General features: G+C 32.6%; 3 protein-coding genes and 1 pseudogene across 5 annotated transcripts; 2 read left to right on the top strand and 2 right to left on the bottom strand.

Annotated features, from left to right (window-relative positions):
- Window positions 1-29142: 29142 nt before the first annotated feature.
- Window positions 29143-80938, top strand: LOC134718721 (uncharacterized). Of its 2 annotated transcripts, none has more exons than XM_063581417.1 (3): window positions 29143-29225; window positions 59285-59372; window positions 78923-80938. In XM_063581417.1, the coding sequence occupies exon 3, from the start codon at window positions 79043-79045 to the stop codon at window positions 80474-80476; it is 1434 nt and encodes a 477-aa protein (XP_063437487.1). In that variant the 5' UTR covers window positions 29143-29225; window positions 59285-59372; window positions 78923-79042; the 3' UTR covers window positions 80477-80938. The 2 variants fall into 2 exon arrangements, with proteins under 2 accessions (XP_063437487.1, XP_063437478.1); XM_063581408.1 differs by lacking the exon at window positions 29143-29225 and adding an exon at window positions 58623-58834.
- LOC134704913 (3'-5' ssDNA/RNA exonuclease TatD-like) lies at window positions 49581-51047 on the bottom strand. Its single transcript, XM_063563730.1, has 2 exons — window positions 50954-51047; window positions 49581-50476 (listed from the first exon to the last, which is right to left on the bottom strand). Exons 1-2 carry the CDS (start codon window positions 51045-51047, stop codon window positions 49581-49583), a joined length of 990 nt encoding a protein of 329 aa, XP_063419800.1.
- Window positions 80939-95788: 14850 nt separating the features above from the next.
- Window positions 95789-98351, top strand: LOC134707061 (toll-like receptor 4; annotated as a pseudogene).
- Window positions 98352-105858: 7507 nt separating this feature from the next.
- LOC134718713 (uncharacterized) lies at window positions 105859-110507 on the bottom strand. Of its 2 annotated transcripts, none has more exons than XM_063581398.1 (2): window positions 110411-110507; window positions 105859-107839 (listed from the first exon to the last, which is right to left on the bottom strand). In XM_063581398.1, the coding sequence occupies exon 2, from the start codon at window positions 107736-107738 to the stop codon at window positions 106308-106310; it is 1431 nt and encodes a 476-aa protein (XP_063437468.1). In that variant the 5' UTR covers window positions 107739-107839; window positions 110411-110507; the 3' UTR covers window positions 105859-106307. The 2 variants fall into 2 exon arrangements, with proteins under 2 accessions (XP_063437468.1, XP_063437457.1); XM_063581387.1 differs by lacking the exon at window positions 110411-110507 and adding an exon at window positions 107939-108159.
- Window positions 110508-124996: the final 14489 nt, after the last annotated feature.

Here is a 124996-nt window from a genome sequence, read left to right as displayed (position 1 = left end):
CTGTCTGGAAGGTTTAACGTTCTTACTCTTTAGGTCACGGACTGTCTGGAAGGTTTAACGTTCTTACTCTTTAGGTCACGGACTGTCTGGAAGGTTTATTGTTCTTACTCTTTAGGTCACGGACTGTCTGGAAGGTTTAACGTTCTTACTCTTTAGGTCACGGACTGTCTGGAAGGTTTAACGTTCTTACTCTTTAGGTCACGGACTCTCTGGAAGGTTTAACGTTCTTACTCTTTAGGTCACGGACTGTCTGGAAGGTTTAATGTTCAATCTTATTTTCGAGGAACAGTTCATTTTTTTAACTTTATGATAATTTGAGTTCAATTTCAAGTTATTGATTTCGAGTTTACATACATATGATAGTTTGATTAAGAGTTAAAATACAAGTTAATTGTAGAAAACAGAAAATGTCGAATATATGACTCTCAATCTTCATGATGATTTCAACTGTATATACTAAAGGTGTTAATGTCTATGAATGTGTACAGCAAGATTCCGTAGTTTACATGTAAATAAATAAACTCATCATATATACCAGGACTAAATTTAGTAAATACGCCAGACGCGCGTTTCGTCTACATAAGTCCTTTATTTGTGGTTGTTGGATTTAGACAAAAATCAAACAGCTGTGATTATGGAAAAAGTAAAATAACTAAAATACCGAACTCAGACGAAAATTCAAATGGAAAGTCCTTTATTAAAAGGCAAAATCAAAAGTTCAAACACAACACAGGAATTGAACCACAACATTTAAATACACTTGCGATTAAGCTCGATAAATTGTAAGGACATGTCTCTTGTTAAACACTGTTTAATCTTTTGTTCCTTATATCTTTGTTTTTATGTTCATATAAACATATACCTCTCATTTATTATAGAAACTTACTAATTAAAGAAACATCAGGGATGACAGGACTACTTGGAACTTTCAATTTGAAAATGATAAGTTATGGTTTGACTGAAGGTAAATTTTTATATATATTTTAATATTTGGATACAAATCCTCACTCACAATGAAAATTTAGACGTGTACAAAGAATAAAAACTAATGAAGCACTCAAATCTGTAAAATATAACGAAAGGGAACCAGAAGATTTCAGTATTTTCTATATGAAATCCACTGTAGTAAGCTGGATCTCGGAATTTGTAGATATATGGAGCTGCGAAGAATGTATCGGAAATCCAAAATCCAAAATTAATTAGGCCAATTAGTAGACACGTATATTGAACTGACAAATACCGTGATCTGGAAGATGTAATTGTGTATTTTGTCATCTGTAAAATGTAAACAGTTTGGAGATACATGATGATGATCTTAAATATGTCTGCTGTTATTAATGAGCTTCGATACCTTGCGATTGGATGTACTTGTGTCATTAAGTGTAGAGTAAAATATCCTGTCGTTATAATAAAACTAAGAATCAACAAGACATGACCGATTTCAAAAGAGGTTTTCTCTTTACACGGCCTACATTGATGTTGCACTGCATGAAAACATATCACAAGAGCAATTAGTAAAATAATGTCTTCAAGTATTGAAGTTATAGCAAAACTTATCCAGAAAAAATCCTCTCCTAAATTTCCCTTTATTCCGAGTACATAAATCACAAGTCCAGGTAAACATATCATGCCACTTATTAGTATAATACACAATGTTACCCCAATCCTTCGTGCAATAGGGTCCGGTCTACATGATAGTCTTCTGTTGCTTTTTAACAATGTTGTCACTTCTGACGCCTCAAACGATTCATTACTTAAATATAGGAAGATGTGGTGTGAGTGCCAATGAGACAACTCTCCATCCAAATAACAATTTAAAAATTAAACCATTATAGGTTAAAGTACGGCCTTCAACACGGAGCCTTGGCTCACACCGAACAACAAACTATAAAGGGCCCCAAAATTACTGTCTTCTATATTACATGTCGTAATCGTTGTCTTCGGCCTTAATCCAGACAAAAATAGTAAGCTCAGTAGCGGGTACTCAGAGAGCATTGGTTCCATAAAAGGTCTTGCATTTTGTAACAGATAGCCCACGGAAAAAGATGAGTTACTTTCCAAGCATAGAAATGTGGTGTTCTCCGTAGAAATTGTGGAAAGATCATGTTCCCAAGTAGCTTTATATGTCCATGTTGAAATGTTTGTCACAACAATTATAATCAAAGCATAAAAGGTAAACAAAGATTTCACGAATCTATATTTATAAAAATAATAGATAAAACACGTTTGTACTATATAGAATAAAAGACACGATATATCATATAAAATTGCTAGTTCAAAACTGTCGTTGAGACGAACAAACACCTTGCATTCAAAATGGAGAGCTATCTTAAGGATACGATAAACTACACATCCCAGAAAAAACAAACATACAAATTTTAACTTGAGGGATTTGCTTTTATTGTGAGATTTAACGTCTAAAATATATCTTTTTCTTATGTGCTCTCGTATACTCACTGAGATGCATGACACAATTCCAAGGCAACTCAATAGAATCAGAAGTGGTCGGGAGATATCTGGGGCTGTTTTGCTTTTTTCCTGAAATGAATTGCAAATGTACATTACTTCAGCTAGAATGACTACCAAACTGGTGAGCATTATTAGTCCAGAAATGCTCCCATCATGTGAGATATATTTATTTGACATTTCATTCTTGCAGTTCCCCGCCGTCAATGGAAGAATAACTATCGCTTTACACCAGTCTTTTGCTTTATTCATTCTGAGTAAACAGCCACAACCTGAAAAATACATTAAATACATTAATCTTACCTCCTATACATTTCTAGGAATATGATTGGTTAAAAGCAACCGCATGGAGATCGTGGACATTTCATATAGGGTTAGTATTCGTGTTTATAATATATCAATATACGAATATGAGTGGTATAACGTTCCTCTATAATAACAGTGTAAAGGGAAAATCTGAAAGGTGACAACAGACTAATAAATTGACAATGAACGGTTGCAATTAATCCATAAAACACAATTGTTATTGTTGGCATTTTTTTTTGGTAAGGACCAATAGAATTAGGTCCTTAATACTGGGTAGTATTAAGGGCTTGATCGCTTTGATAATCTACTAGTCTAAATACCACATGTGAGGATATTCAGTAAGATAAAAATTGATTACCGTTATGATATAAAAGTACTTTTTTAGAACTGATATACTTTTTTGTTTTAGGCAGAACCAGTAGTTTTCAAAATGATTGCTGTAACACTTTGTTTTACATTTGTTTAACCGTTTGAAAGCAGTAAACGAATTGATAAACACATGGATATTTACTTTTGCATATCTAAAACTAGTATGGCACGTAATTTTTTTTCAGGGACAATACAAATACGGAAGGATATAATATTACTCATTTTAAACTATTATAGCTGCTGATTGTTCAAGAAATATCAGAAAGGAGTAGGTCCAGTAAGAGCCCTTTTTGGCCCCAAAATATAGAAGTTTTACAAAATTGTTAAAATGTAAACTTTTAGTTATTTATTGGAAAGAAGAATAGTTCTGCTACATAAATATGGGCTTTTTTTTTACAATACAATGCACATATATTGGGTACTCGCACCATTAAGTCATGCTAAAATACTATAATCTTCAAAGGCAACTCAATAAAATCAGAAGTGGTCGGGAGATATCTGGGGCTGTTTTGCTTTTTTCCTGAAATGAATTGCAAATGTACATTACTTCAGCTAGAATGACTACCAAACTGGTGAGCATTATTAGTCCAGAAATGCTCCCATCATGTGAGATATACATGTATTTATTTGACATTTCATTCTTGCAGTTCCCCGCCGTCAATGGAAGAATAACTATCGCTTTACACCAGTCTTTTGCTTTATTCATTCTGAGTATACAGCCACAACCTGAAAAATACATTAAATACATTTATCTTACCTCCTATACATTTCTAGGAATATGATTGGTTAAAAGCAACCGCATGGAGATCGTGTACATTTCATATAGGGTTAGTATTCGTGTTTATAATATATCAATATACGAATATGAGTGGTATAACGTTCCTCTATAATAACGGTGTAAAGGGAAAATCTGAAAGGTGACAACAGACTAATCAATTGACAATGAACGGTTGCAATTAATCCATAAAACACAATTGTTATTGTTGGCATTTTTAGCTCACCTGGCCCGAAGGGCCAAGTGAGCTTTTCCCATCACTTTGCGTCCGTCGTCCGTCGTCCGTCGTCCGTCGTCCGTCGTCGTTGTTAACTTTTACAAAAATCTTCTCCTCTGAAACTACTGGGCCAAATCGAACCAAACTTGGCCACAATCATCATTGGGGTATCTAGTTTAAAAAATGTGTGGCGTGACCCGGTCAACCAACCAAGATGGCCGCCACGGCTAAAAATAGAACATAGGGGTAAAATGCAGTTTTTGGCTTATAACTCAAAAACCAAAGCATTTAGAGGAAATCTGACATGGGGTAAAAATGTTTATCAGGTCAAGATCTATCTGCCCTGAAATTTCCAGATGAATCGGTCAATCGGTTGTTGGGTTGCTGCCCCTGAATTGGTAATTTTGAAGAAATTTTGCTGTTTTTGGTTATTATCTTGAATATTATTATAGATAGAGATAAATTGTAAACAGCAATAATGTTCAACAAAGTAAGATCTACAAATAAGTCAACATGACCAAAATGGTCAGTTGACCCCTTTAGGAGTTATTGCCCTTTATAGTCAATCTTTAACCATTTTTCATAAATCGAAGTAATCTTTTACAAAATCTCCACTGAAACTACTAGGCCACAATCATCTTTGGGGTATCTAGTTTGAAAAATGTGTCCGATGACCTGGCCATTCAACCAAGATGGCCACCACGGCTAAAAATAGAACATAGGGGTAAAATGCAGTTTTTGGCTTATAACTATGAAACCAAAGCATCTAGAGCAAATCTGACAAGAAGTTAAATTGTTAATCAAGTCAATATCTATCTGCCCTGAATTTTTAGATGAATTGGACAACTGGTTGTTGGGTTGCTGCCCTCCAATTGGTAATTTTTAAAGAAATTTGCCGTTTTTGGTTATCTTGAATACTATTATAGATAGCGATAAACTGTAAACAGCAATAATGTTCAGCAAAGTAAGATCTACAAATAAGTCAACATGACCTAAATGGTCAATTGACCCCTTAAGGAGTTATTGCCCTTTATAGTCAATTTTTAACAATTTTCATTAATTTGGTAAATTTATGTAAGTTTTTACCAAATATAGTTCTCTGTTACTAATGGGCAAAGTTCATGATAGATATAATTGTAAGAAGCAAAATCGTTCAGTAAAGTAAGAACTTCAAACACATCACCATCACCAAAATACAATTTTGTCATGAATCCATTTGTGTCCTTTGTTTAATATGCACATAGACCAAGGTGAGCGACACAGGCTCTTTAGAGCCTCTAGTTTTTTGGTAAAGACCAATAGAATTAGGTCCTTAATACTGGGTAGTATTAAGGGCTTGATCGCTTTGATAATCTACTAGTCTAAATACCACATGTGAGGATATTCAGTAAGATAAAAATTGATTACCGTTATGATATAAAAGTACTTTTTTAGAACTGATATACTTTTTTGTTTTAGGCAGAACCAGTAGTTTTCAAAATGATTGCTGTAACACTTTGTTTTACATTTGTTTAACCGTTTGAAAGCAGTAAACGAATTGATAAACACATGGATATTTACTTTTGCATATCTAAAACTAGTATGGCACGTAATTTTTTTTCAGGGACAATACAAATTCGGAAGGATATAATATTACTCATTTTAAACTATAATTATAGCTGCTGATTGTTCAAGAAATATCAGAAAGGAGTAGGTCCAGTAAGAGCCCTTTTTGGCCCCAAAATATAGAAGTTTTACAAAATTGTTAAAATGTAAACTTTTAGTTATTTATTGGATAGAAGAATAGTTCTGCTACATAAATATGGGCCTTTTTTTTTTCACAATACAATGCACATATATTGGGTACTCGCACCATTAAGTCATGCTAAAATACTATAATCTTCACAATTCCAGCATTTTAGTTAAATTTTAAACGGTTTTCGTGTAAAACGAAAGTGGCCGCATTCGTGTTCTTCCAACATATTGAAATGGAAGTTGTATTTGGTGATAATATATTACACGGATGCGGCCACTTTAATTTTTGACAAAAACCATCTGAAAAGTGACTTTTTTTCGCATATTTGGTTGATTTTTCATATTTTAGCTTGAATCGGATCCTTTTTAATGACTAAATGAGTTAAAATCTTTCACATAAAATAACTGAATCAAATAAAATAGACACTTAAGTGTTTAAAAAGTGGTTAAAATCTTTCGTCAGATGAAACTGAAATTTGAGGCCAAAATCGGTCCTTACCGGACCTACTTCTTTGTTAATGAGTCATCAAATTAAAATCACACTTTATCAATTTCGTTTGGCCGTGACGCCTTTTTCGATTTAACACCACCAAGAACTTTCAAATCAAACTATTTTAATACCAAGGATGTATAAGACTTCAACATGTAAAAAGTTTAAAGGGGAGCTGACACAAAAGCCAAATTGATTAAAGTCAATTTTGCCTTATAGATCTTACAACCTTGATTCTGGATAATTTCAGATTTTTCAACAACCAAATTGCGCAATAAAACATAAAAGAATCTCAAGGACATACAATCTTCTTTTCAATTCGTTAAACTACATGCTTATGACCTGGAGTTCAGAAGAGCAAAACATAAAACAAATAGATACTACTATGTCAACTACATCAATGAAATTTATAAACTGAGTTACTACTACGAAATATAAGTTTAAACAACTTCAACCACCGACTGTGTATTATGTCTATTATTCAGTTTATTGTTGATGGCAGATCTCTGTGGACACTTACTGCACTGTGTATACTATTTCATATAAAATATCATAAATGCCCCAGCCATGGTTAAACGAAAATAAAACAGCTGGCATGACTTATTTCGATTTTAAAAGCACAGATACGGTCATTTATCAACCGTAAAGTCATTTACACAGGATACTGTTTGACTGCACCGTTCCCCCTTTTCTCCACTCCCATGTAATAATATTAATAAATGTTATATTATTTTGAGAAACAAAATGAATAATAAAAAAATACACCTCAAAATTTTCTGAAATATACATATGAGTTGGTTGTCTGTTTATTCTACATTGAGTAGAGGTATGGGGATGGTTGAGATCTCACAAACATGTTTACAACGACGCATTTTTGCGCCTGTCTTAAGTCAGAAGATGCTGGCCTTTGCTAGTCTTGTATGCTTCTTCAATTTTAGTTTATTTATATGTTTTGGAGTTGAGTGTGACGTCTATTTTTAATTTATTAGAACTCATTTTTGTTTATTATGTTTTGGAGACTCATTGTTAGTCTTCTGATCTTTGTTCCGGTTGTTGTCTCTTAGATACATTACCAATTTCCTTTCTCAATTTTTATATGATGTCTCCTTGTTCAGATGCCAAAGACGATAGCATCATTTCATGGAATTTTCGTAATATGTAATTTAACACTTAAATAATAACTGAAACAAACTAGTTTGATTATGTTGAATTAGAACAGAGAACAAACGTATTGTATGTGAAGCTTTTTCTACGTCAAACAGGCGTTTTACTGTCGGGAAGTTAGTATACTGATTACGAAAAACAAACTTGGTCTAACGTGAAACAACCGGTATTGTGTGTCAATGTTTTTGCTCTAAATATGCTTTAGATATACGTTGATTATACGAACGTTCTCTATATAATTGAGTGCGCTTACAAACTAAAAAACTTTTCTATTGTGTGCCGTGTATTAAACCCTTAGCTTTTTGGTGATGGTTGTGAATAAAGGGGATGTGGTAGTGTATATTTTATCTGTAACATTTACTTGTATATATACAATTAACGATCACAATTTCCATATTCTATCGCGTATTTCAATTCGTGCAGCAGTTATGATATTAACGTAGCCGGAACGCGCATCCGCCGTACAAATTATATCTAGTATTTTTTGTGTGTGGCCTGATGAAAGTTATCAAGCTCATCTCGAATGTTGAAGGGCGTTGTTTAACTATCTAGTCGGGTTAAAACTTCCCCATCAAGCGAAAAGCATGTAGTAGTAAGACAAAAGACAAAAGACCAGACAGTTTGAGTATAGTAATTTGAACGGTACAGTGGCTTGCCATTTTGTTAGGGATTTCCAACTTGAACTTTCCAATTTTAACTTTCTAATTTGAACTTTCCAATTTGCACTTTCCTTGGAGTTCGGTATTTTTTTTTGTTGCTTGTTTTATGACTATTAGTTACAATGATAGTCAGCAGCACGCTACTGATCACATCAAGAACGTCAATGAACAAATGTAATAAAAAAATGTATAGCCAATTTTCACCGTTTTTATTTTTCAGGATAAAGTCCTAACGCTTTAAAGAGTCAAAAGATAGTAATGATTTAATATTACAAATGTTACATATTTTGTGAATATTGGTTGTATTAGAGCTTTAGTAAACATGATATAATTCTTACCCGAAAGAGAGACAGAACTTTCCTTTTATTAGAACTATTTTTGCTAAATATTGCTTTTTCTCATATAGTTAGAACAGATACTCATACTGCAGTTTTCATTAACCGTTAGGTATTTTATATTTCTAATATAAGCTTATACGTTTTTTGAATAAATATAAAATGATATAGTTTATCCCAACTAACTCTGTATTCAATATTTTCCTTGTTCACATCAGACCCAAAGAAAATCGTGCAAGTTTTGATACTGAAAATTAAGGTTAAAACTTTATGCATTTCCTTGTCAGTTATAATTTCTACTTTTGATAAAAAAAACCTTCCTTGGTAAGGGTCTGAAGGGGTTTGTAGACTAGAAAATATTAAGCGAAACAAAGAGGAGAAGAAAAACGGACACCAAGAAAAAAGAAAAAAAGTCGGGTTCTAAAATATGATGAATACAGAATAATTAACAAACAAATACAAAGTAGAGAACAATGGCATGAAAAGTTAAATAATAGAGAAATCTTAACCTAGTCTAAACCTCTATTACTAAGCAAAATAAACATCAATTTATGCAATAATATAACTTTCATACACATCAATCGGAAGTATTTAGTATTTTACAATAAGTAAACAACTATCACATTTCAGATATTGCCCGAAAAAACACCCACGTCTTTTAGTGCATGAGCACATTTGAAAAAGAATAACAATATGATTGAAAATAGCGATCCCATCACAATCCTATCACACGGTTAACAGTGGCTTCGACATTATAAACAAGTTAAATAACTAGATTTTACCGTTATTAGATATCATGTCAGTGTCATGGATATGTTCAACTACAACCCACTCCCCTTTTTCTCGATTGTGACATCACCGAATTTCTTCTGAACAACATGATTGGTGCCAAATGTAAAGTAGGATCGCCCTCGGTTGCTCTAGTTTTCTATTGAGTGTTCCAACTTGTGAACTGGCTTGTCTTTTCGAAGATATCTCTTTGACTTATGAATTTTGAATGTCACTTCGGTATCTTTGAGCTGACTTCATCACAAACAACTAGTAAATGAAAAAAATTAAGGCAACAGTACTTTAACGATGTTCAAATTTCGTATCTAAACTTCTAAAGTAAGAGACAGATTTCTTTGAGCGTAACTCCTCTGATCATGAGGTATCCATACACCGTTAGAAAAAAACTTTAAATTAACATTTATGACTTTAAACCACTCTCTCAGTCTGTCCTTTCTTTTCTAACAAATAAGGCTTAATAGTTGTGTTATGTGTGTGTATATTTATGGAAAAAAACCATCTTCCATAGATTTGATTTCCAATAGTTATAATGGTGAAATATAATCTCTTTTTGGTGTAACCAAGACAACAATCCGCTTTTATTTGATACAAAATAATGCAAAAAGTGGGGTAAAAATGTCACAAAAGTCTCCAAAATTTTGTCCAAAGGAAAATTTTAATAAACTAGAGTGATATCTGTCCCGAAACCATTGACATTAATCTATTAAGAGGTCCTGCAAATCATCTGCATTTCTGCAGGATTTTCCATAAAATTGAATTAAAAAGATTGTGGTCTAAATTGAAAACTACGTTCAAACCTATGATTACGTTGGATAAAAAACGCAATTTTTATACGTGTGCATGTAAAACAAATTTCGTTGTAGAAGGGTCTAAAAACAGCACAAACAACATTTTCCAAAAGATCAAAAAAGTGAAAAAGTATATTTAAACAAAACGCATTTGACTAACAGGTCGAACAACTGATGTTCTTTAACCCTGCTGACTGCCATTGGCGATTGCCAAATAAAATTGATCACCAGATGTAACAAAATGGATCTTAATATAAATTTAATACTAAACAGAAAACAAATTTTAACTTGTGGCCACGATGTTATGCCACAAACATACGGTGTCAATATTTTTTTAGTACACCAGATCCGGATTTCGACAATAAATGTCTTTTCAGTGATGTAAGGGATCGAAACGGTATTTCGAAGGCCATATATATATATATATATATATATATATATATATATAAACGAGTCTAAATTGAAAACTACGTTCAAACCTATGACTGCGTTGGATAAAAACCGCAATTTTTATACGTGTGCATGTCAAACAAATTTCGTTGTAGAAGGGTCTAAAAACAGCACAAACAACATTTTCCAAAAGACCAAAAGAGTGAAAAAGTATATTTAAACAAAACGCATTTGACTAACAGGTCGAACAACTGATGTTCTTTAACCCTGCTGACTGCCATTGACGATTGCCAAATAAAATTGATCACAAGATGTAACAAACTGGATCTTAATATAAATTTAATACGTCACAGAAAAAAAAAGTTGTTAACTTGTGGACAGGATGTTGTGCCACAAACATGCGGTGTCAATATTTCTTTAGTACACCATATCCGGATTTCGACAATAAATGTCTCTTCAGTGATGTTAGGGATCGAAACGGTATTTGGAAGGCCATATAAAAAGTACCCTCATTTTTTTAGAGAAAGTACCCTCATTATATATAAACGCCTAAAAACCAATAACATAAAAAGGAACTATAAATGCAATTATTTATAAATATTTCGGATAACAGATATCCTTCATCGGTATATATGATTGTGACGTTGAATGAATCAATTATCAGTCTACTTAGATTAAGCTGTTACAATCTTGAAAAATTAAAAAGTCAAACCGAACATCAGGTAAGACGCTTGCACAATTCTAAAAATCTGTTAAACACGACATAGGTTATATGACTAATTACATCAGAGAGTTCAAATATATGCTTTAAATTGAAATTATAATGTGCGATATGAACTAGCATAATTCTAAAGCTTCAACGGTGTCGACAATTATGATGTTACAAGCAAGATTGCGTCAATAAGAATTCCAAATAAAACAGCACTGAACGGTCTAAACAGAGACTGTAATTTAGTAATATAACCCAGATGTGAAGCACTGCATGGTGTCGAACTACATCTTTTCATTTATCCCATTTGGTGCCAATGTTGTTAATTTTCTTATCCAAAATCTTTCCCGAGTAAGTCTATCAACCCTAGACCAAGCAGAGTTGTGGTCAATGATAGTAATGGTCAGTCGATTGAGATCTGCCTTAGTGTGGCCAGGGGATCTCAAATGTCGACTAAGAGGGAGGTCTGGCTTGCATTGGTAATCGCTAACATTCGTTTGTGAAACGGCTGTTCTGACTCGCCAACATACTGTTTACCACATTTACACTGTAGGAGATACACAACATTTGTAGTCTTGAAATTAACATTGCAAAATATGGTGTATTCTGTACCAGTGGAGTGTTTGTTTGCAAGTCAGACATCGTTTGTTTCCACAACCCTTACAAGAACCCACTGACGAAGAGCCTGCTTGAGAGGATAACTCAGCTCTCACAAGCAAGTCTTTAAGGCTTTTGGGCCTATGGAAAGCCAGTACAGGTGGCTCGGGAAAGATCTTGGAGAGTTTAGGATGTTTTTCGATATCTTTCCAACTTTCGCAGATAAGGTGAGATAAGTTGTCAAATTTTGGATGGTAAGTCAACACAAAAGGCACCCTCCTGTTGACCTTTTTGACTTTATATTGTAAAAGTTCATCTCGGCCGATGTTTATCAATGTCTTTTCTCTTGTAGCCCCGATGTCTTAGGTGACCGCGAAGTTCTTGAGTCGTTTTTTGGCAACATCGTTGGTGGAACAAATCCTTTTTATTCGTTTGGGCTGGCTGTAGGGAATGCTCTTTGTGCAATGTTAAGGGTGACAACTTAAAGGAGACAGATATTGATTTTTGTCTGTGGGCTTGCAATACAGATCTGTAAATATGTTTCCATCCCTCACTTGCGTTGTAGTGTCAAGAAATGTGATCTTAGAGTCAGAGATTTCATATGTGAATTTTATTAAGGGATGGGAATTGTTGACATGTTGAATAAACAAATTTAGTTCTTGTTCAGTATTATCCCACTTCATGTCAATATCGTCAATAAATCGGAACCAAGAGAGGGATTGATAAAGAAAAGAATTGAGAATTCTCTGTTCTAATTTCCCCATAAAAATATTGGCATAAGACGGGGCCATCTTTGTTCCCATTGCTGTTCCATTAACTTGGAGAAAGTGTTCACCATTGAATGTTAAGTTATTGCATTTTAATACCAAAGTTAGAAGCTGGATGGGACATTCAGTTTGTGGATGTAAGGTGTTACGAGAGTTCCAGACTCCTTACAGGCTTCAATACCATCGTCATGGGGGATGTTTGTATAGAGGGAGGTAACATCAAGCGAAACAAGGATCGTTTCAGGTTTCCATTTTTTAAAGATAATGTGTTGTGCCTTGTATATATGATGGTAAATTTTCTACATGTGGTCTGAGATGAAAGTCAATAAATTCTGATATTTTCTCTGTAGGGTGGTCATTGGCGGAAACAATTGGTCTACCTGGATTATTGACTTTATGTATTTTGGGCAGAAGATAGAAATGCCCCGGCTTTGATTTTTCAGGTTAAAGATAACTAGATGTGTTTTCATCAATATGCCCCTGTTCATACATGTTTTTGTATTGATCTCTTTGTTAAATTGAGGGATGGGGTCAGAGTCTAATTTCTTATAAAATCTCTCATCAGGGAGTTGACGTTCTGCCTCTTTAATATGGTCACATCTGTCCATGACGACAACAGCACTATCTTTGTCTGCTGGTTTTATTATAATGTCGTCTCTGTTTTTAAGTAACCGCACAGCTTCGTTTTCTTCAAAAGATAAATTTTTGAATGTTTGGGAAGTAGCAGTGGACAGATGTGTTACGTCGGATTTAATTTTGTCAATAATATGTTTTAAAGTAGCACGTTTACTGGGTGTAGAAATCCATGAACTTTTTTTCCTGAATCTGGGAATATCGACATCTTCTTAGTGGTCATCTGAGTCGGGATCACTTGTGAATCCCGGAAATTACACAAAAAACATGGATTATGGATTCCTAAACCTAGTAAATGTGTTACTTTAGAATTTTCAAGAGGCAGCACGTCAACTCTCTGATGAGAGATTTTATAAGAAATTAGACTCTGACCCCACCCCTCTATTTAACGACACGTTCTGATACTAATTTAGGACTTAAAATAAGGAGGACGTTGATTTTTCAATAAATAGCTGTTAATTTATTAAACTTAATGTGATAACATTGTTCTTTCATTATTTGTTATTCTTATAGCATTTATTTTCTTCATTCTGAAATATGTGTGTCATATTCAACTATTTTATAAAACTGATGGTATTTTTTTTTTTATAAAAAGTGAAATCTCAAAAATACTGAACTCTGAGGAAAATTCAAAACGGAAAGTTCCTGATCAAATGGCCAAATCTAAAACTTAAACATATCAAACGAATAGATAACAACTGTCATATTCCTAACTCGATACAGGCATTTTCGTATGTAGAAAATTTGTGATTGTTAAATATGTACTGTTTCTATAATGGACCTTTATGTATGATAAAAATGTGACTGCGTTAAACGATGCATATCCTTGATTATTGGAAGAGTGAGGGTTATATAGTTTCTATTAAAAAATAAAATATGCCAAAACTTACAAAACTGTTAACCAAATACAATTCACTGATATTTAGTTGTCCCTTTTAACTGACCTAATCTCAAACTTCGAAATTTTAATATAAACATTTGCGTGAGACACAATGATATTATTTGATTGAAATGGAGCACACATATACTGAATTATCCTAGACAAAATAGCTTTAAATGCTCTTCATTTTCTTATTTTATAAGGCGTTCGAACTATTTATACAAGAGCCACTGATAAGTCTTATAAAGAAGAAATTCTCGTTTGGCGTAACAAATTCTTGTATCTTTTATTGCGTTTTGTCAAGCACTTGGTTGATGCCTCTGTCGGTGGTCATTTTGTCCCAGAAACAATTGTCCATAAAATATTTAGTTATTCAAAACATTAAGCGTTTTCTTACCAAGGCAAAAGAGAACTAAGCCGTATATGATATCACTTTTGTAAACGTTTAGTTTCAATGCTCTTCGACTTCGTATTTGATAAGGCCTTAGAACTATGATTATTTGAGAACAAAATTTTGATTTTCGCAACCACTGTCTTAATGTCACTGCTGGGGGACGTTTCGCCAACGTTGGAATCACCAGCTCAGTCAAGGTCACGTTTATACGAAAATTTTCTAAAATTTAATAACAAAATGTTGAATTATTCGAATAACGAAGGTTTGAGCACAGGATAAATACAAATATCAAAGGAGAAAGCGAAATTTTTGTAAATGTTATCTTGATAAAAACTTATTCATGCTATCTTTTGCTGTCTCCTGGTAAACATGTTTTTGTTTGTATGCATGTTTTCTATAAGTATGTGATCTTTTGTACGCATTTTAATGTTTGTAATAACTTTTGTCCTTATTTATCAACTATATTTTTGGTATATATCTATATTTTACGAAAAATAATATTTTCGAAAGCTAATATGGTATCTTGTTCTTTTATCCTTATCTATTTGTATTATTCACTTGATTTTGAGATATATTTCAGGGCTGCTTAAGTTTTGTAGGTTGTTTAGAGGTATCGGATGAGTAAAAAGATGTTCCATTTTTGGTTATTATGAACATCAGAAAATATTTTCTTGTCATCACATTATGTTGTTGCTTTGACCTTTCGTTGTTAACATAATAAATACTTTATTTAAAGAGGGTAAAATCAGTTAGTACAATACTAATCTCCCTTGATGCCCTCTGAATAATTCAAAACATACAATAATATAATATGTACATCTAAATTTTTATGCAAAAAGGAAAATGCAAAAAACATACAGAATAGGTTCATGAACACATTTCGTTAATGTCAGATGTACAAGATAAATATAAGATCTTTAATATAATAGGTTAATTTCATCTGATAATTACATTTTTAGTTTAGAAATAAGAAATTGTAAAAAATAATTTTGAACTGTTCTATCGTTTCTATCTTTTTTTTATTTGAACAGGAATACTGTCCCAAAGAACTGTACAGGAATATTAAAATGTTTTCTTTATAAAATTTGTTCTCGGACGTGGTATCAAAAGACCATTATTGTCTGATGAACGTTAAGAATATCTTGCTTTAACATTTTGGTTATTATTAAATAATTGACAAAGATAAATCAGGTGCAAGACTATTTACGCACTTATACATTAATACTCCTTCGTGATATGTGAAAAGGTAACCATCCTAATTGTTTAAATAAAGTTTTTGCTGTTGTGTCCTATGATTTGTTAAGAATGCCTTTTTTTTGTAATTTAATCATTTTTTTCATAATTAGATTACATTGTTCAGTCCATATTGTACAACAATAATCAAACAAAGAAAGTAGACACATAATAACATGAGCAATAGATGTCGGGTGTACATTAATGGTACAATAACCGTACGAAGAAATAAGCAGAAGACATCGGAGGGAACCTGTTATCTTTAGCAAAGAAAGATGTGTACACACTATCTCAAGTTGTATCTTGTTCTGAGTATATAGTTTTAAAGTTACTATTATGAATATTTTGGAAAGCTCTGATTCCTTACCCAGCTTTAACTATATATTATGTCCTTTTTTTTATTTATTAGCTCTTCATTTGTTTTAATAGGTTTAGATTTTCAAATGGATTGGATTCGAACATCATTAAAGGAAATCAATTTAAGACATTGTCGAAATGCGGATCTTGTGCAGAACAATTGGTACCATTAATGATATCAAAAATATCTTAAAGCTAATTCTATGCTTTCAGTGTTTTGTTTATAAATGATTAAGACACATTTTAAATATCTAGGGAAAAGAACTTTTATTTAGCTATCAATTTACCCGAATATATAATTGATCAATCAAAGTTGCCATAACTAGACGTTATTGGGATTGTATAGCAAGATCAAAATCAAAGAAAATTGTCAAACTTTGATGAAAACTTTAAACTTTATACAAAGAGCGATAATTCAATAATCAAGTTTCAAAGTATGGATAATTAATAATTGAGTTCAATGAAAGGAATATTTCGCTCTATACACTTTCGTTATGTAATTTACTGAATGTTTACATTGATACGTACTGTCATTTAGAAAATATTCACAAGTCAATCACTAATTCATAAATACTATTTTCAGGGTTATTTATTAGATGAATTATTAAAATGACAAGTTGCTCGAAAAGCAATATTTATGTAAGTGGAATTGAGAAATTATGACCATTTGACCTCTCAAATTCAAAATATTCCATTTGTAGAAATGTACACACAACATTATTCTCTCTATACTTTCTATTTATATATTTTTTTGAGTGTGTGTATCATATTTGCATAAGAGTTTTAAATATTTTCTTGTCATTACATCACTTGATTGGAAAGCTGCCAGATAAAAACAAATCTGTCAAAAAGGACTATACGACGTTCAGAACGGTAATTAATAAATCGTAAAGCAGCCTCTTCTAGAATGAATAAATATGATCGAGAGAGAAAAAAAGAGTTGAGATCGTATAAAACTACCGTAACACTGTTATATGTTCGCGAGTCTGTCCGTTGTAAGGAACCGAGTCACAACATTTGTATTAAGTTATACTTAAATGATTAGGTTTTAGTCGTTTGGGAATTAAAGTATCTTGGTCTGATAAATTTATTTTCTTTTTCAATTTCTTAACTTTTATATAGACATTTGTCTATTGTCGGAGTCCTCTGTTTCTCTATCTTTTGTTTTCTTACGTTGTTTAGTTGCTACGTTATACAAGTATATCCAACGTCTGCTTTTATTAATAAAATCAGTCAATGTAAACAACTTCGTATAAACTGTCATGTTGGGCGTTTGATTTAATTGTTGCCTTCCTTCAATATCTCACATATGTTGTGTTCCATGGAAATATATTGCTAACTGGATTAGCGCATACACCTATGCATGGCTGATCAGCATGTTTGAATACTCATTACGCTTACGTCATTAGTTAGGAGAAAGGTAATAGAAAGAATATACGGTATGGGTTTTGCTCGTTTATGAAGTCTGAACATGACCTTTAATTGTTAATTTCTATGTTATTTGGTCACCGGTGGTGAGTTTTCGCATTCGCAATCATACCACATCTTTTTTTGTCTTATATTGTATTCAATATGCTAAACTAAGATCAATAAAAAATGTAATAAACCGAAGTCAGTTAAAAAACACAAGTCAAGTTACAAAGAATAAAGTAGGAGTCTGCATGATAACAATCTCCTACATTACATGTTGTATGTATCACCCGTTGAGCACTTTCAAAGCCATATTCATAATGTTAGTTGTCGGTGCATCGACACTGATTTGATTTATAACCGCGCTTTATCAAATTCCCCTTTTGATAAACTATGATTCTTACTCTTTCAGGTCAGATAGACATTCAGTGGATTCAGTTATTCTTTTTTGAGCCTCTTGTCCATGTTGTCATTATATATTCGATTTGTCACACATCCTTAACTTCTTAATTCTTATGTTTCAGATTTTCTCATGAAGGCAGCCCAGCACCTCAGGGTTTTTCCTTTCAACAGCAAATGTCAAAGTTGAGTGGGTTCTTTTGTAAGGAGCAACCCTTTCAATTCAAATGCTCTAAAATATAAAATATAAGGAATTTTAAAATAACAAGGCTATGCTATTAAATATTTCAATTTAAAACAACCAGTTATTGCTCTGTTGTCCTATATTTTTTTAAAACTTAATGTCGGAATAGACGGTTAGATAATATTATGGTGGTATGGGTGTCTTTCGCCATCTTGGATTGTAAAAAACAGAGAATCTAAGGTCCATATTTTCTATCAAGTTAGCAAAATTTGATGCAGGAATGCAGATTTTTAATGTGAATTTTCATTTCAAAGAACCAATTTATAAGAATATAACTTATAAATATTAATATTTTTACAAGTGTAGATTATTTTTGGTTGTTTTTTTTTTTATAATATTTTCAAATTGGCAATTTAAGGGGAGGTAACTCTAAAATAGAGCATTTTCTGAAGGACTCTACATGAAATTTTCCTATTTTGTCTTTTAGCCGGAAAAAACGTACGGTGACTCTTTTCCTAATTTATTTTACAGTTCTATCATTTTGTTTAGTTTCTATTCACAAAATGTTGTTTTTTCCTGTATAATCCATACACAATTTGTCATTTTGTCACAACCTGTAGCTTGAGAAAATGCGCGCTGACCTATCATTTTTATAATACTTTTGAACATGTATCAATAGATACTACATTTTGACAAAGTATGAACAAATTCTATCATTTTTATTTTAGACTCCCATACCACCTTAAGTAAAAAAAAACTTGTTATAATTACAAAGAATCAATATATCCTCTCTTTTTGAGATTGATTTGGCTTACTGGATATTGATATAGACTAATTATTCTCACATATATGTCAGTAAATACTGACAAACACTTGTTATTCATTTAATATAATTAATGGTTCATCGTCTCTGCCTGATGTGACAAAAAGTACATGCCAGTTGTGATAAAATATTGAACATTGAAGGTACAATTAATAGGATTGTCTTGTAAAATTATTAACATCGACATTTCTCAGAACAAAAGATAGTGACCATTTGTCTCGAAATTGGTATATACAGACGGAATAGCTAAAGGCTCACTAGTAATTTCACGTCCAAAGTAGACACAATAAACTATTCTAGACAATGTAGTTTGCTAGATTTCGATAAACTTCATCTTTTCATCGAACTAAAATTCGACGTAAAATCCTCACATTAATCCCGTTAAGATAAATTGATTCTGAACTTTCTCTCGACAAATTCTCTTTAAGTTAGAATTACATCCCTTATATCATATATACTGCAAAAACATATAACAAAATTACTAAACTACAAGGAAAAATCAAAATCGGAGCGTCCATAACAAACTGACAAAGCAAAAGTTATCAACCAATGGATCGAGTGAAAAATAACTGCCACTTTTATGACTTCGTACAGATATATCCCCAAAAACTGATGAATTAAAACTGGTTTTGTAGCTAGCTAAAATTCCCACTTTTATGACAGTTGTTTAAAGTTCCGAAATACTGACCAAAGTTTGTGAGCAACCAAAACAAAAGTAAAATTCCAAAAATACCGAAACCCTAGAAAATTTCAAAACGAATGTAGGTATTCAAATGTGAAAATCTGAAACACATTGGACGAACGGATAACAACTATCAAATTCCTGACTTGGTACAGGCATTTGACTATGAAAAAAGCTGGTTTTATAGCTAAATAAAACTCCCACTTGTAAGACATTCGCATAAAATTCAATTATATTGCCAACGATGTGTGAACAAAACAAACAGACCAACCTAATTTTAATAGGTAAAAATGTCAAAAATAGGGATACAGCAGTCAATATTGTGTTATACTCTTAATCCCCAAACAAATATGTAACAAAGAAGCACAAAATGCATTTATACAAAGCATATTAGCAAAAATTAGAGACAAGAATATAAGTATAAAAGCTTGTAAAAGAATGTAAAATGACATCCTAATACAAAGCATTTTTGGTTTTCTTTTTACATAAAATGGTCATATTTTACCTTTAAAAATTATAAACTTAAACATCAAAATGTTTCAATGATATAGATTTCAACATATGTTCAAGGCGTTATTGCTGTGTAAACTGGGACAATTAAACTCACAAACTAAATAATCATAAGTTTGTGAGTCAATGGCCAAGTTACATATCAATTACCTATAGAAAATGAGCTTAATTCTCATTATACTCAACCTTATTTCCATTGATTTGTATTCAAGATAAACATATCGCAGTGGAAATGTTTGAAAATGATGATGTGGTCTTAGAAATGTAAATAGATGAAAAAAAGAGTGGGCGAAAGATACTTGAGATGGGTTCAAACTCATAGATGGAAAATAGACTGACATCTCCATGGCTAAAAAGGAAAAAGACAATCTGACAAATAAAAGTACACAAGACACAACATAGAAAACTAAGGACTTGGGAACACGAAAATCTAAAATCCGAATATACATTGAAGCAATCGAAATAATATATGACCGACTTCTGAGAAAAGCTTATTTGCTTGATCAAAGCGGCAAAACTCAATAAACACTATTTAGAAATAATACTTCAGTCGATAAAGAAAAAAAAAACTGAATTCAAAAACAAAACATGTAATATTGATGCATAAAACGCTTATCCTCAACAAGAGACCAAATGATACAGAAATTTTGTCTGCCAGAGTTGGATATCAAAACTCGTAAATCCATGACGTTTACCAGCAGTGTTATCTATGCAGTTGTTATAAAGTTATAAAGATATCAGTCTTACATACAATTAATTATTGAGTTGGTTTTTTTCATAATTGTTACTGAGGCCATTCATGATTTCGGTAGAAATCTTAATATTTTTAGTGATTTGATATTTTATTAACATTTTATTTACAGAAAATGAAATTATCTATGATATTTCTTATCAGCAAATGATTGGTCATACCGTTCATGACGAAAGTCTTCCAATAGGAGTTTCGACCCTATCAAAAAGACACCACAGATATAAGGCTTGTAAATAAGCCTTATGACATATATTTCGTCTATTAGACTAAATCATTAGTCGCACCCGAATCAAGCCGTAGGAAAGCCAAAACAATAACGAAGTTGAAGGGAAATGAAAATCAAAATATGCCGAAAAATATAAGTTTTGTCATCAGGCTATAAATCCCGAAGGTAGCAAAATAGTTTTGTTTTAAAAAACAAAATGATAACAAAACTACCGAACTCCGGGAATACATTCAGAACGGAGATTCCCTCTGCAAATGACACACTCAAAAGGTCAAATATATCAAACGAATGAATAACATCTGTCAATCTCTTGACTTGGTACAGGTATTTTCTTATGTAGAAAATCCTGGATTGAACATGTATGTATAGCTAGCTCAACCTCTCACTTGTATGACAGTCGCATAAAATTCCTTTATATTGACAATGATGTGTGAACAAAACAAAAATATATTAAATGTTAAAATGTCGAAAATAGAGGTACACTTTAAAACAAATAAATATGACAACATAGGAAAACAAAATAAGTGGAGTGCTTCTATTATCTTTTGAACAGGAAATTACTGAAATTTGATTTAACTCAAATCAATCAAAGCAAATATGCTTACATAGAACATATTAATGAATACAAATCACAACACCACTTTCCACACGAACAACACATGCAATATAACATACATACAGATTGTTAATGATTTAGAACAAATATGGAAACATTTAAGAAATATTTTATAACACCGAAAGTCCACAAACAATAGTAACCGACAGTGATCTCCTGATTCAAATTGATTTGGAGAAAAAGTCAGAGAGAATATTGGTATGAATCATTACCAGGCTCTATTTACTGTAAATTAGAAAATACTGCAAGGTTTATATTAATGCAAATGATGCGACTGGGTGAGTATCTCAATGATAAAAATACGCATTTTACTAGATGATTCATATATATGTATGCAGAATTTTTTGAATTTGCAATTATAATTAATCTCGCATTTTTGTATTTTCTACAAAATAGTCATGATTTGGACAAACTGCAATGCAACTGCCGAAAAAGCGACAACATTTATTGATCAAAGCAAACAAAGCAGATGTTTTTAAAGCTATTTAAAGCGCTAACATAGAAAATATTAATGAATACAAAACACAAAGTTCCTACACTATTAACACAAACATCACATCCAATCTAACCAACGTACTGATTGTTAATGATAAAAAAAAAAGTAAGAATTAATATGAAAACATGTATATAAAGTGTAGCAAAAGTAAACTACTGGGTAAAGACAACCTTTGAAAACAACCCAATAGTTGGTACAACATTGACAAGTCTCCTTTTTAAATTAATATTATGTTCCACATAATAATTGATCATTGACAATGAAATTATTCGCCTTCACCATCAATAGAAAATAGTAGGAAAATACAGTAATGATTATAATAGACAAAATACTGTCCTTGCATTTATTCAATTGATCAATAATGGCTGTTAATGACATTTTATTGGTTAAAATATTTAGATCCTTATATAACAAAAAATGATTATATGAACTTAACCAGATGTCATAATATGATAAAAACAGTATGTGTTAAACGCAAAATCACAATTTAACTGAACTCCGAGGAAAATTTCAATCGGAAAGTCACTCTTTGTTTCAGGCATTTTCTTATGTTGAAAATGGTGGATTAAACCTTATTTTAAAGCTAGCGTAACCTTTCACTTGAAAGACAGTCGCATAAAATTTCATTGTATTGACAAACAAATAAATAAAAGGTAAAAATATGTAAAAAGGGGTACAGCGGTCAAAATTGTGTTATAATCTTAATCACTATAAAAACAAAGAAGTATGTCAACAAGGAAAACTAAAAAAAGTGGAGTGCTTTTTCTATTATGTGGCCTTTTTTTCTTATCAGTCATTAATTCCACTGAGTGCAATGCAACTGCCGAAAAAGCGATTAAATTTTATATCAATTAAAGCAGTCAAACCAAATGTAAAATTGAGAATGGAAATGGGGAATGTGTCAAAGAGACAACAACCCGACCAAATAAAAAACAACAGCAGAAGGTCACCAACATGTCTTCAATGTAGCGAGAAATTCCTGCACCCGGAGGCGTCCTTCAGCTGGCCCCTAAACAAATATATACTAGTCCAGTGATAATGAACGCCATACTAATTTCCAAATTGTACACAGGAAACTAAAATGAAAATAATACAAGACTAACAAAGGCCAGAGGCTCCTGACTTTGGATAGGCGCAAAAATGAGGCGGGGTTAAACATGTTGTGAGATCTCAACCCTCCCCCTATACCTCTAACCAATGTAGAAAAGTAAACGCATAACAATACGCACATTTAAAATTCCGAGTCCGAGTCTGATGTCAGAAGATGTAACCAAAGAAAATAGACAAAATGACAATAATACATAAATAACAACAGACTACTAGCAGTTAACTGACATGCCAGCTCCAGACTTCAATTAAACTGACTGAAAGATTATGATTTCATCATATGAACATCAGGCACAATCCTTCCCGTTAGGGGTTTAGTATCATACCATCATAACATATATGAGAAGAAAATACCGTATAGCGGGTTATTTTCGCGGGGTGTAAATTTTCGCTTATTTTCGCGGATAGAAGAAAATCGCCAAAAATAAATTCCGCCAAATTAAAGGTGTTCATGCAAAGGTATTAATAAAAGTTTTCATCCGCCAAATAATATCCGCTAAAATATTTCGTATACCTTTTTCAATGAAAATCGCGAAATTTTACACCCGCGAAAATAACCCGCTATACGGTAACCCGTGTCATGCCAACAACTGTTTTTTAGAATAAATGTGTTTAGTTCCAATGCAAAGACCTTATCAGTGACTCAATATTAACGCCAAAATATGCAATCTTTAATGACTTGACAACAGTATCGTAATTATATCCCTTCTTAATAGGTCTATTCAAAGGTTTTGAATCACCAGCCCAGTGGTCAGCACTTCGGTGTTGACATGAATATCAATTTATATGGTCATTTTTATAAATTTTCTGTTTACAAAACTTTGAATTTTTCGAAAAACTAAGGATTTTCTTACCCCAGGAGTAGATTACCTTAGCCGTGTTTGGCACAACTTTTTTTGGAATTTTGGATCCTCAATGCCCTTCAACTTTGTATTTATTTTGATCTGAGCGTCACTGATGAGTCGTATGTAGACGAAACGCGCGTCTGGCGTATAAAATTATAATCCTGGTACTTTTGATAACTATTTACACCACTGGGTCGATGCCACTGCTGGTGGACGTTTCGTCCCCGAGGGTATCACCAGCCCAGTGGTCAGCACTTCGGTGTTGACATGAAAATTAATTTATATGGTCATTTTTATAAATTTTCTGTTTACAAAACTTTGAATTTTTCGAAAAACTAAGGATTTTCTTACCCCAGGAGTAGATTACCTTAGCCGTGTTTGGCACAACTTTTTTGGAATTTTGGATCCTCAATGCTCTTCAACTTTGTATTTATTTGGCTTTTTAACTATTTTGATCTGAGCGTCACTGATGAGTCTTATGTAGACGAAACGCGCGTCTGGCGTATAAAATTATAATCCTGGTACTTTTGATAACTATTTTGTAAGTTTCTGAGGTGAATACTGACACCTTTGTGCTTTATAAAGAATATTTCCATAAAGAATTGGATATGAAATACCTGAACGTATTAGAAGTCTGCATGTTGAGCTATATTTACGAATGATGTCTTTATACCGATGATAAAATTTAGTAAATGTTTTGACTTATTTGTGATATCGAAAACCCTTGTGTAATAATTTTTCAGTAATACATAAATTTCTATCGTTAAAATCTAAAACATTGTTACATACACGAGCGAATCGTATAATGTGTTTATTCCTAATTGAAAGGCTTCCATAGGACATGAATGAAAACAAATCACAAAAATCATATAATATCCACACAACCAATACATGCAATCTAACATAAAAACTAATTCTTAATGAATAAAGATGGAAACATGTATATACAGTATATAAATAAAATTCTTCCGGATAAAGAAAATCTGTGAAAACCACCGGATAGCTGGAACAAAACTCACTGGTCATCCTTCCAAACTAATATTATATTCCACATTAAGACTGAGCTTTGACAAATAAATTATTCGCCTACACTATCAATAGAAAATAGTGGGAAATACAGTATTAATGATAATTGACAAAATACTGTCCTTGCATTTATACAAATGATCCTTATGGCTTTTAATGACCTTTGGTTTGTTGAAATATTTATAACCTTGTTTAGAAATGTTTATGTAAACTTAACCAGATGTCAAAATATGATCAAACTAGTTCATATGTACAGTAAAATCCCAATAAAAACCGAACTTTGGGGAAAATAAAACACAGAATAGTCAATAATCAAATGGCCAAACCAAAAGATCAAACACATCAAACAAATGGATAACAACTGTCACATTCCTTGCTTAGTTCAGGCATTTTCTTATTTAGAAAGTTTTGAATTAAACCTTGTTTTCCTTGTTTTATAGCTAGTTAAACCTCACACTTGTATGACAGTCGCATACATTTCAATCGTATTGACAATAAAACGTGACCAAAACAAACAGACATAATAGGTAAAAAGTGTAAAAATGTGTTTTGGAGTCAATTTTGTGTGATAATCTTAATCATTATAAAAACAAATATTGAAACAAGAAAAAAACAAAAAGGTCGAATGCTTTATGTTTTGAAAAAATATATAGAAATAAGGCGTTATGAAATTTCATGTGAGCAGGTTGATACGACATAGTTTTATAACACTGAAAGTCCACAAATAATAGTATCGACAGTGATCTCATTCCCCATGATTTCGGCAAAAAGTCAGAGAGAAAATTAATGTTGATCATCGCCAGGCGCAGTTTACTTTTAAATTTCGAAATTATTGCGAGATTTTTCATTAATGCGATGTATGCGACGTGATTAGTGTCGCACTAATAAAAATTCGCATTTTACTAGATTATACATATATGTGTATGCAATTGTTTTTAAAAATCGAAATTATAACGAGTATCGCATTTTGATTTCTGAATTAACAGTATTGCGTGTTTTGGCACTACCTCCTTCAGCCATGATATCGACTACGTGCAATGCAACTTCCAAAAAAAAAAACGATCAAATTTAATATAAACCAAGGCAAATCAAAATAAATGTCTTTATTCTTAACTAAAGGGCCAATACAGAGCAAAAAACATTAATATAAATCACAATGGTCATACAATATCCACACAAGCAACACATGCAATCTAACATCCATATTGTAGGTAATGACTAAATATGATTAAGAAAAAATATTGAAACATGTATATAGAGTATATGAAAAACACTGACAAGTTATCTTTTAAAATTAATATTATACTTCATTATAACTGAGCGTTGTCAAAAGAAATTATTCGCCTACACCATCAAAACAATATTGTGGGAAAATACAGTAATGATGATAATAGACAAATTACTGACCTTGCATTTATACAATTGATCCTTATGGCTGTTAATGACCTTTTATTGGTTGAAATATTAATATCCTTGTATACGAATGATTTTGTAATCTTAACCAGATGTCAAAATATGATAAAAACAATTGTTTGAATAATTTGTGATCATTTATTCATGGAATGTAGGTCCTCAACATTGACATATGCATGAAACGAAATGTGAGGTGTTTGTCCATGTGATGACAACCCAACGGTACAATACATCAAGACATCTCGATGTTACCTCACGTCTGTCACAACCACTTCTAGTCTATAAATAAAGTATTTCAAGTTTCTAAAATAAAATACCCCATTAGCTTTGACGAATATGTCTATAGACCATTAAACCAAAAATAAGCTTTAATACTAATTACTCTTCTTATGTCCATGTTTCTAACAAGTACTTGTTGGGGGTCACATGTAACAGCTGAGTTTACTGTATGAGTTCTCTCATGTTTTAAGGCCGCACAATGACCAATATGTATAAAGATATTGGCAGCGTTAACAATAGTGGCACCACATGTTTCTTGTTGAAACATGCATATGATTGTTCTAGAATCCTATTTGAAAGGAAAAAAAGCCTTCTTGTTATGGATCGATCAACGTTTTAAAGAAACAATGTCTAATATAAAACCGGCAAAATATTCAACATCTAAATTAGACTGTGGTCAGATTGTTAAGGGGATCTTTATTGCAATTTGGGGGAAAACAGCTAGATATACACGGAGATGGTTATTTACGAACTTTTGTAACATTAAAGAGTTGTTTTGGTTTTGAAAAATATTTGTAAATAATGCTATTCTTTTAGCAAAGGAAATTTATAACTATATTAAGAAAAATCAGTTCCCAAATAGCCAATTGAATCTAGCAGATACCAGGGTACTGTTCGATAAAACCAAATTTGTCTCAGGTGCATGCTAGGTAACGTTGAAGATGAAGATGAAGTTAAGTTTTTATTTAAATGGGCTGCCCATTTATTACAAAGAGAGGAATTGATGCAAAGTATATCAAAATCATGTTCAAATTTCCAATACATGTATTAACATAATGACAACAAAGTCATTTGGATAATGAATAAGGAAGATCCCAATGTACTATTTACATTTTATAAATATATAAAAGATACTATATATAATATGAGTTTGGATACTCTATTAATTCTACACTGACCACTGTGTGTGGTACCGTACATAGGTGATCATTGGTGGCTGACAATAATCTTTAATCTTCTTACTGCAAATTTGTCTAAAATCCTTTATCAAATGTTTTTGCATTACACCTCAAAGTTAAATGTGACTTCTTGTTTATAGAGATGTCTCCAAAAGGCACACACTGCTTAATCCTCCTGTTTATTTGATAGTCAAAATACATAAACCTGGTGTATTGAAGTCCATGTCAACACAATGAATTGAATTATAATATGCTGTATTATATATGTTATTATTTGTAATGATATTGTTTATATGCTCCATGGCCGCCAAGGGCATTTACTTTGGCGAAAATAAATCTTCTATTCTATTCTATAGTTGCTAACATCCTAGTCATTTGGACTCTGGTGGATAATCGTTTCATTGGCAATCATACCAAACATTTCTATTTTATATAAACATCTTCTTATTTATATTTTACAAATTTAATCTTATATTTTGTCTCATAATCTGTCCCTTGTGACATCCATTTATGTACACATTTCTTTATATGTTCATAAATGGTAAATGAATGTGATTACTTTCTTAACACGCCATCGCTCGGGGATATCAGGAATTTAACTGAAGAATTATCGAATTATAAGCTGACAATTACAACAATATTATTGTTTTATGTCTAGCCTACGACAGTACGTAAGGTGGGAGCATCATGATTTCTAGTTATGTGTCCGTCCGTGCGTCTATCACGAATCAGGTTAAAGTTTTTGGTTAGAAGTTCGCTTACCATGACGTTGGTGTGATATAAATTTTTATATAAACAATTAAGATCATATAATTTTTATAATGGGAACTTTTTAAATATATCTAACCTATTGATGCAAAATAAAGTTAGGGTATTTCCTACATTTAGATTATTAATTTTTGTTTGCATTGTTAACGTCCACTTGCAAATATTCCATGCATTTTTAGAACGACGCTGCGTTTAGAATATTGAAAGAAAACTTTTATCCGTTCATAACCAAGCTTTCAGTGGGCAAAGAATCACCTCGATAACTTCTTGATTTATTATTTGCATGACTTGAATATTGTATTTAAAATGACGTGCAGCTTGAAATCAACATGTTGTCTTTGATTCTTTACAAAATTAATTTTTCTTCGAAATTAACTGCTATGTAAAGAGTCAAGTGTACGCTCATTAGTTAATTCAACAGAAAATATACTTGGAAGAAAACACACATTTATGTATTGATTGATAAATCCTTGAAATCAAATCACTGAGGCAATTGGTACTTTCCTGATATTTTTAAGGAAAATTAATCAATGTTCACATGTCAAATCCTTGTACTTATGTAGATATAAGATTCAGAAGATTATTGATTACTAAAGATAAAGCTAAACGCGCACCTGTTTCCGGGAAAGTAATTGCAAATCATATTGTTATTGAATCTTTAATGTTTTGTAAACGGTAGTTCAGAAAAAATGATCACGTATTGTGTTCCAGGATATTCTCCTAATTGCAAGTTTCAACGGTAAGTGGCATGTGTGTTCTTTTTCTTATTTATATAAAAATATATCTGCACTGAATACTGAAAATGAGAAATATTTTTCTTTTTATAATTATTTGTATTTATGTAGATGCAAAACACTTCCTCAAGTTGATTTATTGGCATCCGAGTTCTTAGTCTTTCCTAGTATTCTACAAGATTATCTTGACGATAAACCCGTTTTCAAATCGAAATAACATGTTTGTTATTCTCTTCCTTTGCTTTTTTTTACTCTCTGCTATTATTTACCCAGGATTGTTTATACAGATAAACAAATGTGTTTTTGTTTTGATGATGCAGTAGTAATTAAAATCTTGATCTTTATTCCCTGCAATCATTAAGACTGGGAATTGCTTAGTAGGTACTTAGATTTTATAAATGAAATGATTTACATTGAGTGATTTGAGTACTAGTATATGAAACAGGAAGTTACAAACCAACAAAAGCTTGATATTGAGGAAAACAAATCTTAATAACAAAAACATTTCCCTAGAATTTAAATGCCTTCATTGAGGCATGCAGTTTCCGATACTATTATTTACATCAAAAATAATATTCAAATTCTAGATTTACGCTAAATCGGCTCGTAAGCCATTCAACGAAATTAATGACACTTTGTCGGTTCAATGTCTCAACTTTATCAACTGAACGACTTTTTCAAATTCTTAATTTAATGATGAAACAACTTAACGAGAGACAAAAAAATTAAACCAAAACTGTAACAGGTAAAAGATACAAAACGGTAATCATGAACCATTATTCGAAGAAAGAACAATACCATCAGACTGACTATAAGACAAAATAACATTTCAAAATACACTACTCAGCAAACCTACCGACTATACGGTATGAGGATCTGATTTTGTTGAAAGCTGCACGGTTGTGTATAATTGCTTCCACCCATTTCATTTGAAGTTTGGTGGATAGTTGTCGTATGAGTAATTGTACTACTTCTCTACAAAGATGGTAATGAAAGCTTGATTTACTATGTCCGTTAGGCAAAGTAGATCTATAATTGTGTACATCTTAGTTCATTTACTAAAAGAGTGAGACAAGTAAGACCAGAAAGGCCCTTGTTGGCTCCTGAATATAGTTTACAAAATTGATAAAATTTAAACTTTCAGCTATTTATTGGAAAGAATACTCTTGCTTTATAAATTTGGACTGTAGTTAGCAATACAATGCACATATATCGGATACTAACATAATTAAGTCATGCACAATTACTGAAATCTTTGCAATCTTAGCATTTGAGCTAATTTTTAGGCGGGTCTCATTTTAAATGGAATTTGCCGCATTTGTATTCAATCTTAATATATACAAGTATATTGTATTGGATGATAAAACATAGCATATATAAAGGTTTAGAATGATCACGAATGCGGCTACTTATATTTTTAACAAACAAAAAAATATCTGTAAAGTGGCATTATATGGCATATTTGATAGATTTATTCATATTTAAGATTGAATTTGAGGTCTTCAATGACTAGATCAGATAAACTCTTTCACATGAACTAATTGAATCGACTGCAAAAGACACTTACGTGATATAAAAGTGTCCAAATCTTTCATCAGATCTTCCTGAAATTTGATGCCAAAATTGGTGATAACCGGACTTACTCCTTTGATGTGTATTCTCAAAAAGAGGGACGAAAGATACCAGACGGACAGTCAACTTTCAATCGTCTCGGCAGTAGTATTATACAGGCGTTGTCGATATGTTTTCGATTTATGAGTTTGACCGTCCCTATGGTATCTTTCGTCTCTCTTTTATTCAACTTGGTTTTCCTCTGGATGGTTCATGTTGTTGCTAAACTATATTGTTGGATAGCATTCACAATCACTTGCATGCTATATTATTTTCAATCATATTGACAAATATTTCAAAGGAACGAATAGCATTATTTGGTGTCAATCAGTGGCTTTTCATTCAGGCAGACAATGTATAAATACAAAAATAATATTCTCTTAGTATATTCCCAGCTTATATACATGTAATAGTATCGGTGCAAAAATGTCATATAATAATGCATACATAGATATATAATTTTGTGTAGATAACTGAGAAGAATATTTGTATTATCTTATCTCAGGCATAAATTACCTGAGCACGTATTTGGCACAATTTTTTGAAATTTTGGATCATCAATGCTCTTCAACTTTGTAATTGTTTGGCTTTATAACAATTTTCATATGAGCTCACTGATGAGTCTTATGTAGACGAAACGGGCGTCTGGGTACAATAACATAATCCTGGTACCTTTGATAACATAAAAAAGAAGATGTGGTATGATTGCCAATAAGACAACTATCCACAAAAGACCAAAATGACACAAACATTAACAACTATAGGTCACCGTACGGCCTTCAACAATGAGCAAAGCTCATACCGCATAGTCAGCTATAAAAGGCCCCGATAAGACAATGTCAAACAATTCAAACGACAAAACTAACGGCCTTATTTGTGTAAAAAATTGAACGAAAAACAAATATGTAACACATAAACAAACGACAACCACTGAATTACAGGCTCCTGACTTGGGACAGGCACATACATAAATAATGTGGCGGGGTTAAACATGTTAGAGTGATCCCAACCCTCCCCTAACCTGGGACAGTGGTATAACTGTTTTGTTTTCTTTGATTTTAAAACTAACATACCACAAAATATGCACATTATTCAACAGTTTTATGTTTACGTTATTTATTCTTTCCCTCAGAAAATATTCTTTAAGTATTAACACGCTATTCTAAAGTTTTACAAAAGACTTTTAATTCTTACCGAAGTCAGTTGGACAAATTTTCCATCAACTGCTTCAATAGCATCTTTACGCCACACCAATTTGATAAATAGTTCTTCGGACATTTGCTCTTAAAAATATGAGGAGAGCGAGCGAATTTTTTTTGTTTTTAAAAAATTCTTGAAAATGAGTTTTTGACAGGCGAGTGATCTGAAAAAAAGAGCGAGCGATATATTTTGTTTAATTGTTACATGCTAGTTTTATCAAATATAACCAGAAGAAACAGCACTGATGTTTTGATGCATAAGGCCTGTTATTCCATTTGAGTACTATATTCTGACTCCAAGCAAGCAACTGTAGATTCTTTCACCTTTCAGAAGCAAATATTTGAAAAAATGTGAATTAGAAATGGCAATACCAATGACCTTCACAAATGTAAAAAAAAAAGTATGCAAAACACACGAAAATTATAAAATTGATACTTTCAGTATGTAAATTTTTGATGAAAAACCTTTTTTTACAATGTTTAAGGTTAAATTCTACCAAGGGCTGTTCCAAAAATTAATGTAATGGGGGAGGGAAGGAAGGTACTTTTTATTTATTTGACCCCACCATGCATACATTTTAAATTGGATATTTCATTGAAATGTTCAAGCAATCTTTCTCAAATACCACCCATCAAATTGTAATACTGTTACATTGTATTGTGGAGGAAGGCACCTGTATATAGTACAGGTGCCTTCCTCTCCCATACAATTAATTCTGGAAAGGCCCTAAGCAAACGATGTGATTTTCTCATGGTTGAAGAATTTGGTTGCCTATAATTACTTTTATCTACATGTACTTCTTTGAATTTTGGTGGATAGTTGTCTTATTCTATATAATAAGAATGTTCTTATCCCGGGCATAAAAACAATGCCGTTTTTGGCGAAACCTTTTCAACTTTTGATCTTCAGTGCTGTTCAACTTTGTACTTTTTACCCTTTCGATCTTTTATATCTGGGCGTCACTGTTGATTTCTGTGTGGACATGGCGCGTTTTTGGCGTATTGAATTTTAAACTTGATGCTTTTTGTTATCTATTAATCATGTTTTTCTTTGTCTAATATGTTCTCCTATTTATTTGTATTGTTGTACTGTAATATTATGTTGTCATCTTAATGTTATATTTAACTTTGCCATTAAAGTGCGAGGTTTGGCATGCCACAAAACCAGGTTTAACCCACCACTTTTATTCCCCTTTAAAAGTGTCCTGTACCAAGTCAGGAAGATGGCCATTGTTATATTATTGTTCATTTATGTGTGTGTTGCATTTCAACGTTGAGTCGTTTGTGTTTTCTCTTATTTTTGAGATATTGAGATAAGACGTGGCACGGTACTTGTCTATCCCAAATTCATGTATTTGGTTTTCATGTTATATTTGTTATTCTCGTGGTGTTTTGTCTGATGCTTGGTCCGTTTCTGTGTGTGTTACGTTTCGGTGTTATGTCGTTGTTCTCCTCTTATATTTAATGCGTTTCCCTCACTTTTAGTTTGATACCCCGATTTTGTTTTTTGTCCATGGATTTATGAGTTTTGAACAGCGGTATACTACTGTTGCCTTTATTTATTGGCAATTAACCACAGCTCCTTATTGTTATATCAAGAGCTGTGCTTGGAAACTAAAAGACAAACAGAAGGATATGTGTTCTCATCAAAACTAGCTACTACTGTGAATTGTAAGATGCACTCTGGGAATGAAAAAAAATTAATATCGGATAGATTTTATTTTGATAGTAGGATTTTGACAAATTTCATAGAAATTTCATAGTCTTTTATATGGATGTGTGCTATATACCACAATCTTCAAAGCTTTTTAAAGGTTATTCTGCATAATTATCCCTGATTCTAAAATGTCTGAAGGCCACCCACACTCTATAGTACTAGCCAAGTCAATGAGGTCACAAAACAGTTTCTCTTGGCCTATCAATATCTCCTTGCCCTGTTCACACGATTTTGTATTAGTTTTTTTAGGAAGTTCTATTGTTTTTTTCATTAACACATTTTTTAAGGGGGACCTGTGGGTAATTCATTTAAATTTATGATTGGATCGGAGGGTGTTCTATCTATTTCAAAATTCACAATTTTCACAGTTTAACTATCCCAACATAGAAATATCCATGTCAGTGCCAACATTGATAGGTGTAGTCCGGAACTACTCTGACGTCAAACGGCTGTTTTGCCAGACAAACCCCAGCCCCAGATTTTCTGTCAAAACAGCCGTTGGACGTCAAAGTAATCTCGGACTATGAGTGGTGATGCCGACGACTGTTGACGAATTTATATGTCTTTGATATCGAAATATTGACAGACTTTACCCTTTTGGCTTCATAAAAGATATGTAAATGACCACGAACAACAGATAGCCGTTCGTTCAATGATTGCCTGTCATCGGTATTTAGCCGAAACCACAACTGATGGCTTGACATTTTGATTTTGATATTTCCTTTCACTTTTTATTTATTGATCACACGTGCGTTTGATCCCAGCTTTGATTACAGGGGAAAAAAGCGTCAGTGAGAGAAAAAAAATCAAGGCAAGACTAATTTCGGAGCGGCATGCGAACCAAAAAAATACGGAAGCGGTAGTTTTTTTATGTTCAAAACTTGATTTCGAAAAAAACAGGAGCGGGAAAATCCAAAGAACTATAAATCAAATTGGTGTGGCCTTAGTATAAATATTTGAAAACTGCAGGAAATTTATCAACATGATTACCAATTATCAACAAAATATGCATATTATGTATGTCAAATTGAAAAAAGTTAAGAAACGTCAATAAGTATAAATATCTAAATTATCCATGTCTTTGTTTTACAAACACTCAAACTGACCGTCCCTCCTTTTACATTTTTCTCCGATTTCGTTTTTTTCACTATTTCACTATTTCAATTTTTCTCATTTCCTATATTTACATGATATGAAACACATGCTTTGTCATTCATATAGACTAATTAGGTGCCAAGATATCGTGAAATGAGCTAAACATTTCTTATTTCGTTAGCATTCGCCATATCCTCTATTGTGATATTATATATTGTCATCTACCCGTCAAATGACTTTATATGTTTTGTCAATTCAACTTTTGGACGGAACAGGTCGCTTGAATAGAAATGAATTTGCTAACGAGTAAGAAAGAGGTAACTAACACACAGACAAAGAAAAAAGTGAGAATGCCATAATATCAAAATCTGATTGTGACTTAGTAAAAGCATGTCATTAAAATATAAATGTATTGAAATTAATATCGTTAAAGCAAGTAAAGAATTGTTTCAGTCAACGCCATCACCTTCCGTAATTCTAAACCAAACGTGACCACTTCATTTTCAGACGACAATAATAGTGTCAGCCATGCGTACATTCAAATATATTAATTTCAACTTGTAACCGAGTTAACACGAAAAAGGAATGTGATAGTTACGTAAGATTAACTCTGATCTACCTTGAACACAAATATTTCCTCAACTGTCTTTTATATGAGATGAAACAATATTTTGTACACTTACTTTTTTAAAACTACCACAATAGAAAGGGAACAAAACAAAGAAACGTTTATAAATTTATGTATTAAACAGTACAAGCAGATCATTTGGGCTGTGACGACTGGATAAATTCCTTTGTATCAACATGAATGTTACGGCATTGGAATGGAATGATGAAATAGTGAAAAGTCTTATACCAAATATTGTCTTACTCTCTCTATATATCATGACAGGAATTTTTGGAAACGGTATCGTTTTGATCGTTTATACACTCCGTATGAAGGACCTATCAGATGAAAGATATTTCATACCAATTTTAGCTGTTTTTGACATGATAGCAAGTGTATATCTTGGGTCTTTTGCAATTTATGAATGTCTAAACCAAGTAGTTTTTTCAAACAGTATAGTCTGCAAGACAGCAGAGTTTTTTGCTGGATTTACTACTTTCGTTCCAATATTTGTTTTACTCATTATAGCTATTCAGCGATATTTAAAAGTGTGTCATCCTCTGAAATCTCCAATGCAACTTTCGGTAAAAAGAGTTTCGTTATGTCTCGCAAATTTGTGTTCATTTATTATTGCGCTACCTTTACCCTTTGTGTTTGAAACGAATTCCTTTTACAGCTCTGAGCATGGGATAGACGGAATGCATTGTGGTGGAATAAAAGATGGCAAAACAATAGTCCCGATTGTGTACTCAATTGTATTAGGAACATTTGCCGTTGTGGTAACATCATCGCTTATAATTTTATATTCCAAAATCGGGTATACAATATTCCATCAGCTTAAGGCCAATACACCGAAGAGCAAGCATACGCAAAACGATTCAGACCAGGAAGGAAAGACAATTTCGATCGAAATAAGTGCTGCTTCTCTGAGTGGAGACGTGCAATTGATTGAAACGGAAAAAGATATTGAGAATTCAACAGTTATTCGTGATCCAAATAATTTAAACGTAAATCAGGACATGACAATTTCAATGGGAAATACTCCTAAGCAGAGTGGATCAATGAGACGACAGAAAATTAATCGTCGAATTACCAATAATATTACAATTATGTTTTTCGTCATAACCTCGATATTTTTGCTTTGTTATATTTCAAAGGTAATATTGCTGATTATTGAAGGAGTTAACAAGGATTTTTGGGAGGAAATGTCAACAGGGAAAAGATCAGGTGTGCTGTTCATATCGGATATGTTTATAATTAACAATATTGTGAACCCTTTCATTTATGCTTTCATGGATACCAAATTTCGAAATGAATCCAAAACATTTTTGAAACGTTTGTTTATGTTTTGCGTATGTAAAGATTATTAGTTTATTATACCACACATCTACCTTAAAGACTAAAATGTCGCGTTTTCACCTATGTTTTCATAACGTAATCATCATACTTTAAGTGCAAGCACATGAACCATGAGGTAACACGTGCACTAATTGTTAACTTGTGAATTAACAGTAATTGCTAATTTCATGGACTCTTACAATAATTGTGTTTAAAACCCAAAACATGTCCCGAAAAATGTTTTGTCATCATAGCTAATAGTGCATTGAAAACGTTATGGATGATGATACAATTTTGTAAATGTTTAATATGTTCATCAAATTGTTTACATACCTATTAATTAACTATTAATATTTAAAATGTGGTGCCTCTGATACTTTTTTCTTTGTGTCAAAAGGATTTTATTTTAAAAAATCATGTAAATGTTACAACCATTAGTTGTGAAAAAACTTATTTGCCGCATTTCCAAGTGTAAAAACCAGCTGACATATGTATGATTAATTTTTTTATTTATGGTTGTGAGGTCAGGAAGACTTTTTATCCATTTGGACCACCATCTGTTTTACAATATACTTCATTCTTTCGATTCGATACATGGTAAACAAAATTCAGAACAGTTGCAAATCAAACTATATAAATAAAGGCAACAGTGGTATACCGCTGTTCAAAATTCATCAATCGGAAGAGAAAAAAACAAATCCGTGTTACAAACTCAAACTGAGGGAAACTTATCAAATATAAGGGAACTACGACACAACAGACACACACCACCGAAACGTAACACATAGAGAAACGAACTATAATGTAACAATGGCCATTTTCCTGACTTGGTACAGAGCATTTTATGAAAAAATGGTTTTGTGGCATGCCAAACCTCCTGCTTTAATGGCAGTGCTAATTATAACATTAAAATTACAACATTACACGACAGGGTTACAATAGATAAACAAATAAATGGGAGAAAATATAGGACAGAGAAACAAACGGATAATAGCCATCTAAAGGTAACAGGTTAACAAATAGTTTTATACACCAGACGCGCGCTACGTCCACACAAAATTATGCTCAGATGTAAAAAGTTTGAAAGCCATAACTACCAAGTTGAAGATCGCCGAGGACCAAAATTTAAAAAAAGTTGTGCGGTTAGGGTTATCCGCCTGGGACAAAACATCATTATTATCAAGAATAATACATAGTTTTGCAAAACAGTATTTTTTATAAAATGACTATATAATAGATATACATGATTAAACTGATTAAACTGAAGTGGTGACTAGCTAGAGAATAAAAAACGAAAAAAATCACAAAATCACAGCCCTGTTATCCATAGTCAATGCATCGCCCAAAGTGACGTCACATATAAATTTCTAAAACGTATTCCGAAAATTAACAGAATTTGTATGAAATTCAAGATTCGATTTTTTTGACTCGTCTAACTTCTATTAATAATAGTGAAAATTATAAAACTAATTAATATTTATTTGAAGTATTATTAGATAATTAATTGTTTTATCCAGCTTTGTGGTTGTTTCTTCTGATCAAACTGCAAACCAAATATATAGTTTAAATTTCGTTGATCCATAATTAAATCTTCCAAATGAACTGGAGGAGTAGTTATCCCCAATACAACACTATAATACAACAGAAAAAATACGATTTACAACTACAAACGTTAAAACATTTGAAAAAATTCGATGCCGTTGAAAACAACAAACACTACATCAAAACCCAACAAATTAGTTTAGGATGTAAAAGTACCGTGCCACGTTTTCAAGCAATACGAATTCACACTTAGAAAAACAGTCACAATCGTGAATATGTCACGTTCGGTAATAGTAATATCAGACGACGTTATAACTAACCACAATCTAACACGTGGTAAAAATGTTAGTTTGGACAAAGATACATCGTATGGATCAACCAAATCGTGATGGTGTCCATAAAATTTACGAAGTGTCATTTTTAATCTGTCCTCCTCATAACTTTGTTGGAGCAGTAGTAATACAACATCAAAAGTCTTGTAATATACCAATTTTATAGGAAATAAATAAAATCATCTATGATACATTCTTATACTGCTAAATGCATATTAAAATTTAGCCATATATTATAAGTTATTAACATCAATTTGACTGCTTAATGATACTTTAAAGTTATATCTGTTCAAAAGACGTGTTCGGCATTAGACAGTTGTCAAGGCATGAGTCAAATATCTCAGATTCCAGAAGAATATGTGTTTGTTGTGCAAAACAATGCATAATATGATTTCATTGTCAGTTAAATACCATTATTATGAACTGATAAATGATTTTTTTCTCTCGATGTAAATGAAAATACACGATATACCTATATCACATGACTATAAATTACTTTCGGTAGATCTATAAAATAAAATGCAAAGTATGCATCTGATGAACATATAATCTAAATATATATCGATCAATATAAAAATGTTTCTATGCCCTGCTATCTTCTATGCACGCAATCACAAAATACCACAATTTCGACTTGTTAAGCTTTATTTTGGGGTCACATGTAAAACATAAAAAAAAACAGCAGATATCTTCCTCAGTGACAACTTAAGAAGTGAACAAAATGAGCGAGCATATGAAGAAACTATGGATAGGTAAACATTAAGATTAAAATAATACATAAAAGTAGGTCTTTTTCCACTTTAGATCTGAATTCAGATCCGTATTCTATTTAGAGAAAATATTCCCTTAGTTTTGAAATATGGCTGGAACCTGTTTTTTTTTACTTTCCTTCAATACAATTTTATTAAAATGGTAAAGCAGATTTTTTTTTATTTCCTTTACAATTTTTCTGGTTGAATTTTTTGAAAACCGTGACCGGCTTAGAAATACTTTAACTTATTAAGATTTTCTCATTTAAAATTTCAATATCAGGAAACTCAAACCTTAATTGTCATTAAGTGGTATGGATAATCATTCTCTCTTATTTTGTTCAAGGAAGGAAATTCTACGTTTACAGCATCTATATAGATTTATAACATTATATGAGGAACAATAAATAAAAATGTTTTGAATCTTTATATTCAAACTTCTACAAGGTGTATGGTATGTTTTTTGGGTTGAATAAACATGAACATCACAGTTTTGGATTTGAATGATGAAATAGTGAAAAGTTTGATACCAAACATTATTATTCTTTCTATCTATATCCTGACTGGAATATTTGGAAACGGTATTGTTTTGTTTGTTTATGCACTTCAAATAAAGGACCTATCAGATGAAAGATATTTCATACCAATTTTAGCTGTTTTTGACATGATAGCAAGTGTATATCTTGGATCTTTTGCAATTTATGAGTGTCTAAATCAAGTAGTTTTTTCAAACAGTATAGTTTGCAAGCTAACACAGTTTTTTGCTGGATTTACTACTTTTGTTCCAATATTTGTTTTGCTCATTATAGCAATTCAGCGATATTTAAAAGTGTGTCATCGGCAGAAATCTCCTATACAACGTTCGGTAAAAAGACTTTCATTGTGTCTCGCAAATTTGTGTTCATTTATTATTGCACTACCTATACCCTTTGTGTTTGAAACGAATTCCTTTTACAGCTCTGAGCATGGGATAGAAGGAATGCATTGTGGAGGAGTAAAAGATGGCGAAACAACATTCCGGGTTGTCTACTCAATTGTATTGGGAACGTTTGCTACTGTTGTAACATTAGCCCTTATCATTTTATACTCTAAAATCGGGTACACAATATTCCATCAGCTTAAAGTTCAGGAACCGAGGCGTAAATATGCGCAAAACGATCCAGACCTAGAAGGAAATACAATTTCGATTAAAAAAAGCGCTGCTTCTTTTAGTGGAGACATGCAATTAATCGAAGAGCTTTCAATCGGCATCAGTGATCCAAATAGTTTGGATGCAAAGAAGAACATGGAAACCTCGACGGTGAATAATCCCAAGCAAAATGGATCCGTAAGACGTACGAAAAATAATCGTCGAATTACCCATAATATTACAATTATGTTTCTCTTCATAACCTTGATATTTTTACTTTGTTATATATCAAAGGTAATTTTGCTTATTATTGAAGGACTAAACAAGGATTTTTGGGAGGAAATGTCAAAAGCGAAGAGATCAGGTGTGCTGTTCGTATCGGATATGTTTATAATCAACAATATTGTAAACCCTTTCATTTATGCTTTTATGGATACCAAATTTCGAAATGAATCCAAAACATTTTTAAAGCGTGTGTTTATGTTTTTCTTGTGTTAAGATTATGCTTTTAATATACCACACATCTACTTTCTTTCATGCTTAAATATCATGCGTTCACCTATTTTTTTGTACACCGTAATCATTATCTTTAGTGCAAACAAATAAATCCTTAGTAAACACGTGCATTAATTTCTCTCCTCTTCTTGTGAATTAAAACCCCATTAAAACATTAAATGTTTTGAATAAACGTTTATTGCTTATCTTATGCACTCTTACAAAGGTTGTTTTGAAAATCCAATAACAAATGCCGTAACTATTGTTGTCATCTGGTCTTAAAGTGCATCGTAATCGTACAGAATTATAATAATATGTTGTATAAATTGCTTTATATGTTTATCAAATATTTTTCATACTTATAAAAATTTGGGTTTGCACAAAAATAACTTTATCTTTTTGTCTCTACATCATCTACAAAAACAATTATATGCTATGATAAGTTGTGTAAAGATTTGCATGTGCTTAATGATACAAGCAACAAGCAAACGGAAACTCGTCATGATTGTTCGGTCTTGGGGACTTTTTTTTATCCATTTGCAGACAATTTTCGGGATGGATTTCTTTCTTTGGATTACATATAGGAAATCTTATTTCAGAACAAATGTATATAACACTGTGTTGGCACATTTAAAATCACGTTATATAGCAGATTTATCAGAGATTTGAAAGTTTTGTGTACATTTTGATGTTGTTAAAAGCATATTCAAATTGAAGAATAGATTAGAAAATATAGGAACATCCATTCCACTTCTGAATAATGCTTATATCTGGGTAAGAAATGTTAAGCATCAGACAGTCGACGTGATGAACTTGTTAAATAACCAAATTTCCAAACATGAATAATCACATTATAGATACCGAGCTAAAACAAATTATAAGTATGACCCGCGTTTCGTCTACAAAATCTCAAAAGTGACGTGCGAATCAAAACTATTAAAATGCCAAATAAAGTACGAATTGGAAGAGAATTACAAGTAGTATTGGAAGTCTTTGAGGAAATGACGAATGAACATATTATTGTTTGAGTGTATGAAAAAGAGATTTGCATTTCAAACATTATCCTATCAAAACCGATTGAGTTGTTTACAGTTAACAATACTTTGTTACCTAGAAAAAGTATTTCCAGAATTCTTATTATGGCACACAAACTTATGATAGAACAGAAAGTTACTAGAACCAAGTTTTCTACATCTAAAACTCTTATCTGTTCGAAGTGCTCATACAACAAATTGAAAGATAAGACCCATTTACTCCTCTTGTCTACCAAACATGCACATAACCATAACATCTTATTTGTTTTAATCTGTTAAAGTTATGCACAATTTACAAATCTTTGGCCAATTGACTGTGAGGTTCTCTTCTTTCTTGTATATATTTATAGCTCAATAATTCTAATAATGAAATAATTAAATCATATTTTCATTCTGTAACTCAGACTCTGATTTTACATTTACAGTTCAGATACGAGGAGTTGTTTGGTGATTGTGTAATGTGTGTTTCCCCTTAGACAATAAACACTTGTAAGTTAAGATACTTATTCGAATTATTGCATTGTCGCTGATCTGAGGCGTCTATGATCTACCATCGGTATCCCCTGCTAATTGAACATCTCTAAAGGAATTTGGCATCATTAGTTGGTGTTCGGTATTTTGCTATCACATTTTTTATGTTGCAATACGCGTATGGTCATTGTTGAATCAGATATAGGAAAATATTTTTTTTTTCTATTTATGCTATAATTTTTATCATTTACGTTATTTGTTTTATAAGTGTTAATTGAGTACTTGATATTCATTATTATCAGCTATGGTGCATGACTCTTGTCTTCTCTTAATTAGGCAATAAAATATTTATAATACATCATTTTATGATGTCTGATCTTTGGTTAATATGCACATCCGAGTACGCATAGGTATAGCAATCGAAGATCGAATTCTGTTGTACATGACTGCAAAATCTACTGTCACTTTATAAAAATAATGTTTTACTGCTAATGCAGAACACAGATCCTATTCTATAAACCAGTAATATGGTGTTTTATGATGCTGATATTCTACTCCTAATCAAGAGCCAGTGGGTAAACCAGCTCATCATAGATTCAAGATTCGCATTTACCATATTCTTCTATAAACCAATGATAAAATCGCTAAAATCCATAATTAAAAAGACAATAATTACAGAAAATTCAAAATAATAATGAATCAAATAACACATATCTATATATATACGAAGGTGATAGAACAGATATTTTCGCATCGGTTGAGTATGTATTTTTCTCGGGGTAACAATCTCCGTGTTATTTATGTACATGTCTATTCTAATCCAATTGACTTTTATATTTGTTATACTCAGTTATCTCAATTTGGAAGTTCAATCTGAATCCTTATATTCGGATATGCCAAGCCTTCTGTCAGTCAATAAATCTTTGCAAAATCTCTGAGAGGGATTCGTAGAATAAGATGTTTATTAAAGTTTTGTCTCTATCTTAACCCCAACCCTCCCCTTTTCCACTCATTTTTGGAAACACATATCTCCGTTTGAAGTTTTACACTTTATCAGTTTAAGACAAGTTGACATTTGTTTTTATGTATTTGTTGCCAATAAAATATATGATTATAGTTATCAAAGGTACCAGGATTATAATGATATATTATATTGATAAGTCATTTAAAGAAAGAACTATTCGGAGGTTTGCTTACCCAGCATGGAAGGCAAATAACTGCACAATGTATAACACAGGTTGTCACCTCGGGGGATATCAATGGTAGTTACTAGAAACCTCATATCATATATAATGCAATAACTCAGATAAACTAAGTTAATATGTGTAACTTAACTTATATGCGTTAATTGCTGACTATGTGCTATGTGTTTTACTAATTGTTGAAAAACGTACGACGACCATAGTGTCACGTTCGAAGAGTTGTCTTATTGACAATCATATCATATCTTTTTTTTTATAATAACCAAGCGTGCATGTTATGGTTTTTCTCCATTAGTTAGTATTATCATAGTAAAAGATAAGTGATGTTGATTATGTTTGTGTTGCGCAAGTCACCCGCAATTTTATTGGTCAGTATTTCAATGCACAATAAATGCCTGATCGGTGAATTTGTATCCGGTAAAATGTATATATGATAAGTATTCTTTGCGACACGATTGGACAAAAGATTGGGTTCTCAATGTAGTATCACAACTTAGCTATTTAATCAGGGTGCATATACCTACCATTTTCCCCAGGGTTTACTGTCCATAGATTACAATAGGTCTGCAATATGAATGAAACTGCAAACATGTATAGATGTAACGTAAACAATTAACACTGTTGATTGTTTTTGAAATATTCATAGCCGAATGGTGCTTTTCAGTGATTAGCTTTACAATCATTTTATACTAGTATCAATGTCTATAACTCAACATGAAACACAACACAATTAACAAATGTATATGTGTCTGCACTGGGGACAAACTATTCATTTTACGTTGTCATCGTCATCTATATTAACACAATAAGTTATTAACTGGAATATGTCTGTTTTCTTTCATTGGACATTTTATGAATGCGTTGTGGAATATTTTGTTTAGGCATATCAGTTATATGGTCAGTAATCGTGAAACTTAAGAATAATAACCATGTTAAAAGAAGGTATGAATAATTATAGTCTGTAATGGAAATTTTAATCAAGGTTTAGAATATACTTTTGCAAGATTCCTTCCATAATCGGCTACGAGAACAAAATTTCTTTAAATCTTAATTTATTTTACAAAAACTGATGCAGAAGCAAAACTGATGCTTATGTCAGCTTCCATACATCCTTAAAATATTAGGTTAAGTTTTAGCTAATAGATGGATTGGTATGACTATAAAAACGCCATGTAAAGTGACAAAACCTTCACCAAGGCTCTTCAAAGTAAGGAAACTTGAGAAAAATGATTTTTATAATCAAAATGACATTAAGAAAAATGTATTATTTATCTGTTGGTAATCTCTTCCTGATTAAGTATCATTATGCTATTGTTTATGTCCGTCGAGGCCAGATTTTTAGTTTATAACTCCACTGAACACACACTTTGCACGAGTAAAATATGTCGCCTTGATCAAGTATAACTTGATTGACTATTATTACCAGTCGCCTTCATCACGTACACCTTGAACGAATATTATTGGTCGTTTTCATCGAGTACACCTTGATCGAATAGTATCGGTCGCTTTCAACCAATACAACTTGATTGACTATAATGGGTCTCTTTTACATGATCTAAACTTAAAACTAATTTAGTATGTTTATTATATGTATGTAAACTTATGAAGCATTGAAATGATTTTTTTCAACATGAAGAAAAGAGTATGTGACTATGAGTATGACAATGGAGCATATCCGTAATAATGATCAGTTCAACAGTTATTCTATAAATGCAAACAAAATCATGATTGCATCCGTAATAGATTATGTATGGAAAACTTTATCTATACCTATTCAGAACCCATGTTTGATGGATTGCTTGTTTGCAGCAATCATCAAGCAACAATACATAGAATAATGCATTAAATGAGATACATCTATACGTCTAAAAAGTGTGCAAAACAAAACCAATATTTTAAAGAAAGGAAAACTTCAAATGCAGTTATCTATAAATATTTCGGATAACAGATAGCTTTCATCGGTATGATTATCTATTCTGATTGACTATGACAATCTTGAAACATATACAATTAAAACCAAACACCGCAATGCTTGTTATAAAAATGACATATATCAGGTATTTACAACAGGGACTGCATAGATATGATACCAACAAAAATAGTAATATCAGATATGAACAGGTATATTTCTTAAATTTCAGCAGTTTGATTATGACTAAAAAAAATGATTTTAATTTTAAAACAGGTTAAGTTACAATGTGTATTCGATGAAAATGACCAATACTATTCGATTAAGGTGTACGTGATGAAGGTGACCGGTAATAGTCGATCAAGTCATATTTGTGCAAGGTGACTAATATTATAATTGGACGTGGCTGCGTACTTAAACATCCCAAATGAATAGCACCCTTGATTAAAACTAGTATTATTCTAGTATTTTAGAATATATATACATATTCTTAACAAAATATATTTCAGAGCACCATAATGGTACACATTTGCAGTTTGTTTTAGTATTACATAGTACAGCTTGGATATTCTGACATTTGTCAAGAGTATACTTAAGTCTTAAATACATATCATTAGTTGTGACTTCTTAGATAACTCGCAAATGTTTGTGCTTCGTATCGATCATACGAGTTACATCTTACATTTTTTTATTTCGCCTTTTTTAGCTTTCTATGAAACATTGAGGTTAAATGATGACAAGTTTTACATTGTTACGTTTGAATAGGTCTGTAGAAGGTCAGACAAAAAAACATATGTCGATTCCATATTTGTGACTGATATCAAGTATGACAAAGTTAAGTCTTGAATATTGTATAGTTTGAACATTTTCATTTATCACCAAGGTATAAACGAGAACTGTTGCATTATCCACAGTATTGTTGTGTGCTTGTGGTTATTTTTTTCAATGATCTAACGAATCTGTATATTCCTTGCTAGACATGTATTTAAATTAGGAAATAACGACAACTGAAACGTATAGTCTTATCATAATGGAAGCAGTTTTGTCTTCGTCAAACGAATGTAAAACAAACTGACTTTGTACGGGCATTTTCTTTAAGATGGTATAACAGTCGCATCAAATTCCATTAAATTGACAACGATTTGAGAACAAAATAATCAGACATAATAGTAAAAAATGTCAAAAAAGGGGGTACAGCAGTCAAAATTGTGTTATAGCGTAGTTCAATGTACTTGTTTTAAGTAGCTAAATAAAATAAACATTCCTAACGTTTCAACACAAAAATCTTTGCAACAATAGGAATTTGTGTATAATATCAAAGGTGGTAAAGAAAACATAGAGGATAAACAATTAATTGGCATCAGCTGTTCAGATAAACTACTCCGTGTCATAGAGTTTATAAAGAAAATCAGCTGTCAAACTGTGTTGGTCATGCTATATTTATTTGTTATGTGTTGATTTTCTTCTCTTAGTTTTTAAGCAAGTAAGAAACGTGTTTACTTGAGTGAAAACATAATATTTGTCAGTTGTAAACAATGAGCTTCCTGTTGTTCTTAGTTTGGGTGTTTTTGCATTTGTTTTAGGGTGTAAATACACTGTGCAAGTGTAACCATGTAACGATATGAATAAGAGATGTGTACGGTCAAAGACACAGTATTCCAACAACAGACGAAAACCCAAAAGCAAAATATATCTTTGAGTTAACCTTTTCCCTAGGGCTATTAATTTTGATATCATTATTATGTTGTTTTTATTACTGCAACTTCTATGTCATACATCTTCTGATTTAAATGTTTGGCTTTGGGCGTTCCTGATGAAGGTAAATCCAGGAAAGCGCTTCGGACGCAAATTAATAAACGTGATGTTTTCATTTTTTTCATAATTAATACTAGGGTATGTATAAATCAAATAACACACTAATGTTAATATAATCTATAAAGGTACTGCGCTTAAACATTAAGTTAAAGTTTCTCTCCCGAAATGGCACTCATATATATATTTATTTATAATACTGTCTATGACGCAAATGTCTTGCTTAAGCAATCCTCTATAATATCAATAAAGTAAGTTTCTTTGTGTGCAGGTATTTGAAGTAAATTAAAGGATGTAAAGAACAAAATAATTCGTTGTCACCTAAAGAAGTATAAGTCAAAAATGTGTTTATTAATTATAATTCTATATAAAAATGTTATGGTTTCTTGTCAAAGCCTGTAGATGGAGGTGTCTATAAGATCATTTCCATGCAGTGTTTCGTGAGAAGTTTGTCTTATGTAGACCAATTTTGAGATCAATGCATACATATTGACTTCATAAACAACATACTCTATAGTTAACCTTGCAGTTTCGCAGCAATTCAATGTTATGTATGTAGCAATATGTTATATTTGAACAAATATCACATATTTGAACAAATATGATGCTCTGCTTCATTTCCTTATCCTGAATGATAAATTTGATGAGTTTACAACCGGGGAATTGGTGTTTTGATTATTTCTTTATAATGAGTTTTTGTTCAGAGTCAACAACTTGATAGGGCTGTAGCGACTTGCGATTTTGACAGATTTAAGAGTCTCGATGGTGAAATGAAATGACCTCGAGTCATTTATTTCACTGAGGATAAATTCGACAGTATATTGAAGATAATTTCACTTTTTCAGGAGACAATTCCCTCATGGCAAAAAAAATCATTATTGAATTTGTAGGTTACAGATTTGAGAAGTGAATGAAATTTACATAAAAACGATCAATTAACTTCAGTACATACAAACCGTTACATAATTTAACAGTCAAGTTCTTATTCAATTTGAAAAAAATTGAATTTATTTTCTCATTGGTATAAGCGACTTATTTGAAGATAATCTGGATAATGGGAATCCTGCATGCTATTTATTATTAAATTTTGTATTGCGTGTCAATGGGATAAATTTGGTTACGTTGAAAACAATCTTCAGATGAAAGAACATTGATTTCCTCTGCAAAGTATCATTATTGTTTTCGTCATTTCAGTCAGACGAACATTCACAAACGAATTTCTCCTAACCTTATTATTCATGACTACGTATGTATGTCCTAGAAAAAGAACTTAAACTGAGTTTGACGGTCAAAACTCATATTGCAAACTGTCGAAAATTGGTTTCGATAGAAAATTAAATACTTAACTAAACTTTAAAATACATGTATATTCAAGGAATGACTGTAATATGTTTCTGTTTAAATGAAGAAATAACATAAAAATGTGTTACACACTCAATAACACACGTAGCATATAAAACTGTGTTATTAGGAAGGAACATGGAAAGTTTTATATTTTGTTCGTAAATAACATTTATATGATTTACACACATATAAAAAAAAAATAGCATTTGATAAATGTGGTTGAAAATCCCAAAATAATCAGAAAATAAATATTTTTTTAAGGAATGACTGTAATATTTTTTCTGTCTATGAAGAAATAACATAAAAAATTGGGTGCACACTGAATAACGCGCGTAGCCGCGGGTTATTTAACACACCACATTTTTTTAAATTTTAATTTTAATAGACAGAAAAAATATTCCAGTCATATCTGTTGTAAAGGTGCAATAATTCGATATACCTTTCCTAATATAAGATGTTGTCTTGGTAGAATATACTGATAGGGCAGGAATCCCAGGACTGGAGTTCACCACAAGTGGGTCGTCTGAGCTCCGGATATATTCTGCGAGGTTGCGCAGTAAATACTAACTGAAGTTCCGGTAACAAATCTGGTTGTGGCAATCACTTTCCAGACATTTACTACATTCCTCCCCGTTTTATTAAAACGTCAGCCATCAATGCTGACACTAATAACGATATGCTAAAATCCTTCACCGAACCAAAAAACAAATTCATAACTGTCAATCAATCAATAATCAGGTTAAAAGCATATATACAAATTCCTTCCTCCTGCATTTAATTTATATTATACAGTTGACTGGCATTCCGAGTTGTCACCCTAGCTATTTCCTCGGAGTGTACGTGAAACATGGATGCGAGCTTCCAGATGATTTCCTTAAGTAGTCCAGGAGATGCCTCATGGTGTCCTTGAGGTTTAAGATAGGGTGAATCGGTCTCCAAAACTAGATCCTCCAACTTCATCTCACAAACGGTTGCTCTATATCCTGGATACTTGTTATCCATGAGTAGGAACGGAGAGATACCAAATTTACCGTTAGGAAACATGGCTTTACATTGTCTGTATTCTTCAGTGTCACCATTAAAACAATGCCAATGTATTGGATGATCTTCCTCTAGGAAATTGGTTAATGAATCCCTGCACATATTCATTATTTTCTTGTCTCCCCTGCAATGAATCACCACAGGAAGATGTTGCCTCTTAGCTAGTTTAAGCTGCTCCTCAAATACGTGGACCTGTTTCTTGAGTTCTTTGCTATTTGGTTTATCAGAGGAGTCTAACCCACATTCTCCAACTGCAATCATTCTGTTCACACAGATTAACATCTCTAAATCGGTAATCCATGAACTCAGTACACTCATCTCCTCCCCCTTCACTATCCGTGGATGTATACCAGCAGTACTTCTTATACGTCGATCTCTCCTGATTTCTCCAATCTCTTCTATTGTTGTCCAGCGTCTTGGGAAGGCATAATTAGCAATCAGATGTCTTATTTGGTATACTGATTCTCCATCTTTCCATTTGTAGATCGGTAAGCCAGAAAATCTGGCTTGTTGTTTCATCTTATCCAAATGGAAATGAGAATCAGTAACCATAATAGCCTTTTGGATACTGCATTGATAGAGGGATATTTCCTTTTCAAATGTTATAAGATTTTCGGCATCCTCAGTTCCTTTTAATAATAAAGCCAAAATTTTCCAATGTACCAAAGAATATATTGCAGATGGAGGAAATACAGCATGAATGACTTCCACATCAAATCTGTTTTTTTTTATTGTAGAAATTCAATAAGGGTATATCTGTCCAATGGAATACAGCTGATTGACATTGTTTAAAGACAGCTTCTGTTCGTACATACTCCACCAGATGATCAAGGGTCTTTTTGTCATAGCGCTGGCAAAGTTCCAATAGGAGACCATTCATCAATTCTGTCCATACTGACTGGTACTCTTCTTTGAAAATATTATCAGCAATATTGCAGTTGTGGAGTTCAAGGCAATGATTTTCTAACATCTTTTCTGACCAAATTATTTATGGCAAGTCCAACATGCAGTTAGTGGATTAGTGTACCAGGGCAAATGTTGGTGAAATACATGCCTTCTTACATTAGTGAAACGACCTGGACATACCGGACAGAGTCTTGCCTTACTCAGATTCCTACTACTGCCTTTTATCCTGGCATCTTCCTCCAATCTTTCAGGGATTTCACCATCAAATGGACCATAATCAAGCTCATCCTCCATACTTAAAATAAATTAACGAACATGTAAATATATACATAATAATCCTATTTACACTATTTCAAAATATCTACTGTACATAATCATGTAAGTAGGATGGCATTTGTCTTTTGCGCCTACCTACTTGTCCCTGTTTGGACCCATTATCTAATTTGTCTGTATCGCGATTTATATCATCACTATTCGGAAGCAGCGAATTTTGACTCAAGTCATAAGCGAGTGTTGCGTCTAAATCGGACGGGATATCAATAAGTGAATGAAGATCTTTAAGAATTATCTGTTCATTATTATAATTGTTTGTCAGAGAATATGACACCAAGAAGGGATCATTGTTATCAAGATCGTCAGTCAGAGATTCTGACAGAGGATTCAAACCATTTTGAGTATTCTGATTCTCACCACTAAATAAAATATCCAGATATAAATCCTCCAGCTCCATATCAGTGTCTCGCTCCAATTTATTCTCAGCTCGTCCAAGAATATCATTTCTAAGTCTCTGTAACCATAACGGTATTTCTCTGTCAATGCACAGCTTGAGTCTATCATGATGCACGACTTCCTCTCTTTTTCTGTCTTTAATCTTTAGCAATGCTGGAGACTTAACTTCAATGACCACATATGGACCTTTCCATGGAGCTTTTAATTTTGGGGATATCCCTACTTTCCTGGCTGTATCTAATTTTAGTACAATATCTCCTACACAATATTTTCTAAAGTTGAGATTTAAATCATAATCTTGCTTTTGACGTTTCTGCGCAGATTTTAGATTATCTCTGGCGATATCATGAGCGTCCTCTAAAGAATTTCTTAAACTTTGAACATACTTACAAATATCTTGATCTGGAAAACGTTCCTTTATTTGTCCTAAAACCAGATCAATAGGCTGATTTACCTCTCGTCCGAAAACCATGAAATTCGGTGTAAAACCAGTCTGTCGATTCTCTGTTGCTCTGATAGCACCTGCTAGTTGTTGTAGGTGGATATCCCATCTGTTTTGATTCTTCTTTAAGAAACAACGGATTAATTGAGTAATTATTCTATTATATCTCTCAACCTGACCGTTGGAGGCAGGATGGTATGCAGATGTTCTTGTCTTGGAAACTTCAAGAAGATCACATAGTTGTCTAATAACCCTCCCATCTACATTTTTGCCTTGGTCTGTATGTAGCTCCATGGGACAACCGAATCTAGATATAGTGCTATCCATCAAAGCTTTTGCTACCACTTCAGCATTTTGGTTTGGCAAGGGACAACATTCCAACCACTTAGTAAATTGATCTATGATGACCAGAACATACTTATTATTCTGTTGAGTGACTGGCAATGGTCCAAGTATATCCAAATGAATACGTTCAAAGGGAACGCCTGAATGGTACCTACCCAATTCTGCTTTGGCTCTCTTCAAAGGTTTTTTGTATCTATTGCATATATGGCATGTTGAAACATAAAGTTTACAGTCCATTGTCATTCCATACCAGTAAACTGTGTGTCTTAATTTTGCCAAGGTTTTATCTTGTCCTAAATGTCCAGCTGATCGTAAATCATGACAAAGATGAAGCATTGCCTGTCTTAATTTCCTTGGTGTTATAAACAAGAGCCTTGGTGCAACTGCATCATCCCAAAAATAGTAGAGTATACCATTTCTAAACTCAAGTTCAGATTTTGACTGCCACAAATGCCTTACCAATGGACTACTCATCTGTAAGTCTTGTTTTGAAGGAGAGAAATCAGTAGATAACCAGGCAATAACAGTACTCAGATCTATGTCATTTTTTTGTGCGTCTCTTAATTCATTTTCAGTATAAGGCTGTAATATCTTCCCTTTTGTGGATGTGACATCTTTAATGCTTACAGCACGTACGGTTAGTGGTTTAACAAAGTCTACTTCTTCTTCAAATGTGGACCACTGACTCCGGGCTCTTGTACAGTATTTACAACCTCCACATGGAAGATTATTAAGTGGAATACTTGGCAAGTATGAATTGCATTCATTAAGTGTATCTGGGATTCGTGAAAGAGCATCTGCGTTTACATGTTTTTTACCTGGTCTATGTTGAACTAACATGTTATATTGTGATAATCCTCAATCCACCGAGCTAGTTGACCTTCAATATTCTTGAAATTTAACAGCCAAGTGAGACTATTATGATCTGTACGGACAACAAACTGGTTACCTAGTAAATAATGTCTATACTGCCTTGTAAAAGTGACAATAGCCAATAACTCCTTTCGAGTTGTGCAATACTTTTTCTGAGCTGGTGTTAAAACCTTACTCGAAAAGCTTATCGTTCTTTCTTTTCCATCTTGTAGTTGGCTAAGTTCAGCACCAATGGTTTTGTCCGAGGCATCAGTATCAAGTATGAAGGTAGCTTCCGGATCAGGATAGGCTAAAACAGAAGAATTTACTAGTGCTATTTTTAGTTGTTCGAAAGCATTTTCCTGTTCTTCAGTCCATAAAAACTCTGATTTTCCTCCTGTTAATTTATGCAAAGACACAGCAATTTCAGCATAATTCTTTATGTGTTCCCTGTGGTAGTTTGTGAACCCGAGAAAAGATTCCAGCTCCTTTTTTTTTTTGGTCTTGGCCAACTTTTTACAGTCTGCATATTCTCCGGATTTACTGAAATACCATCTTTGTTTACAATTTTCCCCAAAAACTTGACTTCTTTTTGAAATAAGAAACATTTGGACGGTTTAAGTTTTAAATTGTAGTACTGAAATCTTTTTAAGATGTGCAGAAGCTTAATCAAATGGTCATCAAAACTGTGACCTAAAACGATGACATCATCCAAATATGCAAGGCATTCTCTCCATGTCAGACCTTTCAAAACCAACTGAATGACTCGGCTGAAAGTAGCTGGTGAGTTACATAATCCAAAAGGCAGTCGGACATGCTCGAAAAGTCCATATTTCGTGACGAAAGCCGTTTTATGTCGATCTTTCTCATCGATCTCTATTTGCCAATAACCTGCAGCCATGTCCAACGTACTCATGTAGGCACTTCCTCTCAAAGTATCCATACAAAACTCAATCTTTGGCAAAGGAAACACGTCCTTAGTTGTCACTTTATTAAGGGGACGAAAATCAATACAGTACCTCAGACTGCCGTCCTTCTTTCTTACTAAAACAGGACAGGAACACCAATCTGAAATAGAAGGTTTAATAACCCCCTTATCTAACATTTGACTAAGATGTTTTTCTTCTTCATTCTCAAATTTCAGTGGAGTTCTACGCATTTGTTGTTTAATTGCAGCTGCCTCCCCTGTGTGAATTCGATGTTTAATATCCCCATTAAACAATCCCAGATCCATGTCGCCTTTAGAAAAAATATTTTGAAATTCAATGAGTACTTCAGCAATCTTTATGCTACGATCTATGTCAAAATCTTTTACTGTTCGAGTATACAAATCTTTTAGGTGTTCTGGAATCTTAGAATTGAGTTCTTTTAATTTGTTTAGTTTATTTACAGAATTTCCATCTTTTAGTATAGAACGAATTTCTGTGGACGGTTTGACAGAAAATCTGTCACCTTTGAGCGGTTTGACAGAAAATCTGTCACCTTGAGGCGGACTGACAGAAAATCTGTCACCTTGGGAAGGATTGACAGAAAATCTGTCACCTTGGGACGGACTGACAGAAAATCTGTCACCTTGAGGCGGACTGACAGAAAATCTGTCACCTTGGGATGGACCAGCAGAAACCCTGTCACCTACACGTACCTTTTCCAATGTCTCGAAATTACCAGTTGGCGAACTGACAGAAAATCTGTCACTTATGTTTTCTGACGTTTTACACGAATTTGCATTATCGACATTGACAGAAACTCTGTCACTATGTACTTCGGGGTCTTCATCCAAATCACCCTGATCAGTTACAACATTGTATATCTCCATACCAATACCAAATTTATGACCCCCTTTCAATGTGATAAAAGTGTCTGTGTCATTTCGAAATACAGCCTTCACGGATTCATCCTTAGCAATTAAAGCATTTGGGGACAGAAGACCTTTTAAATTGGATTTCGGCTGAATGATGATATCATCTGCTTGGGGATGATCAATTTCCATATCAACTATTTTTAAACTATGAGGTGGCACAACTGTTTTCTTTTTTATACTAATCCTGTATAAGTTTATTTCTTCTCCCTCGTTCCCAACAAAACAGACCGCTGGTATAGCCTCATTGTTTATGTGGACTGTGTAGTTAGCCATATCAATAACTGCTCCAAATTTCTCCAAGAAATCAATACCCAGAATGATATTATCATTTATGTTAGCAGTTACAAACCTCCATTTTGATTTTAACTTCCCTATTTCGATAGGTATCTCCTCTGTATATCTAGCATCAATTTTAGAATTTTTTCCAGCTCCTCGCAAAACTAAATGTTCCTTTAGTTTAATTGTTGACTGTAAAAGTGGTAAAATTGAAGTACTCAAAACAGATATTTGTGCTGCACTATCTATTACAGCCTTAAATGTTCTTCCTAAAATTTTCATCTCAATGAACAAAGTTTTTGATTTTTTGCTTTTATAAAATGAAAAAATTTCTTGAATCGAAAACTTCTGTTCTTGACCAGACATTTCTGTTGGCGGTTGGCCTGTATCATCTGAAAAGGTCAAGGATTGGCCTACATCCTTGGCCCCGAGTCGTTTAAAGCTTTTGGTGATGGAGATCTATTACGATAGGGAGAACTATTTCTGGGCTTCTTGCAATCCCTACTAAAATGACCTTCTTCCCCGCAATTGTAGCAATTACCTCTTGCAGGACTATTGTACCTTCTTTGTGGCGAAAAAGCTCGATCTGTTCTTTGTGGTGACCTTGACCTCATATTCTGACTTACTATGCTCAATACTTTTTTTACCATGATCTTAGTTTCTAATAAATCATCTTCTGTCTTCTGTAATCTTTTCTCGAACACATTCATCTTATTTGTTCCTTCGTCAGACTTCATAATTGCACGGACTGATGTTTCCTATGTATCCTCATTCTCATCATTTTGCTCCATAAAAGAAACCCTTTTAATTTCTGCTCTTCGTGTACCCATTATGACTTTTTGATTCGCCACTGCACTTCGTACATATTGTACCGCTTGATCCAGAGCATCTGGATTTTTGTCCATAGCAATCAAAGCTGCACGCTTGTCTACACAACCTTTAAGAAAAGCATCTGTTGCCAAAGTTTGTACGAAATTATCTGGTGTATCCGGGTAGCCATCGGTAGCCAGCTCCTGTGCTCTTTCTGCAAATTCCTCTAACGATTCCTCTTGCTCTTGTTTAAGATCTTGTAAAAGTCTTCTTACAATGTGTGGCGGTTCCTTTCTACCAAAACGCTCTTCCATTTTCTTGCATAAGCTTTCATAATTAGTTTGTACTAACTTTGGTCTTGAGCTGTAAAATTTCAAAGCTTTATCTCGCAAACATTCAATCAATTTATACAACCTTTGCTCACTCTGCCATTTGCATCTATCAGCTATAGTGCTAAATTGTAGATAATAAGGACGCCAGTCATTTCTACCATCATATGTTGACATCTTTGGTGCTGTGGGACCACCATAATCTGAATGTTTATGATCATAAGCATTATATTTTCCTTTCAATAATTGACCAGGACTACTTTTTTCCTCTTTTTCGGCTATTACTTTTTCTACCTTAAGCACAGTTTCTTTCTGCTGTAGTTGAGTTTGAATTTTCTTTGAATATTCATGTATATCTTTAATCTCATCATTCTGTGATTTAATCATTTCTTTCATTTGTTCAATTTGTTCCTCTTTCTGTTTTGTATAAATGTCTCTTTGTTGTTCAAAAATAAGCCTCTGTTCTTCTATCTGTGCTTTACTCTGTTCAGAAATTTTCTCAATTTTTGTTTGAAAAGTCTCTGCCATATCATCTCTCGACTTTTCTACCGACAAAATCTTATGACGTAATGACTCAATAGTGTTTTTAGGACCTCTTGACCTTCATCAGACTCCTCTGGGTCTTCAAAACAAATTATTTTCTCATTCAACAGTGCAGTCCACAATGATTGGGGTGCTTCTGAAATCTCTTTAAGTTTATCTAAATTAAGTAATCCCTCTTCTTCTCTCTTTGCAATTATTGCTAAGGCTCTAGTTTCACCTATCCTTTTAATCGCTTTTAACTGCGTAAAGTTAGCTTTGTTTATATTTATCGGTTTCGCCATTTTATTTTTACGCAATGTTTATAATTATGCGATTTATTATTTACTAAATAACCGTGTAGCGGTTTGTCGCAATCTGTCAGTAACACTGACACAATTATATAAATATGCAGTTTATCATTTACTGAATAACAAAATAGCGGATTGTCAGTAACACTGACACTGATTTATAACGATAAGATAATTGTTCAATGATTAGCCATATTGCGGAGTGTCAGTAAAACTGACACCAGGAATTTTGAAAATTTTCAAATATTATCAAAGTAGGTATTTCTATGAAAACAAATGGATGTAAGGGCAAACGGTTGTCAGAAATTCTGACATTAAATTTCCATGATTATTATACTCATGAAATATGTAATGTTCTTTTCTGTAGGTACAATAACTATTTGTTTTCTTTGTTGTGATTTTTCAGTTTTGCCGCCAAAATGTCAGGAAACAATGAATGTCTCGAGTCGATTTAAAGTAAATTCGAACCGACTTCTGACACCAATGTTGTAAAGGTGCAATAATTCGATATACCTTTCCTAATATAAGATGTTGTCTTGGTAGAATATACTGATAGGGCAGGAATCCCAGGACTGGAGTTCACCACAAGTGGGTCGTCTGAGCTCCGGATATATTCTGCGAGGTTGCGCAGTAAATACTAACTGAAGTTCCGGTAACAAGTCTGGTTGTGGCAATCACTTTCCGGACATTTACTACATATCTTATAATTTATTTTCTAAATTCCATTTCAAACCGTAGAAAACCATAATAAAACGTTGATGGCGTCACGGTCACATGACTAAATTATGTATATGGGCTGATAACAAAATTACGTCAGCCAATCAGAAGACGAGTTTCATCCAAAATTAAATTATTAACAGTTGTATATAACCCCACACACAATTGGTATTTAACATCGATTTTTTTTTATTCCTGGCACTATTTTAATAAAGTAGCAGACTCAGTTTTAGTCTTTTAAAGGATACTATATGGTGCGAGTTTTGCTCATTGTCTAAGGTCCCATTGTGACCAGTAGTTGTGTATTTTCTTGTCCTTTGATCTCCGTTGGAAACTTGTCGTATTGACAATCTTACTACACACTCTTATTTATTATTAACGAGTTGTATATTTTGACTAATGACTCTTAACGAAACGAACGAATTTATTTGTATTTAAATTGCTGTAAAATATAAGTTTATTTGCTTCAAATGTTTCTTTATAATTTAGATATCGGATTTAATTACTGATTTATCGGTTTACAACCTAATCGATGACAACAAAAGGTGCGAATGAAAGGCTTTTAATACTTGCCGACTCAAAAGAAGCAATGATCTCTATTTTACGAAGTTTGGCTTTAGGACACTTATCTGTTAAAGTCAGTATACAAGATTGGACAATAATTGTAAATATCTTACAAGAACACATAGTTGTCTGTTCATTTAATTAAGTTTCAATTAAAGATAGCCGCCCCGGGATTCTGAAACGTAAACTTATTTGTAAATAAATCGGAATCTATTGAAAACATTTACTTCATTCAGTTCATTAACAGTGTCGAATATAGAGTAAACGGACTTAGGTGCACCTACAAACATAAGGGTTATACATATTCAGGACTAGAGAAAAACAAGGTAGGTTTTTAATGTAGATGGATGAGCATGAAGGACGGAACATTGGGAATGAGAGTTGAAATTTTACCATAGTTATATATTTGGGAGAGTTACTACACGGTGTGGGTTTTTCTAATTGTCTAACATCCTATGGTGACCAGTACACCATCGATCTCATTATTTACTATAACATATAGATATAGGAAGATGTGGTGTGAGTGCCAACTACTGTTATGTTCTTTATAATTAGAGGGATAGCATTGCAGGGTGTTTATTAACCCTTTACCAGCCACTAAAACAAATTTTCTTACATATTTAAACTTACATGTATTTTATCAATAGTGTCTATATAATCACTTGTATAACAATGGTCAATTCTAGACATTGTCCTCTTTTTAATTTAAATCTATTTCACATGTTCCTTTAGCACATATTGTAATTGATTTTTCTTTTGTTTCTTTATGTTTGTAGTCCACTGTATAATGTGAATTGTCCAGATGTCCAGTACAGAACCCGTGACGTATATAATTAAGGTGTAAGATATTGGAACACAATGCAGGTGAGTTGGTCCTTTATATATTTGTAGCTATTTCTTAGTATATTTGATGAGAAGAGAGCTTAAGGATTTTTGGCCATAGTTTAACGTAAAAACATGCATTTTGGGTCACAACGAAGCGTAAAAAAATAATCATCTTTGTTCAGAATGATCGAAGCCTAAGAAACAATAATATTGTTCATAATGAAGCGTAAACACAATAATTTTAGGTCATAGTTAAGCGTTAGAAACAAGCATTTTGGTTATAGTTCGAGTTAGAAACATGCATTAAAGTAATAGCGAAGCGTAAATAACATGCATTTTGAAGTGTTTTTAAGAATTAAGAATTGAGAATATTTTATTGGTGATTATATAAAGTGTTAAGCTAACGTAACTTATATAAATGTATTGGAAACTATCAAGCAAAAGAGGTGACTAAAACTATCTAAAGTCGTAGTGTAACATTAACTTGCCATATGTATAGTTAGAACTAAAGTAAAACATGGAGATAATACCAAGCGGACAACTAAAAACCAAAAGTTCAATCAAAAACATACAACATCATGGTCATAAAAGAAAAATGATAATCCCTAATACCTCACATTAAACTATAGGTCGAGCAACTAGGATCCAGCCAAAAACCAGTAGGGAACACAAGAGATCCGAAGTAAAAACAATTCATTTTTACAAATTACAAAATGTATCACTTAAAATCAATATAAATGTACGTAATCACAAATCTGTGTTAAAGCGCTAGGGAGATACGTACACTGGTAGTTTTAACGACCCAGACGACGAGTGGTAATAGATTTTATTAAAATACTGATGCTGCCTTATGTTTGAAGCTGTTCTATAAATCAAAACTATTGAGTTACAAAATTATAAATACGTTAGCACCTTTAAATACCAAAATACTAAGAAATTGCATACAATACTAGAGCATAACTGATTGAAAGATAGACATAACCTTTTGTTAATTAATCCTCGTACATTCCCTGCAGTATAGTTGTATTCTCATTTCCTCCTCATTCAATTTCTGAATCAAGAGTTATCTAACAATTATATTATCTAGTATGCCAAAAATGCCAGTAGGGAAAATGGAATTACGAAAGTCTCTGTATCAAGTACCAGTTCAGAAGAAATAAGATGTTCAATTATATAACTGTTGAAAATATTCACGTCTATCCGAAAATCAGTTTCACTTATAATAATAGGAAATTATTTCAATTCTAATATAGCAGCTTAAGAAAAGAAAAAAAATGTGGTTTAATTTTATTTATATATATAGTCTTTTAGTTTGCGGTGGTTGCCCTTGATTTTATCTCTGCTGATTCTATATTGTCTACCTTTGTATTACTAAGTTTACAAGTAAGAGCAAGCTCATTTTTCATACTTTTAGGGACTTTCCGTTTTGAATTTTCCCCAGAGTTGAGTATTGTGGTGATTTTACTTTTTACACATTGTTCTCAGTTCATAAAAAAAATTGATGCTATATAACAATGAATAAAGAAGATAAAAGAAGATGAAATCATAAACAATGAATATTATTAAATACGGGAAGCTAGCTCCTACTTTCAAATTTCGTGCTGTTGGTCTTTCTTAGTGTCAAGCCTGTCTACTTGATTAGAAACTACCAGTTACTGTCTTCCACAGTATGTACATTTTCATAGATTTACTGTTGGTGTATTACGCCACTGTAGAAGAAATGATATACATCGAGGCGTATATCATGAAATGTGCGATTGAGGTTCGAATGAAAACTTCGAGGTATTGGAAACACAAAATTTATAAAAAAGAAGGTGTGGTATGATTGCCAATTGTCACAAAAAAATATGTAATGAACGTTTGGTCTGGTCTTCCAATCTAGCTGCAAAACTGGTCTCTTAGGACCCGTATGTCGACTAATAGAGTCGCGTAGTCTTTTTAATACTCGCTGACCCGTATATCGACTAAAAGAGTCGAGGAATCATTTTAATACTCGCTGTTACAGACAAAGTAAAATAAATTGACAAGTAAAAAATAACATAAATGGTAAAATTTTCATTAGAAAAACTTGAGGTTAATTTAAAGCCAGAAAAATTAATAATTTACATCCAAGTGTTTTTGTTTTAAAACGATCGAATGTATCCTTGATTTTCCTATTAACTTAGAAGCTAACATTTTATTTTTAATTAGTTTGCATCTTTGTAGCGTAATCAACATGTTTGATACTAAAGGTAATCAGCATGCATCGATTTCATGCATGATAACTAATTTCTTAAACTACTTAAACGTTGTATTAAAACCAAGCAAAACAGTCTTTTAAAAACTAAGGTTATATAAAAGTACAATGCACTCTTTACCAACGAATAATAATACACACGAAAATCTATAATGATAAAAATTAAACATGAAATGTCTTTGTTCTTCTGTTTGACGGATATTCATCCACTTCCAAAATGGCAGAAACATTTTAAACGAGAGGTTATATAAAAGAAGAACGATCTGCATTCAAACTGTGAGACCATAATTTCGAACATCAATTTCGTTCTATTAGAGAAAAACTTTTCTGAAACTATGAGCATTCTTTGATGTGATGTTATTTAGTGTTGTTATCTTGTGACTATATGTTCTCACTGTCGAACCAATATTGTTGAAAATCCTTTAAATTACGATGTTTTTCTTCTGGTTTTCTGCTCATGGGTTTTAAAACAGGACAGGACAAAGTGGTAGTAATTCTTTTATCTTATATTTTATTTCATTCATGGTGAACGGTGTTGCTGTCAAAATCTGCAAATCTTCGTTAGTTGCTGTTAAATTCACTCTCTAATTGTCGTAGACATTGCTTCTATCTGGAAAATACTTCACGTGTTTAGTTTATAGAGTCTTCGGGACAGTTCGAAAACGATTAAAAATATCATCAATATAAAAAGCTAGATATACTAGTGATTTTTTTAAACTGTTACACTTGCGCATTCAATCTATTGACAGAGAGGGTCATGCTGTAGTATCCTTAACATACGAGTTCCTGCAAATTTGTTTGGATTAGATATATATACATATATTATATATACGAGTCTAAATTGAAAACTACGTTCAAACCTATGACTGCGTTGGATAAAAACCGCAATTTTTATACGTGTGCATGTCAAACAAATTTCGTTGTAGAAGGGTCTAAAAACAGCACAAACAACATTTTCCAAAAGACCAAAAGTGTGAAAAAGTATATTTGAACAATATATATATATAACCATCGGAATCACAAAATTAATACGAACGAGACTTCGTGCGCTTTCACATGAAACACCCGACTGTTTTGGGTGATTGCTTTCGATTCAATGTTGTTGTTTGGTCGCGGTTTTATTGACATATATACATGTACCACGACTCTCCTTTTATGCATATTGATATCCGTTAAGAACATTTGTCCTCTAACAACCTACTTTGAAACATGACCGTTAAAACGGCAGAATCCTTTTAGTTAAGTTGACACAATTAAGATATCAAAAATGCATTATTTGCTAAAAAAAATTAATGGCACATAAAATCATAGAACTATCTCCGTTGCTTCAACATGTTATTTTTATACGATACGACTGACAAATTGAACCTTTTAGATATCTGAAATCTCTCTCGGAAAATTAATTGCGTAAAGCTCTCAACAGCATATGCTTTCTGAGGTAACAGGGAAAATCGTCATGTTATATTCATTTAAGTACAATAACCTTTTAGTAGTTATGGATTTGCAGAATTTTTTAACAGATCAACGTTGACGTTATTACTCTTATTTTAGTATATAAAGAGGAGGCGGAGCGTGCATGCAAGTACTAATAATCCGACTTTCAAATTAGACGATCCCGCTAGTTATTGGTCCGTTGACTGGTTTTAAGTAGTTGTGGTCGTTCTCAAACGAATGTTTATGCTTCAAGTTTTGATTGTTTAGAAAGACTAAAATACAATTGACATTAATCACAGAATCCATTTTTAGGCAAAAACATAACAAACAAATAACTATTGTGGAAATAACGGCCACAGTTCACTTAGAATGACGAGGTCTGACATGATTACAGAATGCCGACATGCTAGTTTTAACTGACAAATCTGTGCACCATTGGTAGCAATGGATGCTCAAGTTCCTCCAGGTTAAATTCTAAAGAGAACGAGGGTTATGATCCCCAAATACGTCGGGTCTTATTCGCATCACCCCCTGGTTTCAGGGGAGTTAAGATTAACATTTTTTATATTATAAAACACTGAATACATAGGCCATACTATGTATCATTAACAGTCAAGCTCGAACTGGTACCAATTCAGAACCGGCCACTCAGGGTAGACATGAGATGGTCTCAACAGAACTTCCTGCGGTACCGCAGGAAAGTAAAAACCTAATATGATCCGACGTACAATTACGGGAAACGATCATAACCCCTTAATCTTGCCAGATCCCGACACCCTTTTTGACTGTGACGAATGATTTTATTACAAAACAATGAACAATTAGAATCGAGTTATTAAAATAAATGCTGCATGATTTTTATCCATTTGAAATAAAGTCAAAAGTTAAATGCATCTAGGCGAAGATCTAATACCAGGTATTGGTAATTCCATTTTCACACTGAATGTGTCTAAATATTTAGATAAAGGTGGTAGCCATTCATGAAAATTAGCATTGACATAATAATTATAGTTCTCGAACGTATGAATCAGCTAGCAAATCCATCGGATTGATTGTCTCCTCTTTTTTGTCCAATAAGTTATGGATCCGGCATGTTCTGGTCATTCTGAAAAGATAAATAAAACAGCAGCAGACACAAGAATTGTTATTAGATGGCAGATTGCAAGGGGAGGTGGGTGGGTTTTTGAAACTTTTACATATCTACAAGATTGGCTAGTGCAATGTAATGCTGACGAGTCATGTGACGTTGATTGGCGGGAAACAAGAACCGGATCCGAATGAGGCAATAATCATTTCTCTTTAATTAAATTGGTTTATCTTATAAAAGCGATAAACCGTATTAATCACAGAATCCATTTTTAGGCAAAAACATAACAAACAAATAACTATTGTGGAAATAACGGCCACAGTTCACTTAGAATGACGAGGTCTGACATGATTACAGAATGCCGACATGCTAGTTTTAACTGACAAATCTGTGCACCATTGGTAGCAATGGATGCTCAAGTTCCTCCAGGTTAAATTCTAAAGAGAACGAGGGTTATGATCCCCAAATACGTCGGGTCTTATTCGCATCACCCCCTGGTTTCAGGGGAGTAAAGATTAACATTTTTTATATTATAAAACACTGAATACATAGGCCATACTATGTATCATTAACAGTCAAGCTCGAACTGGTACCAATTCAGAACCGGCCACTCAGGGTAGACATGAGATGGTCTCAACAGAACTTCCTGGAAAGTAAAAACCTAATATGATCCGACGTACAATTACGGGAAACGATCATAACCCCTTAATCTTGCCACTTGAGTGTGTCTATACACACTCACCAGAATCCCCCCCCCCTTTCCTACAACCTAAAGGTCCATTTAGGTGAACTAGCTAAGAAGGCATTATTCTTTGTTAATATGTTTGAATCTTACATATTTTTCCTTTTGTAATAGCTTTGTTATAAAGGTGCTGTTTTGAAGATTTCACTTCTTTCGTTGTATTATCCATGTTATATATAATATATATTTATCATCATAAAACGCATTATTTTAGCAGTAATACATCCACTGATAAACCGATCATGAATTATCCATGGGTTTACTAAAAGAGTTATCTCGCCTTAACCGGCTTAGTTGAACAAAATGTATTCTAAAGCATATATATATATGAACTTGTTAAATATTTCTAAGAGATATAATGCGATAAATCAGGAAGTTTCTTCATAAAAATAAACAGTATAATCAATAAAACTGAACATCTGTGTACACATTCGGAGATTTGGGTAATAACTAGACTGATTGGTCACTGCAAAAGTACGATGCAAGATGGTGGTATGCCATGAATCTACTCAATTGCTTTGTTAATCTGTAATATGCACTAAAATTAGTTTTCCATTTTCAATTTTATTATCCTCTACAAAGTTTACGAAAATACATTACCTGTATATATAATAAGTGCTATCCTAGGCACTCCTTCAAAGTCGTGTACATTTGTATAGGCTAATCTATTTATTAATTTTAAACAAGTAACGTGACCAATATTTTAGAAACCAAGGGAGTAGAACGTACACACAAAAAAAATTCATATCAATCAATACATTGAAAGTACCACATATCCAGTACTAACATGACGATTGCATGTGATTGCATTCCTAGTAGTACTTAGAATTCGGATACGGCTAAGCAGTATGTGCCGCTTTTTGGAAAGTTCAAACTTGAATAGTTTTACGTCGAATATATTTTGTGACCTAAAAGAACTAGGCGTTTCCTGTACTAAACTGGCTACCCCATGAATTCCTAGTAGTACTTAAAAATTCGAATACATGTTTTGGAAAGTTCTATCTTGAATAGTTTTGCGTCGAATATTTTTTGTGACCTAAAAGAACGAGGTGCTAGAGTAAAATTCCATGGTATTACTTTAAGTAATGCATAGTTGATTTATTCCGACTAGAATTAAAAAGATTGTGTCCATCAGCTTTGTAAATAGAAAAGAATGCTAAATGTTCCTTTTAATAGAAGGAAATAGATCAAGAGTATTTGAAATAAATTTAAAAATTCATCGAGTTTCCCCATCTGGATAATATGCGTGTTCGTTTGTAAAAGTCCTTAACAGTAACTTATATACCGCATATTTGTTTTGTTTCTAAAAATAGATGTGGGGGAGCCCATAGTTCGTGCCGACATGTAAAATAAATATGATAGTAAAATACAAACGTATTAAAACATCAATGTTCACATATCTGAGTTAGATAAGACAATCAAAAATAATCTAAACCATACATGTACATGTATCATGTGTATATATATACAATAACATTATCGCACTTCAAAGTATAGAGGATGTTGTGTACCATGCTCTGTCTGCTGCTTCGTGAGTTATAAAGTAATTTGATAATTGTGTGAATAGTGCACATAATTCTCCTATTTGCTCTAAGTTGACTTGTTGGTAAACTAATTGTCCTGTCCATGAGCATAAGTAAGCTATTTGAAACCTTTACAGACTATTGCTTGTATAACTATATTTGCTTGTATATAGATATAGGAAGATGTGGTGTGAGTGCCAATGAGACAACTCTCCACCCAAATAACAATTTAAAAATTAAACCATTATAGGTTAAAGTACGGCCTTCAACACGGAGCCTTGGCTCACACCGAACAACAAGCTATAAAGGGCCCCAAAATTACTAGTGTAAAACCATTCAAACGGGAAAACCAATGGTCTAATCTATATAAACAAAACGAGGAACGAGAAACACGTATATATTACATAAACAAACGACAACTACTGTACATCAGATTCCTGACTTAGGACAGGTGCAAACTTGTATAACTATATTTGCTTGTATCACTATATGAACTATGTTTACGCAAGTCAGAAAATTTAGGGTCGGGCTTGGTATGTAGGATTCAACAACGTAAACATGAGCTCTGCAAATCTCTCACAAGTTCAACTGACGTGATATTTCATATCAAAAACAAATATCAAATTTAATATAAGCATATTTTACAACAGGAACACATGCATAATGTAAATAGCTAGGCAAACATGCAAAAATTAAAACAAGCAAGCTTACAAAAAAAATAAACGCAAATTGAAAAGTATAAATATATACATGTAACTGAGAAGCTCACTCGTGTAAATAGAATTGGTATGATTCAATTAGACAACTCTTCACAGTAGAACAAACGGCAAATTAAATAATAACAAAAAGTCATTTTACTGCCTTCAACAATGAGCAGAGCCCATGCCACATTAACTAAAATTATTAGTAGTCACTTTCTGCCTTCATTTATGAGCAGAGCCCATGCCACATAAACTATAATTAGTCACTTTTCTGCCTTCATTTATGAGCAGGGCCCATACTGCATTAGTATCAATAAGTCAGTGTACTGCCGTCAACAATGAGCAGAGCCCAAGTCGCATTAATAACATTTAGTCACTTTTCTGCCTACAACAATGAGCAGTGCCCATACTGCATTAAACGAAGTCATTGTACTGCATTCAACAATGAGCAGAGCCCATGATACTGCATTAAAGTGTAATTAAAAACCAAAAAGAGAAATGTAAAACAAGTCAAACGAGAAAACAGTAGGCATAATTTATGTACATTTTTTTTTTTTATATAGTAATGCCGATTTAAGTGTATCAAACAGTTTAGGAAATATTTAAGACTGTACATGTTCAAAGGATTTCCATTTATAAATATTTTAATCTAAGCCATCGACTCTGATGGATTTAATCTAAAGCTATCGCGCCATCCGCCACAAAATTTGTCTTCTAACTCTCATATAGTGTATTTCATCTATTACACGTCAGCTGAGCCATCTAACACATAGTGTAAAATTGTGTATAATAGTGGTAGAATCTATAAAGTAAATAAAGATGAGGAATTTGCACTTATTGCCCTCGTGTGTATCTTGTGTATAATAGCGCTAGGTGCGTCTTCAAAACGACTGCATGGTTATATAATTTATGTACATTAAAGCAGACATGTAAAAAAGGCCACGAATTAAATATATGACATCAAATTATAATAATAAATAATCCTTTCAGTAATCTTATCTTATCACCATCAGATTATCTTAATCCTAATGAGATAAATATCAATTAGAATAATTATACACCACAAAACATCAACTTTTTTCTTATATATATAAATTCAACATACCGAGGTTAAAGCTTGACGAAATCTGCAAACCGCTGGAACCACTGAGGTAGTGAATTCTTTGGATCAGTGGTTCTCCTTCTTTTAAATCGTGTTTCCTTACAAGTGCATCTTGTGCTGTGTGGAATTCTAAACGGGGGCTCCTGGTGTGAAGATTTTGTTCTGCCATTAAATTGATCATCGATCATCACCGGTCAATGAGCCACTGACAAATTGGATGCTGTCCCTGTCATTCGAGCATTGTATAACTTTTATGGCGAAGATACATTATTAAATTGTTCTAATAATCTCACAAACATAAACATGTCGAAAGAAGCTGGATGTGTTCCTCGTGTTGATGGCATCGCGGATCGTGTGGTGACAGTTCGGTTTACCTTTTAATATCGTCGTTTGCTGACCCTTGCAAATGAAAATCCATTCTTGGAGAATTGTCTTGTCTCTACGATAGTTTCATTTCAAAATATAAGAATATGATAAGCGGATGTCAAAGATTTTTTACGATTGCATTTTTTGAAACTTTTACATATCTACAAGATTGGCTAGTGCAATGTAATGCTGACGAGTCATGTGACGTTGATTGGCGGGAAACAAGAACCGGATCCGAATGAGGCAATAATCATTTCTTTTTAATAGACCACTTTCGAGTTCATCCGTCACCGGAAAAAACTCGTCAATTATACGCGCCTTTATCACCGTCATTTGTCATTATGGGGCGTCATCACTTCCCTTCCAATGTTGAGCGAGTGGTTGGAAAACTATAATTCTATATTGTACGAATTATTCGGCAAATTGAATTCTCAAAAATGATAATCAACACTGCTGTCATTAAGGAAATTGTCAGTAAGTTCCTACAGAGCAACCATTATTTCTAGTTTATCCTGCACAAAGACGATCACTAAGACGCTTGATGAACGTAAATAGTGCAGGGATACAGGCGACCCCCTCTATCTGGTAAATGACGTCATAAAGGCGTGCATAATTGACGAGTTTTTGCCGGTGACGGATGAACTCGAAAGTGGTCTATTAAATTGGTTTATCTTATAAAAGCGATAAACCGTACTAGAAAGAGGTGTACGTTAATCTATTGTTAACTTCGGCAATTTTTCTAAAGATAGGTAGGTTGCAAACTTACATTTATTCAGTCAACGATTCTATGGTCTAAAACGTGGAGAGTTGTGCCATTGGCAATCATACCATGCATCTTCTTTTTATGATAAGCAATGGAAAGTCTTAAATAATTCCCGGAATTACAGATATCATACAAATGTAGTTGTTTACACGGAAGATGCCAAACATTGCTAAGAAATTGTTCAAATCAATAAAAGATAAATATGTCAATAGTTTTCTATGTTCAATTTATATGTTTTACACTGGTCATTTATCAGAGAAGCTCTTCTGATTTTCTATCAGCGATAAGTGAAGTTATTTACTAAAATGATATATTGAATTGATCGCATTTCACATCGTATTAATTTGTGCATTTATTACGGTCTCATTCAGTTATCATAAGATAATTATTATTATGATTTTGTCTTCTTTTATTATACATCCTTCCGGCACTAGAACAATTTTCGTAATGAAGTTACTACCATTGTACTTAAAAGTATTTGTTCATACATTTATGCACACAATAACGGCTGCTTTTTTCTGCTATCATCGATGTTTAACTATACATTTGTTCATTTGTGTACATCTAAATTTTAAAGTATTATTCAGGACAAACGATATCTGAAATTTGTGCAGTCATTTCTTTTTTCGTAACATTAAATTCATAATCATTCCCCACGCCATATGTAACCGAAATTAATCATACATATTGCTTTCTTAAATTATGGTTTATTCGATTCGCATTTTAAAATAGTTCAAATTAGATTAATTCGCATTCAAAACGTTTTACATTCGAACGTTAATTCTAATTAGAATTGCAATGCGCGTCAAATTCGCTTTCAAACTGTCCGAACGACGTTAACTTTTAATTCGTATTAAAAAACGCATTTCTAATGGGAAGTAGCTAATACGAATCAATTCGAATAAAAAAGAAGAGTGTGTGAACTCTACTAGGGAATTCGATTCGCATTCGCATTCGAATCAAATTCAATTCGAATTAAACGTACGTGCGAACGAGGCATAAGTTTTGCAGTACGTAGTTTTGGTCGACCATGTGCTTGTTGAACATGAAAATGGTTTTCTAAATAAACGGTCAATGCATTTCTCCTAGCATTACGATTTCTATTTAGTTTCAATCACGAGACGTTATGTTACCCCCCACACTAAAAAAACAAAAAACAAACAAAAAACCTTTAAAACCTTAAAAGATACAATTCCTGCAGACGACACAATGCGTGCCTCTGTGATACAATCAAACATTTTAGAGGCTAACAAAAACAAAACTTTAAATGCATTTTAAAAACCAAATAGACTTCTATACTGCGAAAGTTTTCTTTAGATTTAAATTAATTTTTTTTCATTTAAAGTAAATCATGTTTTATTGATAGATTTTCACAGTCGTTAGTGGATACATCAAATACCGGTACCTTATCCCGGCCTCGTTAACCGTTAACAGTATATAATAGATTTTGTTAATTCTTGTTAGTTTGTCTGTTATACATACATTTATAAATTATGATATATTTAACTAATTGTTAGTCAATTACGAATAGAAATATATTACAATATAAACATATATAATTGCAAATCATTCATATTTATAATTACGTATTTTTTTTCCATACTTGACCTTTACTTTTACATCCTTATTATTTATTAGATTATTAGATTTATTTTAAGTAAAACCGGACGTGTACTTTAATTTATTCTGATATGTATGTCATCGGGATGGTGAGTTATCATACGACAGCATTAATATATCTTATAACGTTAAAATAGAATAGCAGAACTTGTTGTTCTTCATTCTGTTGATATAAAAAATTCGCCAAAATCAATGAGTTGGGTATAAAGTACGTAAGTCCATCGTTAAAACAATTAAACTGCATTCATTATCTACAATTTATCTTTTAAATGATACACAAACACTGTGTTATTTCAAAAGACGTATTTCAAGTCTGATAAAAACGATTCCTGACGTACTTATATTTAATTCCATATCGCATCGCTGTTTGTAAATACGATAGTTTCCAATATATCGAAACAGTTTACAACAAACATATTATCTAACAGGATCAAGCAATATGTTTTTTTTGTGTGTGTGTGTGTGTGTGTGATCTTTTAAAGATCAATGTCTGGTACATATGATAAGAGTGTTGCCGTTCGAGGTTTAAGTCAATTAAAAAAATGCCATTTAGGGTAGAGGCTTATGATCAAACAATGTACACGAGTACTAATACCAGACATTTTACTTGACATTTATATACTATAACTTTATCAATAATGAATAGGATATACGATATAAGCATTTGTATTCAATAATTCTGTATAAGTTATCAAGTGCTTATCTGAAAATTATTGTATTGCATAATTCATTTTTAATATAGAACCATCAAATGACAGTCTCAAGTGGTAATGAGATACTAGTAATTAATTTTGTACACTTCAAAATTCTGACATAAAAGAGGGGCCAATGATTTTCTTTTTATCAGATGATTCTGTTAGATAATAATCAAAGACATTCAAGAGGATGGCAAGGGTTTTTCTTGCTATAGGTTATGACGTGCTGTGAATAAAGTTTTATTAACAATCTGTTTGTAAACACAGAACCTGCTCCAGAATAGGGTTATTTGAGTGCACTGGAACTGTGCGATGTTTATTTGTTTATTTGTAAATAAAGTTCAAGTAAAATTTCGAAATGTCGAATAATATGGTCCCTGTCTTTAAGACCGCACCTGCAACCGTTTGGGAATATTTGTATAATTGAAGACCACGGATATATCACATTTATTGTGCGTAGCCATAACTCGGACATCTTTTCCTCATCTATGAAATAACCGAATGAACGTATCAATAGATTTTATCTTAAGATGAGAAGCATAACGGAAGCTACTAATAAAAACGAAATTATATGCCCTTCCAGAGAAGCCGAGTTACATTTAATATTTTCTATTTAGTGTTTCGTGAACCGCTGTTTGTTTCAACTGATATGAAAGACGAGCCTGTCTATCTTTATCTTGTAGTTTTCATTGACCATTTAATCTTCTCTCCTCTTCCAACTATATATGCTGAAGGTTATTCTAGCTTGATGTTTGATATAACTTATTATTTTTTTATAATGTATCTTATTTGAAATATCATACCAATTTGGCTTCTGTGAGTTACAACGCTAGTTTTATTTTTTTCAAATACAAAGAAACGACACAGGCATATTGAAGTTAATGCAAAGCATTACTAAGCTACACATATAAACATACCAAAATTGAAGCGCAAGTAAAATTCATGCACAACTAAAAATTAAGCATCAATTAAAATACATACAATTTTTTACATAACACAAACATTTCTAAAATTTGAAACAACTTATCTACATGCAAAACAACAGCCTTTCGATCAATATCAGGTCTGCATTTGGCTCTCAAATTGAGAGAAAAAAAAACATTTCAGTCCTGAATTGTCAGGAAGGCTGTTCCACAAAGTAGCAGCAACAAAATTAAGTCTTTTGTAATCAAACTGTATAGTTTGTAGTGAATAGCCAGTCAACTATGTTACTTTATCTGAAAGAATATTTACAATATTTTACATTTGATAAATCATGTAAAAAGACAGTTGTCAGTTTAATAACAATATTAAAAGTTTCAATTGACATTGATCTTTGTCTTTTAATTAGCAGTGAAGGCATCTTAGTCTTTTCAAACAACTGTTGGTATAAGCTTGAATGATCTTCATGCACAAAATAGTGCTCTTTTTCGTAGTTTTTCTAAAAATGTCATGGCAAACGTTGACTTATAACCCAGTCCCGTCGCATTGTTTTTGAAGCCATGATGAGCGTTTACTAAGAAAATATTTTATAACAAATGACAAAATAAATTTAAAAGTACCAAAAATCTTTTTCAGTCCAGCTGAAGATGATACGTCGTATCTGACTGTTTAAATTGCGGTACCTATTGTGACTTTGGTTCGTGTTGCTGATTCTTTGATTATATTCGTACAGTTTAGTTGACTGTTGTGTTTTTTGTTGTAGATGTTCTTAATTCTGAACTTGATATATAAAAAAGAAGATGTGGTATGATTGCCAATGAGACAACTATCCACAAAAGACCAAAATGACACAGACATTAACAACTATAGGTCACTGTAAGGCATTCAACAATGAACAAAGCCCATACCGCATAGTTTTTTGTTTGTCAAGTATAACACGAATTCTGTTTAACTTTTGTAAATATAGGAACACAATTCAGTCAAGCACAGTCATTCTTTAAATACCTGCTCCACAATCTTTAGGCAAATAATAACAATAAAAATCGTAAGTCGAAAGCAATGGTGATATTGATTTTTATTTATATTTGGATCTTCACATTCAAGTTCAAATGTTGAAATAGCAAATATAAATTTCAATTCAACAATGCTTAAAGCTATCTCATAATAAATAACTTAACAAATAATAACGAATTTTGCTTTGATAACAAAATAACATACAGATATAAACAACGCCACAAATCTATTTCATTACAAAAGATTAAATTGACGAGGCTGAAAATGTATTTCATTACAAAATGCAAAAAAAATAACATTTCGTAAAACAAATAACACAGTGAACTACAATTAGCATTTGATCCTTATGATTTGACAACCAACGTACTTCAGGTTCCTACCTAGGGAAAGGGAATTCTAAATACAATGCAATTGAACCATTTACCATATACCTTATTGAAAAGTAATTAGCAATAATAATAAAAAGACAACGACACTTTCAATTGTGTTATTTTCAAGTTCTGTTCGCGACTAATAAAACAACAAAGAATATTGGGTTTCATTCATGACACAAAATCAGTAAATGCACAGCAAAAGTCAAACAAAAAGCTCTAGTTGATGTTCTTAATCCCAAACTTACAACGAGGCCTCAAACAAGGACCAGAAAAAAACTCTTAACCAACGACAAGTTTAACACGTTTAAGAAGCTGTTTATTTTTTTCTGTTTATCTGCCTTTTCTTTCTAAAAAAATGTAGGCAAAGTCAGTTTGACATACAAAGGTACAACTTCAAAGATTGGATGCATAGCATTGTTATACCTAAAGTTGAATTTGATAATGTTTTAAGAAAGATTAACTTATAATGACAAGCATAACGAATTTTTTAATACATGATATGATTTTGTCTTCTATTATCAAGTGTCTGTAGCTATATTATCGGCCAGTATGTACAGTAGCTATATTATCGGCCAGTATGTACAGTAGCTATATTATCGGCCAGTATGTACAGTAGCTATATTATCGGCCAGTATGTACAGTAGCATTTCAAAATTACTCTTATCAAAAATTTCAAACCAAGTTTTCAATTAAAAAAATGTAGATTAGAAATGATAGATTCACACGATAAAAGTATTATCTATCCAAACCCTACTGACAGAAATGATAGGCAATGTGTTTTTGTAATTCACCTCCGATAAGTTAAATCATTTTAGTAGGGCTCCAATTATATATAAAACCAATCACCCTCCTAAACAATCATCACAAAGAAAAATTATCTAGAGCGGTGGATATGCTACATCCCAAGGTATAGTTTGTTTAATTTATTTTTATTAATTATCTGATACATTATTATTTGAATCATTTTATGTTTTAGTTTCTATATTCAAAATATCTTTATCCAGCAAAAGCGGAATTTACTTCACTTATTTTATGGGAAAAAAGTTAAAAATGCCTAGACAATTTGTTGTTATGTTTCATAATAAAAGTGTTAAAATGACCAAGTGTTGAAGGATATAATTTCAATAATTATTGTTTGAAATACCGAGTGCAGTCGGATGAGTTTATAATATCTTCTAAGACTGTTAAATATCCCCATCAGTTACATTTAAAAATTGCCAAAAAAACCCAACTTATATCCATACTTTTCCAATGAAATATAGTGTAAAATTCAATTGAGTAAAGTTCATTCGCAAGATTAATGTTTCTAAATATTTATAATATGCTTCGTCTTTTATATTCACTTTTACATTTGGGCTCTGAAATGCAATTAGTTCAATCAATAGTATATCGACGATAGCCTTAGAATTTCATTTTGGCCTCTTTACAATGTTTGAACATCTTTGACGTTCGCAATTTGAAAACAAATATATGTTAAAAAAAAAGTCGAGAGCAATGAATCTATAGCACTCATGCAAATTCAAGTTAACATTAAGAAAGTCATTAGAGGTCGTGCACACAGAAATCGGTGACGTACTTTCACATTCATAATTTAAAAACATCTGATCTAAACCAAAGATTCGCTGAAACTGACATTAGCATGATACATGATTTCTTGATTAACAACAAGTTTGTTGCGTTTGGAGGACGTGCTTTTCAACAACTATCAGCATTCCCATAGGAACCAATTGTGCTCTTCTGCTTGCCGACTTGTTCCTTTATTCTTATAAGACTAACTTCATGCAGGAACTTCTTACGAAGAAAGAAAATAAGTTAGCATATCTTACATCTAGAAAATCAATGAGGGTCGGTTGAAAACAAAACTTTACGACAAAAGAGATGATTTCAGCTTCCTAATTGGGAACTTTCCATTTCTAAGGAGCAACATTCCAGCAGCGCCTTCACACTGAGTATGTATCTCCCAATTGCTACAACATACCCGGGTTGCAGCTCACAATGAAGCGATTAAACAAAGAGTTCCAAATAGTATGTCTTATTAAGTTTCACAATAAGCCTTTAACTGGTTGGTTCATTCACATATTTAATTTTCGATAGTCAAGTATCACATTCTATATATTATTTATCTTCAGATACCAGAAGTAGAATTTTAATTTTGGTTCATTGTGGCATAAGACGTAAGCCAAATGACGTAATAAGCTTGCAAGTGTTCTATTATTGTATTCTTCTGGATCGTAATGGAACTAATTGAAAATCTTATTGTCTTTAACTCAGGCTGGTTTAAAATCACAAGATCGATGGAACCATCTGTAGCCGTGTAGAAATTTTATGGCATATCTCAAAAGTGTCTATCACATATTTCTTACTAGTAACTGCCAAATCATTATATACAAATCCGATCTTTTGTTTAATTTTCCTTTATGATAAGGAGGTGATGAAAGTTAACTCGTACCTGTTAATTGGTTTTACTAATCATTAAAGAGAATAATGATGGTATAATTGATACAGACGCTATCACCTGGCTCTTAACAATATCAACTGTTACTTCAATAGAAAGAATTTCACTCTTTTATATCTACCCAATTCAAATACTTGAATTAAATAATGCACATGACTTTGTATTGCAAAATATTCAAATAGTTTTAGTTCAGATATTTGATATTAAACGTAGTGGATGACTTTTTCTTATGATCAGAAAAAATAACTCGTTATCATTATACTGAAACTTGAACGTCAATATGTTTGTATTGCTCCATCATGCATCAAGCAATGCATTACACATTTAGTAGTATGTATGTGCGATACAAAAAAAAACTTTCTGTTGCGCATGATTGGACATTTCGAGTAATTTGAATTTCGGAAATTATGTATTAACAGTGTTTTTAATAAAACGCAATTTTCTAAAAGTTATCGGAAAGCCACCAATTATTTCCCAACAGTTTTACTAAAATTAACTTTTGATTCTGCAATAATATTCCCCAACGCTTAAAACAATGTAACTTTTATTAGAGTTGTCAGTACCTTGTCGCAGGTTTAGAACATTTGTACCATACTGACACAATCAATAAACACATCGATGTATACATTATGATATCAAAAGCTTCAGGCATGATGGACAATACATTTTTTTAAGTATGGCGAATAAATACTTCAATAATCGATAACAAATGGGTACTCATTGCTTCGGTACTGACACGAAAATACGGATTTATTTTGTGTTACTAAAATTTGCTGTTACAAAATGTTAGAATTTTTTATAAATTAAGGAATGAATCTCCCTTATGCAAAGCTCTGATTCCTTTCACGCATTTGGCTGTACTCTTTGGATTTTTGGATTATAGCTCTTCATCTTTTATAAAAAGATTTGGATTTCAAATAATTTGGTCACGAGCATGTACTGTCGAAATGCGCATCTTGTGCAGGAAAATTGGTACCGTTAATGTTATTCTAGCTAAAAAATTCTTGTACTAATATAGCGTATTATTAGTTAAAACTTTCAAAAATACCAGATATAAAATCTAACAATTTCAAAGATATTTTGACGTTGCCATTTTACGTAGTTATCAAAACAACAGAAACAAATGTCTCCTCTGTATCTACATATTGTTCTATCAATTAAGTTTGGTGAATGATATGTAGGATCAACTTGTGTATATCACACGCAATCTTATGACTTTTTCTACAGTCACCTTCTTAAATTAATAGTTAGGTATCAAAAACAAATTCCTATACAAATAAAGGCAACAGTAGTATACCGCTGTTCAAAACTCATAAATCCATATAGACAAAAAACTAAATCGGGGTAACAAACTGAAACTGAGGGAAACAAACATAGAAACTGACTAAGCATTGGAAAAAGTCCTATGAGAATAATAAATATAACAAATGTAACATCAAAACCAAATACATGAATTTGGGATAGATAAGTACCGTGACACGTCTTATAGTAATGTGAATTCACACTCAAAAATAAGAGAAAACAAACGACACAACGGAAACACAACGTTAAAATGTAACACACACAGAAACGAACTATAATATAACAATTGCCATATTCCTGACTTGGTACAGGACATTTTTAAAGGAAAACATGGTGGGTTGAACCTGGTTTTGTGGCATGTCAAACCTCCCTCTTTTATGGCCATGTGAAATATAACATTAAAATGACAACACAAACGTTTTACTGTGAAGTGAGTGTGAGATCAGTTTTTTCATTGTTACAGAAAGGATATTTTGCGAAGGAAAATATATAGTTTTGGTTAAACTTAATTCAGCTTTTAACTCCAATTTTATTTGCGTTTAAGCATGTAAGTAATGTACGTTGCTTGAACAAAAAAATATGAACTTTGTCCTGTTATATATTTTTGGTGTTCGTGTACACTCTCTTTGTAGATAGCTAGAAGTTACAAAATAAATGAATTATATTCATGTCTAAAAAGTACACATTGAATTACTATATACATATACTCAGTTCAACAAATAAATGATCTTTTACACAAATCCTATATAAAGTGTCGAACGTCCTTTTTAATATCACAAAACAAATTAATCTTTAAATTAACACAAAAAAAATTCATGGGTGTTATTCCTCTTTCTGATTTTTCCTCTATTGAACGTTAAAATTTCATGGGTATTTATAAATGTAACTAGAATACTTCGTTATTCATAGAAATATCTTTAATGGATCGTATAACTGAAATTTTACATTTGAAACTATTTTCAGGTTTGCTTGATGGATATAGGTACAATCTATTCTTATGCCAATTATGCATATGTAATATAAACCTTAATAGAATTTTATCATGAGCATAGTGATCACGTCACACCTCCGTGAACACGTCACGTCCCCACACGTACGTTAATAAAAATAAATATATACTAGTATATAAATTGTACATAGATCTATATGTAGTCCAATACCTTTAAGAAACAAAGACGACTTTCTTGAAATACTAAGGAAGAATTATTTAATGTTACATATATTCTGTATGTCTTCTATTTGCTTTATTTTTAGGTGTACGGGACTATACAGAAGATATCGTGAAGTTTGTGAAATAATATTAACAATTGTTTTATATGACAATTTTCTACAAAACAAGGAATATGATAACGTAAAACATGAATGTAAGTGATCATGTTTGTGCCTCAAGCACGGATAAAGCTTGGAACCACAAGACCAAGTTGGTTTGGCGGACCTTCAAGGAAACGAAACTTACCGAAGCGAGACTTGAAATGGTTCGAGTTTATCCGAATGCCATATTTAGTTCCGAATGTTGTAGGATCTGTTATTGGTTTCTCTGTTTTGTGTAGTGGTGCACTTTTGTGTTACATTGGATATAATCCACAAAAGTTCTTCGACATTTCAGAAAACTCATCTATTTACAACAGTACAAACACATCGAATGTTACAACGAAAGTTCCAGTTGAAACAAAATATACGCAGTTGAAATCATTAGCTTATGTTGGTCCAGTTTTAATGGGAATTGGATTTTTTGTGCTTATGGTAGCGGTGGTGTTATATTGTGAAATAAGAGACAAATTCGTTCAAAGCATTCTCCCTAGTAGAAACTTGTCAAATACAAAGAAAGGTGTATTATATGACATGGTTATAGACGAGTTCCGAAAGAACTACTTCCGGGGTATCGAAGTTCCGATTAGAAAACCAAGTAAACGTTCTAATAAAGTGGCTTCCAAAATGCCAACATTATATAAAGCATTGAGTATCAGTACACCTGCTTTACTGATAACACCGGAAATTCAAAGAAAATGGCTTAATGACAAAAAAGTGACACAAAAACCCAAACGAAAAAGGTGTTTAAGTGATCACGAAACATGGTTAAAAACGTCATCTATGCCAAATATCCGTCCGAAATCATTCAAGCGAATACAGCGAAGGTTTTCAAAATATTCTAAATACTGTGGTGAGAAGAATACTATTCCAAAATTTAATCATTGCAACACCGATGATAAGTCTGCACATGATATGGAAACAACAGAGAAAAACTCCGAGACTTGTTTTTCTAATCCAGCGTTCCGGGGATCCCCTACGGAAACAATAGAACTCGACGATATTTCAACCGATTTTCTTCAAGACAAAACGAATATATCAGGAAAATCTCGTCAGTCAGATGTCGTTATTCACATAGACGCAGACGACACTGTGTTTAATGGTCAGGAATATACTGAAAGGCGGCATAGTTATTCAAGCAATGTTACAAATTCCAAGAAAATTGATGGCAAAGCCAAACAAGGTGTTAAGGATGATTGTTCGGACGTTTCAGATATTACTACCAAAAGCGGTACAGGTGCAATCTTAAAAGTTGACAAAAAGAGAAAGAGTTTACATAAGAGCCAGGATCGACTTGATGTTATTGGTAAAAGAGGTCCTTACAAGACCTGTATTGGAGTATTCAGAAGTGAATCGTGCTTACATAGAATACGAAATATTGTTAACAAACATGATAGAGATGATGGTGATAATTCGTCATTAAATTCGTTGACCCTTAACGAAGAAGTCATGAAATTTTTCGAACCTTCACCTTTAAACAACGACATTCCTAAAACTTAATTATCTTTTTTTACATGTTTGTAAAGTTTTATACATTGCAGCATTTATTCGTTTCTTGTAGTTAAGACTTTTAATTATTGTTTAAAGAAGTATAACATTACATGCAAATTTAATTTTAAACAGTTGTTATACAACATGGGTGATTTAGTGAGAAATGTATATAAAAAAAATACTAATCAATATTCCAGTCAGCATTTGCAATCCTAAAAACTAAAAACTTAATTTGGAAAATGAAAAATTGTCCAAGTCGCATTGAAACTGGAAACCCTTCTACACGCATTTTACTTAACGATGGTTGGCCGTAAACTTACAGTCAAAAAAAGGCCATAAAGGGTACTAGGAATCGTCTAATGAAGATCAGATGTCACTGCTAAAGAGCAGATATCACTGGTAACAGATCTGTATTTGTTTTGCAATAACTAACTAATACCAAAGAATATACTAATACAAAGATTTAAAACTTAGGCCGTGTTCACACCAAACGCCGTGTAGAGTAAACATGTTTACAATTAGTTTAGTGTAGTGCACACTAGTTTCACATTACATTTGTTCACATCTATACACCTTGTTTAGCTACCTGTACATAAGATTTGTTCCCACTTGTAAACTATATGTCATTTAAATGTTCATTACGAAGAACTGAATTAAAAATTTGAGGAGAATTTTTCTAGCGGTAAGGGAACAACCATTTGACTTCAAAAGGGGGGTGGGGTGGGTATGGAAATATTCCGATCCCCAATTTGATAAAAAAAAAAAAATGGTCATACAGATGATAAAAACAAATATTTCTGAATCAAGAGTTTCCCCATACATTATAGTGTTAAATATTGAAAAAAAAGTATTTGATCACCAGCATCGAAAAAAAAAGAATAAAAACGTACGCGCGAAAAAAAATCTGACTCCGATAAAAAAAAAATAACCCTCCCCATTTTTTTAAGTTAAGTGGTTGCTACTTTATGAAAGCCATTTTTATAATTTGCAGTAGTTTGAATATACAAGAGATGTCTTGAAAACGCATTAGAAAACGTTAGCTGCAGCAGCGTGCTTACAGCCGAAAAAAGGATTGAGATATTAGGGATCACTACATCTTTATCTTTTCTGTTCTTTTCAAATGGTATTTCTTCTCCAAGGAGTATTTGGAAAAGGAATAGGGTAACGGTTTTTTTTTTAATTATTTTAAGTGTTATTTAACGGATCAGAGATACTAGACAAACATATCATTTACCTCACACTTTTTTAGTCATGAATTTATGCGTGAATCGTTGTTTGAGTAAAGACCAGTGGCGAATATTTCTGTGTACGTCAAGCCGATTCGGAAAGACCTTTTCAAATGAATTAGGCAGCAACTATTTACTTAATTATTTGGTGGAGGGGGAGGGAGAGCGGAGGTATGGGACGTGGGCTTTTGATTTTTTTCTCAGGACAAATTTTGGTGACTTGTCGAAATCAATTTTAACATTATATATACATGTATAGTAGCAGCTGAGGGTGAAACAAACAATTTTTTTTCAAAGCCAAAAACTGGAAACTTTTTTTGTTTCCAAAACAAAATCCATAGCTCCCCTCCCCACCCCCTTGTCTTAATGTTTTATACTCAACTATAATAGCCCCCCCCCCCCCCGAAAATCAATTGGTTGCTGTTTTATGGGTTCGGCAATGATGCTGCTTTGAGTCTTGATCAGCGGTTAATAAAGTACGTTAAATTTGTTTAACAAAAAAAAAAATGTAAAATTTAGAAAAAAAATTCTGTAAAGAACTAAACTAATAATTATCAACAATATCAATTTTACTCAAAAATATATGCAAGGTAAAACTAATGTCTTAAATGCCTAGTTTTGTGTACACTTAACCTACACAAGGCCTACATCGACTATCGACTGTGTGTAGATAAAACATGATTTAAACTACATGTAAACATTAAGTTTTATCGATGGGAACGCAATTGTGTTTAGTTTACGTGTGAGTTACACTAACACAACACCGAATTTAGGTCAATGTGAACACGGCCTTAGACCTCAAAATGTCAGAATCCCTGTTTTTAAAAATGTTGTTATTTGATTTATGTAGTATTGTTTTTGCTTGTATCATTTTGTTTTATTATATAGTATTTTATGGATGTGAATGTTCAGTTACTATAGTTTTGTTATTGTAATGTATCAAATACAGCATATTTTATTTCGCACCACGTTTGTGGCGAGATATATTCCCCGCTCTAACATGTCTAAATTGACAATGATTTCCAGTATTCCTACTGAAGTTCTGTTGTTCTCTTCGGGTATATACTTCGATTTGCTCCGCTGATAAATGATATAGCCTAGGTATTTGAAAGTGGCGCCTGACATGAATGAAACACCACCAACAAACAAACAAATACCGCATTATAAAGATTGATACTGATTAAATAAATATTTCTTGTTCACACGGCAATATATAAAAACTTTTACGTTTCTCTGTCAATTAACTTGAGAAATCAGATGATGGTCTTATTTGATTAAATATGTGACAGTGTTTTGTCAGTTCTTCACTTATTTCATTCTGAAACCAATCTGTGGGAAAATGTTTCTTATTGATTAAATTTTCTCTTTGATTAGATCCCTAAACATGATGCACTCAATCTATGTGACATTAATATTGAGTGGTCAGTTTTTGATGGATTGTTGTGCATTGAGACACAACTATACCCTTTTCATAAATGATCAAAATATTCCTTTCACGCATACTTTGGCACCATCTTTACAAAACGTGAAAGATAAACATTAAATGTGACATTATTTTCAAAGAGAAACTATCAATGCACAACAGTAATGGACGTACAAATTAAAACAAAAGAGTTTAATTAAGTATGGTCAGTAAATTTATATGTTTTTGAAAACTTTTAATCAATTACTTACATAAAAATTTGATAAACAACAACATTTTGTAGATACAATGAGAAACAAAAATTGAGATATAAAATGGTAAGGTTGAGTTTCAACCGCTTAAACTATTAAACTAAGAACTATGATCATGCCCCTATCTTAAGACAAGAATATTCTCAGCGTCTTTAGTTCAGTGTAAGGTTTTGTCCTTTTGTATTTTATGCTCTTTGCAGATATTTGGTCTTTTAATTAAATTCGCATAATTTTTGCTTCATTAGACATTGTCACATTGCATAGGTACTTTTCTAGTTTTTACCTATTTTGAATTTTGGATTTGTTGTTGCTGTTTCATCGATGTTAACAAACATGTCCTTTTGTTAAAAATATGTAACTGTGGTTGATATACGTAATAAGAGATATCTGAAAATGTCAACAAAATAACAACTTAACTACCAAAATAACCAAATATAGGGCAAATTACAGTCTTCAACTTTGACAGATGCCTGCTTATACACAAATGTTGAGTTGAGTTTTTAATCAGATGAATAACTCTCATTACCTTCTCCGGCTTTGGACGTTTCTAGTAAAGTTAAATCAAGATAAGTGCATCGAAAGTAGGGTATTTTTAAAGTGTTTTTTTTTTTATTTTTACAGAAGAGTTGATATATTATTGCATTATATTTCTTATATGAATTATGAGAATAAATGAGAAAAAGAGTTTTATTTTTTTTTATTGATTAAATTTTCTCTTTGATTAGATCCCTAAACATGATGCACTCAATCTATGTGACATTAATATTGAGTGGTCAGTTTTTGATGGATTGTTGTGCATTGAGACACAACTATACCCTTTTCATAAATGATCAAAATATTCCTTTCACGCATACTTTGGCACCATCTTTACAAAACGTGAAAGATAAACATTAAATGTGACATTATTTTCAAAGAGAAACTATCAATGCACAACAGTAATGGACGTACAAATTAAAACAAAAGAGTTTAATTAAGTATGGTCAGTAAATTTATATGTTTTTGAAAACTTTTAATCAATTACTTACATAACAATTTGATAAACAACAACATTTTGTAGATACAATGAGAAACAAAAATTGAGATATAAAATGGTAAGGTTGAGTTTCAACCGCTTAAACTATTAAACTAAGAACTATGATCATGCCCCTATCTTAAGACAAGAATATTCTTTAGTACAGTGTAAGGTTTTGTCCTTTTGTATTTTATGCTCTTTGCAGATATTTGGTCTTTTAATTAAATTCGCATAATTTTTGCTTCATTAGACATTGTCACATTGCATAGGTACTTTTCTAGTTTTTACCTATTTTGAATTTTGGATTTGTTGTTGCTGTTTCATCGATGTTAACAAACATGTCCTTTTGTTAAAAATATGTAACTGTGGTTGATATACGTAATAAGAGATATCTGAAAATGTCAACAAAATAACAACTTAACTACCAAAATAACCAAATATAGGGCAAATTACAGTCTTCAACTTTGACAGATGCCTGCTTATACACAAATGTTGAGTTGAGTTTTTAATCAGATGAATAACTCTCATTACCTTCTCCGGCTTTGGACGTTTCTAGTAAAGTTAAATCAAGATAAGTGCATCGAAAGTAGGGTATTTTTAAAGTGTTTTTTTTTTTATTTTTACAGAAGAGTTGATATATTATTGCATTATATTTCTTATATGAATTATGAGAATAAATGAGAAAAAGAGTTTTATTTTTTTTTATTGATTAAATTTTCTCTTTGATTAGATCCCTAAACATGATGCACTCAATCTATGTGACATTAATATTGAGTGGTCAGTTTTTGATGGATTGTTGTGCATTGAGACACAACTATACCCTTTTCATAAATGATCAAAATATTCCTTTCACGCATACTTTGGCACCATCTTTACAAAACGTGAAAGATAAACATTGAATGTGACATTATTTTCAAAGAGAAACTATCAATGCACAACAGTAATGGACGTACAAATTAAAACAAAAGAGTTTAATTAAGTATGGTCAGTAAATTTATATGTTTTTGAAAACTTTTAATCAATTACTTACATAAAAATTTGATAAACAACAACATTTTGTAGATACAATGAGAAACAAAAATTGAGATATAAAATGGTAAGGTTGAGTTTCAACCGCTTAAACTATTAAACTAAGAACTATGAGCATGCCCCTATCTTAAGACAAGAATATTCTCAGCGTCTTTAGTACAGTGTAAGGTTTTGTCCTTTTGTATTTTATGCTCTTTGCAGATATTTGGTCTTTTAATTAAATTCGCATAATTTTTGCTTCATTAGACATTGTCACATTGCATAGGTACTTTTCTAGTTTTTACCTATTTTGAATTTTGGATTTGTTGTTGCTGTTTCATCGATGTTAACAAACATGTCCTTTTGTTAAATATATGTAACTGTGGTTGATATACGTAATAAGAGATATCTGAAAATGTCAACAAAATAACAACTTAACTACCAAAATAACCAAATATAGGGCAAATTACAGTCTTCAACTTTGACAGATGCCTGCTTATACACAAATGTTGAGTTGAGTTTTTATAATCAGATGAATAACTCTCATTACCTTCTCCGGCTTTGGACGTTTCTAGTAAAGTTAAATCAAGATAAGTGCATCGAAAGTAGGGTATTTTTAAAGTGGTTTTTTTTATTTTTACAGAAGAGTTGATATATTATTGCATTATATTTCTTATATGAATTATGAGTATAAATGAGAAAAAGAGAAAACAACCCGACGTAAAAAGCATAATATTATTTCGAGGCCTATTTAGGAAATATCGCTGTTTGATTCTTACAGCAGTTCTGTTACTTTTATCATGTAGTCTCTGTAGAGCGTTCATGCTTATAACTGTAGTTGAAATGCATTTGATTGTACAATTTGATTGTAATTTGTTGAAATCAATACTATTTGTTTTTTGTACTTATATAGTAACGACACTTTTTTATTATATGACCTATGCAAGTATTAAAATGTTTAACTACATTATGTATCTCTTGTTTTCTTTTTCATCGCAGCAAATAAATCGTTTCAAATAAACAAAATGATGCGAATATACACATTTAAAGATAGTTAACGTAAAAAAAATTATCGTAGATACAAGGATTGAAATTTAGTATTTGCACCAGACGCGCGTTTCGGCTACAAAAAATTGATAAGTGACGCTTGTATCTAAAAAAGGGGAAAAAGGACAAATAAAATACGAAGTTGACGAGCATTGAGGACCAAAATTCCCAAAAGTGTTGCCACATACAGCTAAGATAATCTAGACTACTCCTGAGGTAAAAAAGCATAAAATTGGCATAACAATTGATAACATAAAGGTTATCTTCAGGAATATGACAGCTGCTTCATCATTCGTTTGATGTGTTTGACCTTTTTATTTTGCCATTTGATAAAGGACTTGTAGATTTGAATTTTCATTGGAGTTCGGGATTTTTGTTATTTAACCTTTTTCAAAAAATTCAAAGAAATTCTGATCAAATATTTTAAATACCGTCCCCTGCAAACAAACGCTTTCTTTGGTCATATCTCTAATCGTTATGCCATTTTTCTGTTTTGGTGTTAGTTAGAGATCTTTTACAATATCTGTCAAATTATATCACAATGTCTTTGATATCTGATTGATCATTCTGAACGCTTTAGAGTTTGAAACATTGTATAGAATAATTTTTATAACAGAGTACTCATTGACACATGGTATTTTCGTGTATTTAACTAGAATTTCCCGCCCTTACAATATGCCAGGAGCTTCTCATGGAGATATACATACCATACATACACATTTCCATTCAGAAAATAGGACTTTGTATAAAAGTACAGGAATTTGTTTTGCATATGATTTACACTATCACATCATAAAATGTCTTAAAAGATGAATCGTATGAACTCGAAATGTGAGCAAGCGAGGAAAAAATCTTGGCGAAGCTCAAGTTTTCGGAAATAGCATTCCTAAAGTACAAGTTGTGGAAAATAAACAGCAGAAATATTTCGATCCAAGTATCTACCTGGTTTCATATTGGAAACGGTCAACAGTGAATTTTCATTACCTCAAACATTTGAAATTATCCAGTAACCATTGATTTTACAAACCAGTGTCTTGTTCGAGGTCTCGCGTGTTTGCACACAAGTTTTGCGTTTTGTTTGATGCATGTGAAAAATTGATTCCACGCTAAAAAAAAAAGGTGAAACAACAGAACCTTGTCATTATTTCTGAATCGATTAAAGGGTCTCTGGAACATATCGATTTCAGACTGAATCAAATGAGAAACTTTAATGATCTATCTAAAATCTCATTCAATGTTTCCAACCTGTGTCAGATATCGATAAACTTAAAGATAAGACAACTTAGCTGGTATATATAAGGAGCTTAGTTTGGAAAATACAGTCGCTGGTGAGTTTAGACACAGACATGTCGTACAGGTCAACCATTATTAATTTGAACGTTAAACTTAATATGTAGTAAAATGTTCAGTAAATGTAAATGAGAGTTAAAGGGATAAAAGTACGTCATTTTTCATGGAAAAAATCATTTGTGGTCATCAGAGACATGGACATTCCATAAAGTCAACTAACTCGTCATGGTGGCTGCAAAAAAATCGAAGGGTTCGCTCAAAATTTGCCCCTTGGAACCCTTAATAAGCTTTCTTGTAAGGGGCAATTCTTTATCAAGGAAAGCATGTTAGTTAATACAAGCTCTGGAGTATCGTTTCAACTTGAAAAATCAAGGCGCTCTACATTTTAGATGTGGTATCCCTTTTAATTATAATAATAATTTGACAGGTACAGCTAGACTTCCAGATCTTTGTAACTGTGATAGAGGAAATCCGTTATAAAATTTGTATGCAAGACTCGTCATTTTTAAGCGAAAGATTTAAGTAAATTGTGACATCAAAATCCCCAACTTCATAATTTCTTTTTGCACAACATAGCGTTCATAAAATCTATAGCGCCACTACAGAAGAAAGGACATTTAAAAATATACACATCGTCAGAAAATGTCAAAGGACTATCACTGTCCAAATAAGAAAAGTTAGCTTTTAGGAATGAAAAATCGTCTATTTTGTTGTAAATTATTGTAGACAGTCTCCTTTGTATAACTTAAATTTAAAAATCTAGAAAAGAACCATCATTGTTGTTATAATTATAAGGATTTATAAGCTAGGTATTTTTTGAAAAATTTCAGCAGTATAATAAGAGAAGTCAAGGTTATATACAGCAAATATCATTAGAATTACCATAAGTTTTATTACATTTATCAATTGAATGGAATTCAGGCGGCCCTGTCGTCAGTTTCGTCATTAACTGTGAATTATAATACAGAAACAAGTCTTCTACTTGAGTGGCGCAATTGGTGCACAAATGAAAACTTGAAAACATACATGTTGCATGCAACACGGTGACCAAAAGTAGATTTCATCTACGTCATTTGATTACTGGTTGATTGATGTCTTACAGCTTTTGCTTTGATAATCTCATAACAGTTCCAGTAAGTATATAATCATAACGACCTTTTTTCCCTACAGAGAAAGCTTAACGTGAGTTTCAGTCAAGCAATCTGAAAGAAGATTTTTTAAAAGGACGAAATGATTAAATAAGAAAACTTCTGTTTGATAAGATTCTCAGAGGTGTATTGCAGAATAAAGGCAACAGGAGTATACCGCGGTTCAAAATTCATAAATCGATAGAGAAAAAAATACAAATCCGCGTTACAAACTAAACCTGAGGGAAACGTATCAAATATAAGAGAGTGCGACAGACGTAACTGCCAGCTGAATTGAAAGTACCATAAAAACGCATAATTTCTGTACACTTTCCAAAGATTTAGTTTTCAACCCATTTTCGTACAATGCAATAAAATTCATACACACATAAGTTCAGAAAAAAAAAGAAATGGAACTAGAAAACGTAGAACTATCAGTAATAAAACCTCTACAGAAGCAAAGAAGTTACAGTCACGTCAGGGTTACAATTTATTATTAGTAACACATATCAAAGTTATCTATGAAGGGGGAGTTAAAATGTATAGCAAAGGTTTATGAAAGATTCTGGGTCCAGAACGTATAGTATTTCGCGATTTATTATTATCTTTATTTATAATTACACGGTATCAGGAAATATGTAGCTAACACTTGTTATATGTATCTGTTCCGGACCATATGAGTATTTGGACCATACGCGTATGGTCATGACCATATGGGTATATACTCATATGGTCCGACCATACGCGTATGGTCGGACCATACGCGTATGGTCGGGGTAATTGTTACAGTTTACTTTTCATACTTCTAAACTCTTCATATGGTATGACCGTTCATTCAAAATACGCTATCATAAAGGTAATTTTATCATTATATTATAATAAAAAGATAAAGCTAAATAATAATAAAAAGTTTCACATAGTTACTTAATTTTACTTAATTGTCAAATTTAAAGTAAACACATTTTATACCGATGGTCATTACTGATTTGTTATTACGAGTAATGGCAATATGTCGACTTATAAATTAAATTCCAAAAATTTCTTAATGAACTGTTACATAAGAAGTCACTGGAAAGTAGCATACTATTAATTTATTTAAGTTGTGTTGTGAAGATGGTGTATTGCAGTCATTTTACGATATTTGAGATCTAGAGCTTCTTAAAAACACTGTAGACATCAGAATTGCCAAAGACCTCGGTATCACTGAACGCAGCTGCAAAAAAGGCTTGTTTTTCACTCGCAAACAAAATGTGTAAATGAAAAAGATCGTGCACAAATTTCTGGCAAATGCAAAAAAGCTATGATACCGTGTGGAAGTGAATGTCATCCAAACCTAAATGCAGGAATGTAACTAGCGATGAAAACTAACTATGGCATCAATATTAAATTTTACGTATTGTTTTTTATTATAAAATTACAAAAATTGTCATGTTTTAAACCATCACTGTTTTTTTAGATAAAGTTTTTGTATTATTGAAACGTTTATAATGTAATTTGAAAAAAATATATATACCTATATGGTCCAAATACTCATATGGTCCGGCCCGTTAATAACCAAACGAGTATTATACTCATATGGTCCGACCATACGCGTACGGTCGGACCATACGCGTATGGTCGGACCATATGAGTATACGCATATGGTCATGACCGTACGCGTATGGTCCAAATACTCATATGGTCCGGAACATATCTACATTCGTGCTACTAATGGTAAGATTGCGAAGTGTTCGTAGTGAGTGAAAGTGTGAGAAGTTTTTCCCCGTTGTATTATTGTTTAATTCATATGATTATTACAAGCAGCCAAGATGAAAAGATAATAGACAGGTTTTTTGTGTAGCCAATACATAGTAGGGACATTCAAATGTTCAAAGCATGTTTGGGTTTAGTACGGTAAAAAAGTAAAGAATTTACACAAAAGAAAATGAAAATATAGTTCTCATTGTGTTTTTAAAAAAATCATCACCAGAAGATGTATTTGATAATGATGTACTACATTGCATCTATCTTTGATATAGAGTATCCGGATGACACGTTTTGGAAAGTTGTATTTTGGCATGAAATTAAAGGCGATAAGTGCTGTTTCAATTTAAATACTTAATTATTGGTGTCAAGTAATTTTCACAAAAATGCACTTCGATTATGAGTGTGAAATCCAAATTATCGTTAATTAATTATTACATTTGATATCATTTGATATGACGGCATATGGAAACATGTGAGAAAAAAAAATCACAAAATAAGTGAACTCCGAGGAAAATTCAAAACGGAAAGTTCCTAATCATCAGTATAATCAAATGCTCAAACACATCAAACGAATGGATAACAACTGGCATATGCCTGATTTGGAAGAGCCATTTTCTACATAAGAAAATTGTGGATTAAATCTGGTTTTAAAGCTAGCTAAACCTCCCATATGTATGACAGTCGCATCAATTTCCATTATATTGACAGTGATGTGTGAACAATACAAACAGGTACAATAGGTATAATATTTAACAAATGGTATGATTATATATCTCAGAATATAGCGGAGGTAGTTAGTATAGGGCAATGACTAGTCCTTCTAAATGTCATCAGTCTAAATTAACTTCACAATTACACACGTTTAGTTAAAATTACACGAAGTATTACTTTAAATTAAAAAACATCTTTTTATCAAATTGATGAATTAGTTTTTTTTTTTATCTTTATGTTATATGAAGGTACCCCCCTAAAAGACAGAAATCAACATTATATGTATGTTTTATTTATAATCCAAACATGTTTTAGCGTGGATAATTTCCGCGTCCATAAGTTCTCATGATATAATTTCATTTCCTTCCGTCCTTAAAAAAAGTCTAAATTGGATATATTTGGTCTATTTTTTCTGTAATTTGAAATAAAACTATAAACTTTCTCATGGCTTATATTGCATTTCAAAAGTCTGGTTATTTGTATTTTATATAAAAGTAAAAGAATCAGATATTCACATGTTTTTTAATTTTTTTAAACGATGTAAAGTCACTCAAACTACGAAAGTTCAAAATTCCAAAAACTTTCACTATATTTTTTCTTTTTCAGCGACAGTTGCATTAAGATTCTTTTACAACGACCATCCACTTGCATCAAACTTTACTATACTGACCGACTTTAGAAACGCAACACTGGATTATTTTTGTGTTATTTTTTAATGAATGTGTCGCCGTCAAAAGCGATGACTGCCTGTTACAAATGCCAAAATGATTGTCAAAAGGTCAACAAATACTGTCTGACATGTTTTGGGTTCTGTTTTACACCTTCTGATTTTGCATTTGTTCAACCCATTATTTGGTTTTGGCGATTATGCGGTTGGAACTTGGGGGCTTTAAAGGTTTTAATTCAGTCAATTCTTTGGCAGATCAGTTGTTGGAAACATTTACGGCATGAATCTGTACTCAATGGCACTCGGTAATTTGATTAGCAGTTGACGTTGCGGTCGTAAACATGTCTGGCAAATCACGTTGCGTAAACAAATTCTGTTGACGTTTCATTATCTTTGTCGGAAAGACAGTAAGACGAGTTTCTGAAGTCATTCAGTATGGTTGCAGCACGTTTATGTTTTAATGTTTGCAGTATTCTAAAGGGCTAATTCAGTTTGTTATTTCCCATTCTTGACAAAATGGAGAGGCAACATTTTAAAACTGATTTAAGTGAGGCAAAGGATTGAAAGAACTGTTTAACAAAGCAAAAAAAAAAGAACCAATCTTTCATGGGTCCAAAATTTCGCTTTAAGAAAAATTCGGTATGGTAAATAACCACAGGTAAATTAGATTTTGATTGTTTGTAAGGAGAAAGAAGTATGATAAGCATGAAAAGTAGTTGTAAAATATCAAACAAGATTTGGTAAAAAAAATCAACAAAATGAGTGTTGCGTTTCTAAAGTCGTTCAGTATATTTAATTTCAGTATTGGCACGTAGTGATTATTTTCAAATGCCCGTATATTTTTCATAATTAAGTAGTAGCATACCCTTTGCTCTTTGTTTAAACTAATACGTTACACAATAGTCTGTTTTTGATGGTATTCATTTAATATGACTCTGTACTTTTACATCCTGTCATTGTGTTATTGTACTATGATAATTTTTGTATTCTTGTTTTACATTTTAGCTCATATGCTTTGTCTTTATGCCTGTTTGTGGGTCTTTTTTGTTACACGTGGATATGTACTTAAACATCCCGCCATAGTGTTGTTGTGACATGGTTAATGACCCCTCGTAAATGTTCGTTTTTATATTTCTTTGTTTTTATAGTGATTAAGATAATAACACAAGGTTGACTGCTGTGTTCCTATTTTTGACATTTTAACTCATTATTTCTATATGATTTGTTCAGACATCGTTGTCAAGATAATGGAATTTATTGTGACTGCCATACAAGTGAGAGCTGGCTTTTATAGCCCGGTCTAATCCACCATTTTCTACACAAAAAAATCTTACATGAGATAGTTGTTGTGAATTAGTTTGATGTGTTTGAGCTTTTTATTTCGTTATTTGATTAGGGACTTTCCAATTTGATATTTCCTCTGAGTGTAGTATTTTAAGTGATTTTACATTTTACTCTACTGGTATATCGGTATTGTTTGCCCGCAGTTTGCCTCTTATGCATAAACTACTCCCAATAACAGAATAATGAGGGGAAACAAAACTTTTACGGTCACATTCACGAGTAGGTTTGCCGATACAACATTTCTGTTTTTCAACTCACTAGTGGTAATTTTCCCCAGTCTCATATCCTCAAACTGGTAATCTAGTCTAGTCTGTAATTCAACGAGTTTTTCCTATTTGTGATTGTGACATTTCGACTTGGTATGGATTCGCTTGGCGGGTAATGCATACATGGCAGGAAACTCTTAACTTGTTGGCGCAAATGATCTTTCTCCTTTTAGGGTTAATGCGATTCTCTCGTTTTACCTTTCTTTTGTCTTCTTAATCGAATCGTGAGATGTTACTATCGACTAACTACTGTTGTCTACATTAAGTTAATACAGAAGATCTAAATTGACATTGATCAAGGTAATTTGTACAGTCATATTCACTTCGATGACATTTATAAGTTTACGAAACAGCTGTTTTTAGAACTAACTAACATGTGGCTAAGCGTAATAATATTGTAGCATTTTACATAAAATTTGTGGTTTCAAAAATAAAAAAGCATTCTAAGCTTCGCAGTTGTTTAAAGTCTGGGTATGTAGTTTTTCCCTTTTCATGAATGTGACCTACCGAATTAGACTATCTATAGGGTTAGTAATGACATGAGCAACAAGACGGGTGCCAAATGCGAAGCAGGATCTGCTTACAATTCCGGAGCACCTGAGATATCCCCCCGGTTTTGGTGGGATTGGTGTTGCTCAGTCTTAAGTTTTCTATGTTGTTTCTCTTGTGTTATTATGTGTCTGTTTGTCTTTTTCATTTTTTTTTTTTTTCATTTTTTTTTTTTATAACTTTTTTTTTTTTCATTTTTAACCATGGCGTTGTCATTTATTTATTTTTGATTTATGAGTTTGACTGTTCCTCTGGTATATTTCGCCCTTCTTCCAGGTCGTTTGTCTCAACAGGTTCTTGCAACTGTAGTCGCTACAAAAATTTTGACTATAATAGAACGTCACAACTGTACAATGGGATGAACCATTAGTCGGGTAAACTTTTTTCTAGACATAAAGTACAGCAATCCACTCTACTGTAAGCTGAACATTGTTGTTTTACTTTATCAAATTGTTTATTAAACTCACGCGTCGATTTGTAACTGCAAGACAATGTACGATAATCCCTTATTTAACCCTTTCACCAATGCATATAGGGATGACTGTCATATCGCTCCATATGAAATTGCTAATATGGAATAATTAGTTTTGTTCTGAAGTGATTTTGTTGTGCGTTGTTCAAAGTATAAATTTAAAGAAATGTGTATCTTGATTTATGCTAAAACACAATAAACGAATAACAAATACGACTGACAGTAACCAACAACAACCACTGAATTATGGGTTCTTGACTTTCGACAGGCAAGTTCGAAATACACGTTATCGTACATTTTGTTTCTATTAATTGAAATAGCTATTTGTGTTGGTTTTATATTGATTTATATCATAAAACAATGTTGACTGCTGTTTCACAACTTTTGACAATTTTACCTATTAAGTCTGTCTGTTTTGCTTTGACATTGTTGTCAATATAATGGAATTACATGCGACTGTCATATAAGTGAGAGGTTTAGCTACCATTAAAACATATTTCAATCCACCATTTTCTGCATAAGGAAATGCTTGTTTCTAATCAGGAGTATGGCAGTTGCTTTCCATATGTTCGATGTGTTTGAGCTTTTGATTTGCCATTAGATAAAGGACTTTAATTTTGAATTTTCCTTTGAGTTTGGTATTTTTGCTTTTTTACTTTTTTATAAGTTTGATTTCTACTTTTTTATTGGATATTGAACCCTTGATTTCGCATATATAATTTCCACGGTTTTTTATGTATTTTTTTTTTTATTCGTTTCCGTCCTTATGGATATTAATAAATTTTGGACTGTTTACTCTAGTGTTATTTCTATCATTGGCAATTGCATCATGCTAAATATCTTCATAGCTTGTAATGAAGAAGTAAGAGTCTCCCTAAATAGGTAAAGTATCTTCCTTTATATCTTGTAAACATATTTAAATTCATAAAGACAATATATATTCTCACATATAAAGAAAGTTCTCAAATCAAATTTCAAAAGTATAAAATAAAACTGTAGTGTACAACCATGAGATATTGAAGTTATAAAATAAATTTTTATGTCGTGTTCTAAGATTATTTCAATAAATTTATTTGAAACCTCTTCAACGATCGCCTTTCGTTGAATTAATTTATATTAAATGAAGAATTGTGTGTTTTATTTTCAGCTTTACTACAGTTGCATCAACTAGCCTATGTTACTATGCGCTTAAACGTGCATCATCATATACTCTTATTGTCAGTTTTGGTCTACAGTACTCTTTGCTCCAAATGTTCGTTTGATTCAACATGTGAGTGTGTCTTAAACACTACAACAAATCTTATCTCAGCAAAATGCTCCGATAGAGGTCTATTAGCTGTTCCAAATTTTGGCAACACATCGCATCTTCTGGATTCATTTGATGGAAGCCATAACAAAATCGATGTTATACCAAACTATATTTTTGGAAATGCTAAAAGCTTAATTAAGCTGGATTTATCTCATAACAAAATATCGTTAATATTTCTGGAATCCTTGTATGGACTTGAACAACTCGAAACTTTAGACCTCAAATCGAATAATATACAGTATGATGTCGAGTTCATTCCTCCGAACTGTTTCAAAAATACTCCTCAACTAAGATACTTAAACCTAAAAAATAACGTAGGTTTTTATCCATCTGCCCAAAGATACCCAAAATTGTCTTCACTCACTGAACTTGAAATTCTAAAGTTAGATGGATTACCACAGGACAGTTTTCAAAGGGGATTTGAAAAACACAGTAAACTTACATACTTAGATCTGTCGAGTAGAGATTGTCACATTGAAATCATTCACCCAGAGTTTTTTCACTCTCTTGTAAATCTCCAGTTTATTGATCTATCAAACTGTTCAGTAGTAACAGTTTGGAAAAATACCTTTAGTCATTTGAAAAATATGACACATCTCAACGTTTCTCATAATGAGAAGTTGAATTTCGCAGGTATTGCAAATATAACTCATGACTTACAGTTTACTTCCATTGAGGTACTGAAATTCAACAAAGTACATAAAACATTCGAGATGAATACAGAAATAGATCACCATACATTGAAATATCTTCAGAATACGAGTCTAAAAGAAATGCACATGGATAGTAATAGATTGCAATATATTAAAACAGGAGTAATTTCAATATTGCCGAAAACCTTAAATAGGATGTCAATGGCCGATAACATGCTCTCTTTTGGGTTATATATTTTGGAAGGAACTCGAACGTTTCTTTTCTGAACGCGTCATTTCAGTTTACTTCACATACACCTTCGTTGGGATCATTTGCGTTTATTAACAGATATAAAGCTCAGTCCGGAACGCATCGTATAAAAAGAAATGTTGGAGTGAACTTTCCTCTTCCGTTCCCAAAGAATATTCGTGAACTACACATGAGGAGAAGCCAATTACAATTTGATATTCCGAGGTTGGAACTAACGGAAAATAAGTTGGAATATTTTGATGTTAGTCTAAACCTTCTTGCAAACTGGTGGGGACCAACAGTGAATTTTATTCACCTCAAATTTTTGAATTTATCAAGTAACTATTGCTCTAATATTTCAGTGCATTTTTTTGAAGGCATGGCAAATTTGGAAACATTACACATTCAAAATAATTTGCTAGGATTCAACATTCCATCTGATGTAAAAGGCGAAATTTTAAAGCCGCTCCAACACTTGAAAACTATTGACCTATCGCAGAACAGAATACCTGAAATCCCACCTTTGTTTTTCATATTTCTGGAAAAACTCGAAATATTGAATTTACATGACAATCAAATTGAAGATATAGACTTCAAATTGATTCAAATGAAAAACTTATCCAGTATCGATTTATCTAAAAATCGAATACAATTTCTCGGTTCTTCAGCGATTAATTACTTGGAATCCGTGTCAGACAATCGCAAATTCTCCTTGAATTTGAACCGGAATCCGTTTGTTTGCTCGTGTGCTACATTGGAATTTCTAAAATGGATATCGGAAACGAAAATCATTTTACTTGATCGCAGAGAATATGAATGTAAGTACGAAAACGGAACAAAAGCTTCACTTGCAAACGTCAATAATATAATCGATAAATTGAAGAAGGAATGTTCTTCGTATCCAGGCGTCATCATAGGAGTCACTGGCACCATATTTTTGTCTGTTTCAATTATTTTGTTTGGACTATTCTACAGATATCGGTGGAACCTACGTTATTTGTATTATATGACTAAAAATAGATTCCGTGGATATGTTCCTGTCATAGAGATTTCAAAAAATTCCTACATCTACGACGCTTTCATATCTTACGCAGAACAAGATGGCAATTTTGTTCATCATGATGTAATTGACAATCTAGAGAAAGAAGGCAACGTAAAGCTTTGTGTCCACAGACGCGATTTCCTTCCTGGTAACGAGATATCCGCAAATATAACAAGTGCTATTCATAACAGCCGTAAAACGGTAATCATTCTAACCCGCCATTACTTAAATTCCCAGTGGTGCATGTTTGAATTCAATATGGCAAGAATGGAAAGTATGTACTCGCGAGAAACTGGGAACACACTTTTTCTGGTTTTTCTTACCAGCATTCTCCCAAAGGAACTTCCGTTGGTTCTGATGGAATACATTCATTCTAACTCATATATAGAATATCCTGGTGACGAATATGGGAACATTGTTTTCTGGCAAAAAATGAAAGAGTCTCTACGTGCTTGATTTGAGAATAGAATAACAGTGCACATTTACTCTGAACATATTTCTTATTAAAATAGGTACCAGGATAAGCCTTATAATTTAATACACCAGACGTGCGTATCGTCTACGTAAGAATCATCAGTGACGATCAGATCAAAAGTGTTATAAAGTCAAACAAGCACAAAGTTGAATAGCATTGAGGACCCAAAATTCCAAAAGGTTGTGCCAAATACAGCTACGGTAAATAAATGCAACAGTAGTATACCGCTGTTCGGAATTCATAAATCCGGGTTACAAACTAAAACAGAGGGTAACACATAAAATACAAAAGAAGAACTACGACACAACACAGCACTAAAGTGTACCATACACAGAAATAAACTATAATATAACAATGGACATGTTCCTGACTTGGAACAGAATATTTTAAGAAAACAATGGTCGATTGAACCTGGTTTTGTGGCTAGCCAAACCTCCCGCTTAAATGTCAATGATGCATATAACACTAAAATGACAAACTTACATGACAGGACTATGTAATCTATGCAAGATGAACTAATCAAACTATAAGTTAGTTAAGTTAAGTTAGTCAATTATTTATTATAGTGACATGTGTAAATTATGTACAGATTATAAACATACAATATATGATAAATATAGATTCTTACATTGATACCAGTGGATTATCGGATTTATCTAATCGAGATAGTTAAATTGTCAATTTTAAAGTTCGAGCCGCCTCGGCGAGAACTTTAAAATTTATAATTTAACTATCGAGCCGAGGCGGCTCGAACTTTAAAATTGATAATTTTAACTATCTCGATTGGATAAATCCGATAATCCACTGGTATCAATGTAAGAATCTATATGTATATATGTCTCTGGTTCTAATAAATCTTAGAGAATTATGTAATTTGGATAAATTTATATTTCGTGCACAAAAAATAAGATCTAACATGATGTAATATGTTTCACACATTACCTTCTGCTATCTATGTATAATTTGTATAGTTTATATGTTGTATGGCTATAGTTGTTATGACTTTGGTAAATAAAGATATATTTTTTTATACAGCGATTACTTCTTAATACCTGCCTAAATTTTTATCATACTAGGTATATTTTCAAATATAAAAAAAATATTGCTTTTACTTTTGATGTGTAATTGAGTATGAGTATTTTTTATTTTGTTTTGTATAATTATTACATGTTTGATTGTGATAAGCTCTAATATTTGGAATTAAACCTATAACAGTTCTCGTCTAGGCTTGTCTATTCTGGAAATATTTAATTTTATGTTTATGTTAAAGTTTTAGATCTTGCTTTTGCAGATGTTTGTGATGACATAAAACAAGTGTATGTTTGTTGTTTTTTTTTTGCAATTGAACCATTTTATCGGTCAACGTGAGAAAAACTAGATTATATTCTGTTATAATTATTTTCAAACCTTTTCTGGAAGTAAGCCTCGTAGTATATAGTTGGGCAAATGTTTCACAATTAATTTTTTTCTCAATTGGAAAAAAATGTGTACAGATTTACAGATCTTTAAAAATTTCCTCAGTTTTCATAAAAGAATAAAATTTCATTCACAAACATTTAAAAACTAACTTTTTTGGTGAAAAGCAATATCCAAAAACCAAAATTAATTCAAAATAAAGACTGGAAATGCGCCAAGCAGTATAACTATGTCGACATTTAATGCTTTATTTGATGTGAAGCTTTGATAATAATTTGATAACTAGAGTTATGTTTCTTATATTACTGATATTTTATATTCAGGCGTAGATATATTTGATTTTCCTTTCAATCCATCAAATATCCAAATAGTAAATGTTTAACATTGTCTTACGTTCTGTAAGAATGTTCTCTGATAATAAACAGTCTATATTTTGGCATGGGGTTACCAGGGAGTGACTACCCATAAGGGTCTTGCACGGTCGGCATGGAGTTTAAATAATTCATTAATGGATAATGACGGATCGTGCATTATGTCTTGAATCTTAACTTCTTTTCAGCATCGTAAATGCTACTAACACAACATTACTTTATTAAAGAAAACCCCAAATTATATTGTAATGAAAACAAATGTTATAACAAGACCTGTGAGGGTCATAAGCAAGACATGACTATCTTTACATACTCAAAAGATAATGATTCAGATTACGAAACATATGTTATCTTGATTTCACTCTATAAAATTGTGTAAATGATTGCTTTCCCATTCTTCATGAAAAAAAAGATAACACAGATATAATAATAACAGCTTCTTTTCTATAAAGCTGGCTGAGAGGATGGGGTGAGAACTATATATATGCTTTACGACAAATGACATGACTTTTCCCCCCGTGGTGAACGTTACAGTAGCACCAGCATATGAGTTACACATCTCCGAGTTGAAATGATATGTCTCACAATATTTTGATCCAATGTTCCTTCAAATGGTTAAGTTGAATCCTTTCTTTGAAAATTTTCTGTTCATCATCATGATTGTGTTAAATGGCTGTTAAGGAGTAGCTGTGGCATAGATGACTACGAATATTTCAATTCTCAAAGCCACAGTTACCAAGGGACTGTGGAAAATCATCAGAATTAGGGTTTTTTTCAAACTTTTTGATTTGATAATATTTTGGGTTATAAAACTGAAATGACTGATGGTTTATATACTTGATATTTAAGAGTATGGCACACTTTGTCTGCAATCTTTTATACTTTTTTAACCGGCTGTTGTCTGTTGAAATTTAACTTGTGCATTTGTGTCTCATTAACGTGTACGGTTTATATCGATGATTGCTGTTGATACCTTTATTTTACTGTGTGTGTTGTGTACCATGGTGTTTAAACCGTGTTAGTTATTTTTCCATATGCAAGACTTAGAATTAAGCCAATTCAATATTTCTTCTAGTTTTTATTGTTGTTTATCTGTTGACGCGATGTCACCATGACTCGCAGGATTTGAAATCTTCTCGGTCACTCTGTGATATAGTTAGGGATTAGATCTTATTTTAAGTCGTTCAAACCTGTTGTTCAGTTGTTGTTTGTTTGATTTTCCTGTTTGAATTGTTTTACGGTTGTCATTTTTATCCTTGCATTACATCATCTACTGATCTCTATCTTTGATCATATTTTACAATATTCATTGTTTTATCAGAATACTAAGTTATAGGTTCTCCAGTCCGCGTGTCTCTTCGCATAAAGTTTGTAAAATATATATGATCAATTTTTCTAATAAACTTTATAGGGTTATTTTATGGAACATTTCATTATCCAATTTCTTTAAAGATTTTCCCCGTTTTATGTACAGGATCTTTACATAAACGTGGACACGCCGATTTCCTCCTTTTAACACATACCGTTATGGTGGTAATTATAAGGGAGAAGTTTATCCAATATGAGCTTTGTGTGCTTTATATAACCCATCTATTGGATTGGTCAACGTTAATTACAGATTTTTCTTTGTACGATAGTTTTTGATCCTTTATTTGTACGTCTTCTCAAGAAAGATTAATGGTCTTTTGAAGAATTCAATACACACAGAGTAAACAAACCTTTGAAATGGTTCTTTATTTAATGTACTTGATAACACTAACAATTTTGAATTATTCAATAAAGATATTTTTGTTTCTTTATATTTGACAGAACTACACCAGTAGGTGTCAGAAATGTTCCATTCCATTATCTATATAAGCTCTATGCAAATATTAGTTATACTTTCCATTTAGTTTAACTTGTCTGAATATATCACGAAAAACACTGTTTAACGATATGAAACATTCTTCAGAAATATGTCCATAGCTGCATATGACAATTGACTGCTATTTGCTCATGTCTAGTGACAAAACATCAGTGCAAATTTGTTTTATGTACAATCGTTACCATTAGGTGTTTTTGATTTGTCCTTCTTCAAATGAATATAAAACGTCATTTCATCAATTTACGAAAATATGTTGTTCATATGAAATATATATATATCTGTTACTTACATTATTAATGTTACATAGTATCTATAGCATCATTAATGGGCTGACTAAATATGAAAATGGGGGGGGGGGGGGACCTATAGATTTATTCAACTGCATAATACCACACAGCAGATGCCATGCACATGCGGAACTTGTTTATCCTTCCAAAGCACCTGCGTTTTTATTTTGACCAATAATGATTTGATTTGCTCTTTGGTGTTTCAGTGCCACTTTTAAGCACCGCCTTTTATCTATTTCATCGGCTGCCAGTTTTTGTTGGTGAAGAAAGCATGAGTGCCCGGTGAAAACCTCAGACTTCGGTAGGAAAACTGATAATCCTAGTCAATTAAGATTGGAGTCGCGTGCACCCGCAGCACGAGTGGGGTTCGAATTCACAACCTCGGTGTTGACTGGACAGTGTTTACAGTAGTAACTACTTAGACCACTCGGCCACCCTAATTGTATTTGGTATATAATACAAAAAAAAGATGTGGTATGATTGCCACTGACACAACTTTCCACAGAGAAACAAATGACACAGAAATTGATTACTATAGGTCACTTTACGGCCTTCAACACTGAGCAAAACCACTACCGCATATTCAGCTATAGTCCGAGTATATTTCAGTAGTGTATGTATAAGTGAAACTAAGCTAAAACCATATTTTCATTGGTGGTGTTACATTTACATGCTCGGAGTAGTTACATGCAGTACTGTCGTCTTGGTCAAGCATGCAACAAGAATATCTATACTTAATCTTATTGCACTCAGCGACTTTTACTTTCAACCTCCAAGATTTTTCAAGCAATAATTTCATGAAGCAGGCGTTAAAAAATAATCGGGTGTGCAAATGTTCATTGTTTGTAAACAGATATATGAAGGGTGTGATCCTATAGTAAATGATCAAGGGGAATGAATTTTTAATATAAGTTCGTTAAGAAAACCTGGCGATTTAAACACATTTTTCTTCTCTTCAAACGTGTGGACGTCTTTTACTATCAACCAATTTTTCAAAACTATTCGTTTCTTACAGTTAATAAAATATTTTCGATTTATCCTTTGACAATTAAATCATATAAGGATAATCATCTTATGTTCTTATTAAATTCAAAAACTATCATGGTGGCGGTTATTTTTTTTAAAGAAAAGGATACTAGTAAATACACTCATCATAGATACCAGGACTAAATTTTGTATATACGTCAGACGCGCGTTTCGTCTACAAAAGACTCATCAGTGACGCTCGAATCCAAAATAGTTAAAAAGCAAACTTAATATGTTACGAAGCTGTTATCAGAAACGACACTCTCATGACAAATTGTTTAAAGAAATGTCGATAAGCACTAATTTTTGTAGCGTGATCAATGGTTTCTGGAAGTAATATTGAAAACAGTTTATAGAACTATTGTTCTCTAATGTGTATTCAATACAATTCCAATAACAGTAGGCGGTAACACTTATAATTATGTTATATTCTAATTGATTTTCAATTTCGAGTTCTTTGCAATTACAGTTTTAAACTTGTAAATTAGCAAGCAAACAACAGTGTTTTAATAACCCTTTAGTTGAAAACTGTTGTTATCTGCTATTGTGACGAAGAACAATTTAAATATTGAAATTCGTCGTCAAAATGGCGGAGGAAAGAAGGGAAAAAAGCATAAAAGTTGTTACAACGTGTGCTGGATGAGACAATCGCGACAAGTCAGGGTCCGCTTACATCAAGTAAAATAAATACATAGGTCGATAGAGACATCAATCCAAAGAAACAAACAAACAGTTGCAGACATACCAATGTAAACTCTTTTAAAAAATGAACCAGCTTTAAATTGATCGTCAATATCGTCACTTCTTCTTGCAATTATATCGTAAAAAATAACAAAATACATGGTAAAAGAAAAGAAAAAGCATGCAGTTAACAGCTTTCGGCTTGTTATAAAAAATGTAAAGATATTTGAACTTGCATTTATATTATTCGTTCCATCTCAAACAAAACCAAAATACAGTGTTCAATATCTTATAAAACATGAAAAAAACTGTGCATCCGCACAGCCCAAAATCACAATTGGAATCAATGCTGAACGCACAAAGTAAACGGTTTGTGAACAAAGACGGCGACAGATTTTGATGTCAGGGTTTCCCCTGGTGGTCGCCACTTTCACATTTGGCAAAAACTAAGAAGAGTGTTGTTTTAACTTCGTTATCAGCGAAAGAAATAGAACAGTAAATTACTGCATATATTTAATGTAGATTTATAACAATAATTAGTTTTACCCTTTTCATATACCTAACCAGTTCTTTCTTGTTTGCATAGCACCAATATCTTAATCTGCAACCACTGTTCTGACTATAAGATCCTAGTTCTGATACAATCATAGACCAGAAACGACGATGTTAAACCATGTTTGCCGGATATTTCACTAAAAATTTACATGTGTGACAAACATGATAGTTAAAATTCTCCAATAATGTTACAAAGAAGTCTGTTTAGTTCTGTGTCATAGAATATAATGTTTAACAAGACCTCTTTAAGACCTATTGCGGGCCTTGAAGCTTCGGTAACTTTGGTCGGGTTGCTGTCTCTTTGACACACTCTCCATTTTCATTCTCACTTTCATTTATAGTTATTTTATGATAGGTAACATCAGTTTTGTCAAAATTGCACGATTGGCCCAAACGTTTCAGACGGAAAAACAACTCGTTATATTCGATATGATCCGTTTTATAAAAAATATCAATGCGGCCATATTGAATGCGAGGCAAATTAGCGGAAAGTAAAATTGGAATTCAACCAATTTTGGGCAAAGATAACAAAGATTAATACAAATTTCATCATTATACATTTCATTTATTTTGTTGTGGTAACGACAAACCGTTATATTAACGGGACTGCGAGAAAGCTCCGACACAATTCAGAACGGAGAACGCCAAAAGAAGAATTTCTCTTGTTTTGTACTAAAAAAAATATACTTTAACAGTAAAGTTATCAATACTCATAAGTTCTATTTACCCAACGCTAACCATGTTGTTTCATTGCATTAATGTATCTAGATCTAAATTTAACTTAAATTCATAAAACGTTTGTGGTGATTTCATGTTTCATTTGACCAATCTGTCGGTGAGTATTTCATGTTTCATTTGACCAATCTGTCGGTGAGTATTTCATGTTTCATTTGACCAATCTGTCGGTGAGTATTTCATGTTTCATTTGACCAATCTGTCGGTGAGTATTTCAGATTTTTATAACAAACAAACACCAGACAGAAGCCGTGCGATATCGCACACTGACACTGGGACAGGCTAGCGAACATAGTTTAGAGACATAAATGAAATTAGATTTTTAGGGGGCCAAAATGTTATGCCATTCAGAAATTAATTTTTTTCACTCTCGAGTTTCAATTTTTCAAATCAAATACAATTCCGTCTTCAATGGAACAAAACAGAATGTTAAAACGAATTCATAAATGTATATGCTGTCTGAAAGACGATATATAAGGATTCATCTTTATTTTGTAGCGGATAAAAGAACTATATATATACAGTTTCTTTATTAGTATATACCCTTACGAAACGGTAAATTCTTCTGTCGTCAAAACAGTCGAGCTATTTAAACAAATAATCCATTGGTAAGATAGTTAGTAGACTTTTATTCAAATTATGAAAGTTGTTCACAAATTCTTACCTATTTTATTATGAGAGATAACCGAACCATGTTAAGATGATTATGGGGTGAAGTGTTTATAAAACTTATCATTCTTTAAAAGTCTACCTGTGTGTTCACACATCATGTACAATATACAAGTAGGTAAAACTATTCAAAAATCAAAGTTACGACTTTAAAATGTCTTTAATGACTTGATATGAAGTTAATATTGCGTAGAGTTATGTATAGTTCTTGTGTCAGTGAGTCGGCAAATTTACAAAACGTTAAAAGTACTGGATTATTCACCAAACTATAAACACTAAAATTGAAGCCAAATTGGCCTATACTCGAGTTATCTAGTTTAAACACTTATTTCAAATTGTGTCCATGAAAATTTTATCACATATAACTACTTCCTTAAGTGGCACTCTATCTAAGATACCCTTAGTTTACTGGCAGAATGCTCCCGATTAGATGCACGACTAGTCCGTCCATTTGGTATAATTTGCTGGTCACTTGGCACTTTCAGGCGGTCTTTCTGTGCAGAGAGCATTCGTTTAGACGATGTTCCGCTGCTCAATGATTCACTGCTAGATCCCAAAGATCCATCTAGAGAAGTTGGCGAATGCGAATGTCTACCTACTATTGACAACTTCCGTTTGCCTTGTTGTGATGTCTGCAGTTTTCGTTCTCCATGTTTAGAACTGTGTTTTCTCCCTTTTTTGCTACCTTTGTCGAAGTCCTCACTTTCATTGTCCGTCTGTAACGGTGAATTGGATTTGTCCTCTGTTAGACTTAATGTTGGTACAGTTTTCATCGAATCTCGATACGATTGTGTACATTGATATTCATAATGAACATACAGTTTCTTAAACTCGATTCGCCAATTGAAAAACGTGCCTCCATTGTCTGATACGGGGGATGCTCGATTCGGCAGTGCTGATTTTGAGCGCCTTGGATTAAAGATGCAAGTCGTAGGTAGAACTCCAGGTTCTAATAGTTGATAAAGGTATTCCGGGTGGTTTCTGAAATCAGTAGTATCCGCACAAAAGATCAGTTTTGTTGGATCTTTCTCATTTGGTTGTAAATCGCGTCGTTGTTGTCGTATGAATTTGCGTGGCTCTGGAAATGGATACAGTAAAGTACTAGACGAATTAGACATAGTAGAACATTCCCGGGGAAATTCAGGTTTATGCGAAAAATGTGCTGTTTTTGGTCTGTTCAAAGTGCGTCTAAAACTGAAATCCGAAACACTCCGAGAGGACAAATGTTCATGTGATAGCCGTAACTGTGGTACGGAATGTTGACTGACAGACTCATCATCGCTGTTAACCATGGTATGCTTCACTTGGAGTGCTGCTACACATGCTGATTGTGAGTACCTGTAACCTTCGTCCAATGCTGTTAGTCCTTCTTTGTTTTTTGTTTCTAGTGTATATTTGTAATGTAAGTATGTATCTTTGAGTATCTCTACTAAGGCACTATTCCCACTTCTTACGGCGTAATGGAGAGCAGTGTTTCCCCATTTGTCGGTATGTACTAGATCAAAATCAATTGCATGTAAAAGAACTTTTACTAATTCTAATCTGTTGTATATACACGCTAGATGTAAAGCGTTCATGCCATATTTATCTTGACTGTCAATTATTGCTCCTTTTTCTATAAGTAAACGAGCTATTCCAGTTCCCCATTGTGAAGGTTCCATGACCGCACATAACACAAGCGGAGAACGATTGTTGACATCTTGTTGGTCTATATCAATTCCCAAATCAACGAAAAATCGAACTTGTTGAAAATATCCTCTCGAAATTATATCAGTTAAGCGAGCTATGGGAGCTGACTTCCCTCTTCCCCTGTATTTCATTTTCAGTAAGTTTTTACCAAAGTTAAATTGTAAACTTCATTTCTTTTGATCAAATCACATTATCCAACTTCCATCTTTCTTTTTTATGTGAAAAGTTTAACCTGAAAAATAAACAAATAATGAAACACATATACATGTATAAAGTTTAAATAGAAAAGTATACAAAAGAGTAACTTTAAAATATTTAACGATCTACCTACCTTATACAAATCGTTTTATTTTTTTCTCTCTAACTCAATTAAAATATTCGTTAGATTCTCTCGAAATATTTTGTTCACAACATGTATTTTATGTCCGGTTATTATATAGAGGTATATTTATCCCTCCGGTGAGATCTCCTACCGACAGTTCAATATTTACTAAGCAGGTCGAAACTCGTTGCTATCTATGGAGAGTCACTTATCTCAACACATTGCATGTATGAATCTTATTATTTCTGTAGGATTTAAAAAACGAAAGAGTATAGGTAGAAAATCAATCAATTATGGCTTTGTGTAGAAATTAAAAATATTGTTGAACATCTGACTTCAGGATATTTTAATCAAATTACCAAAATATAATTATTGATTCGTAGATTGTCATGTTGTTTTTCCATATAAATTATGTTTTCTTATGTTCAATAAAGCCGTAGTTCTACGGTCTGGATTTTTAACGGAGGGTCACACTGCTAATGTCGTTTTCGTGTTTTTATTAAAAGGATACATTAACTTATTTGTTAAAAGTTTTAAGAAAAAGGATTATTTGTATATCTTGATATCAGCAAGACACGAACACTTTCAGATTTATGTTAGAAAAAATCGAACCTTACATAAACATTCTATTATATTTGGTATACTTTTTATTTCGAAATAAAAAAAAAAAATAGCAATTGTATCATCATTTAATGAACAACACCCTCACTTTTCCATTAAGGAGCAACACAAACACCTTCTTATTAAAATCCTGTTCATTTCATATTTGTTTATTTCCAAGTATATCATATCACAACAATTTCGACACATTACGCCAATCCCCCCCCCCCCCCCGCCCCCTTCCCTCTTTCTGACCCAAAATTTCGACATCTTATACAAATAACAAGCATGCGTGTTAACAGATTTGTACTTTTTCAAAGACACCCCCCCCCCCCCCCCTCCTTACTATTTTCTGGATCCTCTTGTGTTTTCCTTTAATCTTCCTTAGACAACTGGTCATACAATTCTCATTTTCTTTTAAACCAATTATAACACGAAGGGATCAAATGACAGGATTTGAAGAGAACATCAATAATAGATAAATTGTCTAAGATAGAATGCAATATAAAGAGGTAAATTTGTTGAGAATTTATACGCGATCGATTTTACGACAAATTATTTTATTTTTCAATTCCCACCTGAGCGCGATAATACCTTTGTAAATGAAAACGACTAGTGATAAATCTATCTAGTATTACACATAAATTTTACATTCTGATTTGGGAACATTTCTATCAGTGAACTATGAACCTAATTCATTCAAGCACCTGATTTAAATGGAAAATGTTTGGTACTACATGTAGTTTCTAACTTACAAAGGATTAGAACTGTGAAGTGGAAACCACCTCGGTGTCAGTAGACAAGATAAAGCAGCAATATTATATTATTATTTAGCACTATATGCTTTATGAAATTGGTAACAATTTTATGCATTTGAAAACAATTGTCTTTTTAAAAAGGCACCTCACGAGTATAACACCATGAGAAGGCATATATATGAGACTTCACTTTCAAAACGTGACCCTAGCTGCCATATGGTTGTCCCCTTAGTTTTCATCGTGTTTTAGTACTAGTGCCACTAAATTGCGAAAATTGTTTGATCGTGATATATCAAAATTGTATCAGCGGTTCAAATCAGATAATCGTTAAACGTTTTTTAAGATTTTGTTCTAACGGTTCTCCTAAACAACTATGAAAATGTTGTTGTATGTTCACGTTAAACTTCACCACTGCAAAACTGTCATTTCACGAGGTCTTACAAAAAATGTATGTATAGAAAGAGGCAAAAGTTTGGATATTTAGAAAAATCAAAAGCGTTGTGAGCAAAAATCCAAAATTATATGTCAGAAGTTCTCTATAATATGAAAACATTTCTTGAGTTTTGATAATAAAAAAGTGGTCGTCATCAGGCCAGGGTTTTGTTCTAAACACCCTTCTTGTTCAATTGCTTTGTGGGATTTTCATTGTGTCAATAATATATAATTTATAAACAATTTCGAAGAACAATTGAATGGTATCTAGATCTGAAATATCATTAAAAGATGTTACCTTATAAAAGGAATTTACCGAATGACATATCTAACATTTGCATTTTGAAGGAAACTGCTATTATGATCAAAAATATCTACAATTTATCTAAGAACAGAGGAATATAAAATGGTTGCTGACAACAAAGCCTTGGTTAATATTTTTTCTTAAGTTTTGTACTCTAAATAATCATTAAAATTCTTTCTGAAAAATCATTTCTCTTTTCAAAATTGACTTCTTATTGATGTTTTTGATCCAGCATATAGTTTAGAAACAATGAAATATCAATATATACTAAATGGTAAAGAATCAAAGTATGTTAAGGCGATGAATTAAAACTGAAGCAAACACTAATGTAGAATCAACTCTGTAGATTAAAGCAGACATAAAATAGAATATAAAATCTTAACTTACCATTTCTTTCGATTACGTCACTGTGAACTAAATGGTTTCACTGTCGTCTGCAAGTTATAAAGAATAATGCAAGCCGAAAGAATGATTTATACCTATTATTAACATACTATATAGTAAAAAATCATTTCAGTAGATCACCGAAAGGGGAAGTGGTCTAGAACACAGTATTATTTTATTTAGGGGGTTCACTATACACGCAAATTTTTATTAGTATTCACTTCAAGGTTAATCGAGCAAATTTTATTTAATAAGGCTTTTTACAGTTTTTTTACTTTACTACGGGCTCATAAGGATCTTAAATCTGATTTTATTGCTGTGTCCACAATAGACACAGCAATATTATTCTACGTATTTCACCTGTATCGGTTTGGACAATTCCATGGACTATTCCATACACACACAATTATGCTTAAGGGGTATTCATATGTCATGTCAAGATGATATAGGCTATTTACCGTTGTTTGCCACAAAAAAAATCTGGTAAAGTCACTTTTCTGAAAAACCAATATAAATATAGTTAACATATTTATATATTTAATCTAACTGTGTTCAGACCCGAATATTTAAATGCAACACACACCTAAAATTCGTTTTGGTCTATTCCATGACATTTGCGCGGGAAATATTCATCAGAGACTTTAATAATTTTAATGGACGTTCATTTGGAAAATTTTACTATCTATTTTAAGTGAACAAATGTCATATGTTTTTGTTTTTCATACATTTACAGGATCAACGTTATTTAAATTCCGTATATCTTCATTTGACATCAGGTTTGTACGCATTTAGTCTCTTCTCTAGTCTATAATCAAAACTGAAGGCCGCGAAGGGACACATGTCATGATGACACGTGCTGCACAATCCCACACATTTCACATTATGTAATAAAATTCTACTGTTTGAGATAAAAATATTCACTGTTTAGGGGTGTGGAAATTAGGTCTTACATAGTTGATGCGTATCCGATCCGTGATTTGTATTATATCGATATTTCAATGGTGCTCTCGGTAAGGCCAAAAAAATATATGTTTGATTATGGGTACCTGACCGATCCTATTTTGAGCACCCACCCTAAGCCATTTTATTGCCGTCGTAAGAAATAATCCAATCATTATAAATAGGGGAACTCTCGCCCCATGGACAACTCGGACCACACAATTCAAAATCCTGGCACAAAAAATAAAATGGACAAAATAAAAAAAAGAAAATACCGACCTACCTACCTACCCTACATATTTTGATGATGTAACCTTAAACAGACATGGACTAAAAATAAGGCGTATAGGTACAGTTTTCAATTTGTTAGCCGGCATGACGTAAAACAGCGAATCAAAGAATTCAATTTTATTTACAACTAATACATGTATGTATATATGACAATGCTGTTGATTAAAAAAATACTCCATTCCAGGAACTTTTGTTTTTCAAATAATTAATATTACCAATAATTGATAAGTTCCAGTTTGACGGTTTCAATCAGAAAGATTTGAAAGCAGAGAAAACTGTTTATTGTTTAATCGGCATAACTTTATCAGATAAAAATACTAATACTAAAATAAGGCTTGCGCATAGTTATATACGTTAACTCAGTCATGGACCTGCGATACCACGTGTCTGTTCTAGTGTACTTTATAATTTTAGTCTTGCATGTACATAATTATGTGTACATATATCACTGATTCAGTGGCAATGGTAAATAGACACTGACAAGTCTTGGATAATATTTTATAGTTTTGAATGTTTTGTCCGTTGACTAAAATTAGGTGGAGGTTTGTGTGTTCTTATTTCCAACAGAGGTAAACTCAACACATATCAATATGTGCATGAAGCAAATTGATAGTTGCTAGATACGGAATGATTGTACCACAAGAAAGTTTAAACCTGTGTGTATATACTTAAAATATGATAAAAAAAATCATGTCTTTTTCAGGACTTCTGAATCCAACCATGAAGTATGGAATATTTTTGAGATGTGGTTTTGGTCGATGGATGTTAATGAAGGACCTGTAGTACAAAGTATATCACTGAATTTAGCTCTTTGTCTAAGTGTATTTATTGAATACTTTGCTTTGAGCTCAGTTCATTGTTATGCAAATCATTCTTTGTGAAATAAAGATTTGACAGAAAACTCTCATGTACAAGGATTTGTCAAAGTAGTATCACCTCTATTTACAATGTAAGTATTAGGGAGATAAAAGCATTCTATATTGATTTGAACCAAATATATTATAAAAAAAAAGAACAAATTTACCCGAGAATGCTACTACCACTACTACCAATATGATGCTAGGTTGTTTTAATACATCTGTACTAGCTGCCTACTGATAACTTGGTTCTGAGTGTAAATGGTCCTTCTACTATGCAGGGAAAAATTATAAGGCATATCTAGGCTTATCAATTTCTAAAACAATATTTCATCGCACATGTTTGAAATTTTTAAACTACCACAGAAATTTTTGCAGTTGAAATACATGTATGTATCCTGTCGTCGTCTTCCCAAGACGGATGGTTTCCAGATAATAACTTCAGTATAAGTACAAAGGAAGCCTTAAAATTATAACATACCGTGGATTCATTTATTTTCGTGGGTACCAATTTTCGTGGATTAAAGAAAGTTTGCATTTTTGTGGATATTTAATTTCGTGGTTTTGCCGAAGTCTGCATACAAGCCTATAGAAAATTTGTTAATCGTTGAACATTTTATTTCGAGGTAAGACTCTAGCCACAAAAGCCACGAAAATTGGTATCCAAAGAATAATAATGCATCCACAGTAATCATGATTTATAATCATAAAGGAAGCCTGGGATTGTTTTGGGGGGTTATATATATAGTCCCTAAGGTTTAGGAATTAGGGTTCCAAAGGTGACCAAAACAAGCATTAATCTAGTGTCCGTACAAAAAGTTGTGTATAAGTATTTCAATTGTTCTGAAATTGTACCATAATATATTGAATACCATAAGTAGAAGGTTGAGGTCTGTTTTGTGGGTTATGGGTCAAACAGTCTAGGAATTAAGGGCCAAAAACAAACATTTTTGTAGATTCCAGACAATAAATTTGAGTTATTTCTTTGTCCAGAATGGTTGCTGAATTACCTAAAACCAATGCTTTATGAAATCTTCTTTAAAAATTGGAGTTTAGATTTCTCTGTCCATAATAGTAGTTGAATCAACTTAAAATAATGCTATACATGTATATACACTATACAATTCAAAATTCACTTTACTACCAAATGATAAATTTAAGCAGTCTTTAATAGCCATTCAGTGATTACAAGCACTTTGATTATCATTCTAGGGTTATGCCCTTTCACAAATGGAAAAATTTCTCAAGTTTGTCTCAACTAAATTTAGTGAAATGTGTATATAATGCTTATTACCTCTAAACTCAGTTTAAGTTCAATTTTTGGCAGCTTCACTTTATGTACCTTTTTAACGTTATATGCTAGCAGGGGCATCATCACCATGACTGTATGACATTTATATTTTAATACTAAATGTTTTATTAAAATGAGTAGTTGAATAATTATTGTTGCAAACTCCATTAGAAATTTGATTTGAGATCATTTTTATACCAACACAAAAATTGAAAACTTTTTGGTTGTACATTTGTATCACGTTGGTGTCATCGTCTTCATCCAAAGACATTTGGTGTTAGCACTAACTTAAGTAAAAGTCAATAGAAATATATGAAATTTAGACACAAGGTTTATGACCATGAAAGGAAGGCTGGGATTGATTTTGGGTATTTTGGTCTCAACAGTTTAGGAAAAAGGGCCCAAATTTAGCATTGTTCTTGGTTTTTGCTCTATAACTCCCAAGTATTAGTAAACAGAAATCTATGATATTTTAACATAAGGTCTATGGCCACACAAGGAGGGTTGGAATAGATTTTGGTAGTTTTAGTCCCAACAGTGTAGGATTTAGGAACCAAAAACAGGTCCCAAATAAGCATTTTTCTTGGTTTTTTTAACAATACCTTTAGCATAAGTTAATAGAAATCTATAAAGGTTTATGACCACAAAAGGAAGGTTTAGATTATTTTTGGGAGTTTTGGTCCCAAGGAATAAGGGGCCAAAATTAAACTTTGTTTGCTTTCATAAAAAAAATGAATTATTGTGCTTCTTTGAGTATGCCAAATCTAACGTGTTAAGATTCTTAATTTTTGGTCCTGTTTTTAAATTGATCTACATTAAGGTCCAAAGGGTCCAAATTTAAAATCAGCTTGATTTTAACAAAAATTGAACTTTTGGGGTTCTTTGATATGGTGAGTCTTAACATGTACTTAGATTTTTGATTATGGGCCCAGTTTTCAAGTTGGTCCGATCAAAAATTGAATTCTTCAGGTTCTATGATATTCTGAATTAAACCATGTATTTAGATTTTGGATATTGGACCAAAATAGGTAAATGTCCAATTTAAAATTAAGTTGAAGTTCTTTATAGACCACATTCAATCTGTGTCAGAAACCTATGTTGTGTCAACTATTTAACCACAATCCAAATTCAGAGCTGTATCTAGCTTGAATGTTGTGTCCATACTAGCCCCAACAGTTCAGGTTTCCACCTCTGCAGTCGTATAAAGCAGCACCCTGCGGAGTATCTGTTCCATTCATTTGTTTTTTCTTAATTTGTGTGAATTAACATTGTTTATACAGTAAATGCTAATTACAACACTTGCATACCACAACAAATACTGTATTGGTACATGTATCACTTATATTTCAGTGTATCCATATAACAAAACAAAAAATGAAAAGGAATAATTTTGCAATACCTTTTGAGTACTAAATAGCTTTTTAGGTATTTAGACATATTTTAAGACTTATTAAGTAGATGTTGATGATATCTGCTTGACATGCTTCAAATTCGATCAGATTACTTTTGGAGCAGTTATGAGTCTTTGAAGCATGCTCACAAAGGTTCTTTTGGTGAAATCATTTTTATTTTGGTCAAAATTTTTCTTTGCTTCGACCAGCTTTGGAGGAGATATAAAGAATTAATATAAATCAGCACAGAGGTTTACTTCCGATCTTATTTAGCCCCAATAATCATGTCAGACTTAAGCCATTGTCATTACTTAAAACCAATAAATGTATTCTAATCTGAGGAAGAAATTCGACATTTTAAATTTTTTTTTTACTAATGATACTGACGATCCACCACAAAGTAATGTAAATATTATAGAACCATACCAATAGTAAGCAAATACATATAAAAAAAGATGAGGTATGATTGCCAATGAGACAATTCTCCACAAGAGACCAAATCGACACAGAAATTAACAATTCCCAGCTATAAAATGTATCCAAAACCAAAGATGTAGAACATGTTCTATCATAATCATTTGGTAACTAATGTAATTACTGTCTCCCCATGTCTGTATTGAACATAAAAAAATGTCAAATAAATAACACTCCTAATGCTCAGATCGGTTGTCACCGTGCAACACAGTTATTAACACCATATAGGAAAAACATAGAACTTTATTGTCATAAGACACTGTCAAACATCCAAACATACTATCCACACTCATCTGTGTCCACACTTGTACAAATACAAATAAGTTTTTAAATTTTACATAAACCCTTTCAACTTCTGATGGAAATATTTTGACAACATAATTTCGTTTAAATGTTAAAGAATAATACATTCTTTCAAACCAGTAACTTTAATGGGTCTTTGGGTAAATTCGGGTATTTTTCTTTTTTTCTGTCTGATCGATGACATTAACATAATATGTGCCTATTTTAAACTGTATTGAAATGATAATACAAATTACATTGAAACTTCCTTATGAAATACTAACATGTAATTTGAATGACTAAGACTTTTTCATACAACTTTTAGTTGTTATGTCGGGTGATCCACACAACAATGTCGGAAAACTAGCGGAAAACTGTTCTATGAAGTGTTTTTTTTTAATTGTGGTGCGGGTTAAAAATGCAATAATCAGTTCGTTCAATGAGGCCTACGACGATGTTTCTATAAAAGAAAGAATCACTTTTTGGTGTTAATGTAAATAATTATATCTACATATTTCAAAAAAGAAATTTAAAGAGAATGCAACGATTGTAACATTTTTTTCGGTATGGAGGAAAAAAATATATATGTTTACATGAACAATCTTGTGTCATTAATGTATATGTCATTACGGAATCTTAAAAAGGGCGTTTGTTTTTAAAAGCATTGTAGATCTTGAAATTGGTCTTGTCTAGAATGAAACCTTTCAACTAAGTATAAAGTATAGAGCTGATGAGTCTTATTATAGCATAAACATGTATTTACATAGATGTGTTACCATTAATCAGCATAAGTTCGGGGTTTTGCAATTAAACACGAAAACAACAAGATAGAACAGCAATTCCCATACAAAAGTAGTATTAAGGTATTTCATGTTTTGATGACGGGAAAATAACAATTGAGATTGAATTTCAAATCTATAAAGCATCTTCTGAAAGTGGTTACTGCATCTGGAAAGAATTAGTGACATAATCCCTGTTCAAGTTATCGAAAGAAGGTAGGAGGAAGTTACAGAAAAGAAGAATAGCTCATTTTAGAATCAGCAAAATGGTCAAATAAAATCTTTCCACCTTTGTCAGTTGAATGTAGTCGTCTGATATACGACATCTGAAAGTAACACTCATATCATCTCACTGCTATCTTTTTGTCCTTTTTTACAACACATTATTGTCATAAGTGATATAATACGACATTTACAAAGGAATGTACAAGATAAAAACAGATAATATTTGAAGTAGTAACAAGTGTTGAATGCACAAAACCTTGGAAACATCAGTCATAAAACAAATATAGACTTGAGCACTATCCCTTGCGACCTTAATAGTAATCAAACCAAGATAGAGACAACCAAATCTCGATTGTCGTTCTGCTCACTTGGTAAATAATAGTTTTCAAAAGTACCAGGATTATAATTTTATACGCCAGACGCGCGTTTCGTCTACATCAGACTCATCAGTGACGCTCAAATCATAATAGTTAAAAAGTCAAATAAATAAACTCATCATAGATACCAGAATTGAAATTTTGTATTTGCGTCTGATCCGCGTTTCGTCTACAAAAGACTCAGTAGTGACGCTCGAATAAAAAAAATTTGTACAGGCCAAATAATGTATGAAGTTGAAGAGCATTGAGGACCAAAACTTCCTAAAAGTTTTAAAAGATATTCTTCAGAAAAAAGAGAGAGATAGAGCACATCTTATGATAAGCAAAATAAAACAGATCAACGCAGACATGTATAAAAGCAGAAGGATATATATTCTCATAACATGATATTCCCCTTTGATCACGAAGATACATGGGCATTTACAAAGTAGAGGCGAAGTTATCAAAGTCAAAGTTAAACTCATAAGTTTAAAACAAACTGGCAATGCAACGGCAAATAAAAAATGAAAAGCTGCTTCAACCTTTTCAGTGCCGTGTCTCATATAAGGGTTTTGCCTTATGCAAACTATTGCAAATAATACATAAAAACAGACAGCACGAATATTTGACACAACATCAACGTTCACCAAACTACAAAAACCAACTCTTCTGTGAAATTGAAGACATACGAAAATAAATCTATGAACAAGATACTTGCTTCGATCATTAAACCGAAATGTAAAAGGTTAACTCATGAGGTCTAAATAGATTTGTCAAAAATATATATTATATAGTAGATTCTGGAAGCCATAGTATAAATAGGTAGAAGATACCAAAGTGGGGAACTAAAATAAAATTCGAAGGAAATAGACAACTCAAAAGCCGAAAGATTGAAAATAAAACGACAAAATGTCTCCAAAACTCCACACAGAAGAAAACAGTTTTGTCACGAAGCTTATCTTAAACCAATTGTGAAATCAAACTCTGCTCCATTAATGATCTTTATTCTTAATAGTCACAAAGAAAAGGAAAACGATGACAAATAAAACATACCCGCAGTCATTTATGAGGCACATATTTCTGTAACAGTCGAGCAAATCACGATAACGTTTGTATAACTTTTCGAAAATATTACGTCAACAATTTCAATTCATATCCCTCAGCCAGATAACTTCATTCTAAGCAGCAACTCTCCATCACGAAAACCTGAAAGGACAGACACTCTCCTTGGTATAGTCTCAATTGATAGACAAGGCTGACCTTCACATGATTGTTTTCTCAAATAACAGAAGACTATTTAAACAAAAACACCACAACTATAGAAGAAGTAAGAAATATCATGAAATCATTGAAAAACAGACAAGGCACCATATATTGATTCTATCCACGACGACTTGTTAAAGGCCGACTTAAATACACCACCCATAGTACTTCACAATCTTTTCCTCGTCATCTGGAAAGAAAGGGACATATCATCAGACTGGCATCATTGTGAAATTACCAAAGAAAGAAAATCAACGCAACTGTGACAACTTGGAAGGGATAACTTTGCAAAATTTTACTAAGAGGAATTGATAATATCGTGAATTAACGACTGAGAGAAGAACTAGCAGGCTTTAATAGAAAGGGTAGAGGTGCACTCTCAGGAACATCATTGAGCAACGCATAGAATGGAACACATCTCATTTCATTAATTGTATAGACTTTAAAAGGACTTTTGTAACTTAACATAGAGGAACTCTTTGGAGAATTGTTAAATCATATGGAATTCCACATAAACTATTTTTGCTAAAACAAAAACCTTCTTTAACGTTTTTACATGCATTGCTACCACAGACTCATGTGAAGTTAAATCTGGACCATGTTTTACTATCTAGAAGACCTTGATTTTGCTGATGAAATAACCATATAATCAACAACAAATGAAAACCGCCAATAAAAGACCAACATATTTAATAACTATGCAAAGCAAACTGGTCTAAATAAAATTGCCAAGAAGACCAATGTTATGTCAATGAACACTAGAAAAACAACACTAATTACAATATATGACAAAACAGCGAATCTACAACAGCAATGTAAAATATGTCCTACTGTATGGTTTAGAAACTTGGTGTGTTTTACTTAGTGAATCTAAAACTAGATACATTGCAAACAAGCTGCCTAAGAAAGGTCAATAGAATATTTTTTCGAAATAAGATCAGCAACAAGAGCCATTTATAGCAATGTAATGCTAAGAGCATAACATCATACTAGTAAATCAAGCAAAAAAGAATAAAATGGTTGCGACATGTACAAATGCCCAAAACACCATAGCTAAAACAGCTCTATATTGGACACCACCAGGAAAAAAAAGAAAGTCATGGAGACCAAGAATCACTTGACGACGAACTGTAACAGCAAAAAAAGAAGCAATTGTTTAGCCCTTGGCTCAAGCCCAGGGCATGACTAAGAAAAGAGAGGAATGGAGGCAGTTTGTTGTGGCCTTATGTCCCCCTGAGATGAAGAGGATAAGTAAGTTTGCAGTCCGATGTTAGTTGCTGAATGCATAGATGTTAGCCGTTTGTAAAGAAGTATCATTAACTACTTGTCAAACTCTGAAATACACGTTGTTAATTAGGAAACGTTTGATTTTAATAAATAAACTCATCATAGATACCAGGATTTTTTGTATTTACGCTAGACGCGCGTTTCGTTTACAAAAGACTCATATGTGTAGTTCGCATCCAGAAAAGTTAAAAAGGCCAAATAAAGTACGAAGTTCAAGAGCATAGAGGACCAAATTCCTAAAAGTTTTGCCAAATACAGCCAAGGTGATCTATTCCTGAGGTAGAAAAGCCTTAGTATTTCAAAAAAGTTTTGATAACAGTTAATTTATAAATATACCTATATCAATGATAATCCATGTCAAACTATTATACAATGTACATTTACCACAAGCAACACGACAGGTGCTACGCGTTGATCAGGAACTGTTCACTCTTCTGTTGCACCTGGTATCTCTGCTGCTCCTTGGTTAGGTTCGTGTTGTAATTTTCTATGTAGCATTTTGTGGACTGTTATTTGCCTTTTTTTTTCTTACCATGTTTTGTAAGTTTCTGTATGACATGAATTTTGATTGTTGTTTGGTATCTTTTTAGTACACGATAGAAGAACCATTTGAATCCCCCAGTTTTCCTAGTAACCTTGAGCTGTCTTCTTTGTCGATTTATCGGATTTAAACAGCGATAAAGTACTGCTACCTCAATCAATATTTGGCTAAAATTCCAAAGATTTTTTTTATTTATTTGTTTAAGATTTCTACCTAATCTTCTCAATGATATACACAGAACGCGACTTATCATCGTACTTGATAAGAGTCAGGTCCTTCACAAACACCAGAACTTCAACACAAAGCGTATTGATGGTGTTTGAGGTTTTTTTCCATTCTTCAGTTTTAATCGCCTAGTGTTTTGTGGAATGCTCTGTGTGTGTGTATGCATGCGTCGTAAAAACCTATAGTGGCTTTATTTCTCGGGGTGTCTTTATCTCTTTTTTTCTTTTAGCCTTGTATTTTCCCTTCCTTCTTCTACCTGTGAGTTTTAATAACCTTTGGTAGTTTCTCACATTTTAGCTAACCTGGTCCAGAGGGCCAAGTGAGCTTTTCTCATCACTTGGCGCTCTGATGTTAAAGATGCGCCTGAGCCAGTTGTTGATGAAGATTTAAAGTTCGAAGCCGTTGTTTTTGTAGTTTTCAAGGTAAGAGTATGGTCATTACATTTGAATTGAACGTCTTTTGGTCTTGAGAGTGATGTTTCTTGCTTTCATTATTTACCCCTTCATATTAAATGCAGAACTAGCTTTGCAAATTCTGATTTTTACATCTTTATCCACTACGCTGCCAAGGTATGTAAAGGAATACACTTCTTCTTTGTCATCAGACTTGCTAGGAACCTTGTGTTTGACTTTAAAACTTTGGTCCTAATATGATTGATGGAAAAGTCTGTTTCTGCTGCTCTCATTTCAACTTGCGCTAGATTGACCTGCATTTGTTGGTGATTGTGGGACAACAAAGCAATGCCATTGGCAAAGTCTATGTCATCCAGCTGGTTATACATGGTCAATTGGATACCGTTCCTTAAGCTGTCTATAACTTACTTCATGGTCCAGTCAACTGCCAGAAAAAAATAGCATAGGGGAACAGAGCCAGCCTTGCATGTGTTACCACAGTTGTTTATCAAAGATCTCTGTTAGTTGGTCTTAATGGATAATCTTACTGTGCATTACTTTATAGGTGTTAATGATTATGGTAATAAATTTTGTGGAGGATGTATCGTTATAGCTGTTGTTAATGATGATGGACACAGAACGTAAGTAAGAGTTTTCTGAAGGGAGGAATTGTTGTAACTGTTGCAAGGGTTGATAAAAGTAAATAAGAATTTGGTGTTCAGAGACATACTTATTGCTGTTGCTAGTGATAATGAACAAAGAAAGAATGCCACAGTGTCTCGTCAACTGTCACAACACATCTCGATCAAAGCTGTCAAAGGCTTTGGCAAATTCGACAATTACAGAATTCAGTGATGAACCTTTGTGATTGTTCAAGGACGGTGCATATGGTTGCTATTTGGTCTGTCACGAAGCTTTTCACCTATTGCATTTTTTTAGTCGTTTTAACATAACTCTATTTGAAACTTTCCATGGAACTAATACCAGCATTATTTCTCTATAGTTGTCACAAATGCTTAAATTGTTCTTCTTTGGAAACTTTAACATGTGTCCTTCTTTCCATTTAAGATGTACATCTCCTTTTTCATAGCTTCTGCAGGTATTTTGTCGGGACCTGAAGCTTTGTTGTTCTTCGGCATTTTTATAAACTTTTTTATTTCTCCTATTGGTGAATAAGAAAATGCCTGAACTAAGTCAGAATATGGCAGTTGTTATCCATTCGTTTGATGTGTTTTATCTTTTGATTTTGCCATTTGATTCAGGACTTTCCGTTTTGAATTTTCCTCGGAGTTCAGTATGTATGTGATTTGACTTTTTGCTTTTCGTGTGTGTTTATTGTGGTCTGCTGTTGGTTTGTCAACGAATTCCCTCTTATCTTTCCTTGCACTGTTCCTGACATCCTTGTTAGCTATAGTATACTCTCTTGAGGCTGATTGTTTTGCTGTTCAGGATTTTTTTTATATATATTTCATTTCTTTAAGTGTTTCTGGTGATATCCATCCCTAATCGGGTGTGGCTATAAGTTAACATATTGTCAACTTTACTTGGGGAAAAGAGTGGCAATGATCAAAAATATGTGGAAAAGTCTATATAACACAAGTGTTGTTTTGCTCTTTCAAAATACAAGATGGTGGAAGACTAGTAATATCTGATTTAACCGATTTAAATTGTCTAAAATTGTCAAAATGAAAAGCATTCGAACTTTCATAGGAATTATCAGAGCTATGGAAAGGAATTTTCACTGCCAACAGTCCAGAAAAGTAATGAAGCGAATATCCGATTTTTTTATAATGTTTATATTTATCGGTATTTGAATTGATATAAGACATAATTTGTTTATATAATTAAAATAACAAGTGGCAATGACGAACGTGTTGTGCGGATGTGATGTTTTCTGCATTTTCTGCATCAGAAATAGATAGTCATTTACAATAATAAACCTCAATTCATTTTTTTTCTTCTTTCAAACATGAGGGGTTTCTTTTTGTAGTTCGGGAATAAAGACTATATATCTCTCTAAATGAACTAAAGGCATTGGTTCTGTGGAACAATTTCTCGCTAAAGAGAACAAACTAGAGGCTCTAAAGAGCCTGTGTCGCTCACCTTGGTCTATGTGAATATTAATCAAAGGACGCAGATGGATTCATGACAAAATTATGTTTTTGTGATGGTGAAGTGTTTGTACATCTTATTTTACTGAACATTCTTGCTGCTTACAATTATTTCTATCTATATTGAACTTGGCCCAGTAGTTTCAGTGGAAAATGTTAGCAAAAATTTACAAATTTCATGAAAATTGTTACAAATTGACTATAAAGGGCAATAACTCCTAAAGGGGTCAACTGACCATTTTGGTCATGTTGATTTATTTGTAGATCTTACTTTGCTGAACAGTATTGCTGTTTACAGTTTATCTCTATCTATAATAATATTCAAGATAATAACCAAAAACTGCGAAATTTCCCTAAAATTACCAATTCAGGGGCAGCAAACCCAACAACAGGTTGTCGGATTCATCTGAAAATTTCAGGACAGTGAGATCTTGCCTAGATAAACAATTTTACCACTTGTCAGATTTGGTCTAAATGCTTTGGTTTTGAGTTATAAGCCAAAAACTGCATTTTACCCCTATGTTCTATTTTGGGCCATGGCAGCCATCTTGGTTGGTTGGCCGGGTCACGCCACACATTTTTTAAACTAGGTACCCCAATGATGATTGTGGCCGAGTTTGGATTTATTTGGCCTAGTAGTTTCAGAGGAGAAGATTTTTGTAAAAAATTACTAGGATTAACGAAAAATGGTTAAAACTTGACTATAAAGGGCAATAACTCCTAAAGAAATCAACTGACCATTTTGGTTATGTTGACTTATTTGTAGATCTTACTTTGCTGAACATTATTGCTGTTTACAGTTTATCTCTATCTATAATAATATTCAAGATAATAAGTGAAAATGGACAAAATTTCCCTAAAATTACCAATTCAGGGGCAGCAACCCAACAACGGGTTGTCCGATTCATCTGAAAATTTAAGGCAGATAGATCTTGACCTGATTAACAATTTTACCCCCATGTCAGATTTGTTTTAAATGCTTTGGTTTTTGAGTTATAAGCCAAAAACTGCATTTTACCCCTGTGTTCTATTTTTAGCCATGGCGGCCATCTTGGTTGGTTTGACGGGTCACGCCACTCATTTTTTAAACTAGATACCCAAATGATGATTGTGTCCAAGTTTGATTTAATTTGGCCCAGTAGTTTTGGAGGAGAAGATTTTTGTAAAAGTTAACGACGACGACGACGACGGACGACGGACGCCAAGTGATGAGAAAAGCTCACTTGGCCTTTCGGGCCAGGTGAGCTAAAAAGGGAATAACTGAAGTCTGATTCAAATGCTGACTTTTATTCCCATAAGCAATTACTTTATGTCGGATATATGACTATCTACATTTCATTTAACAGAAATGTTTAAGCCAGCAAATGATAAGTTATTAACAGGTTTTATTTAATTCTTATTTATTTTAAATGATTGATGTTATTGTAGCTTGCTTTTAAAATAAACAATGGCCAAAATAAAATAAAAAAATAATAGAAAACAAACCACAAAACATTATACAGAAACAAACGATTGACAAACTCATCATAAATAACAGAATTAAAATTCCATACGCCAGACATGAGTTGAGTCTACAAAAGAATTATCAGTGATGCAAAATAGTAAAAAAAAGAACAAAGTAATCTTTTTCTGGGGCGGAAAATCCTTAGAATTTCGATAAATCTTACAGGTAATTTATAAGTTTGACCATATCAATGATACTTCATGTAAAACAGAAGTGATGACTACTAGGAACAATATGCTTGAACTTGTACTAATGAGTGGTAGTTAGTAATCAAAGGTACCAGGATAATAATTTAGTACGCCAGACACACGTTTCGTCTACATAAGACCCACCAGTGACGCTCAAATCAAAATATTTATAAAGCCAAACAAGTACAAAGTT

The sequence above is a fragment of the Mytilus trossulus genome, chromosome 1 (assembly GCF_036588685.1).
Source record: "Mytilus trossulus isolate FHL-02 chromosome 1, PNRI_Mtr1.1.1.hap1, whole genome shotgun sequence".
In the NCBI taxonomy this organism is placed as follows: Eukaryota; Metazoa; Mollusca; class Bivalvia; order Mytilida; family Mytilidae; genus Mytilus; species Mytilus trossulus.
The sequence above is the reverse complement of the archived record's forward strand: the minus strand, read 5'-3'. Positions and strand labels throughout refer to the sequence as shown.

Coding starts and splice junctions, on each gene's coding strand:
- LOC134718721 (XM_063581417.1), top strand. CDS start 79,043: ATGTTTGTGCCTCAAGCACGGATAAAGCTTGGAACCACAAGACCAAGT.
- LOC134704913 (XM_063563730.1), bottom strand. CDS start 51,047: ATGGAGGATGAGCTTGATTATGGTCCATTTGATGGTGAAATCCCTGAA. Junction 50,477..50,953: donor AGGCAGTAGTAGGAATCTGA/GTAAGGCAAGAC, acceptor TATTATTAAAAG/GAACTGAGGATGCCGAAAAT.
- LOC134718713 (XM_063581398.1), bottom strand. CDS start 107,738: ATGAAATACAGGGGAAGAGGGAAGTCAGCTCCCATAGCTCGCTTAACT.